Source organism: Bos mutus, chromosome 13 (assembly GCF_027580195.1).
Source record: "Bos mutus isolate GX-2022 chromosome 13, NWIPB_WYAK_1.1, whole genome shotgun sequence".
NCBI lineage: Eukaryota > Metazoa > Chordata > Mammalia > Artiodactyla > Bovidae > Bos > Bos mutus.
Window position 1 is genome coordinate 29,514,610 of NC_091629.1, and position 142,173 is coordinate 29,656,782.

Genomic DNA, 142,173 nt, shown 5'->3' on the forward strand with positions numbered 1-142,173 from the left:
CGGGAAAGCCCCTAGTGAAAGCTTGGAACTGAGCAGAGTGTATCTGTGGGGAAGGAGGGAGCTCAGATTTCAGAGGTGGTGGGAGAAAAAGGGTGAAATTCATTATCCCAGATGCTTCTAAATTGTGGTGTTGGAGAAGACTCTTGAGAGTCCCTTGGACTGCAAGGAGACCAAACCTGTCAACCCTAAAGGAAATCAGTCCTGAATATTCATTGGAGGGACTGATGCTGAAGCTGAAACTCCAATACTTTGGTCACAGGATGCAAAGAACTGACTCATTAGAAAAGACCCTGATGCTGGGAAAGATGGAAGGCAAGAGGAGAAGGGGACAACAGAGGGTGAGATGGTTGGATGGCATCACTGACTTGATGGACATGAGTTTGAGTAGACTCCAGGAGTTGGTGATGGACAGGGAGGTCTGGCCTGCTGCAGTCCATGGGGTCACAAAGAGTCAGGCATGACTTGAGTGACTGGACTAAACTGAACTGAACTGAACAACACAGATGAAAGTGGTGGTCACTTGGTTGTGTCCAACTCTTTGCAACCCCGTAGACTGAAGTCTGCCAGGCTCCTCAGTCCATGGGATTCTCCAGGCAAGAATAGTGGAGTGGGTTCTGTTGCCTTCTCTAGGCTAAACATACAAATAACCCTGAACGTGTAAGACAATGGAAGACTGCTCAGAGGCGGATTGCTGTGCAGAGGCAGAGGGCTTGGGAACAGAAGGAGGAAAGATGCTGGGTTGGACCGTCTGCTTAGCGGTCACCACAAAGATCCTCTGTTCCTTTAGAGCCATGGCAGGAAGCAGACGGGTTCAATGCTGCTGTGTCTCTCGTCACAGGCACACTGCGGGAACTGCCTGATCCACATGACGTACAAGCTTCTAATCCATCCAGTCCTCGCTCACAGCAGTCATGCAGACGTGGGTTCATGATTGATTTGGCATGTATTAAATATTTCTTTTTCCATATGTATTTTTTTCTTCTTCACCAAGTTATTGCAGTGTCCTCATTTATCTTTGGCTTGTTTTCTTTGAAAGGAGTTCTGTATCCCCTCTTCTGGTTTCATAATATTTTCTGTAGAGTAAGCCCAGATTTGAGAGAAGTAAAGAGCTCGTCAGCAGCTATCTTAAGAGTGATGACTGAGGCCCTCCCTGTGCTGGGCTTTCCAGTGAAGGGGTCCGCTTGGAGAAAGATGATCACTTTCTTCAGCCGTGGAAGTGCCATGGGTTTCCCTGGTGGCTTAGACAGTAAAAATCCACCTGCAATGCAGGAGACCCAGGTTCGATCCCTAGGTCTGGACGATCCCCTGGAGAAGGGGATGGCTACCCACTCCAGTATTCTTCCCTGGAGACTCCCATGGACAAGCAGCCTGGTGGGCTACAGTCCATGGGTTGCAAAAGAGGACACAACAGAACAACTGACCCTTAGAAGTTCTCACTTTTAGGAGAAAATGCTCTCCCTCAACTGTGGAAGTGCCCTGGGTCCTAGCACTGCCCTCTCCAGCCAGGCAGCCAGGTTCCCAGGACAGTGGGATCATACCAACAGGACCCCTTCGATGCCCTTCCGGGTGGCAGAGGCTGGCACTAACACGCCTCTCAGCTGCTGCCATCCTGCCCTTGCTGGCATCTGGCTGGGACGCCCTGTAGCCTACTTTGTTGGAAACTTAGTTTTCCTTTTATTGTGTGGAATTCACACTTAAATTTCCTGTCTATTGTCTACACCCTAGTGAGTCCTTAGAGCACTGGGTTTGTTTTTTTTTTTTTTTATGACAGAGAATATGATCAAAGCTGCTTGACCCTCTTCTTAGAAAAAGTCTGGATGTAGACATGTGCAAAAAAATGTACAGTTGATTTTAGGAGGTCAAAGTCCACGAATAATTCTTGAGATTTCCAGCTTGAAACAAGGTGAACAAATACACTTCAAACCCCATGAAAACATTAGAAAAACTTTGGTTAAGAAGATGTTGATGGACTAATAGCGGATTCTCTTAACCTGATAGCTGGCTCTGCCCGCTTATGTACCCTTACTCCCAATTTACCTGGGAAGGATTAGAGCCACCCCACCACCATGAATCACAGCCACAAGCAGTGTAGAGTTTGTGTACAGAAGTAATGAAATGCTGACCGTGGGTGCTGGAGCAGGCGTTATTTATTATATTACGATGGAGCATTCACTGTGTGTCAGATCAGGCTGGCATCCCCGGGCAGTGCCCAGCAGGTGACCAGCCGCTGCCCAGTGCCCCTCTGATCGCACAGGGACACTGAAAGCAGCCTGTGGGTTCTGTACTGGCTGCGCCACACCTTTAACACCACAGAATTTTAGGTCTTCTGTTTGTGTCCTTAAGCCCTATTTATGGGCTTCCCTTGTGGCTCAGCTGGTAAAGAATTTGCCTGCAATGTGAGAGACTTGGGTTCGACCCCTGGGTTGGGAAGATCCCCTGGAGAAGGGAAAGGCTACCCACTCCAGTGTTATAGCCTGGAGAATTCCATGGACTGTATAGTCCGTGGGGACACAGAGTCAGACATGACTGAGTGACTTTCACTTCACTTCACTTATGTCCTTAAGACACTTCAGTTTGGGAGACAGAAAGATCCCAAGGGGAAAATCGGATCACTGACTGCAAGAGTTCTTCTGCGCTAAGAAGGAAGCTGTCAGTTACATCCCAGCACAATTCTTGCCTGGATGCTGACAGAGATCAGGACTTTCTATGTTTCTAAGAAAGGTGTTTCAAGACTGTAGCTTCAGTTGGTGATGTATTTGTTTTTAATAAAACTCAATAAAATGCATGTATCTCAGCTTCTCTCTGGGACAGTATTTGATACTTTGCTAGTTTGGTTCTTCTGTGGACTGGAAGGATGGGGGAAAGCATTCATCAGCAGAGAGAAAATTGGACAGCTAATCGGCCTCACTCCTGGAGGTCAAGTCCTCTGACCCAGCCTGACCTTGCAGGAGGGCACGCTTCGTGTTGAGCTTGTCTTCTTCAGTGACTGCCACCTTAATAATGCCTGATTCCTGCATTAGCCCTGTGGGCGCCTCGTCTTTGCATCTGTACTGTGGTCAAAGGTTTCCGGATATTCCATTGTTATTGCCCCAAAGAAACGTTCTCACTATTGTGCTTAACTCAGAACACAGAACAATGAACATTTTTCAAAGAGGAAGAAATCTGGGAGATTTCTTTTCATTTCACAGACTTCTTAGTGGCCATTTCAGGAAATGGAGTGTACCCAGGCGACAGGAATTAAAACAAGGGAGCGGGTACTTTTCGAGAAATAGGTGAAGAGAGTCTTTGGGGAACAGAGTTGAGCTTGGCTAAAGTGAAACTGAATATGTGTCACCGGGGCCCTCGTGTCCTCCGTGTTCTGTCGGGTGACACAGTTACCTGCAGGATCAGGAGACACTCAGGCTGTTTGCCTGGAGTCCTTTGAAGATCAGAGAACGATGAGTGTGTTTCAGATGTCATGGCAAACATCTCCAAATAATTGTGTGGGGCCCCCTGGGCTTACATAAAAGATGCTTTATTCTCACCTGAGAGCGGGTGTGATGGCTGGGTGAGAAGGGCAGTGATACCTGAGACAGATGAGCCCCAGACATGACTGCTCTGAATGGAAGGACACCTGGGGTCCTTTCTGCGGGACAGCATGGACCAGGGACCAGGCTGTCTGTGATGGAGCAGCCTGTTGATGCCTCACTGAGTTACAGTGACCAGCATAAGGAGGAAGCTCACTCTCATGGGTGCTTTTTTCTTTTTTTGGCTGTGGCGAGTGCCATGTGGTGCCAGGGTCCAGCCCCGGCTGATCCAGGGTATTCGAAGCGGGGACGGCATCGGCGAGGATCAGGATACAATAGCTTCAATTAGATATTAATTAGAGATGTAAAGAGTAATAGAATGAGGATAGCTCAGTAGGAAAATTCAGTGGAGAAAAGAGGCTGGGTAGCTTGGTTTACGCGGGAGACCAATAAAACTTCAAGACAAGAAGTTTGCACCACTTACGTAGGCCACAGGCGTCCTTCCGTTCTCCCGAAGGAGAGGAGACACTGAGGCCTCCCCAGTCGGATCTTAGAAGCCCAGGCATAATTAGTAAGCATGGCGGGTTCTGCGCTCCAGATGGAGACTCAGCCAGAGTGAGAGAGATAGCGACATGGGGAGACCAGTATTTTGAGAAACTGATCCCAATTCTTTATTTTCCGTGGTCTACTTTGATACACAGATGTTATGCAAAAGTCATGCGGGGTCAGCAGTCCTGACTTTTATCAAAGTCAGGTGCCTCATACAAATGTATACAGAGGTCTTAGGGGTGTTACATCATCTTCTGGCCAGGGGGCCTGCTGACAATTTATGACCCTCTCCTTGTGACAGCGGTCAGTCAACCAGGACACTTATTTCTCCAGGGGTGATTATTCTTAAAACAGACGCCACCCAAATAAAGTTACATTCCTATAGGGTGAGGGTGTAGTGGGTTTTAGTTAAGGAAAGAATTTACTTACTAAGGTCTAATGTGATTAATATCAAAGGTTAATACTTATTTCTTCTATATATTCATTAATGTGTGTAAGGGCAGGGGATATGGAAACTTAGCAACAAACATTGGCTCAACAAATGAAAAACCCTTCACCAACACAATTTCTAATCAGCCCATTATACTTATACTAATAGTTTTCTAACTTTTCTAAGGAACCTGTTTTTAGAAGGTTTAAAGCATCTCGTGCCTCTCACGGTTGGGAGGCTGTGAGCAATCACATGTGGCGGACAAGCCTGTCAGGCAGGCTAGAGAACCTTCAGAGGAGTTTGTAGGTTAAAACACTCTTGTCACGCCCAGGAGTTTTTATTAACTGGAGCTCTAGGTTAACTCCTTCTCAGAAAGAGGTGGTGGGGGACAGCCCCCCGTAAAGTCAGAGGTGTAGGTGGGAGCACAAAGTAGTAAAGCAGGCAGGCTCTGGTTACGGGGGTAGATGCTCAAGGATTTCCAGGGGGACTCCTGAGGCTTGATCCCGCCTTTGCGTATGTCGAGCCTCCTTCCTCATGACCTTTGCCACGGGTGGAGTGCCTCACTCTGGCCCCCAACAATGTGGGATCTTAGTTCCCTGACCAGGGATGAAACCTGCACCCCCTGCAGTGGAAATGTGAGGTCTTAACCCCTGGACCCCTGGGAAGTCCTCGTTGGTGTTGTTTGCATGAGTCTGGAGCCGGGCGCTCTCTCAAGGTTAACCCCAAGCTTCCCAGCTCCCAGTGCACTGAGCCCGTGCCCCCACAGAGCAGTGGTCAGGCTCACGGCTCATCACCCCGATGAGCTAGTCCCTCTCGCTGGAGCACCAGCTGCCCCACCTGGGACTAACCTGTTCACGTCTATTTTCAGAGCTTCATGCATGGCCCGACACAAATTTCCATACCACGTACGTGTTCATTGAGTGAATGAGTAACGGATCTATGAAGGAAAGGTAAGTGATTTATTATGTTCAGAAGTGCGTCTACCCCACGTTCATTGTTTAGAGGTGGGGGCAGCCCACAGGCAGTTATTACTCTTCCGCCTTTTGCTGTGCCCTGTGCCCTGGCCAGGCTGAAGTCCGAAAGAACCCTCGCCACCATCCCCATCCCAAGTGTTTGGGGCCCTTCCTCATCCACATATTTGAGCAGTTCGTGGTGCTGCAGGTCCCTGACCCGTGTCCTCCCGTCCCCACCTCTTCACCCCCCAGCCAAGTACCACTGCCCCCGGCACCAGCTCTGCCCTAAGGTCACCAACCACTCAGCCCGCTCTGAGCTGTCACCTGCTGGCCTGATGTTCACAGCAGACGGTCCAGATGTGCTTCACGTGGTCGCGAGGCTCCGCATGTTCACCTGCCTGGAAGACCACTGCGAAGTGGGACCAGATTTGTCTGTAGATCCCACCCCAACCTCTGAGTCAGTCTTTCCTGGCTTGCTCCCCACACCCCTGCCCTTCGGAAGGTTCCCCTCGAGGCCGGGAAGGAGCTGCCTGCCGCTGGGGAAGTGAGGGCTCCCCGTGGCGTGTTGGCAGGTCTGGGTTCTCCATCCTCAGGGACGTCGAGGACTGTCCCCTTGTGGTTTTCCCAGGGCTAGGTCCACGCTAGACTCCAGGCCCCAGCCCCAGGCCAGGTGCTCCCCACTCTGGATCTCAGGACCTAAATTCTTGGACGCGTCTGTTTCATTCTCTATCAAATTTGTGTTGAGGCGTCCTGAGGTGCTGGACACTGCAGGTGGTGAAGATGAGAGAACCTCCACGGGGGTGCGGGGGGCACAGCGGGGAGAAGACGGGAAGCAGCAGGAGCCACAGGCAAGGTCCCTGCTGACACAGGCCCCTCCCCGGGTGGACGGCCTCACCAGGAACAGAGCGCCTGGGACCCTGGGCCTCCAAACAGCCCTTGCTGGGTCAGTCCTGCTCACATGGAAGGCAGGCTTGGGGCCTCAGCAAACTGTAGGCCCTGGCATCTGGGGCCCCACCTCGGTGCCCCCCCAAGAGCAGCTGTGGGGTTCAGGGGCACTCCAGAACTTAGGGCTGCTGTCGAGTTGTCTGTTGACAAGTCGAGTTGTGTTGAGGTTGTCACTCAAGGGAGGAAAGCTCTGCGGGTGTGGGTCAGTGTGCCACCTGCGTTTCCCCTCCTAACCCCAGCACGCCCCCACACAGGGCGGTGCAGGTCTCTAAGGTCTGCAGGCGTCCGTCAGCCCACAGTCACATGGCCCAGGGCCCCAGGCAGCTGCTTGATTCTGAGAGGCCTCAGTGAGGCACAGGGACAGGTGCCGACCAGGGGACCTCTGGGAGCTCTCATTCTACCTTCTTTTAAAAATAATTTTATTTACTCATTTGTGGCCATGCTGGGCCACATTTGTGCACCAGCTTGCTCTAGTTGTGTGGAGTGGGGGTACCTTCTAGTGTCTCTAGCTGCGGGGAGTGGGGGTATGCTCTATTTGGGGTGCTCGGGCTTAGCTTCTTTACAGCTGGTGAGATCCTCCCAGACCCAGGATTGAACCCATGTCTTCTGCGTTGGCAGGATTCTTTACCACTGAGCCACCTGGGAAGCCCTGATTTCACTTTCTTAAGGAGCCTCTGTGCTGTTCTTCGGAGTGGCTGTTAGCAATGTACATTCCCACCAACTGCAGAATTTATTGCTTGTAGCCTTTTTATGAGGGTCATTCTGACCAATGCAAGGTGATACCTCATTGTACTTTTGATTTGCATTTCTCTGCTAATAAGCAATGTCAAGCATCTTTTCATGTGAGCTTTTGTTTAAAACACTGTGAGTAAAACTTACCTCTTGAAACTGGCTTCTTGAAGGTCTGCCCTTTCTCTTTCAGTTATCTACCCCAGGACAGTGCTTGCAGGCAGGGGTCATTTACAGCCCCTTGGGCCTTGTGACTATTAAGAGCCAGTTTTAAAGTTGTTATAGGAAATAGCCACAAGGTGACAGCATTTCTTCCTGCCTGACTCTGGGTTCCTGGGGAACCAGAGCCTGACCCGGTGGGGGACCCACATGCTCCAGGAGGTGTCCTGGGCTGGAGCAGCGGGAGGCCCCGGGCTGGACAGAGCGTCCCTGCGGTTGGAGGGCTGCTTCTGGAGCTCAGCTGAGAGCAGAGGTGGGCCACGGGGGCCTCGTGTCCATGGGGAGGGGGCCGAGGTGGGGAAAGGGTCTCTGTTCTTGCCTGAAGTGCAGGGGAGGACCCCAGGCCAACCTTCCTGTCTCTGCCTCACTTTGCCCTCATGGCACACAGGTGACCACCTATTCTGTCCTGTGTCACCTGCCTGCCTCTGGGAGGGTCACTCTGGTTTCTGTTAAAACTAAACAGAGCGAGCAGGAGTGTATCTGGGCTCCACAGAGGGTCTGGGGCTCTGGCTCTGTCCCCCGCCCTCCACCCCCTGCACAGCCTTTCTGCTGCTTCTTTGTGGGCTGAGCCATCTTGTTCCCTGCTGACTGCGGCTGTTGGGGGAACCGCTGGAGCTGGCCTTGGAGCAGCTGAGGCCCACCCGAGCGCCTTCCCACGTGTCCCGCCGTTCATCTTGGCCTCTGCAGCCACACAGGGTCCCTCGCCGCCAGGTGGAGGGGTGGGCCAGGGCCTGGTCAGAGCTGCCAGGCCCAGGGGTGGGGGGCCCCGCAACCCCAGGATGAAGATGGTTCACGGGAGCCACTGAGCCCTCCATCTCCGGTCCTCCCTCCGCCAGGCTCTTTTCTTTTGTGGTGAAATCAGATGAAATGAACCCAAAAGTCAGCCTTCAAGGTGGGAGGCTCCAAATGGAAGCCCTGGAAGCCCTTTGTTCTCAGCTCTCCTGCTCCTCCGACCTGGGGAGGGGGCGGGGCCTTCCAGGAGAAACACCAGGGGACGCCTGCACCCCGGGCCTCTGGGATCAGGGGACGCCTGCACCCTGGGAGTCAGGGATCAGGGGACGCCTGCACCCTGAGCCTCTGGGACCGGGGGACGCCTGCACCCCGGGAGTCAGGGATCAGGGGACGCCTGCACCCTGGGCCTCTGGGATCAGGGGACGCCTGCACCCCGGGAGTCAGGGATCAGGGGACGCCTGTACCCTGAGCCTCTGGGACCGGGGGACGCCTGCACCCCGGGAGTCAGGGATCAGGGGACGCCTGCACCCCGGGCCTCTGGGACACCTGCACCCCGGGCCTCTGGGATCAGGACCTGCCCTTCACGGATGACAGGCCCACAGGCCCTGCGGCCAGGGCCCCCATCACCACAGACATGGTGCAGCTGTGGTCACTGCACAGAAGTGTCCCCATGCTTGCTGGCCTGGGTCTTGGGAAACCCCAGAAAGTCAGAGAAGGTGACAGAAGCCACGCTGAGGTTGGAATCACTCACACACAGTTCACTGAATGGCGGAAATGTGACAGAGGCCAGAATGGGAATCACACTCAGCAAATGGATGTCTGGTAAACTGGACATTCTAGGAATGGGTCAGCCATGAACAGATTTTTGGTGGGTTGGCCCATTTCTGGATTCATGGCCAGGGGCCAGGTGAGCAGAGCCTATTCTTGGTTCCACTGGAATTATTATTTCACAGAGATGACTGCCAGGAGCAGCAGAGGAGCACCCTTGTGATGGGGATGTCCAGGCGAGGTGCTTGGGGGAGAGTCTCAGGAAATACTGATGATAGACAGGAACACACGGACCACTCTCAGATCCTCAGGGACGTGGCGGTCTCTGAGCCAGCTTCGGAGATGAGGATAGCAGTAGGAGGAGCAGACGTGTCCAGTCACACCTGCTCTGTGCAGGGACTCCACGTGAATCCACTCGCTGACCTTCACAACCCTTAAGGATCGTGATTCTCGCCCTGTTTCTCAGAAGAGAAAACTGTCATGTTCACAGGTTTTAATTTTCCAAAGCAAGAATCAACTAGGCTTCTAAGAGTTTTATTAATTTTTATGTCCACAACTACGTATTTCCTGTATGAAATATAGGAACATGTTTGGCACTTGGTCGTGTGAACTTGACCGTCCTCTTGTGAACTTCCTCTACATGAAGATGCTGTCATACCTTTGTGTTGCTGCTGCTACTGCTGCTAAGTCGCTTCAGTCGTGTCTGACTCTGTGCGACCCCATAGACGGAAGCCCACCAGGCTCCCCCGTCCCTGGGATTCTCTAGGCAAGAACACTGCAGTGGGCCGCCATTTCCTTCTCCAATGCGTGAAAGGGAAAAGTGAAAGTGAAGTCACTCAGTCGTGTCGTGTACAACTCTTTGCGACCCCATGGACTGCAGCCTACCAGGCTCCACCATCCATGGGATTTTCCAGGCAAGAGTACTGGAGTGGGGTGCCATTGCCTTCTCCAATACCTTTGTGTAGGCCCAGGCAAATGGCCCGTGTTCCATAAATATTTATTAATTGCTTTATGTTTGCCTCTCAAAGCAATCGCATTGAAGGGACTCAATGTTAACTCCTTCCTGTATATTTCATGCCTTCTTGAAGGAAATGTAGATTGATTCAGGAAAAGTCAGTGAGTGGAGGGAAAACAGCTTGAGAGAGCAGGTGGAAGAAGTGGGAAGCTTTCATAAAATCACTTCAAGAGAGACTTTATTGTGATTTGGGGAGACATTTGTTAAAACTGTCCGAGACTGAGCTAGGATATTCTGCCTGCTTGTGGAATAAAATTCAGCTTTGAAATGAGGGTACAGGCAAGTGTGGGAATATGCGGATTCAAGTAGAAGGGTCCATCGTGGGTTAACGGGACTGATGTGTGTTTTTAAAAAAGAAGAGACATAACTGAGGAAAAAAAGAGATAGCAGTCATCCTGGGCTAACAAAAACAGAAGTGTTGTCAGACTCCACTTTCTACTGTAATAAGAGTCTTATTACACTTATAAGTGTAATAAGTTCTGGGAGACAGAACTCGCTATGGTATTTTCATTAATTGGGACTCTTAAGTACCAAAAGGTTAATTCATGAATTTTAATCACCTAATATTCAATCCTTGTTATAATCTTTCTCCAAACCAGTCTCCCAGGAATGGTTTCCCAAGTATGATACTGTGAAACTATTCACAATTCACCAAAATAGTCAAGACAAAATCCAATCTCAGATTAATGTAAGTGCTTCACATGAATTACCCATGACAAATGGAGAAGTGAACCGAGAAATGAATTAATGCCCTCTGACCCACGAAGCTGCCTTGTCAGCCTCCTGCTCTGGACGGAGGAGCTGCCTACAGGGGAGGGAGCGTGGGAACTGCTTCTGTCTGCAGGTGTGGTTAACTCATTGCCAAAGTCCTCAGTCCCTTGGTGATTCCCTGTTGAAATAGTTTCTCCTCAAAATGATGGCAATTTGAAGTTTGGGTCTCTGGATGAGGGTATGCTAAGAGACAACTTGATGCAGGCGAGCGGTGGCCGTGGTGGTGGCAGGAAGGCAGGCAGGCTGCGGAGGGTTGAGTCTGGTCATAGGAATGATGCTGCAGAGCCATTCAAGTTTCTGAAGCCGCAGGAGCTGAAAGAGCACGGAAGTAGTGAGTCTGACCGCATCTCTACAAACACGTACATGGAGAAACGCTGAACATACGGGTAGTGGGAGAAGGGTCAGGCTTAGGGGTTGTTTCACACCAGGGGCCGTGGGAGCCCGTAAGGATGTGTGGTGTGGTGTTGGGAGAAGAGCATTCTGGGTGAGGGCACCGCAGGTACAGGCCCTGACGCAGGGAGGACCGGACGGGAACATGGATCGGCTTGTCAGGTCATTCTGCAGACCTGGGCTGGCACGAAGAAGTCCAGGCACAGAGGGTGGCTTTCGGGCAGCACTCAGTTGACAGTCAAGGGCTCGTGAGGTAAAGACACAAGGAGATCCACGCCCACGTGTGGAGGATGAATTTCAGCCTCTGTAACCCCTGATTCTCAGGAGTTGAATGTTGGAATGTTGAGCTGTCAGGGTGGTGGGAAGGGGCGCTGCCACAAGCAACCTGAGTCCTCATGCCCTTGGGTCTGAGAGATGGGCCTGCTCGTTCCTGAGATGCAGGTGGACCTGTGTCCACAACGTCTAACGAGAAGCTGTCATCCGAACAGGAAGGCACCAGGTCCTCTCGCCCAGGACTGGCCAGGAACCCCAGAAACACAGGGTGTGTGAAGGATGGGAGGGGGCGTTTCCACCCCCACAGCCAGAAAATCAGCAATGGTTTTGGATTTTGTGGCCCCAGGACTTTGGGCTGCCTGGAAAAGGAAATGGCTTAAAATGGGAAATGGTCAAAACCCAAGAGCGAAGAGAGCTTGGGCACGAAGGCTGACCGTCTGCTCCGCCGCTCAGCTTCCTGGAGGGACTGTCTGCCAGCTTTCCCAGCTGAAGAGGGGAGATGCCCTGCTATGGGGCCCAAGAACTTCCTCGGAAAGGAGTTGGTTGCTTGAGTCTTTGCTCCGCTCCTGAACCAATTCCTGTCAGTGGAGGCACAAGCGCTCTGGCCCGCAGGGTGAGTGGATGGACCGTTCACATGGAGAGGGCTGGAGGGTGTGTGCAGGACTGGGACCAAGAGGGACGTTCACGGACGCTGTGGAGACAGAAAGCCCTCGTGCACCTCCTACTCCCTTCTCCACCTCGGACTCCCTTCTCCTCCACAAAGCACTGCTATCAATGTGTTTATTGTAAAAGTGCGATAGTGCTTTGTTGAGGATTTTGCGTCTATTTTCCTCAGTGAAACTGGCCCATGATTTTCTTTTTGGTGATGTCTTTGTCTCGTTTCAGAGAAGGCAATGGCACCCCACTCCAGTACTTTTACCTGGAAAATCCCATGGATGGAGGAGCCTGGTAGGCTGCAGTCCATGGGGTCGCGAAGAGTCGGACACGACTGAGCAACTTCACTTTCACTTTTCACTTTCATGCATTGGAGAAGGAACTGGCAACCCACTCCAGTGTTCTTGCCTGCAGAATCCCAGGGACAAGGGAGCCTGGTGGGCTGCCATCTATGGGGTCGCATAGAGTCAGATACGACTGAAGTGACTTAGCAGTTGTCTCGTTTGGGTGTCTGGGGGATGGCGGCCTTGTAGAATGAGATCAGAAGTGTTCCTTCCTCTGCGGTTTTTCAGAAGAATGTGGGAAAGATGGGCATTAGCTCGTCTCTAAATGTTTAATAAAATTCACCTGTGAAGCCATCTGGTCTGAGACTTCTGTTGGAAGATTTTTAATCACTCTTTCAGTTTCATTACTTGTGATTGGTTTCTTCATATTTTCTATTTCTTCCAGGTTCAGTCTTGAAAGGTTGTACCTTTCTAAGAATTTTTCCTTTTCTTCCAGGTTATTCATTTTATTGGCATAGTATTAATAGTCTCTTGTAATAGTTTCTTATGATCCTTTGTATTTCTGCGATGTCAGTTGTAATTTCTCCTTCATTTCTTATCTTATTATTTGAATCCTCTCCCCATTTTTTATTGAGGAGTCTTAATTTTTTTTTTAATTTTGGATTTTTTCTCAGGTAGTTTCCCCAAAAGAATAATGATGGAGACCCACTTTATACTTTCATAGTGACGGAACAGGAAAGGAGGATGGATCTAGGGAATAAGCAGCTTCTGACCCACTTTTGGACACAAGAGGAGGAAATTAATGTTATGAAACAAGAATTGTCATAGAACCGAGATGCAATAAAAACATAAATAAAGTTGGGAAATATGTCTTAAGTTATATGTTACAATACAGTCATTCAAATGATAGACTTTATATTCATTGCCTTCTCCAAAAAGTCCTTTTTAATGTTCACAGGTTATTTTTTTGATAATTGGGCCTTGCTTTTTATTTTTTAATATTGATCTATTTAGGCTGTGCTGGGTCTTATTTGTGACCTTTGAACTTCTAGTTGCAGCATGTGGGATCTAGTTCCCCTGCATTGGGTGCATGGAATCTTAGCCACTGGACAGCCAGGAAGTCCCTGTGTTGACAGGTTTGCTTGGAGAAATGATCAAAGAACAAAACAATAAAAAACAAAAAAAAAAAAAAAGAAATCCTCAGCAGTTCTATACTCCCTGTTACTTTTGATTTATTTACAGCGACCATGGCTTTGTCTCACTTGTCCTTTTTACAGTGCCAGCCAAGCAGGCTGAAGTGGTCGTAGGTGTGAATAACTGTCATGAAAGCAATTTCAGTGAAAATAAATAAACCGTGTAAAGGACATATTTATGCAAAAGCAGAATCCTTGCCGTGGAAATGGTGAAATTTAAGGAAAAGGCGCCATCTAGTGGCTGTTACTGAAAATCAAATTGAGGGCTTTGCGAAGACAGCTCTGTTGGAGAGGAAATCATTTTATCTTTCCTGTAGATGACAGTCATTGCTAGGGGCTGAGGGACCCCAGAAAACGTGTCTCTCGCTGGACCAGAATCACACCTCCAAATCGCTACCTCGCAGACTCCCTGTGAGGCAGGACGTGGAGCTCAGTAGTTGCAGCTCACGGGCTCCAGACCACGGACTCCCTAGCTGTGCCACCTGTGCCTGGTGGCCCCGTGACACGTGGGATCTTCCCAGGCTGGGGACCAAACCCCTGTCCCCTGCATTGCCAGGCACGTTCTTAACCACTGGACCGCCAGGGAAGCCCCAGACATTTCTAACTACAAAGTTTTATTCAGTACAGCAGTTTTTTTCCACATAAAGGGCAATCTGATGGAAATTCTACTTTATTCATTCGTGAATATATGCACATGGTAAGCCATGCGAGGGAAAACGCCCACTGTCAGGAATGTGAATTATTTTATCATCTGATCAATTGCTGAGTGCGGCTCTAAAGTGTTCTAGGTGGTTAATACTCCCACAATTTATGTGGGAGGAGTTCCCAGAGACACCCAACCATTCTCAGACACTACGTCTTTGCCAACTGGATTGGCTAAAAATGGTTTCCCACTTCAATTTTAATTTTCTTAGTTGTCAGTTTGAGGGTCTTTCCTTTTTTTGGTCATTTGTAATTCTATTTTTGAGCCAACTTCCCCAATTTTAAAGAATTTGTAGTTATTTATTTTTGGCTGCACTGGGTCTTCATTGCTGTGCGTTGGCTTTCTCTGGCTGTGGCAAGTGGGGGCTACTCTCTAGATGTGCGCCCGGGCCTCTCATCGTGGTGGCTTCTCCTGCTGTAGAGCACAGGCTCTAGTTGCCCCCATGCCGTGTGGCATCTACTCGGGCCAGAGACTGAACCTGTGTCGCCTGCATTGCCAGGCAGATTCATAACCACTGGATCACCAGGAAGTCCCCCGAAGCTTTTGATTATTGGTATTTTCCTGTAAGATTTATGGGATGTATTTATATACTAAGGGCTCTTTCTGTCATGATGTTTGCAAAAAAATTTTTATGGTTTGTCGGTCTTTTGACTTTATATTGATACTTTTGTTTGCACATATACTTTAAAATTTTATACTGACCAATGTGCCAGGTTTTCCCTTTATGAATTCTGGGTTTTTGTACTACATGCTGTGCTCAGTCGCTTCAGTTGTGTCTAACTCTTTGAGACCTATGGACTGTAGCCTGTCATGCTCCTCTGTCCACGGGATTCTCCAGGCAAGAATACTGGAGTGGGTTGCTGTGCCCTCATCCAGGGGATCCTCCCAGCCCAGGAATCGAATCCATATCTCCAGTATCTCCTACATTGCAGGTAGTTTCTTTACCCACTGAGCCACCTGGGAAGCCCATTAGCACACTAAGACCCCCTAAATATTGTTTCCATTAGCTTGTTCCCATTTTACACCATTAAATCTTGTTCCCGTTTTATACCATACTTATAAATCCTAAGTTATGTTTTGCATATGCCTATCGTTTATGTTTTTATGAGGTCATTTTACATTATACTCATTGATCCATCTGGAATCTCTTCTAGAGTATAAAGAATGGGTCAGTATTAAGCTAATTTAATCTCAACATCATTTCTTAAATAATCTTTTCCTCAATGATTTAAAATGCTTTTTATTGCACATGAAATTCCATATGTTCTGGGTCTGTTTCTGGACAGACTGGGTTTCTGAGGTCAGTCTGTTTCTTCCCTCTTGAGCAGTGGCCTTCTGTGCTGGTTTGTTAGGGCCAAAAGGGGGCACATATCTCACCTGAGGCCTTAAACAACAGACATTTGTTGTCTCCCAGTCCTGGAGGCTGGGAATTCAAGATCAGGCTGTCGGCGGGGCTGGTTTCTCCAAGTCATTCACTCTCACAGAAAAATTTTGAGAAGATGAGTATTTGCATTTTAAGCCTTTTCCTGACTTGGAAGTGTAATTCTATCTCCCACCAGAGTAGTTCAGGCATCAGTGAGTGAACGCTGGGGGTGATGTGTAGGGGAGGTCCTTTCTCTGCCTCAACTTCTTCTGAAAATTGCACCCTATGAGTGACTTATTCTGAGGGCATTTTAATCTTCAGGATTTTTCTATTACAGAAAGCAGAGACAAGCATAAATGAGAAAAGTAAAACTTTTAAGCCCTTAGAAGAAGTATAATATCACTATGGCGTTGGGGTAGGTGCAGAGCTGAAATAGCAATTCAATTCCCCCATATAAATTACGAGATTTTTTGAAATTGTTCTCCAGTGACCTACTTCTAGGTGTCTATTCCTGGCTTTTTTATAGATTCTTTCAGCCTGTTTGCTTTCTCTCCCTATGTGCTTAATGCACATTGTCTTATTTGCTATAGCTTTGTTGACTTAAGTCTAAAAGTCCTTAATAAAAAACTTTTTTAAAAATTCCTGCTAAAGTAAGTTTCCCACACTGTCCTTTAGAATTGCTTTGCCTCCTCTTGAGTCTTTTCTCCTCACCTGTGTCTTAGGATTGCTGTGTGCTCCTCACCTGTCGGGATCTTTACCAGATTCCCACTGCATTTTTGCAGAGAAATGACATTCTTATCCCACTGAGTGCCTATCTATGGAAATAGAACATCTTGCCCTTTATTTAGGTCTTTATCAAATGCCTTTTGTTAAAGTGTTATATTTGATTCACAACTAAAATCTCCTTTTTGACTAATTCCACTCAAATGCAAATATATTTTTCCTACTCAAGTGAGAGCTTCAGTATGCATCTGGATTTCTTCCTTTTTTTGGGGGGAGAAGGGGCCATGCTGCACCAGTTCCCTGACCAGGGATCAAACCTGTGTTCCTTCCTATGGTAGCTCAGGGTCCTAACTGGACCACCAGAGGGTCCCCTGAATTTTTTTTCTTACTAGTCTGTGATAGGTAGGTAGGTAGACAGACAGATGTAGATATTTATATAGATATGTGAAAGATGATGTATATCACTATTTTTAACTATCAAAAGAAGGGGGCAGCAGAGAATGAGATAGAGAGCATCACCGACTCAGTGGACATGAATTTGAGCAAACTGAGGGATACAGTGAAGGACAGAGGAGCCTAGCGAGCTGCAGCCTATGGGGTCACAAAGAGTCAGACCCAACTTAGCAACTGAACAACAGCAACAAATGTCTAATTATATAAATGTGTTATAATTTAAGAAAACTCCTCTTGGTAGACTTGTACATTGTTTAGTATTTGTTATAGTCAAAAAGTGCTGCAAGGAGTATCTGTCTCCCTGTACATCCATACATCACTGTGCCCTTGAGAGAATATAGCTATAGGTTAATTTTCATAAAGGGAAATTTCTGGTGAAAGAGTTGTCTCCCGCCCTCTGTTGCCCTCTTCTCCTGCCCTCAATCTTTCCTAGTATCAGGGTCTTTTTCCAGTGAGTCAGCTCTTCGCATCAGGTGGCCAGAGTATTGGAGCTTCAGCTTTGGTCCTTCCAATGAATATCCAGGGTTGATTTCCTTTAGGATTGACTGGTTTGGTCTCCTTGCTGTCAAAGGGACTCTCAAGAGTCTTCTCCATAATGACAGTTCGAAGCAATTCTTTGGTGCTCAGCCTTCTTTATGGTCCAATTCTCACATCCATAGATGACTACTGGAAAAACCATAGCTTTGACTACATAGATCCTTGTGGGCAAAGTGATGTACATTTAACATTTGTATAAATGATGCCAAAGTGCTTTCCAAAAGGTAAAAAATATATATAGTACCACATAGTTCCCAGAGCATAAAAATACTTGATCCCTTTAAATTCACAGAACTCACTAGCCTTGAGTTTTATCAAACTGTTACATTTGATAATGTCCCATTGTTATTTTAATATACCTTTTCTAAATCATTAATCCTGGCCCTTTTTCATAGTTCTATCTATATTTGTAAAGTTTTTATAAGTATTATTATTCTTAAAGACATTAGCCGAGAGGAATCTCAACAACATCTTAGGTTTTCTAAAACAACTACTTAAGACATCCAGAGTTAAACCAAGCTCAATGATGAGGTGACATGCATCAGGATGAATGTCAGGGAATGTACCTGGAAGCAGAAATGAAATAAAATCTGCCAAATTAACCCAAATTTCTGAATGGGTCATTTTAAACAGACAAAATAAAACACAGCTGAAGTCAGTGTGTGACCAATGTCAAAATTAAGACCCACAATGATAAAACTATGGAACCTTAGGGTTGAAAGTCAACTGGGAGGAAATCAGGGCCTCTTTCTCTTTACAGATGGGCCCATTTTTACAAACCCAACAAAAGATGAAATGGTTTACACAGACTTTTTTGGATGAAATGTCCAGTGATTGGCAAACAAGCGACATGGAATAAACACTGAGTGACAAAGTGAAAGAGCGCTGGCATTGCAGTCCTAGGGTAAACCTCATGTTTAACTCTGAGGCTCTTCCCCTGGTTGCGTATTATTAGCACTGGGTTCTGTTGACATTTTATCCCTTTCAATCATGCCAACTTCGGAGGCACTTTGCATTTCCAGCAGTCTCACTTGACTGCTGTTTATGATGGTTTCAGAAATAAAGGATTTGCAAAAGCATGCATTTTGTCAATGACATGCAATCCTGGAAAACAACATAGTTAAACCACTGTCTGTTTTTCTTCTGGAGGTAAAATAACCTTGACATCTTGGTATTCGTTTGCTAGGACTTCGTCACAAAGTACCACAAACTGGGTGAGTTAGCACAACAAAAACTTATTGTTTCATAGTCCTTGAGGCCAGAACTCAGGGCTCATGGTATCTGCAGATTGGTTTATCCTGAGGTTGTGAGGGCCAGTCTGTTCTATTAGCTCTTCCCCCGCCTTCTGGTGTTGTCAAAATCCTTGGGCACCTTGGTTTGTAGAAGCATCACTGCCTTCATCTTCTTTATCATCACCCCAATCTCAGTCTTCATCTTCATCACCTGCACTTTGCCTTCATCTTCATCCATCACCTCCATCTTTGCCTTCAGTTTCATGTGCTATTCTGTGTCTGTCTCAGTGTGGCCAACTGTCCCCCCATGATAAGGACACCAGTCATACTGGGTTATCATTTTAACTTGATTACCTCTGCACAGACAGTTTTTATGAATGAGGTCACATTCTGAGGTTTTTTAGGACACCAGCATATCTTTACGGGGAGATGCAATTCTACACCTGACACTCCAGTGTTAACTTGATTGTCTTTCTAAGTCCCAGGCACACTTTCCTGAGAATGCCCAGTTGCTAATCTAACACAATGTTTCATTGTAACAAAGGATATTGCATAGACAATTTTTGATCTTTCTTTTCTACATGGCAGTTTAGTTCAGTTCAGTTGAGTTGCTCAGTCGTGTCCGACTCTTTGTGACCCCATGAATCGCAGCATGTCAGGCCTCCCTGTCCATCACCAACTCCCAGAGTTCATTCAAACTCATGTCCATCAAGTCGGGGGTGCCATCCAGCCATGTTGTCCTCTGTCGTCCCCCTTTCCTCCTGCCCCCAGTCCTTTCCAGCATCAGGCTCTTTTCCAACGAGTCAACTCTTCACATGAGGTGGCCAAAGTACTGGAGTTTCAGCTTTAGCATCATTCCTTCCAAAGAACACTCAGGACTCATCTCCTTTAGAATGGACTGTTTGGATCTCCTAGCAGGCCAAGGGACGCTCAAGAGTCTTCTCCAGCACCACAGTTCAAAAGCATCAATTCTTCGGCGCTCAGCTTTCTTTACAGTCCAACTCTCACATCCATACATGACCACGGAAAAACCATAGCCTGAACTAGATGGACCTTTGTTGGCAAACTAATATCTCTGCTTTTCAATATGCTATCTAGGTTGCTCATAACTTTTCTTCCAAGGAGTAAGTGTCTTTTAATTTCATGGCTGCAGTCACCATCTGCAGTGATTTTGGAGCCCAAAAAAATAAAGTCTGACACTGTTTCCACTGTTTCCCCATCTATTTCCCATGAAGTGATGGGACCAGGTGCCATGATCTTTGTTTTATGAATGTTGAGCTTTAAGCCAACTTTTTCACTCTCCTCTTTCACTTTCATCAAGAGGCTTTTTAGTTCCTCTTCACTTTCTGCCATAAGGGTGGTGTCATCTGCATATCTGAGGTTATTGATAATTCTCCTGGCAATCTTGATTCCAGCTTGTGCTTCTTCCAGCCCAGAGTTTCTCATGATGTACTCTGCTTTAAATAAGCAGGGTGACAATATACAGCCTTGACATACTCGTTTTACTATTTGGAACCAGTCTGTTGTTCCATGTCCAGTTCTAACTGTTGCTTGTGACCTGCATATAGGTTTCTCAAGAGGCAGGTAGGTGGTCTGGTATTCCCATCTCTTTCAGAATTTTCCACAGTTTATTGTGATCCACACAGTCAAAGGCTTTGACATAGTCAGTAAAGCAGAAATAGATGTTTTTCTGGAACTCTCTTGCTTTTTCAATGATCCAGTGGATGTTGACAATTTGATCTCTGGTTCCTCTGCCTTTTCTAAAACCAGCTTGAACATCTGGAAGTTCACGGTCCACATACTGCTGAAGCCTGGCTTGGAGAATTTTGAGCATTACTTTACTAGCGTGTGAGATAAGTGCAACTGTGTGGTAGTTTGAACATTAGTGATTTGTGTTAATGTAAACTGAGATTACATATGAATACTAATATTATGTTGGTGTGTCTCAAAGTAATGATTTATAAATTCTTAGTGGAAAATTCTGAAAGAGATGGGAATACCAGACCACCTGACCTGCCTCTTGAGAAACCTATATGCAGGTCAGGAAGCAACAGTTAGAACTGGACATGGAACAACAGACTGGTTCCAAATAGGAAAAGGAGTACGTCAAGGCTGTATATTGTCACCCTGCTTATTTAACTTATATGCAGAGTACATCATGAGAAACTCTGGGCTGGAAGAAGCACAAGCTGGAATCAAGATTGCCAGGAGAATTATCAATAACCTCAGATATGCAGATGACACCACCCTTATGGCAGAAAGTGAAGAGGAACTAAAAAGCCTCTTGATGAAAGTGAAAGAGGAGAGTGAAAAAGTTGGCTTAAAGCTCAACATTCAGAAAACGAAGATCACGGCATCTGGTCCCATCACTTCATGGGAAATAGATGGGGAAACAGTGGAAACAGTGTCAGACTTCATTTTTCTGGGCTCCAAAATCACTGCAGATGGTGACTGCAGCCATGAAATTAAAAGACGCTTACTCCTTGGAAGAAAAGTTATGAGCAACCTAGATAGCATATTGAAAAGCAGAGATATTAGTTTGCCAACAAAGGTCCATCTAGTCAAGGCTATGGTTTTTCCAGTGGTCATGTATGGATGTGAGAGTTGGACTGTAAAGAAAGCTGAGCGCCGAAGAATTGATGCTTTTGAACTGTGGTGCTGGAGAAGACTCTTGAGCGTCCCTTGGCCTGCTAGGAGAACCAAACAGTCCATTCTAAAGGAGATGAGTCCTGAGTGTTCTTTGGAAGGAATGACGCTAAAGCTGAAACTCCAGTACTTTGGCCACCTCATGTGAAGAGTTGACTCATTGGAAAAGAGCCTGATGCTGGGAGGGACTGGGGGCAGGAGGAGAAGGGGATGACAGAGGATGAGATGTTTGGATGGCATTACCAACTTGATGCACATGAGTTTGGGTGAATTCCGGGAGTTGGTGATGGACAGGGAGGCCTGACATGCTGCGATTCATGGGGTCGCAAAGAGTCGGACATGACTGAGCAACTGAACTGAACTGACTGAGTGTGTATGTGCAGGTTTGCTATCAATGAGGTTTATCCTGTGGGAACATTCTACTAAGTGGCAATTACTGGGTTTATGTAGCATTTATTCTTCAGAGATCAAAATACTAGAACCTTCAGTGCCTCAGTTTCCTGCACAATCACTACAGGGTTAACAATGCCCAGCTGTGTCCCTCAAGATCACAGAGAAGTTGTGGTGACTCAGTGACACTCATCAGCCAGATTCTCATCAGAGGAAAGGTATCTGCACAGAGAGTGTTCATGTTGCAGCATCTCACCATCACCCTTGCTTGTCCTGGACCCACGAGTGTCCCCTCTGAACAAAGAGGTGCTGTGGTTAACTGCAGAATCCTCTGTGCTGCAGAGAGGTTTCTGAAGACTTTGCTGACTATCTTCTAGGATGCTGGAAAAGCATCATGTGTTCAGACCAACTGCACCTGTCTACTTAGCGTTCTTTCTTTAGAGCCTGGAAAAAAGGGCCATGGGATTTGAGTCCCTTTGAAGTAGTGGGTAGGCAGGGGATGGGGTTGGGAGGAAAGAGGAAGTTGAGAGAAGGGAGGAAGCCAAAGCTGTGAGAAACCGAGGCCAGACTTGGGTCCTGCCTTCTTCCAAGTGCCCCCAACCCCAGCCCCCAGTGTTCCCACCAGCCTGCGCCACCTACCTGGCCCACCCACTCATGCTCCGCCCTCTTGGGGCCAGTCCCCTAGGTTCCAGAAGGCTACCTGTGTTGTCTCTCCAGGCACAAATACAGGTGGGGAGCTGCCCTGAAGTTTGCTGGGACTTTTTTTTTTTTTTTTTTGTAGTTTTTTTAAAAACCTTTTTATTTTATATTGGATAGCATGACACACTTCGATAGCATGTTAAAAAGCAGAGACGTTACTTTGCTGACAAGGTCTATATAGTTAAAGCTATGGTCTTTCCAGTAGTTATGTATGGATATGAGAGTTGGATCATAAAGAAAGCTGAGCACTGAATAACTGATTCTTTTGAACTGCGGTGTTGGAGAAGACTCTTGAGAGTCCCATGGACTGCAAAGAGATCCAACCAGTCCATCCTAAAGGAAATCAGTTCTGAATATTCATTGGAAGGACTGGTGCTGAAGCTGAAGCTTCAATAGTTCAGCCTCCTGATGCGAAGAGCCAACTCACTGGAAAAGACCCTGATGCTGGGAAAGTTTGAGGGCAAGAGGAGAAGGGAATGACAGAGGATCATATGGTTTGATGGCATCACCAACTCAATGGACGTGAATTTGAGCAAGCTCTGGAAGATGGTGAAAGACAGGGAAGCCTGGCATGCTGCAGTCCATGGCGTTGCAAACAGTTGGACACGACTGAGCGACTGAAAAACAATTTTATATTGGTACTGATTAACAATGCTGTGATAGGTTTCAGGTGGACAGCAGAGGGACTCAGCCATACATATATATGCATCCATTCTGGCTGGGGACATTCTTGTTGGGACCATTCTTAAAAGCGTGACATCACGGAATCCTGGCCCTGGAAAGCAGGCAATGCCTCGGACCCCATCCACGAAGCCACACACCCCAGGGCTAAGGCACCCGACTGGTGAAGCCCTACTCGGTCCACTGCCCTAGAGCTGCTGATGGACGCCTGAGCTGGCAGAGTGCCGGAGCCCAAACGTCTGTCACAGAGACCGGGGTTACCTGTGGCCTGAGAACCAGGCAAGTCACCTGGCTCGGGGTAAGCCCACCCCTCCCGCGCTCAGCCCTTCTCTCCCCTACCAGGCCCCACCCCCTTCCCGCCAGCCTATCGGAGAGACCGTAGCTCCGGGCGCTGGCCAATTGAGAGGCGGCTGGCTGGTCCCGCCCCACGGCGTACGTCGGGTTGCACGGGGTCACGCCGGCGACGAGCTAGTCTGGCGGCATGTGGCGCGGCGGCTGGCGGGCGCGGGGCGTGCTCCGGAGGCTGAGCGGCGGGTGAGGGGGCGGGGCTGGGGGCAAGGGAGCGAGCGGACGGTGATGCGGGGAGGGGGTGGGGCGGCGTGGCTCCCCGACCCTGGACCCCTCGCGCTGGGCTCCGGCTGCGAGAGCCTGGCCCGCAGCCGGGGCGCCCTCGCAGGCCGCGGTGCGAGAACGGCAGAGCGGGCCCCGCGGTGGCCTTCATCCCGGAGAGAGGGAGCCCCTGTCCGGTTACCGAGGCTGGGGAGCTGCTGCCAGCGAAGGCAGGGTGAAGCCGGCCAGGACCCAGCACGGACCGGTGGTCGGGCCTCCGAGGCGGAGAACCCCTGAAGTGGGCTGACATGAGCGACACTAGGGGGCGGCGGGCAGGGCTCTCCATAGGCGTTTGCTCTTTTCCCCGCGGTTGTGGGCGGGGGGCTTGAGCGCCTCTGCGGCCTGGAGAGTGGGGCCTCCGGGGTGGAGGGCTGATCGCTCGGGCGTGTCCGACTCTTCGCGACCCCTGAACCGCAGCCCGCCGGGCTCCTCTGTCCACGGGATTCTCCAGGCGAGAACACTGGGGTGGGTTGCCATGCCCTCCTCCAGGGGATCTTCTTGACCCAGGGATCGAACCCGGGTCTTCTGCATTGGCAGATGAATTCTTCCCTGTCTGAGCCTCCAACTTCGTGTTTAATGAGTGGATTTATGGGAAAAGAAAGCATTTAGTTTCAGACTGAATCAGCATCATTCCTTTTGACTTTGTAAAATGTAACTTTTTACTTTCTAAAGAAACATAAATTGTTTAGCTTCATGCTGATTCAGAGAATTAGTTTATGGTGGAGTTTAGCTGCTGTTAGCTCAGGTGAGGAAACGGGGGTGTCTGTCGTTGGGCTGTCTTTATTGGGTATTTGGGTTAAAATCTTCTATCCCATAATTCTAGAATTGGCTAATCCAGAACGGAAATGTTGGTTGTTTATAGAATACTATTGCATGATGTTGAATGAGTCAAGTGTTTTCAGCCCGTACTTTCTATAAAGAATATTTTTGTGAGATTTAACATTAATGTAGAAAATACTACAAATTGTGTCCCTGTTACCCAGGTTAAGCTTACCCTTTACCCATGATAACTCTCCCTCTCTCTCAAATGAAATTGCTCTTCTAGTTTACAAAAATAATTTTGCTTTCCTCTGTATTTTTACCATCCTTGTATAGTCTTACACTACGGTATTACCTGGTTAGATGGCACCTTTTTTTCTTTGCTTCATGTGCCCACATCTTTGATACATGTAGTTGTCCATTCATTCTTAGGGCTAAGTTTGTCAACTGAATAGTTGAGTTTATCTGTTCTCTGTTACTGGACATTTGGGCTGCTGGGTTTGGGGCCCTTGGGAATGGTGTGCACATTGTTGTGTGTTTGTGCACCAGGGAGTGAGTGCAGGTCACGCACATACGTTGAGGGGAATGAACTGCTTATCTAATAAGGACAGGGCTGTTCTGAAGTCTCCCTTCAGTGTGCACACCCAGTGGCCATGTGAGACCCTGACAACACTAGATTGTTAATTCTCACTAATTTGGCAGGTGTGGGATGAAACTTTATTGTAGTCTGAGCTCATTGGAATACCGTGATCTTGACATGAGAATTGTATTTTTTCCCCAGAATCAAGGGAAATTGGTGACATGATTGTATTACAGTTATTTATGGACATGTAGAAATAAAAGGTTTTCAACATTAAGTGTTTGATATTATGAGGCTTAGGTGAGTTGAAATACAATTAAAGGACTTTAATGGAAACCGATTTTCTGAAATGCGTTTAGAAGATGCAGGTTTTCATTTTTCTTAGAACTCTTTGTCACATGGCAGTGTTTTTGTCATGTTGCTGAATTATGTTAGCCAGTCTTCCAGCAGATCATCTGACTCCTTTTCTTAAATGTAGCAGTGCCCACCTCGGAGCCTGGAGATGGGGGAGCACCAAGGCCTGTGAGCGAGCACTGCAGTACCGCATTGGAGAGAGGATCCACGGCTTCACCGTCAACCAGGTGGGCCTGGGGGCGCCTCTGGTGTCAGCTCAGAGCAGAGATGTGGGGGGTGGGCTTGATCATCTGTGTCCCCAGCCCCGCTTCCTTCAGTTTCACAGCAGGTGCTCAAAGGAGCAGACTTTGCAAGTGAAAGGGTTTCCTGACTCTCAGATGAAAGCAGACCCCCTGACCCCTTCCCTGAGTGCCTGAGGCCTCACTTCTTTGCAGAGCTTAGGGAGCAAATAAACACGGTTTTGTTTCTGCATTGCTGATGACCTGTGTTGAAGACTGAAGGCCCCACATCTACTCAGGTGAAGTTCCTACCATCAACCAAGTTTGCTCCAAAGTTGGGCAAAATCTTCCTGGTTTTGAGCCATTTGGGTTTCAGGATTATAGAAAAGAGATTGTGTGGGCTTATAGGTACTTAGTTTATGTTAAAATATCTTGTTTTGTTTGGCTTAAACTTTTTTTTTTCTTTAATGCTATAATTGACAGCGATGTACATGACATAGTCCACTGGATGTTGGTTTCACACTGTACTTTACACTAATAAAAACAGAGGCAGGCAGCTCACAGTCAGAAGGACTCGGGTTTGCAACAGGAAGACACAGGAGGGTCTGCTGAGCACAGGCAGGGTGGGGATGGATTTGTGGAGAAGTAAAGGAGAGCCACCATCTGTCTCCAGGAACAGGGGCAGGGGGTCTTCAGCGCAGGGTCTCCTAACCACTTAAAAGGGTTCATGGTTGTGGGGCCCCTAAAGAAGTCTCAAGAGACTTGGGATTTCTGTATAGTTCTGGTTAATAATACCTTTTTCAGAGGCATGATTCTTTTCCTGTATGTTTCAAGTTTTGTGGAAACTTAGTGTATAATAAACCATGGTCCTTTTTGAGAAACAATTACTGTGAGAGCTGTTTGTGAGGTAAACTGGTTTTATTTTTACTTTTAATTAACTTATTTTTGGCTGCACTGGATTTTTGTTGCTGTGTATGGGCTTTCTCAGGTGGCGCTAGTGATAAAGAACCTGTCTGCCAATGCAGGTTAGAGTTAAGAGACACCAGTTCAATCCCTGGGTCAGTAAGATCCCCTGGAGGAGGGCACGGCAACCCACTCCAGTATTCTTGCCTGGAGAATCCCATGGACAGGGAGCCTGGCAGGCTGCAGTTCATGGAGTTGCAGAAAGTCAGACGCGACTGAAGCGACTTAGCACACATGCTTGGGCTTTCTCTAGTTGTGGCGAGCATGGGCTACTCTAGTTGAAATGTGCAGGCTTCTTATTTCGGTGGCTTCTCTTGTTGCGGAGGATGGGCTCAGGGCACAAGGGCTTCAGTAGTTGCAGCACTCGGATTCAGTGGTTGTGGCTTCCAGGCTTTAGCGCACAGGCTTCAGTAGTTGTATCACGTGCCCTTAGTTGCCCTGTGGAATCTTCCCGGACCAGGGATTGAACCCATGTCCCCTTTCTTGGCAGGCGGGTTCTAAACCACAGGACCACTAGGGAAGTCCAGAGGCAGACTGGTTTTAAATATTAGGTTGGTGCAAACATAATTGCGGTTTGGGACCATGAAATTTAAATCATTATAACGAGGCTCAAATACATCTTTATGTATTAAAATCGGAACAATTACAATAAACACTTTTTTGCCAACAAGACATAAGTTTGTTTATTCCTGTCACATAAAAATCCGTGCTTCAGGATTCAGTGAACTCTTGGGAAGCATTTTCTGCATCCTGTTGGTTGTGGAAGCATTTTCCTTGCAAAAGATTTGTCTCGATGCTTGAAGAAGTGGTTATCGGTTGGCGAGAGGTCAGGTGAGTATGACAGACGAGGCAGAACTTTGTAGCCCAGTGCGTTCAACTTTTGAAGCATTGATTGTGCAGCTTGCGGTCGGGCATTGTCACGGAGACGACTTGGGCTTTCTGTTGACCACTGCCTGCTGCAGGCTTGCAGTTTTCAGTGCATCTCATTGATTTGCTGAGCTTGCTTCTCAGATGTGATGATTTCTCTGGGATTCAGAAAGCTATAGTGGGTCAGACGCACAGCAGACCACCACACAATGACCATGACCTTTTTTTGGTGCAGGGTTGGCTTTGGAAAGTGCTTTGGAGTTTCTTCTCCATCCAACCACTGAGCTGGTTGTCGTATAAAATCCACTTTTCGTCACGTGTCTCAATATGATTGAGAAATGATTTGTTGTTGTTGTGTGGACCAAGAGAAGATGACACTTCAAAACAAGGATTTTTTTTATTTGCAGTCAGCTCATGAGGCACCCACTTATCAAGGCTTTTCACCTTTCCAATTTGCTTCAAATGCATAATGACTATAGAAAGGTCAACGTTGAGTTCTTTGGCAACTTCTTGTGTAGTTGTAAAAGGATCAACTTTGGTGATTGCTCTCAGTTGGTCATTGTCAACTTCCAGTGACCGGCCACTGTGCTCCTCATCTTCAAGGCTCTCATCTCCTTTGCAAAACTTCTTCAGCCTCCACTGCACTGTGTACATTCACTACCGGTTCCTGGGCCAAATGTGTTGTTGATGTTGTGAGTTGTCTCAGCTGCTTTATGCCTGTTTTGAACTTGAATAAGAAAATCGCTCAGATCTGCTTTTTGTCTAACATCATTTGCATAGTCTAAATATAAAGTATGCAGTAAGTAATAAGTCATTAGCAAAAAACATGAAGCAAGAAATGCACATTAAAATGATGTATGACATAATCGCATTTAAGAATGTGTTCTAATAACAAGTGGCGAAGTTCAACATTGCAAAACCGCGATTATTTTTGCACCAACCTAATACATTGATCACATCTGACAGAAGTTCAGTTGTGAACTCCCAGGTGTAAACAGTTTCATTGCTGTAACTTATGTGGGCATCAGTAGGCCACTTGGAGCACATAGTTTTTGTAGCAGGGCCCCCAGAGCAGGCTGAAGACAGCAGAACTTTCACCTCTGCCCTGCTAGGAAGTTGCATCAGTAAAGACAGGTCCCTGTCACACCCCGTGGTGGTCATGGTGACAAGGTGCTGAGGTTATGGGTGGGGCCTTGACGCAGTTGCTTCAGTACCAAGGACAGTGGAAGTTACTCAGTGCTCACAGACAAGACCTCCCCCAGGGGGTGAGCAAGAGTTTGCTGTTTTTAAATAATAATTCTTTTCATTTATTTGACTGTCCTGAGTCTGCTTTGTGTGGGCTTTCTCTATTTGTATTGAGCGGGGCTCTTCTTCATTGTGGAGCGTTCCAGGCGAGTCCACTCTCTTCCAGGGCAGCCTGGTGCTACACAAGGGGTCTGACTCTAGGCTCTGTGATCTTGGCAAATTGTACCGTCAGCCCCAGGCTGTTTTCATCTGTAAGTGGGGTGGGATGCCTCCCTCCTGGAGTCACCTGTGGCACACTCAGGAGATGCTAGCAGACAGTGGGCGCTCAGGGGGAACGGTGGTGCTGTCATCAGCCCCAGGTCTTGCCTTCTTGGTCCGTGGACTCGACTTGGAGGTTCCTGCCAGGTCCACCGGGTCCCATAGACGCAGCGTCCCTATGCTGCATGCCTTTCCAACCGAGTCGAGCGCCCCCATTTCCTCATTGGTTCAGGTGACGCCTGTCCCCGAGCTGTCGCTGACAGCTGTGAAGCTCAGCCATGACGGCACGGGAGCACAGTACTTGCACCTGGCCCGCGAGGACGGAAACAACTTGTTCAGGTGTGTCTGTGTTCTGGGCTCAGAGTCTGATTCCCTGCAGGGGCGTCTGCCACACCTGCAGTGGTTCAGCAGGAATCGGGGGAGGGGAGTCTCCCCCCCGGCTCCCGTGGGTGTGGCGGGGACGCGGCTGGCCCGTACCCTAAGGGGCTCTGACTGTGCGGCTATGTTCCCAGCGTGCAGTTCCGCACCACCCCCACCGACAGCAGCGGTGCCCCCCACATCCTGGAGCACACGGTCCTGTGTGGCTCTCAGAGGTACCCCTGCCGAGACCCCTTCTTCAAGATGCTGAACCGGTCGCTGTCCACATTCATGAATGCCTTCACGGGTGAGACGTGGGCCCAGCCAGGGCTGCCTGGTCTCCGATGAGGGGGTGGCAGCCTGGAGGCTGGGGTTGAGTTCCCAATCTCTGTCTGGAGGCCGTTTATTGCATAATCCCTTAGGAAAACCACACTGGGGTTGATTATAAAACCTGGAATTTTAGAGAAAATGCACCTGAATTTTCTGGGAAAGGTGACCACTGTTTTCTTTGGGAAATAATGCTGTAAAGGTTGGTTAGCAGGACTGGTGTCTGGGTTGTGGCTGCAGGAAGCAGTGAGTATGGGCTGGTGGCAGGCACCCTGTGGGCAATCCCACCCCCTGCCCCCCAGCGGGTGCTGCTGTCTCTGTGTCCCTGACAGCGTGGACCTGTTGTGAGGCTGAAACAGACATTGTTGGCGTGAACCTGGGGGAACCGCTGTGTTTAAAACCCTGCTCTTCTTTGTGTCTAGCTAGTGATTACACCCTGTACCCGTTTTCCACACAAAACCCCAAGGACTTCCAGAACCTCCTGTCCGTGTATTTGGACGCAGCCTTTTTTCCATGCTTGCGGGAACTGGACTTCTGGTATGTAGCAATTGGTTCATTGATCTTTAGTTCAGCGATAGAGTCACTGTTACCATGTAATCATCTGTCACTCTTCAGGCAGGAAGGATGGCGACTGGAACACGAGGACCCGAATGACCCCCAGACGCCTTTGGTCTTTAAAGGTGTCGTCTTCAATGAAATGAAGGGAGCATTTGTGAGTGTTTCCTTTGCTCATGCTGTGTTAAATTATCCTACTGTATAAAATGTTGGAGTACAAACAGTCTTTGCAGATGGCTGCCATCTTGTTATGTCACTTAATATCCTCACTGTGAGAATCTGCGTTAGCGTGGACAGTGCAGTGAGCTGGCACCGCTGGGCAATGAGCTAGATGGCAATTCTCAGCGGGGGTGTGGGGATCACGGTGACCTCTGGTCTTTGGGGCTCGGCCAGATGAAAACCGTGTTCCTGACAATCCTGAGACCTTGGTTTTCTGCTCTTTCCTGCCCTGGTGTAGGGTGGGGTTCACAGATAAGTGTCTCTCAAGTTATGGTAAAGATGACCACACGCAGTGAATGTTGCAGGAAAGCAGGTCATAGGGAGTTTTTGTTTCCCGACACTACTCTGGAGTTCAAGTGTGCAGTGGCACCATGTCTAAAAAAACAATGTACACGTCTTAATTAGCATTTCATGGCTGAAAGGAGCATCTGGGTGGGTACTTGGGGGTGTCAGCAGGGGGACTCCCAGGATGCGGCTACTTTGTTGAATTGTGTGAACAGTGTGTGTGCTGGTTTTCACATACATGTGTATTTTTACTTGAAGACAGATAATGAGAGGATATTCTCACAGCACCTTCAGAATCGCCTGCTTCCTGACCACACGTACTCGGTGGTCTCCGGAGGGGACCCCCTGTGCATCCCCGACCTCACGTGGGAGCAGCTCAGACGGTTCCACGCCATGCACTACCACCCCAGCAACGCCAGGTGACGCTGCCTGGGAAGCCTGGTGCCGGGTTGCTTTCCCCCAGTGTCCTGCTTCTCTTGAGTTGGGCTTGGGAGGCTTGCTTCACGACCACGGGCAGTGGACGGGAGCCTGCTGTGCGTGGACGTGCCCTCAGACCCACAAGGCGAGGCCCCTGCCTGCTGCCTCTGCAGCTCAGCCTCAGGCTGATGGTATAACAGGAGGTTGTGGTCCTCCTCTCAGGGCTGACGCAGTCCTGGAGAGGTGCCCCCAGAGAGGCAGCTGTGTCATTCAATTTCTGATCAATTGCTTGTTTCAAGTATGATTAATAATAAAATGCTGACAGTTTGCAAGGACTTCTCTGGTGGCTCAGTGGTAAAGAATCCACCTGCAGGGTGGGAGATGTAGGTTTGTTCCCTGGGTCAGGAAGATCCCCTGAACAAGGAAATGGCAACCCACTCCAGTATGCTTTCTTGGGAAATCCCATGGATAGAGGAGCCTGGCAGGCTACAGTCCATGGGGTTGCAAAGAGACATGACTTAGTGACTAAACAACAGTAGTTTACAAATACTTGAAGCAGTCATGTAAAGTCATTTGCAAAACTATTTTAGCTGTAAAATTTTAAAAATTTAATTATGAAAACTCCTAATCATCCAGGAGAGTGTAGGGAGTAGATCAGTGAACCCCATGTGCTCAGCCTGTAGCTCCGTCCTCTGGGTGTGTACATAGACACAGGTAGACACACATAAACAAGTAGATACATGTAGAAACAGGCAACTAGACATGTATAGATACACACAGACATGTATACATGTATAGACATACACGGATACACATAGATGTTTACAAGGATGTTCTCTTATGTGAGATAACACCGTTTTCACATTTAACAGAATAAATGATTGAATAAAACCACCTATGCCTTAACCGAGATTGATTTCCAGTTGTCCCTGAGATGTTTGATAAGTCGAGGCCCACAGGCAGCCTTTCCTTGCTGTGTCCCCTAAGCACCCTTTCTGGTGGGACGGTGCCCCCTCATGGACCATAATGACCTCATGGAAATATTTTCATATGTGTATATATTTAAGACCATGTGATCACCAGATGAAATTTTAAAACTTTTTAGTGCTCACATTGTCCCCATGGTGGCCTAAGGAAGTTCCTTGATAGTTATCCTTGACATCTTTGGTGACTTCTGATTTCTGCCCTGGCCCCAAAGGCAGGCCTCCTCCTGCTCCAGACCCATGGTCATTCCTCCAGGGGTCCTGGGGCTGAACCAGTCGGGCGTGCGGGGACCAGTGGGCACAGCCAGGTGCTCCTCACTGCCGGCTTTGCACTGTCTAAGCTCTGAGTGGGAGGCTGACGGGATCTGTAGGATACTAGCTCCTAGGCCCTTAATCATAGCTCAGACACTGCATTCTGCTAGAAAGATGAGGTCTGCACTATGCTCTTTACCCCCGTAAGTAATGTGTTGTCCTAAAAACATGGGCGAGCTGAGATTTGTGACCCAGATTTGACGTTTGTGACGTTTTAAATTTTGTTGTTAGTCTTAGATGGATTATTGTGGTGCTGTAGCTTAGGTTTTAAATATTTTAATGTGTAGTTTATTTGGTTTTTATAACACATTTATAGTAAATTCAAAATGAAGAGCAGTTTTTGCCAGATTTTATTTAATTAATCCTTTTTGTACAATCTGTGCTTTGTTTGAACCACATCTTGAGAAAAGAGCAGAAGCCTCTCTATTCAGTGTTGTGGTTAAATTAAGTGAAACAGGTGTTCTGTGTGAAGTTGACATCAGCCTGGGGACTGGCGTGTTCTGGCCCTTAGATCCTGGACACCCTCTGGTTCAGACAAAGCCTGATGTAGACTAAGGTGCTCTCTCAAACTTCAGGTTCTTCACTTATGGTAACTTTCCACTGGAGCAGCATCTGAAGCAAATTCACGAAGAGGCCCTGAGTAAATTTCAGAGAATTGAGCCACGGACGTCGGTGCCAGCCCAGAAGCCCTGGGATGAGCCGGTAAGAGCTGGGTCCAAGCCACAGGTCAGCAGGCCTGTGAGCATGTGACATGCAGGTGGGGTGCATGTTCCTAGTGTTTCCAGTGCTGTGGGCGTGCCATGGGTGTGAGGGTTCTCCAGCCGGAAGAGCGGTCTGTGCAAAAGCACAGTTGCCCTGACAAGAAGCACAGGGAATGTCCTTCACGTCAGTGCCCTTGCCCATCTGCACCTGCTGATGCACGCCTGTGCCCTTGCAGAGGGAGTTCCAGATCACGTGTGCCCCGGACTCGCTGGCTGAGGGCCCCTCGGGGCAGACGACCATCAGTGTCAGCTTTCTCCTGCCAGAGTGAGTGTGTGAGACTCACGCGGCCCACCCTGTGGGGAGCACCCCTGGGAGCACGTGCGTGGGGGGATTTGGGCCTCCAGTGGTATTATTAGATGTGGGGTGTCTTTAACAGCATCGGAACGGTTTGGTATTGGGGTCACAGTGCCTCTGCATGTGAAAAGAGCCCTGTGAACTCTGACCTTGAGAACCTTTGCTCTCAAGACTGACCCCAGCGGCCTGGCACGAGGGGTGTGGGCAGGGAGGGTCCTGCCACACTATCACTGTCTGCTCGTGGCGTGAGACCCCCAAGGTCCCACAGTGCAAGAGTTTTGCAAGTCAAGGAATGCTCTTTTGCCCATGTAACTATTAAAATAGAGGTTGAAATGGAAGAATTTCTAGTAGAATTTCAGCTGCTTTGGAAAATAAAAGTGTTTATTTTGGTTTTGATAGTTTTGAAAACATTTCCATGGGCCAACCATTTCCCTCTCTTCCCCCCCCTTTATAAATGAAGAATAACTGACACGTTTGAAGCCTTCACGCTGAGCCTTCTGTCTTCACTCCTGATCAGTGGCCCCAACGCCCCCTTCTACAAAGCCCTCATTGAATCTGGACTTGGCACCGACTTCTCTCCTGACGTTGGGTGCGTGTCACTGTCAGATCAGATCGTTACTCCGCGGTGAGGGGCACTTCTGACACCTGATACTGTCTGGACACATTCTGGGCTGGTCACTGCAGGGCAGGGGTTACTAGCCGCTCTTGGGGTATGGAGGAGGGGTCAGTGGTGTAGGCGGCTCCATACCCTGTGGTTAGGGGAGGGCCCTCTTCCTGCCCCAGCTGTGCTTCCAGCACAAGCTGTGGATGTCCTCTGTAGTGGGCACTTGACAAAAAAAACCCAACAAGGTAACTCTTCCAAGAGTGGCATGTTGCTGCTTGCTTGAAAAGTGAGGCCATTAGAAGTCCTTTGAAATCATAGCATTTGGTAAAACTCTCTAGATTTGTTTTGCTCTGGAATTTTAATTGTGGTGGATTTTGGAAAAACTAAAAGGATGTGAGTGTGAGCCATCGTATCTGAGCAGCGGGTACCTGAGGATCTGCCCTCCTGGCTTCTTCTGGCTGAGTCCTGTAGGCACTCTGATCTCAGTGAAGAGTCTTCTCAACCAGCGATGGAGGGGCGTGCAGATTCTGACGTGTCACCTGCTTTCATACCAGGTACAATGGCTGCACTCGGGAGGCCTACTTCAGCGTGGGCCTGCAGGGCATCGCAGAGAAGGACGTCCAGACGGTCCGGGACATGGTGGACCGGACGCTAGATGATGTCATCGAGTACGTGTGGCGTCCGCAGGGCTGGGCTGGGTCCTCATTCCCGAACACAGGCTCACATCACACGCACTCCTTCATGGCAGCTGTTTGAATATCACCTTTGTGGCCTTGTTGTTCAGACATATGGATTTTTCAGCGTCTGAGTTCTTGATGTTTCTGTAGGAAAGGATTTGAAGAGGATCGCATTGAAGCATTACTTCATAAAATTGAAATACAGATGAAGCACCAGTCCGTCAGCTTTGGACTCACCCTGACATCTGTGCGTGTTTTTAAACTCCTCAGTCTCTTTTTTTGTTAGTTCGTGGTTTTTTAAAATTTATTTTTGGCTGTGCTGGGTCTTCATTGCCGTGTGGGCTTTTCTCTAGTTGTGATGTGCAGGCTTCTCATTGTGGTAGCTTCTCTTATTGCAGAGCATGGGCTCTAGGTGCTTGGGCTTCAGTAGCTGCAGCGTGTGGCTCAGTAATTGTCAGACTCAGGCTTAGTTGCTTCACGGCATGTGGGATCCTCCCGGATCGGGGATCAAACCTGTGTCTCTTGCACTGGCAGGCAGATTCTTATCTGCTGCATCACCAGGGAAGCCCAGTTAGTGGTTCTTGAAAATGCAGATTGTCATTCACAGCACCTTTCATTTGAACTGGGGAAGTTATGGTGTTTGGATCTGATATAAAATTACTGTTAATTTAATTTTGTAATACATCGTTCCTGTTTTTATTTGCTTACTTCATTAGCTTTCTGATATCTTATTTTTAAATAGATTTAGATAGTGCTTTAAATGGATAGGGATTTAGCATGACTTCATAATTATATTTTCCAAAAAGTAATTTTTAAATCTGTGCTTTCTACTTTGTTAGGGGGAAAAAATCACGAGTTTAGTTCTTCTAGCCAAAAAAAAAATGATTTAATTTTCTTCATGAGCAGTTGTCTGTGATATTTTTAAGTCTAGAAGCTGAGTCCTGATACAAAGGCAGGCTTGGACGTTTGCTGGGCAGACACAGGGTTTGTAGGTTACAGTGGCTTGTTGTGACTCTCCTACCTGCCCCCTCAATAGTACATTGCTTCGTGCTGGAACCACGACGGGGACCCCGTAGAGCTCCTGAAGCTTGGAAGTCAGGTGGCTCAGTTCCGAAAGTGCCTGGAGGAAAATCCAAGGTTTTTGCAAGAAAAAGTAAAACAGTATTTTAAGGTAAGAAAGTTGAGAATATATGTCTGTAATTTTGAAGTTGAGTTTTATAATAATGAAGGGAACATTAGGAATATTCTCTGCATTGTGTAAGTCGAGTTTTGACAATATGAGATTTAATTTTTTAATTGTTGATTAAAAATGTAAATGGTCATATTAGCTTTAAAGATTCTGTTTTCCAGATATTCATGCAAGTGGGTTTTTGTGTATGAGTGTGTGTATGGGGGGAGCTGTTTAACGGAGCATCTGCATGTATTGCTTTGGTGAGGAGGGCGCTTCTTGGCTTGCGGAATCTTGGCTCCCAGACCAGGGATTCAACCTGGACCCCAGGGGGTCGCCCTATATTTTTGTTCTGTTTTGCTAATAGATTGTAGAGAACATGAGACGAGTTGCCCAAGTGTGTGAATGTTCTGGTTGTTTTTACCAAGGACTCTTTGGTACTCATTTGTCTCCACAGACTTGTGGGCTTTTGTGCTTTGTGTGTGTTCCCTGCTGGACCGTCACTGATGGAGGGGAATGTCATCTCCCCCGTTGCCCTGGGTGGGTGGGGGTGGGGAGGACTGTCCCATGGTGAGTGGGGTCGTGGTCCTGGGCACCCGCGCTGGGGGTGGGGCACCTGCTGTGGCCGTTCATCCTGCATCTCTAATCACAAGCCATTCTGTACACGGTGCTTGATGTGCTGTGGTCCTCCCGCTCTGTGGTGTCACACGAGCTTTCTGTGGGTGTGTGTCTAGTGGCTGCATTAAGTCAAGGGGCCCAGTGTCACCTAAGTTATGTTAGATCAGCATCTATATTGTCCTCATGGTTTATAAAATACTGAGTGGAGAGTTTAGTTTTGGTTTGAGAAGTTAGTAGTACGATGAAGACTTGGTAAAAAATTATTTTATTCTGTTATCTTCAACTTAGACTAAAGCCAAAGGTTTATTATGGTATTAAAAGGTGCAGGTGGTTTCTTTGTACAACCAAGGTGTAAAGGCACTGTTGAATGTCGACGCGTTTGTGGTTAAGACATAGGAACTCCAGTGACTGTGCTCCAGATGGTAACAGCGTATGGACGACATGGTCCCTGCAGAGCAGGTGGCCTCAAGGATTGTTTGTGGCTCCCAGGCTCTGCATGCACAGCCTCGTGGGGCAAGTTCTGTTGTCATCACCGTGAGAAATGGGAAAACGGAACTGTGGGGCTAAGTGCACCCTGCTGGAGGCCGGCTCAATGCTGGATTCCATAAGACCGTGTTTTTAATTGACTTTTCTCTTGCTCTGGTTGTTGCAGAATAATCGGCACAAGCTGACTTTATCCATGAAACCAGACGACAAGTATTCCGAGAAGCAAGCACAGATGGAAACAGAAAAACTGCAGCAAAAGGTCACTTCTCTTTCCCTGGAAGAGAAGCAGCAGATCTATGAGAAAGGTCAGGTCTGGCAGCTGCCTCCCCATCACCCAGTCCCACCGAGCTTCCAGCGTAAGGAGGCGGCTGGTTTCAGCCAGTAGGTCTCTGCCGGCTGCCTGCAGGGTTCTGTGTTAACCCCAGCAAGACTGACCTTCTCCTCAGAAACTACACCCTGTGATTCAGCAGGAGAGGCAGGAATTCTGGGAGAGAGGTGGCTTCACAGGGTTTATGCATTTACGCACTTTGCAGACGCCGTCTCCTTACCGAGGCTGTATAGGCCACTGGGTGCGTGCTGCGTGGCAGTCTGTAGCTGACTGCAGATGGGTCTTGGGGACGGAGTGCGCTGTGGGCTCAGCGGTGGCAGGTCTCGGGGGGATGCAAGCCTCGCATTCTTCACAGAGCCCCCACGGGTGCCTGTGGTGCAGGCACTGTGAACACAGAAACAGGTCTGTGGTTTCTTACGTGGAAAACCGCACTGCCTATAAAGCCCAGCGGTCCTACTCCTGAGCGTTCACCCAAGAGAAGTGAAAGTGTCTGTCCACACAGGACTTGACATGCCCCACATGTGTCCACACAGAGAGGTAACTGAGGTGTCCACACGGTGGGATTCTGCTCAGCTATAACAAGGGCCAGAACACTGGACATGCAGGATCTGTGAGTCTCACAGGCCGTGAGGCCAGAGCGGGTGGGGCTGCCTTCTGGGGTGGTGGCACCCGCTGTCGATGGTGGTGTGCTGCTCACACTGTGCATTTGTCAGAGCCACTGGGTTCTATACAGCAGTTGCAGGTTGTAGCGTATGACGTTTACATATGTACACAGTACACAGGAACACATACACATCCACCCGCCCCCTACCCCTGAAAAGTTGGCTGGGATTACACGAAGGATTTATCAGGCATGTCAGCAGGTGGAGCTGACTCTAGCGTGACTTGATCATACTGAGTTTGAGGTGATTTGACTTTGTAAAGACAGAGTTAATGTCAATGTGTAACCTGTTTAATCTCTGAATTCTTTATATATGCAGAGAGTTACTTAAAGCTCTTCCATAAATTTGTTCTTAATTAAAGTGTAAATGAAGTATAGTTGATTTACAATGTTGTATTAGTTTCTGGTGTACAGCAGAGTGGTTCCGTTCCTTTTTCAGATTCTTTTCCATTGTAGTTTATCACAGACTATTGAATATAGTTCTCTGTGCTATTACAGTAGGTCCTTGTTGGTTATGCACTTTAGTAGTGTGTATATGTTGATTCCAGTCTCCTAATTTATCCCTCCCCACCTCCCTTTGCCCTTTGGTAACCATAAGTTTATTATTTTTTAAAATAATTTTATTCATTTTTGACCGTGCTGGGTCTTTGTTGCTGCAAGGGCTTTTCTCCAGTTGCAGCGAGCAGGGGCTGCTCTCTAGTTGTGCTCAGATTTCTCACTGTGGTGGCGTCTTCTGTCACAGAGCGTGGGCTCTGGGGCACGTGGACTTAGTCATTGTGGCCCTCAGGTGTTGGAGCACAGGCTCAGTTGCTCTGTGGCATGTGGGATCTTCCCTCATCAGGGATCAAACCTGTGTCTTCTACATTGGCAGGTGGATTCTTTACTGCTGAGCCACCAGGAAAGCCTCTTAATTTTTTTTTTTTTTAATTGAGGAGTAGCTGACATAACATCATATTAGTTCCAGATGTATAACATGATTTGATGTATTTATATATTGTGAGATGATTACCACAGTTTGTCCAGTTAATCTCTATTGTCATTGTTCAGTCGCTCAGTCGTCGCCAGCTCTTTGCAAGCCCATAAACTGCAGCACACCAGGCTTCCCTGTCCCTCACCATCTCCCGGAGTTGCCCAAGTTCATGTTCGTTGAATTGGTGATGCCATCCAACCATCTCATCTTCTGCCGCCCTCTTCTGCCTTCAGTGTTTCCCAGCATCAGGGTGTTTTCCAGTGAGTTGGCTCTCTACATCAGGAGACCAAACTATTGGAGCTTCAGCTTCAGCATCAGTCTTTCCATTGAATATTCAGGACTGATTTCCTTTAGGATTGACTGGTTGGATCTCCTTGCAGTTCAAGGGACTCTCAAGAGTTCTCCAACACCACAGTTCAAAAGCATCAATTCTTCAGTGCTCAGCCTTCTTTATGGTTCAACTCTCACATCCATATGTGACTACTGGAAAGACCGTAGCTTTGACTATATGGACCTTTGTTGGCATAGTGATGTTTTTGCTTTTTAATACACTGTCTAGGTTCATCATAGTTTTCTTTCCAAGAAGCAATCCTATTCTAATTTCTTGGCTGCAGTCACCATCCACAGTGATTTTGGAGCCCAAGAAGAGGAACTCTGTCACTGTTTCCACCTTTCCCCCTTCTATTTGCCGTGAAGTGATGGGACCAGATGCCATGATCTTAGCTTTTTTTTTAATATTGAGTTTTAAGGCAGCTTTTCCACTCTGCTCTTGCACCCTCAATCAAGAGGCTCTTTAGCTCCTCTTCCCTTTCTGCCATTAAAGTGGTATCATCTGCATATCTGAGATTGTTGATATTTCTCCAAGCAATCTTCATTCCAGCTTGTGCCTCATCCAGTCTGGCATTTAAAATGCAGTATCCTGCATAGAAGTTAAATAAACAGGGTGACAATATACAGCTTTATGCTTGTTTCTCAATTTTGAATCAGTAATTTGTTCCATATAAGGTTCTAACTGTTGCTTCTTGACCTGCATACAGGTTTCTTAGGAGACAGGTGAGGTGGTCTAGTATTCATATCTCTTTAAGAGTTTTCCAGTTTGTTATGATACACAGAATCAAAGGCTGTGGATGGGTGGATGGTGGGAGAAATGGATAAAAGGAGTCAAAGCTACCCCTCAATGAAACAGAAGTAGATGTTTTTCTGGAATTCCCTTGGTTTCTCTGATCCAGCGAATGCTAGCAATTTGATCTCTTGTTCCTCTGCCTTTTCTAAAATAGCTTGAGCATCTGAAAGTTCTCGGTTCATGTAGTGCTGAAGCCTAGCTTAAAGGATTTTGAGCATAACTTTACTAGCGTGGGAAATGAGTGCAATTGTCCAGTAGTTGGAACATTCTTCAGTACTACCCTTCTTGGTAACTGGGTTGAAGATTGACCTTTTCCAGTCCTGTGGCCACTGCTGGGTTTTCCAAATTTGCTGGCATACTGAGTGCAGCACTTTCATAAGCATCATCTTTTAGGATTTGAAATGGCTCAGCTGGAATTCCATCACCTCCAGTAGCTTTGTTCGTAGTGATGCTTCCTAAGGCCCACTTGACTTCGCAGTCCAGGATGTCTGGCTCTGGGTGAGTAATCACACCATTATGGTCATCCGGGTCATGAAGATCTTTTTTTGTATAGGTCTTCTGTGTTTTGTTGCCATCTCTTCTTGATCTCTTCTGCTTCTACTAGTTCTTTGCCGTTTTTGTCTTTTATTGTGGGCACAGTAACAGACACACGGTAACCTCTATCATCATGCCTAGAATTTTTTGTCTTGTGATGAGAACTTTTAAATTCCCTTAGCAATTTTCAAATCTAAGTTCAGTATAATTAGCTTCAGTAGCCATGCCATGCATGATGTGCCTAGAACTTAGAGCTGCAGGCTTGTAGCTCTGACCCCTTTCATCCACTTCTCCCACCACCCACCCAACAGCCACAGTCTGTTCTGCTTATATGAGCTTGCTTTTTTGTGTTTTTATTGTTTAGATTCCCCATATCAGTGAGATCATAGATATTTCTCTGACTTATTTCACTGAGTGTAACCCTCAAGCTTTATCCACATTGTTGAAAATGGCAATTTTTCCTCCTGTCTCATGACTGAGTGTGGTATTCTGGGGTGTGTGGAGCGGCGTGGTTGTGTGTGTGTGGGCACTTTTACCCATTCATCATCGGTGGGCGCTTAGGTTGTCATTTGCACATCCTGACTATTGTAAATAGTGTGGTGCTGCCATGGACGTTGCGGCTGTGTCTCCTTTGCAGTTAGTGTTTTATTTTCTTCAGATAGATAACCAGGAGCAGGGTTGCTGGGCCGTATGGTGGTTCTGGTTTCACTACTTTGAGGAGCCACCACACTGCTTCCCGTGGTGGCTGCACCAGGTCCCGTTTCCATGCACCGTGCACAAGGGTACCTTTCCTCCCGACTCGCCAGCAGTTGCTGCATCCCTTGTCTGCCCTTCTGACAGCTGTGAGGTGACGGCTCGTGTGGTTTAATAGGTGTTTCCCTGGTGAGTGGTTTTGGGCACCTTTTCCTATACCTGTTGGCCATCTTTGTCTTTGGAAAAATGCCTGTTCAGTCCTCAGCCCATTTTTTAATTGGATGGTTTTTGCTACTGAGTTCTTTGGCTGTTTTGGATATCTTACGAGTAACGTTAGATTTGCAAACACTTTCTTGCTGTGTAGGCAGCCTCTTCATGTTGTTTGATGTGGTCCATCCATTTTCCAAGCTGTTTGTGGCACAGAAGGTAATTCCACAACCAAGCACAGAGTCGTGTGTTCCCTCAGTTATCAGGTGCCTGGCCTGGCCGTGGAGGTGTCTTGTGTTAATAAAACTCGTATGTTCCAGCCCACGCCTGCCTGTGGAGGGATGGCGGCCCTGGTTACAAGATCACGGCAGAGTGGTCTGGAGACATAGGACACAGCCTAGTGCGTTTACCATTGCGTCAGGGTCAGTAAGTGTGGACTCAGGTCACACGTTACAAGTCACTTGAGTGTGGACTCAGTGCAAAGAATCTGTGAATCGGGGTCCAGTCTGCAGATGAGCACCAGTGAGAAGTGGGAATGGGAGTTAGGTTGTTGGGAAAATCAGTCTTCCGGTTCAGGGCCTGTGTCGTGTGTGCCGTGCGCAGGGGCGTGGCTGGGCCGCCGGGGCCCATGGTGGAGCAGGTGCCTGCGGCCTCTGCTCCGTGCTCGCCAGGACAGAGGGCACGAGGGGGCTTTCTCAGGACGTGAGGACAGGTCTGAGGCGCAGCGGTTGGGGTTCTCCACTTGACTGAGGGGAAACAGCCGGGTGGGGGTCTTGAAGGTTTCGGGGCTCCAAGAAGTATGTGGAGCTGGCTCCCTGGGCCTGCGTGGGGCCAGGTGCTGGAGACTCAGGGTGGGGGTGAGGTGACTCAGGCTCACAGGACTTCACCCTGTGACACCTCGTCCCCACGGGCTGCCTGGTCTGAGCAGGAACTCGAGGAGAGGGTGTCCGTCCATCCCCCGTCACCCCTCCATCACATCAATGTAGGATCAGCCCCTGAAAGTGTGTTCACCCATTTCTTTATTTGTGAACTTTATGTGATCACACAGCATATTGCCAAGATGAGTGAAAATGAAGTATAAGTAAATGAGTACAGAGTTAGTGCACTTCAGCCCACAAGCTCAGTCTGTGGTATAAAGCGAGGGTGGGAACTGCTTGCACAGACTCCTCTCCCCCAGCAAACCTGTCCTCTGAAATCACTGAGGATGAGCTGGGGAGACGACTGCTGCTGGGTGCTTACTGTGCTGCCTTCTCTGGTTCTGGCAACCTCCGACCCCAGCGTTGCGGGGCTCCCTGTGCCCAGGGGAGACTACAGAAACTAAGGGACAGGAGAGGGGCTGAGCAGGGCCTTCTAAGGGCCGGCCTGGATGCTCACTGCCACCCCTGCCCCCCATAGGTTTGGAACTGCAGGCTCAGCAGAGTCGACCTCCAGACGCGTCGTGTCTGCCAGCGCTCAGGGTGTCGGACATCGAGCCCCGCATCCCGGTCACGGAGCTGGAGGTGGTGCAGGCAGGTCAGTGGCGGGTACCGGTGTCCCTGGGAGGAAAGTGACCGGTGGATGTCCTCAGAGGACGTTTGAGCCCCCGTTTCTAGTCCTGGGTCCGGCAGTGCTCAGCGCCCTGCTTCTGGGTTCCACTGTGTGTGTACACATGGCTCTCAAGGGCATGGGGTCCGGAGGCCCACAGCGCTGGGTGTTGCCTTGTGGGATGCAGAGGGGTCGCTGCTGCTCCCTGTTGCTCGCTTCCCCTGGACACAGGACCCTCGCCCGTGGTGCTGATGCTGCTCCCCGTGGCCGTGACGTGACAGCCCCTCCTGCCCAAGCAGGTCTGACCCCAGCGCTGGCCTTCACGGTGCCCATGTCTAGTCAGGGTTCTGGCTGTGCGTGAGCACCCCTGACTCATGATGTGTCTGTTGTTACTCGTGTGTGTGTGTCGGCAAAGCTCCTCCTCTGGCCCAGGCTTCTGGGAAGCCGGGTCAGCGCCCCCTCAGGTCTGGTTTATCAGTGAAGGTCATTGAGTCAGTGCTGTGATTCATCGTCAGTGGTGCTCAGCTCCGCTGCAGGTCAGGCACTGCGCTCGGGATGTGAAAATGAGAACACAGGGTAGTGCCCGAGGGGCTGGGGGTGAGTGGCATGTGGGGTGTGTTGTGGGAGGGGCCGCCAGCGTCCCCCCACGCCCAGGATTGGAGTGCGGGCGGCGGTGCTGGACCGCGGGTGGTCAGACACCCCAAGAGTGTCCCTGCTCTGCTCTTGTTCCTCACAGAGCAACTCAAGACTTGCGGGTTTTGCCGTAACAAAAGTACAGCAAGGAAGGTTGTCTGATGATGTATGGCGAATGAATAGCGTTTTTTTGCTAATATAAAATTTAAAATTCTATCCTTGAAAAGCTTTAGTGTTTTACAGATATTACATGGTGGTTACATGGGTAAAACTTTGCTGGTAAGAATGTGAAGAAGTACCCTTGTTCCCGCAGCCGGGGACACGCCAGTCCAGTACTGCGCGCAGCCCACCAACGGCGTGGTCTACTTCAGAGCCTTCTCCAGCCTCAACGCCCTGCCCGAGGAGCTGCGGCCCTACGTGCCGCTCTTCTGCAGCGTCCTCACCAAGTAAGGCTGCGTGGGGCGGACGCCGCCTCTAGAGCCCGCGCGTTTTCCCTGGTTGCTCGGGGGCGTTCACTGTGTCCTGTTTCAGTGCGTCAGTGTCACTTGTCAGTGAGCGGTTTTACTTTCCAAATCTCACAGTGCTGTTACAGAAAGGTGGGTGGTGTATTTGTTGAGAATTTTCCTCCTGGACGTCGTACTAACGTAGTACATTAAAACACATAAACTGTGAACGTAATACACAGCTATCTTGACTAGGTTCTTTTTAAGATGATGAAGAGGATAATTCCTCTCAGAGGCTTTGAGCTTTAAACATGACATGTAGGCCTGAGGTCACCCACAGAACCTGACCACTGCTCCCCACCCTTCATTAGTATGGCTCCCGCTGCCTGCCTTCCACGGCAGAGGGTTCCAGGAGAGCCCGGTCGTCTCCTTGGCTTCAGTTAGTTATTCTTTTATTTGGGACAGTTAGTTAATATTGCACTCGGGGCAGCGATGAGGGTGTTCCCTCCCAAGGTGTCATCCATGTTGAAGTGACTTCTTGAGAATGCAGAAAAGCTTGTTTTTCAGGTCCCCCACCCCGAGACTGCCTGTACCTGATGGGCTACAAAGCTTGGGGTGGGGGAGCCCAGCTTCTGGTGGGCGGGGGGCCCAGTCAGGGGACTCCCTCCCCAGAGGACCCTCCACCCTGTGACTCCGTGCTCTCTTTGCACAGGCTGGGCTGTGGCAGCCTCGACTACCGGGAGCTGGCCCAGCAGGTGGAGCTGAAGACAGGTGGCCTGGCTGCCGCCCCCCAGGTGCTCCCCGACGACTCACACCTCAACACCTACGAGCAGGTGACCATTTCCTCGGGTGCAGGCTGGTGGGGGTTGGTTTTCCCCGTGTCTTTTTTTCTTTTTCAGAAGGTCAGAATTCTTTCTTCCCTCCTGGTTTAGGGTGTGCTGTTCTCCTCTTTCTGCCTCGATAGAAACCTAGCAGACATGATGCATCTGTGGAGTGAGGTACTGAATAAGTAAGTATTTGCCAAGACGTGACCCCAGACACACCGGAGACCCAGTCCTGTGAGCACCTTGCCCTGTTGTGATTGGTTGCAGGCCTGGTCCTGCGGTGCCTTGGTCGAGTCTCGACATTTCCCTCCCCTGAGAACTTGCCCTCTGCAGGTTTCCCACTGGGGAAGGGGGCATGGCTGTGTCCCGGGGGGCTCATCACGGCTTTCTCCACTGCAGCCCCCGCTTTGAGGAGGAGGAGCACTTCCGTGTGCTGGTGAGGATGGCCGCCCAGGAGCTATCCAATGGGGTCCCCGACTCAGGCCACCTCTATGCGTCCATCAGAGCGGGCAGGACGCTGGCACCTGCGGGGGACCTGCAGGAGACCTTCGGGGGGATGGACCAGGTGAGGTGCTCAGGCTGGCTGGCTCTCCAGGGCTCTTAACAGATTGGCCAACATGAACTGGCCAGGTTTCAGGGGGAGGGTGGGGGGAATGTTCTCTCTCACCTTATTTTCTCAAGTCCACAGCTCCCTTCCCTCAGCTCCCTTGCCCACAGCTGGGCAAGTGCGAATCCCATGCGTGCACAGAACCATACATACCCACACACCCGTGTCCCTGTGTCAGGACGTCTGGTCCAGGCTCTCCCTGTGGGCTCTCTGACTCAGGTGCTGCTAATGAAGAGAATTGCGGAGATGACTGACCTGCAACCCGTCCTGGGGAAGCTCCTGCGCATCTGGAAACACCTGCTGAGCTGTGACAGCCTGAGGTAGGGCCACGCTGGCCTCCCAGCTGCACTTAACCTTCATGTTGCTGAGAGTGGTGTGGAGAGGCTTTTCAGAGGGAGCGCTTGGGAGCAGCCACGGCATGCAGAGAAGAGCCCAGGTCTTCTCAGTGTTTGTCAGATGCTTTTTTATGATAGTGTCTGATTCAGTGGAGGTTGGAGGAACCACAAAGAAAAATTTTCTGAGAGGGTGGAGAACTACCACCACCCTCTGACTACTTAACAGTGCTACTCGAATGAAGGTTTATCTTCCTCTGGACAGTGTGTGTTCTGAGACCATGGCCCCGAAGGCACTGTGGGCGGGTTGCACCTCCTCGTCCTCAGGGACACAGAGCTCTGAGCCGGCCAAGAGGAGGGTCAGGCTTTTTTGTACCCAGAAAGCATGCGGCGAAAGAAGACAGCTGTGATGTTTGGCTTTTGGTTTACTCAGCTTTTGTTTGTACATTTACATGTACATGTTTTTACACTTCAGTAATCTTTTCACAGTAATGGTTCCGTGCACACACTGTTTTAAACAGATGTTCTGTGAATGCGACTGCCCAACAGATGTCGCAGGTGGAGGGCGCAGTGGAGGCCTTCCTGAGGAGCCTCAGCCGGACTGAGAAGGAGCAGAGGCCCATGTGCCCACACGTGGTGGAGGTGAGGCTGGGGGCCCGCCCTGGGGCCCAAGGACGAGGGGACTTCTGCTCCCCAAGCTTCACGATGGAAGAATACTCAGGCCACAGAGCCTATACTGCCTGAACCCTCAGCATCCAGGCTGTTTCCGGAATGTACCTGACCCATCACGTGCGTTTCAGGGTTTACTCATTTCTCTGTGAAACATTTCACTTCCAGAAACCTGCACCCAAGGCATCCAGCGGGAGCTGCCCAGTCATAAGGAGGCTGGTGACGGTGAGTCCCTTCCTCTTGCACCCTGCCCACTTCGCCGCCCCTTCCACGGCCAGCCTGTGTCTGAGGCCACCAGGTGCTGTCTGTGGATGCCTCGTGTTCAGTCCACCTCTGTTCAAACATCACTGCTGTACCGGGATCACTTCACCTCCCACCCCCACCCCACCCCCGATGATCCTAGGAAAGGCAAAGGCGCTTATCCCAGGAAAGTGACCAGACGAGGCCACATGTTCAGGGCCCTGGGAGGGAGTGGGGTGAGGTGAGCCAAGGTCTCTGGGCGGGCTGGGATGTGTCACCTCCACCCTGCGGAGGTCGTGTGGGGCGAGCTTGCCAATGCTGTTGTGTGTGGACGGGGTTGCTGCTGCCGACCAGGGCATCACAGTCAGGGCTCTGGGTCCTCGAGGGTCCTGGCCACGTGGCGCTGACACCACCTGGCCTCTGCCCCAGGACCCCACCTTTGAGCCCTGCCAGATGAAGACGCACTTCCTGCTTCCGTTCCCCGTGAACTACGTTGCCGAGTGCATCAGGACTGCCCCGTATACAGCCCCGGACCACGCCAGGTGCATGGGGCTGGGCCCTCAGGAGCAGGACTGCGTATGGCTCTGCTGAGTAGCAAGATGTGGGTTTAGAAACAGACAGGGACCACCTTCCCTGGGTGTGAGGACTTAACTTCCCGTACGTCACACAAGTAAAAGTTCCTGAAAAAAGACGTGTGGACGGGTCTCCCCCTCTCCACACCCCCATCCCTGCCAGGGAGCAGAGCCCTGTGCGGGCCGCCACCTCTCCCAGCTCAGGCTCACCCTCCACATGCCCCCCCTGCCATAGAGAAGACCCAGGGCGGGGCAGCACGCTGTCATTGCTCATGGTGGACGTCATGGGGACGCAGGGGCCTAGTAGACTTTCCCTGTTGGAGCATGTTTTCTAAGGGAGGGACGTGCTCACAGTGGAGGCCACTCCCCTAAGACGCCCGAGTGCTGCGGCAGGGCAGGAGGGAGTAGGCCCGCCCCTATAGCTCCCGTCACCCAGGCCTCACCTTGCTCGCATTTTTCTTGCCCTCGTGGATCACGCTGTGTTATGTTCAGTCCTGCTCTGCCAGCCGTGCTGTTGTTAATGTGCATCTTTTTATCTTTTCAGCCTCAAGATCCTGGCACGGTTGATGACTGCTAAATTCTTACACACGGAAATTCGAGAAAAAGGTGGTGCTTATGGCGGAGGCGCCCGGCTCAGCTACGGCGGGATGTTCACACTATACTCGTACAGGTGGGTCTGAGCGCACTGCACACTTCAGAAAGACGTTCCCCTGTTCTCACCACACCAACCGTGGGGACAGACAATCCTGGGAACCCTGGGCCTGAAACAGCTCTGGGGTTGGTGACCAGGGTACGTGGGAGACGACCTGGAAACTCTCGGGGCCGGGCTGGGTCCGCGGGGCCACAGACTGTCCTGCCTGCTCACATCTCTGTCCTGCGGCCCCACTGCCCAAGGGCAGGACTGACACCCCAGGGAAGGAGGGGCTTCCCTCTGCTCCTCACGGGCTGGACGTGGTTGTAGTCGTGCGGGGGCCGTGGGTCTCCAGAAGGACAGAAACCAAGCGTTTTTCACAGATGCCCTGGGGACACGTGCCTGTGTGAGTGAGGACCTTGGAGGATTCTGTGCTCAGGGAAGATGCAGGAGATCGGCCTCAGCAGGGGCCATTGTTGCATCTGGGGCATCTCACGTGTGTCTTCTGTTTCCTCTGGCCAGTGCCTGTCCTGGTGGCAGAGGTGTAGTTAGTGGGGTGGACAAGCTGGCTCACCAGGGGCAGTGTTGGTGGCTTGTGCGGCCACTCGTCAGTGTCCAGAGCACTGGGGTGTCTGTACCGTGTAAAAACAGCCGCTGATGACCCCAAAGTGTGGACAAACTGTGTCATACTTGGTTGTTCCTTATTGATAAACGTCAGTGTCTGACCCTTTGGTCTCCAGGGATCCACGTTCCACGGAAACACTGCAGTCCTTCATGAAGGCCATCGACTGGGCCAAGGCTGGGAGGTTCACCCAGCAGGACATCGACGAGGCAAAGCTCTCAGTCTTCTCTGCTGTGGATGCTCCGGTGGCACCTTCAGATAAAGGTGCGTGGTGTAGCAGACACACCTAAAGCCACGGTGCCCGAGCTCGTCCTCCCGAGACAACATCTCAGCCGAGTCAGGAGGAGTGGGCATGAGGGGCAGTGCTGAGACCTGTGGTGGAAGCGGGGCTTGAAGGCCGGGGGTGGCTGCGTGTCCCGACAACCACCCCATCCCATCCCCTGCGCCCACTCTCAGGCCTGGACCACTTCCTGTACGGCCTCTCGGATGAGATGAAGCAGGTACACCGTGAGCAGCTCTTCGCCGTCTGCCACGAAGACCTGGTTGACGTGAGCAACAGGTGAGTGGAAGCCGGGTGCTTAGCGTCCAGTCCCTGTGACCCCATGGCACCTGAGTGACCGCTGCCCCCCTGCCTCCAGGTACTTGGGCGCCAGGAGAAGCACACACGGCGTGGCTCTGCTCGGACCAGACAATGTGAGCATCGCCAAGGACCCATCGTGGGTCATAAGACAGCGGTGACTAGACGATGCGAGCATCACCAAGGACCCGTCGTGGTCATAAGACAGCGGTGACCCTGCCTCCTGACGCCGAGTGCCTTGCTTTCCTCACCTTTTAAGTTATTTTTTTTTAACAAAACTCTTGATCATCTGTATATGTTATCTGTATATCAAATACATATGATCGTATATACACGATATTTGATATCATTCTTAGAATTTTGCATGAGGTCTTGCCTGGCAAGTCAGATGAACACTCTTCTGTCTTGAAGAAGGAAATAGTGATGACAAAGAAATTAACTGAAATCATCGCTCACTAAATGCCAGAGGTGCACAGAGCATATAGTCTTGAGACTTTCTAAAGCTTTAAGTGCTGTCTTACCGTACTGTCCTAGTGCATGCCTTTTAAAACAAAAAGGTGACCCTGACCTACCTGTGCTTTAGACATTATTTTAAATGACTATTTGCTGAAGTAGCTTTTAGGGACTTTATGGGGAAACGCATGAGGTGTCCCAACGCTGGCCTCCACTCACTGGCTGTGGGACAACCGTGTCCAGTCAGGCTCTGCTCCGAAGGACACTGACTCTCCCCCATCCCCCTCCTCTGGGTACACACGGCGGGGGCTGGGGCCCCTTCTCTACAGACTCTGGGGTGCATGCCCTCGTTCCCCCTTGGCAGCACCACCTTCCCTCGTCCAGGGCCATCTGTGCGCTGGGCATCACCCACGTGTTGCAGGTCAGAGCACTGCCTTTTTCCTCCAGTGACTTTGCCCTTGCCTGTGGCCAGCCCTGATTCCCTAGAAAACACCTGTCTGTTTCTGCCAACAGAACCCTGACAGCCACCCGCACACCCCGAGGTCTTCAACTCTCATGTAAAATAAAAACAGCACAGTGGCTGGGGTTGTAGCAGACGTTTAATTCTGCGGGACCCGCAGGTTGTGAAGCAGGAGACAGGACAGCACAGGCGGCCCGTGCACCAGGGCCTGGGGTCAGGCTTCACGTGGACGATGCTCGCGTAAAGTGCTCATAAATAACTGGACCATGACAGCAGGCGGGCGGCCGCTAGATGGCAGCCGGCTCCTCGGGGCCACGGGGCTGCACAGGCTCCAGCTGGCTGGCATCCGACACCTCGAAGCTGACCTTGTACTTGGCCAGGATCTTCATGAGGGGCCGCAGCTTCAACCACCACTGCTCCTTGGGGATCCGGTGCCTGCGGGGGGGACCAGGCTGAGCGGGGTGGGGCTCACCCAGGGGGCCTCCCCCGCCCCTGACCTCAGGCGCTTACTCGAAGTCTGTCTCCTTCTTCAGCTCCGCCACGGGCTGGAACAGCAGTGTTCTCTTGCTGATTCCCAGCACACACACAGAGTCCTCACTTAAAAATTTTTTTCCTATGAAAGGTAGAAAGATGATGTCAGAAAATGAGAGGTGAGGTCTAGATATTGGCACAAATTACCAAGGTCTGGAGAGCAAGAGGCACGGAGAGCTGTAGGCACTGCAGAGGAGAGGGTAAATTGTGTATTTTCATGCCAAACTTGAGATTCAAACAAAAGCAGGTCTGTAAACGTGGAAGACATGCAGCCGTCAGCTCTCCCTACAGCAGAAGCGCAGCCGGGACACAGGCAGAGGTTTATCAAACATCCCAAATCAGGACTCTTAGAAATGCTCTCCCCAGGGAACCCCCAGGCCTCCTGGATGCTAGACCAAGCCTACCCTCTACACAGAGGGGAACAGAGGGGATGCAGCCTAGGGGCGTCGCGGGTATACCCAGGAGAGGCAAGGTGAGTGTAACATGAGCAAGTCAGCTAAAGAAAATTCAAGGGACCATCCATCTCATTCAATGCAAGTGTGTCCTAACCTTCATGACTGAAACAATTCTTAGCGAACATCAGAGCATACAGTATCCACCAAAGACCGTCAACAAATAAGGTGCAGAAAGACTTCGCTTAAATATTAGTGAGAATTCTGAGTCATGAAGCACTGATGTGTTCCCTGTATTATCCAGGAGACAAGACAGGAATTCTGTCACTACGTCTGTTGGGGTTTCTCTGGAGGAAACTCATCCACAAAAAGTCAAGGAAAAAAAAAGATCTGCATGCAGATGCTGTGTGTAAGAAAACCAAGAAAAGACACATCCATGCAGATGCTGTGAGAAAACCAAGAAAAGATGCATTTACACGATTACTACAATTTACATCAGTGTATAAAAATAAGTTGTATTTCTGTACACCAGCAGTAAGAAATTGTAATACCCTTCACAGTAATATATTTTTAAAATCACTAAGTCAGGAATAAACTTATAGTCAGTAGCTTTATGGAAAACAATGCTGTAGTAACAAACAGTCTAAATATATGGAGATTAAATTGTTCATGGATTAGAAGATAAATATTTTAAAAATATCAATTCTTATTCCAATTATTTGTTATTTATGTAATTTGTTATTTACATGTAATCCCCACCTCCAAAAATCCAACAGAACTGATGGACACAAAGAGTCACGAATAGCTGAAATGAAGAAAGCCCAGGTAGGACTACCTGATAACAGTAATTGTTCACTGGCAAGATTGCTAACTGCCAAAAAAAGAACCGAACAATCCAGAAACAGTCCCTTAAGTTTCTGGCTTCCTGTTCTTGGATGGAGATTAACTGTACTGCAGATTGAGGGGAATGGATTTTTCAGTGGCTAGCACCCAAGTAATTATTCACATGGAAAAAAATTAAGACCTTAAATGTTAATACCAGTTCAAATGGGCTAAAAACCAAATGTAAAAGGTGAATTTTTAGTAACAAAAATTTCTAATCTTCAAGGACAAAGTTAAAAAAACTGACTACATTACTAAATTGAGTTCTTCATTAAAAAATAACCCTAACAGAAAACGACTGGGTTTGCCAAATGGGAGATACATGTCTGCAGCCTGTGACTCACAGAATATAAAACCTGGACCTTCTCTAACATACAATATCAAAAATTCTTAAAATGTTTTTAAATTCTAGGAAATAACACAGCCCAAACAATCAGATAACATGAAGCAGTAACAGAATAAATGAGTGCTGGACCAGCAGGAGGGGCCTGGCCGTCTCCCTGCTGACCTGGAGGGTCAGCCTCCGGCAGCCACAGGGGGACCGGATACCCACCATCACAGCAACAGCTCAGAGGTGACATGGATGGGTGAGTCCCAGGGAGGGCGGGGTCCCACCAGTGAGCGTGTGGTGGGCGAGGCTGATATGAGGAACTGGCCTCACTGGGCCTGGGCAGTGGCTGTGACCCCGGAACCACTTGCTCAGGGCCAGGTGGGTTCCGGGCCATAGCAGAGACCAGCTCCCCTCATGTAAACCACAAAACCAGAGCCTTTGAAGGTTTAATCCTGCAAAGTCAGACCCTGAAGGAAGGATCGCAGGGCTGCTGCCCTGGGGAGGGGCTCAGAGTTGGAGGGAAAACCCGCCAGGGAGGAAGCCGTCCAGGTGCCTCCCCATCCCTTGCTGTCTTCCCAAAAAAGAGGCCATAGAGGAATAATGGAAGGTGCCAAGTGTCTTAGGTAAAAGCTAACTCGGCGTCAGCACAGCAGAGAAACAGGGAAGGTCACGGCAGCTCCGGGGCCCTCAGAGCGGGCAGTTTCTTCCTACATGAGTGGAGTGCCTCCTGCAGTAATTAGCGTTCTGTTTCCTTAAGTACATTTATTCCTAGTTATAACCTAAGTCACAGACAGTAGCTGCAGAAGTCACATGCAGCCCAAAGCCAGACGGACATGGGGCAGAAACATGCCTGCACAGAGCACGGCCCTCCCAACCCACGCCGCCTGCCACCGATTGGTACCTTTCCCCACGGACTCCCTCAGCTTCGAGCTGATCCACTGCATGGCTCTGGCGGAAATTTTGGTTCCAAAGTTTCTGTCGAACGGAGAAGGCGCCCCACCCTGTGGTTGGTCAGAGTTAACATGAGAGTTAGACACCAGCACCTTCCTGACTGTTAGCTTTTAAAATGGAACAGAAGTTATAATGACTAACAAAATTCACGTCCTATTTCTAAGAAATATGGGGGTCTGTTTCTATCTCCTTGTACATGACTGGGAACAAACAAACCACAAGAAAGCCTGTCACTCCTGCAGCCAAAACCCCCGGTCAGGTGTCGCTGCTTCCCGAGGAGGCGGCTTTTAATCAACCAGACCCTGAGCATCGTCCTTACGTCAGCATCTTCGTCAGGACTCCTTCAACTTGTTTTGGGGAGGCCGTGGGGAAGGGTCACAGTTCTCTTAAGAGGCTGGTCCACTCTGTGGGCTCGCTTTCAGAAAGACCTACACACGCCTACCACATATGCCATCGTGTAACTTCAGGGCAGTCACTGAGTTTGTGGACCCTGAACTACAAGCTCCTGAGACAAGGACTGAGACGTGGTGATGGGAGGGCCTGCTGTCAGGGGACCAGGTCCCACGACTCCACTCCAACTGCTTGCCCTGTCTGGGGTGCACTGACATGCATACCCCAAGATTCTGTCAAATTGCTCTGATTTCACGCAGATCTCAAAGAACTGTCATCTGTCTGACACTCCAGTTTAAATGGGTATGAAGGCCTGATACTGAATCAAAGATACTGAAGAAAAGTTATGACCAACCGAGACAACATATTAAAAAGCAGAGACATCACTTTGCCAACAAAGGTCCATCTCAGTCAAAGCTATGGTTTTTCCAGTTGTCATGTATGGATGTGAGAGTTAAACTTTAAAGGAAGCTGAGCGCCGAAGATTTGATGCTTTTGAATTGTGGTGTTGGAGAAGACTCTCAAGAGTCCCTTGTACTGCAAGGAGCTCCAACCAGTCCATCCTAAAGGAAATCAGTCCTGAATGTTCATTGGAAGGACTGATGCTGAAGCTGAAGCTCCAATACTTTGGCCACCTGATGCGAAGAACCAACTCATTAGAAAAGACCCTGATACTGGGAAAGATTGAAGGCAGGAGGAGAAGGGGACAACAGAGGATGAGATAGTTGGATGGCATCACCGACTCAATGGACATGAGTTTGAGTAAGCTCCAGAAGGTGGTGATGGACAGGGAGGCCTGGCATGCTGCAGTCCATGGGGTGGCAAAGAGTCAGACATGACTGAGCGACTGAATTCACTGAATCAAGTACTTAACTTGAACGCGTCTTTCCACTTAACTGGTGTCACTATGTATATGGAAGTGGACGGTTTTCTGACAAAGCCTATCCGCTCAACTGTCAGAACAGAAAGTGTTCCTGAGGCTGATGATAGCCGGTGTGACAACATACATAGTTCAGATGCTGATTCTAATCACTGTGGAACTGACTTAGAAATACACTTCCTTTTTGCAAAACAGCTAACACAGGCCATCTACGTGAGATAAGGCATGAGGCCATGCCCCGCCCGTGGCCCACCTGCTGCATGTGGCCCAGCACATTCTTCCTGCAGTCGAACACGCCCTTGCCCTCCTCGGAGTAGAGCTGGTAGATGAAGTCGGTGGTGTAGTTCTCGCTGCAGCTCTCGTTCCTGCAACACACAAGCCCAGGGTCGTCCTGCCCCTGCAACCATGCCACCCTCGCTCCTTATCACTGCGGCGGCATCGTGACAGAAACCACTGAACGAATCTTAAAAATGGAAACTGATGACCAAGCAAAATTGGATTTCTAAAAATGGCCCTTGAGTCATTTAAACGCCCGCTGGTCTGAACACGGAGCAGAGCGAGACCACGCGGAGGAGGAGCAGCCGCGCTTGGGGACCATGGGCTGTTACCTGAGCACCAGCCCCCTCTGGATGCTGGTCTTCATCTTCTCCGTCAGGTGCTCCACGTTGGACTAGGAAAGTCAGGACACTGTGATTAGGCGCCTGCTATGTGCCGGGCACTGCCCCAAGTGTGGCCGGTGTGGCTGCTGTGAGCTGACCTCGTGGCAGAGGGGACAGTGGACAGTGATGTGTTGGCTAGTGACACCCACTGGGGACAGCGGCACATGGAGACCACAGCCGGGGCGGGGGCGGGGGGGTCATGGCGTCAGTGCACCGCTCAGTGTCCACAGGCGATGCCTGAGAGGTGAGCCGCCCGTGGACACGTCACTGTGTGCTCTGTGTGCTCACTAAGGCTGCTCCCCAGGCTGCTCTGCCAACGCCCGCGCCTGCTATCTCAGAGGAACACGGCTGTCACCTGGCTTTACAGAGAGACTCCTGACCCTGCCTAACAGGCACGTTCAGGCAGGAGAATTTCAGCAAGGACACAAGAGCACAGGTTCCAAAGGAAGCCGGCTGCAGAAGAGCAGGTGGACTGTGAGTTTCCAGTCCTGATTTTGGGGCGACGCTCCCCTGGGCTGCGTCCTGGCTGGGGCAAGCCTCCCCGGGGGCACTGGGCAGCCCTCCCCGTGTCGTCCTCCCCATGTCCTGGCCACAGGGGACCAGGGGCTCCTGCAGGCGGGGGTCTGTCCTCCACTGCTGCAGTCCCCCGGCTCAGACCCACAGGGACCCCGAGCTCTGGCCGCCTGCGCACCCGAGGCCTGGACGTGGTGGCCATGACCCAGCAAGGCCCCAGGCGCCTAGCACATCCGTGTCCCTGCAAGTGTAGGGCCTCCAGGGAGGGCATTAACTGCTTCCCAGGTGAGTGTGTAAGAAACACAGTTACAAGCTCGGGGTACGAGCAGCAGGTGCCCCGGAACCTGTTCCAGGGGTCGGCCTGTCCTTGCACATGGAGTTCTAATGCCTCACTAGTGTTTGTGATGTGGCGGGGGATGGGAGTGGTTCCTGAGACCCTGGACCTGTCAGTCAGCGACCCCTGGGTTCCTGCGTCCACGCACCTGCAGGTCCCGGATGTCGAAGGGCTCCTCGAAGATGTAGGCAGCGTCTGCGCCAGCCGCCAGTCCTCCCATGTTGGCCAGGTAGCCACAGAAGCCCCCCATGGTCTCAATGATGAACACGCGCCGCTTGGTCCCGCTGGCTGACTGCTTGATGCGGTCACACGTCTGCACGAGGAGACACGGTCAGGAGACGCGGACACCGCCCTGCGGCCGGCCCTGACCTTGGGCGGTGCGCTGGGCCCTGGGCCCTGGCTTCTTAGGGCTCGTCAGCAGGCATGTCCCTGCTCTGTTCTCTCCTGAAACACTCCGGGGACACGCCGGGGGAAGAAGGCTTTGTGCACCAAAGTGTACCACCACCAGCGGGGAGACCTTCGCTCCAAGACTTTGGTTTAAATGTGAACAAGCACGTGATCACCAGACGGGTCCCATTCCATCACCCCTGATGACCCCTCCAGCATCTGTGACGGATCACCACCCTCCCCCAAAACGGACTGATCTCATCCAAACTCAGGGTGCACTTCAGCGGCCGGGCAGCTCCGCGTTCTCCAGGAGCCCAGACAGGAAAAGAAACCACGTCAACACGCCCGTCTCATCCTCCTGGTGCTCAGGCCTGGGGATGCCCGGCCGGGTGGGGAGACCCACAGGGCCATGGTGTCCACGGGTCCTTCACGTGGCGTTTGAGCACTAAAACCTGCCTGCCTGGCCTCTGTCTCAGGAATTCAGGATGGGGGATGCACAGGCCCCCTCGGCTGCAGGTCTCATGGGCTCCCCTCCTGACCCAGAACAGCAGCTATCATCACCAGCCGGCCCAGACGTGCCTGTTGGCCTCGACGGCAGAGGTCCTGGTTACAGCCTTCCTATCTAACCATCAGCTCAGAACCTGTGCTCAACTGCCATTTACCAGGGCTCTGCCCAGCTGAGATGGGAACCTTCCAGCACAGGGGGCTCTGCACCTCTGGGGGTCCCCACTTGGGGAGGACACGGGTCCCACTGCCCACAGCACAGTCCAGGCAAGCAGGGTGCCGATGGGTGAGGGTCAGTGCCGATGGATGCCAGGTGGTCAGGGCTTGGAAACGCTGGTCCCTCGGAGCCTGGGTGACACCAGCCTGCTGGGGCCCCACTTGGATGGGGCTGGGAGGGACTGTGGGTGAAGCCCCCAAGGAAGGGCATCTCCTCCCCGCCTCCCTGTGACCCTGGCTCCACTGGACTCTCATATGCCCAGCACTGGGTCCCTCTGCCCACCCCCTTGCTCTGCGTCCTGTCTCCTCCAACACCATACTGCCACTGGTCACCTGGGGGCACCTCGGGGCTTTTGTCCTGGTAGGCAGGAGCAGGCTCACCCAGGGCCCCCGAGGGAACAGCCCACTGAGAGTCGGCACAGGTGGGCTCCCCAAGATAGGCTGGGCGGAAACTGTGCTAACCCGAGCTGATGAGAAGCAGGGCTCCTTCGCCCTGAAAGATCCAGCAGGTCCCCGTTCCGATTCTCCTTGAGTGGGAAAGACAGACCCTGCGGGACCCCTGACGGGCCATCTCCTTGAGCAAATGAGAAGATCTTACCTCCACAATCACATTCAGGCCCGTGTCACAGCCTATGCTCAGGTCTGTGCCTGGGACGTTGTTGCTAATGGTGGCGGGCACCATACAAACAGGGATGCAAAACTCGGGGTGGCTGTCGCGTTTCTTCGACAGCTCCAGCAAGCTCCGGAAAGCCTGAGCGAAGCGGGGGCGGGTCAGCAGGGAACCCACATCCATAATGGCCAATGGGGAGGAAGCTGCAGGGGAGAGACCTGGGGGGCTCGGGGTGCAGGGGGAGACCAGCAGGGGGGCTTGGGGTGCAAGGGGGGACCAGTAGTGGGGACTCGGGGTGCAGGGGAGACCAGCAGGGGAACTTGGGGTATAGGGGGAGACCAGCAGTGGGGATTCAGAGTGCAGGGGGAGACCAGCAGGGGTACTCGGGGTGCAAAGGGAAACCAGTAGTGGGGACTCCGGTTGCAGGGGAGACCAGCAGGGGGCTCGGGGTGCAAAGGGAAACCAGTAGTGGGGACTTGGGGTGCAGGAGAGACCAGCAGGGGAACTTGGGGTATAGGGGGAGTACAGCAGTGGGGATTCGGGGTGCAGGGGAGAACAGCAGGGGGGCTCAGGGTGCAAGGGGAGACCAGTAGTGGGGACTCGGGGTGCAGGGGAGACCAGCAGGGGAACTTGGAGTATAGGGGGAGACCAGCAATGGGCACTCAGGTGGCAGAGGAGACCAGCAGGGGGACTCGGGGTGCAGGGGAGAACAGCAGGGGGACTCACGGTGCAGGGGGAGACCAGCACTGGGACTTGGGGTGCAGGAGGAGACCAGCGGGGGGACTCAAGGTGCGGGGGAGACCAGCAGGGGGGACTCAGGGTGCAGGAGGAGACCAGCAGTGGGGGACTCAGGGTGCAGGGGGAGACCAGCAGGGGGGACTCGGGGTGCAGGAGGAGACCAGCAGTGGGGGACTCAGGGTGCAGGAAGAGACCAGCACTGGGACTCAGGGTGCAGGGGGAGACCAGCAGGGGGACTCAGGGTGCAGGCCCAGAGCACACAGGCCTGGGCAGGTGGGCAGCAGAGCAGGGCCAAGGCGGCGCGAGGTTAGTGGTGGACGAGCAGCCAGGCCTTTCTGGCATCATCAGGAGGAGATGCGGGCGGCCATTTGGCGGGACCTTAGGGGCCAGGCTGCTGGGACCCCTCAGAGAGGTAGTGCCGGATGGCTGGGGAGGCAGACGCCCGTGGAGCCCCCTCTGCCCAGGCCGTGTGACCCTCACAGAGAGCCCTGGGGGGTTCGGGATCCCCAGGAAACCACTGGGCTCTGATGTCAGAAAAGCGGGCTGCTCTCAAGCACACGACCGGGGACCAGATCTCCCGCCTCCACGTTAGTGCAAGTAGGTTGTTAGTGTCCCGGTCCACCACCTGCCCTGAGGCCACAGCGCCCCATGGCCAGACGCTCGCAGGACCCGGCCTCTGTCCCGTCTTTAGTCCTCACGCTTGAAGCCACTTCCAACGCCTTGTGCGGGGAAATTCCTGGCAGGACGACCCGGGCTTTCCGGAGAGCATGGCTCTCTGCCGGCCCTGCCTCTTCCGTCCCCAGACTCCCAGACAGGCTGGGTTCTGGGAGCTACGGCCCTAGGATGTGTGGACGGTGAGCCCACGCTGGGTGAGTCCAGGGAGCGGCCGTGAGGAAGATCAGGGGGTTGCTCACCTGCCCCATGCCCCACCACCGTCCTCAATCACCACCCCACCCAGTCCAGCCCAGATCCCCAAGGGGAACCTCCCCAGCCCCAGTGCAACTCAGGGCCACCGTGGGGCTGCCTGAATGCCTGCTGGATGGAGGGGTCATGAGCGCCGTGCTTAGATGGGCTCCCAGACTGTCTGCACCCCCCAGGACGCTCTAGGTGGGGTCACCCGGCATAGGGGGCGGGCGGGGCACCAGCACCTTGAAATCTGATGGCAGTTCTACACCTGTACATTCTTCCCACCCTCCCTCTGACCCTCATCACTCCCTGCTTTTCCTCTGATCTCTGGAAAATGAGACGGACACTCAGAGCCAGGAGAACCCTGCCCAGGACACGAGCCCGGGGCCCTGGGGGCAATGCTGAGCGAGCCAGCCGCCTGGGCAGCACCAAGCTCACATCAGCTGCGGCTCTGAAGGGGACCAGCGTGCCGCCCAGAGGAGAAGACGCAGCCCCCACTTTGGCTTCAGACTCTGAACCCGAGCCCTGAGAACCAGTGCCTCCCCGGAACCCCGGGACCTTGTGATGGAGTAAGTCCCCAGGGATCTGTTTCCAGGAATGCATCCGTAAGCTCAGCACACAGACTGATGAGGAGGGGACGTGAGGACAAGGGGTTAAGTGTCCAGAGGATGTGCTACCTGACGACACTAGGCACCTCGGGGTTCACCCCCTCGGCCCCCTGGGATATTCCAGCTGAAGACCCTGGGCTGCGGGGTCATCCTGACATCACACGGTCAGCAGCATCCAGGCCGATACTCACCAGACACCATGCCCCACCTCCCCACCCCCGGCCACCCAGTTCTGACGGCCAGGGTGTCCCCCAACGTCGCAGATGTCCCCTGGGTACAAAGTCACCGCCAGACCACTCTGGCCTCTGAGTGGAAGAGAGCAGCTGGGACAGGAGGTACCCGGGGCTGTCCCCAAGGCCGGGAGGTGGCACTGCCACCATCGGCATCCAGACCCCAGATCCCAGGCCACGGAGGCCTGTCCTGAGCTGACTGGACAGACGAACAGACGCTGAGCTGGCTCTGGAAGCCCAAGAGCCTCCTGCCTCCCGGGAAGGCTCGAGAATGATGACCCTCAGGCCCTCCCCCAGCACGGTCCTGCCTGCCGCCCCCTTGAATGTGCCCGGCCCAGCCAAGGGCCAACCAAACCCAGGCCTCTTGAGAGACTCAATTGCACTGCGGCTCGACACACACAAGCTGGGGAACCAGTCGGTCTCCCGTCCCCCAGCTCCAGGACCCACTGAGCAGGCCCAGCTCAGAGTCATCCCAACCACCGCCTGACCACTGGGCACGAACTTAGCAGCAGAGCAGCACCCCCAATTTGTGGGGCAGCTCTGGCCCGTTACCAATGGTGACCCCAGCTCCGAGAAGCTCCAGTAAAGAAAAGCCTGCATGTTAAGGGCCATGTAATAAATCTCAAAACCCCTTGAAGGGAAGCAGGATGGACCATGTGGAATTTCCCCAGACCTGTCCTGGTTTTCAGATTTTCAACAATCCACATGTAGGGAATCTCTGTCACTTGGAAAAGTAATTCTTGGTAGCAGAGGAGCCTGGGATTAAGGAGTGGGAGCACCCTGTCCTGCTAAGAGTGGGAAAGGCCACAGGGGACACACACGACCCTGGTCAGGACCCACCGACGACCGCCCCCGGAGTTCCTGCCACCCCCGGGGTCTCGTTAGGCGACAATCAGAACACGAACTCCGGCTGCTTGTACTGCAAGCGTGGCGAGAGCAGACTCAGACCCAGCTACACGGGAGCAGTAATGACACACGACCTTTCAACTCAGACCTTGAGCAGCGAGCGGCCAGAGGCTGAGTTAGTCCCACAGCAGCGGAAGCACAGACGGCATCCCCGGGGGCACGAGGGGCGGGCGCGCGGGTGAGGAGGTCCAGCACGCGGACACCAGCCAAGGCCACGCCGGAGGCTTTTTAATACAGAAACTGCAGAAAGTTGAAGAGGTTCAGGAAAGCAAGGAACCAGCACCAAGCACTGCTTACCGCATACATCCTACTTTAAAAGCTTTTCTTTTATTTACCGGCACTGGAGACAGATTTGATGCCCATTGGTTTAAGGGAAAAAAGCTAGAAATACAGCCACGAGGCCTGTGTCTCCCAAGGAAAATAAAATGTGAGAATTTACCAGAAAATTCTAGACACTGAATTGAAAAAAAATAAAGGAGTTATGCATTCTGATCCTCACTGATCTTCAAAAGCCCAAGTGATTTCCCAAGTGTGATTTAAATTTATGATAATTAAAATGTATTTCTATGCTTTGTACGGACTTTGCTGCTGCTGCTGCTAAGTTGCTTCAGTCGTGTCCGACTCTGCGCGACCCCATAGATGGCAGCCCACCAGGCTCCTCTGTCCCTGGGATTCTCCAGGCAAGAGTACTGGAGTGGGTTGCCATTTCCTTCTCCAATGCAGGAAAGTGAAAAGTGAAAGTGAAGTCGCTCAGTCGTGTCCGACTCTTAGCGACCCCATGGACTGCAGCCCACCAGGCTCCTCCGTCCATGGGATTCTCCAGGCAAGAGTACTGGAGTGGGTGGCCACTGCCTTCTCCATGTATGGACTTTAGGGGGGATAAAAAAACATTCAAGTACCATCAGTATTCTTTCACACGTGGTTTATCGTCCCCAGTCCACAAGCAGGAGGAGGAGGACAATTGTTTAAAAGGTTCCAGGTCAGGGAATGAACTCACAAAATCTTCAGTCCAGCTTCTACCTTCACACACCACAGCACGGGCCCCTGGACCCAGGTTTCATCACAATAACACAATAACGTGCTATGGGCTTGGGGGAAATTTAGCCAGAAAACAGGGGTGGGTTTAATCGAATATCCACATCACTGTGACCCAAAACCAGCTGAACTACAGATGGTGTCACCCCAGCTGCAGTGAAGGGAAACGGAGGTGGAAAGCTTTGGGGTCGAATTGTAGATTGTCAGGCTTTTTTTTTTTTCTCGTTTTTGGCTGTGTCAGCATGCAGGACTGTAGTTCCCCCCAATCAGGGATCACACCTGCACCCACTGCCTTGGGAGCGTGGAGTTTTAGCCACTGGGCTGCCAGGAAAGTCCCTTTATTTTAAAAAAGAAAAACTTTTCAGCAGACCCCCAGCCCAGTCTGTCTCGAGCACACGGTACATAAAAGCGGGCCGGAGCCCCAGGTTAGTTCCGCAGCCCCTGCCCTGCTGCCCACACTCACGTCGGTGATGGTGTTGAGGGCGGTATCCGCCCCGATGCTGAAGTCGGAGCCGGGCACGTTGTTGGAGACGGTGGCGGGGACCATGACCATGGGGACACAGAACTCCTCGTGCTTCTGCCGGGCGGCCAACAGCTCCAGCAGCCCCAGGTAGGCCTGCGGGTGAGTGTGTGAGGTGGGGGGGTGGTTGGGTGGTGGGTGGCCATGCATTGCCATCTGGGCGTCGGCCCAGAGCGAGCGACTGTTTCAGGTTCTCCCGTTTTCTTTAAAGGAAACGTCAAGGTCATCATGAGGCTGATATTAAAAACGAAGGTGGACAATCCAACAGGTAGTTAAAAGATAATAATCTGGCCCCATAACTGCCCTCCTCTCTGAGTAATCAATGGGCTTCCAACTCACGAGAGAGGGTCACCGCCACAGACCCGGCAGATGTGAGGACTCACTGAGCAGACAGCCCAGCCACGGGGTCAGGGGCGCAAGTGGCCCCAAGTCCTGCATCGCCGGTGCTCAGTGGCAGCTGGGCCCGTGGCACCATGGCCCCCGGTCCCTACAAGGAGCAGACGGCAGGGTGCTCACAGGCGCTGACACAGGGTCCCCTCTCAAACGCGCAGCGCCGGCCAGCAGGTGAGCAGACATACCTCGAATCCGCCGATGATCAAGAGCGCACTGATGCCATGGGTTCGCATCTGCGCTGCGATGTCCTCCAGGTACTTCCCAGGGAGGGTGCTGGGGAGGTTCAAGGGGGCGAGCTCAGGCAGGGCCCCCTCTGTGCCCCACCCTCTGAGGCCAAGCGGCATGACACTCAGGGGCAGGAGGCGCCCCGGGCCACATGTCTGGGGGACAGCATGGTTGGGGAGCCACCCATGGTGGGCACAGCCAGGAGTCAGGTCTCAAAAGAGGGTCTTTTCAAAAGGAAACGGAAAGAAACTTTGCAGCTGCCTCACAGCTGGACCTCAGAAAATCCCACCTCCTGGGTTAGGGACATGGTGAACCATGGAAGCTATCACACGTTCACAGCGGTAATCGTCTGGATGGAAATGTCCGGTTTTCGAGTCACGTACAGACTACACACACCTCGTCTGGAGTAATCTCACTCAAAGTCACCTCCACACACACCTGCTCACCTTAACCCATTTCACCCTCTGTCCACACACGGCTGCAAGTGGAGGAGGCAAAGGATACTCAGCCGTTGAGAGAGCCCACCCAGCGCCCACCCCGACCTTTCCGCTGTGTCCCCTGGGCATCAAGGCTTCACAATTGGGATGGGCTCCCTAGGGGAAGCTGTAGAGAGGTTGTAGGGCTGGGTGCTCAGGACACACGAGTGCATGCAGAGTCGACTAGAGGGTTCCCCAGCATCCAAGCATCGTGAGAAGGTGCTGCCAGCCACCCCTCCAGCCCCGCCGCCCCCAGAGCAGCCTCCGGGAGGGTGGGGCTCATGAAACAGAGTTACAGTTGGTCGAAGAGGCCCAGGAGGCAGCCAGGGGGCACTATCCCCTGCATGGAGCTCCGCCATCACACCACCATCCCCAAGGGTGCTGGGGGACAGGACCACAAGAGCTCTGGACACCTAGGTCAGCTCCGCGGAGCGCTGGTGGCAGGGTGCCCAGCTTCAGGGCAGGGCAGAAGCTGGGATGATTCCTTTGGACAACAGGCTACCACTCGTGCGGAATCCAACGCCCCTCTGAGCCCAGGTACCCACACTGTCCTTCCATATAATATGAGACACACAGTGATGGCTGCGCCCAGAGATGAGAGAGCAAACAGCCTCGTGTTAAATCAGCGCCTCGGCGGGAACACATCCGGGCCCCGCTGTAACCGCAACAGGAGCATCCCCGGTTCAGAAACCTGCGGTTTTGTGCGGAGCCCCTCGGGTCCTCCCTTGGGTGGTGGTGACCTGGTGGCTGGGCTCCCTGGACGCTGAGCCACATCTAGCTCCTCTACAGGGCACAGTCACTGCAGCCCACGTGCCTGCGTCTGCACCGCCCCACACGGGATGAGGGCTTTCTGCCACCACCGGCTTGTTCCAACGAAGGAAACAAGGAACCAGCGGGGAGGCCCTCCCAGGCCCTCCGCTTGGTGTCCCTTTGAGGCCGCATCTCACCGCTCCCCACACCTGGCCTGGGTCTCACCGCTCCCCACACCTGGCCTGGGTCTCTCCCAGAGTGTGGCCCAGACGCGAGCTGGTGCCAATCCCTTCCCTCCCGGATCCCGGATGGGACATGAATGCCGCACAGTTCCTCTCCCTGCAACGTGGCACCCTGCTCCCCGAGAGCAGGTCAGGATCAAGACGGGAGAATTACCGTTTTGTCCCAAGGATGGAGCCGCCTTGGCCCGTCCAGCCTCCAACGTCCCCCCAGCCGATTTCCTTTATCTAAGGTGCAAACACATAGAGAAACAGCTGAGGTGAACAAGTAAAGGGAAGGAGAAGGCTTTACAAACAGCTCAGAGTCTGCCCCTCTGACAGGCGGCATGTCTGTAAGGATTTGCCGAACATGAAGAAACAGCTTTCCCTGAGAGGCAGGAGGAGCCAGGGCCTGAGCTGGACCCCAAGGTCCCATAGTCAGGGGCACCAGCATCCCAAGCGCACCTCCCCACTACTTCGCGTGCATCTGCTCCCCTTCCCACCTAATGTCCCAGTTCTGGGATCCCAGAGACGCAGTACCCACCACCTCAGAAATCCAGAACCTGCCTTTCACCGAAGCCCTTCCCCGCGGGCGCCCCCAGGACTCACCTGGCCTTTGGCGAAGCCCTCGAAGCCGTCGTACACGGCAAACATCTTGTGTCCCTCAGAGATGCCCACGCGCACGGCAGCGCGCACGGCCGCGTTCATGCCGGCTGCGGGCGCACCCACGTTCACGACGCCCACATTGCAGTTGCTCTGCAAGTCAGGGGGCGGGGCAGGTCACTGGCTAGGCGCACCCCCCAAGCCCATGCGCAAGTGAGAGGCTGGCGCGGGGACTCGGGCCGCGAGGTCCGGCTGGGCGGGGGTGGGAGGGACGCACTGGAGGGGCGCGGGGTGGCCTCCACGAAGCAAGGACCAAGCCGGGCCGGAAGCAGGGGAGAGGACAGGGGGCAGGGTCTCCTACCTTTGGGATTTCAGAGTCCGGCAGCTTGATGGCCAGCCGCTTGTAGGTATTGAGGTTGTTCTCGAAGCTCCTGGAAGAAAAGGCTGGAGTCGGACCACAGGCTAGAGAGTAGGACAGAGCAGATGGGCTCTCCCGGGGAGAAGGGGCCTCAGACGATGCCTGCGCGGGGCGCGGGTGGCTGCGGTGCGGGCTTTCGATCTGGAAAGGAGCCCCAGGCGGTCCCAGAGTCTGGGATGGACGCTGTGTGAGGGGGCTGAGGGGGCTGCGTCCAGAATGCAGCTAGTTTCTTTCCTGGAATGCTAGCAACCCACATGTCAGGCTCTCTGTCATCTCAGCTTCTGAACACCTCTCCACCTCAACAAAAAAACAAACACATTTCCCTCTAATTAGCCACCCAGACCATCCACCAGCAGAAGCAGTGCCTCCTGTCTCACTTCTGGCTTCTTATGTTGAGACAGAAGCAGCGCAACCTGGGCACACGCTGACAAACAGAGGCTTCAGGGAAACAGTTTTCAGAACAGTCACCTTCCTCGGAGTCGCACGGCATCCTTAAATCTCCTCTCATCCATCGCTTTTTGTACCTCCTGGGTCTGTAAGGAAGAAAGAACGTGTCAGGACTTAGTGTGTCCCCGGATCTGGGCCGGGGACACAGAACCAGCTGGGCCCTTCCATCCCGGGTTGGTTCAAATTGGACATTGCAGCCGGCAGCTGGGGTCAGCGAGCCCACACCACCCGACCGCCACACAGACTGCTTCGTAGAAAAGGACTAGAGGCACCGCAGGGTCAGTGGGTCCTGAGATCTCAGGGATCCTGCCCCCGAGAGCAAGGCCAGGAGGTGAGTCTCCCAGGCCAGGCTCCGAAGGATCCCCTTTGACCCTGGTGAGGAAAGAGCAAACAGAAACCACCTGGCTCCCCGGGGGCAGGGGCAGAGGGGCGGGGCTGGGGGCAGGCTGTCCTGGAGCCAGAGCACTTGGGGTCCAGCACCAACTCCCCCTTTCAGCCCCAGGATCCCAGGCGAGTCACCCCTCTCTCTGAACGTCAGTTTCCTCAGCTGTGCGGTAAGAAAAATGCCCCCTACTTCTGCTGTCGTCTGTAGTAATGACCACATGCCCGGCCCTTGGGAAGAGACCCAGCAAGCAGCAGCTGGTCAGGGAGGGGCCGGCTGTGGCCTTGCGACCGTCAGGCTGAGACACCATGACGCCCGGTCGTTGGAGGACAAGCCAGTGGTACCAGCCGCCTCTGTCTCCAAACAGAGAGAGCCTGGACAGAAGAAATGTGCTCACAGTAAACCACTGCACGTCGTTCCATGTTCTGTTCTTCTGAGCCACAGCCTCACACTCCACACACGACACACGCACACACATGCATAACACGTGCACACGCTCATACACGCACACATGACATGCACACTCATACACACACAGGCGTGATGTGTACACAGACATGCACACAGATGCATGACGTGCACACACACATGTGCACTCATACACACGCATGATGTGCACACTCATACATATGCATGACGTGTACACCGACACATGCACATACATTCCCACATGCACATGTGCACAGACATGACACATGCACACTCATACATAAAGGCATAGCACGTGTACACAGAAATATGCAGGACACATGTACACAGGCATGCACACATATACATGACACATGCACTCACACGTGCACACTCATACACACGACAGGTGCACACTCATACACATGCATGACACACGCACGTTCATACACAGGCATGACATATGCACACAGACACAAACGTGCACATCCTCATGTGCACACACATGGATGACGTGCACACTCATAAGCACACGTGACACGTGCACAAACATGCATGACGCCTGCACACACACACATGCACACACAGACGCACATGAATGATACATGTACACACTCAGACACAGATGCACACACGTGCACACACACAGGATTCATTTACTGCCACAGGCTTTTGGAAAGTATGTTTCTAAGGTTTCTTTCAACAAGTCCCTTGACTTAATCACCGCTCTGTACACATTATAAAATCCACACACCTCAGAGCCACTGAGAAGATGAAATAAATCGATAGTCATGAAGAGACTTTGAAAAATAAATGGTAACAATTTCTAATGCAACTCCACGGCCGCCTCACCTAGTGGACAGTCTACCAGGAAATGGGCCTGAGGAGGTGCTGCACGTCAGGGTGTCACCTGAGACAGGCCCCCCACCTATGTCACATCACAGATGCGAGGGTCTCAGGGACAGGAGGGTGGGAGAGGCTGACCCTGGAGAGGCTAGACTGTCCCTCCTGCCCTGTGAAGATCCTGGTCCCTGCAGGGCTATCTCTGGCCTGGTAGGAAGCACACAGGCGCCCAGAGGATGCCCCCCATAGGATAGGCTAGACTCGCCATGGAGGTGGCTTGCTCGTGTCACAGGACCGAGACGGGAGCCAACACCCCCATTCTGCCGTCCACCCCCTGGGGATGGGGGCTCCTGGGGAAGGTCATTCACTCGTGCAGTGAACCCAGCCCGCGCCCGCACTCACCATCTGTACACACTCCATCAGCGGCAGCCGCACTGCCTGGTTCCCGCTCAGTGACACCACGCAAGCCGGGGTCTCGGGAGTGGCCTGCAGGAGGGCGACCACGGCCTCCACCCCCATGCGGCTGGCCTGGAAACATCATCACGACGCTCAGAGCCGGCCCTCCGCCTGCCTGGAGCCCAGCTTGCTGTCCTAGGCGGAGGCCTGCCTGGTTCAGGCAAGACCAGCTGCATCCTCAGCTTCCCCCTAGCTTCTCCTGCCCCGAGTCTCTGTTAGTCACTCAGTCCTTCCTGCTTACTTCTAACCCCCCGCCAACAAAGAGCTCGAATCCAGTAAGAACCAGCCACTGGGGCTGGGGGCTCAGAGGCGTGCAAAGCAGGAAACAGAGACTGCACTCTGGGTCTCTGTGGTCCCTGGGTCCATTTCTAGAAACCTGCACACGAACACTGCCTGTCCACCTTCTGGGTGTTGTCCCCCATGTTTGGTGGGGTCTCCCAGTGGGTGGCTGGGGGCCAAGGAACCCCCTTGGTGAGCAGGTCTCCCAGGGACTTCAGGGAAAAGCCACCCAGCACTGTAGGCAGAGACGCCCTTCACTGATGGCTCCACCATGTCACCCAGTCTTTGGAGCAACCTGGTCCCTTTGCGATCCCAGAAGCTTTCCTTGCCTTGGGACATGCCTGGCCAGCTCCAGCCTCACTCACCAGAATCCTGTCAAAGGCTGATGGCGTCCCGCCTCTCTGCACGTGTCCAAGGATGGTCACTCGCGTGTCGTAGCCCAGCTGCGTGACCACAAGCTGAGGGGAAACAGGACACGGCCGGGCATGTCATCTTGTCCAGCACAGGGGGCTAGGAATCGGGGAAGGGCTCTACCCGTATGCGTATCTACATGCAAGAATGTCCTAGCTTCTTAATTTTACTTCCTGAAAGAATGTTCAACAGCTTGCCAAAATCACTTTTTTTTTTAAAAAAATGCTTTAACTTAGGTAAAACCATTGTCTCTCCTACTTTGCCAGTGAACATAACTAAAACAGGTTTTTAAAGATACTATTTCTATAGCTTGGATTTAAAAGCATGGATACTTTATAAAAATGTAAATTTTCCCATGAATCACCTTAAATTTGTAAGGCTGTATTTGAAAAGCACAACACAGTAACTCCAGGCATCCCCTATGGCCAGGGCCACGAGAACCAGCCGGGTGGCCAGGCCAGGTCCCGTGTCCTCAGTGGCCCTCATTTACTCTATGAAAACGTCGGGGCTGGGGTGTAGGAATCCCATGGTCCCCCTCCGGCTCTCATCCTCCACAGTCAAATATCAACTTCAGTTAAGTGGGTAGGAAAATCTTTGCTCTGATCGTACTCATTATTTCTGTAAATACCAGCAGACAACTGTCACAGATCTCTTGATATTTTAATCACCAGGTGAACAGCTGGTCGGGGGCGCAGAAGAGGCGGAGATGCCAACTTGCAAAGCCACGCTGAGAACGTGTCTCCCCTGATGGGCAGCTTCCACCAGACCCCGTGGGCGTTTCCCCAGCACTGCGTCCAGAACCTGCCCGGTTACCTGGGTGACCGGGAGCCCAGTCAGTCCCTCCCAGGCCGGACAAGCCAGCACCAGATGAGCAGCCCCGCAGCCGGAGCATGGGGCCGGCCCCCCACAGGGTGGAGGGGCGGTCACTAAGGCCAGCAGAGCACTTCCTCCATGAGCAAGGCTCAGCTGATGCTCCAGCAGGAGAGAGGATGACTGTGCTGACCCCCCCGGCTCCTGGAACCTTCTAACCCTGCCCAATCTCATGTCCTCTGTCTCGGGAGAGCCTGGGGCCTTCGGGAATATTCCTGACAGTATTCCAGAGGCATGGGCTCCCTAGAAGTCAGGAGCTGTGAGATCCTCATGCCAGTGAAGCCACGGTCGTCATGAAACTATTTTCAACCATCAAGAAGAACAGGAATACTTACCTAACAGCACCCCACTCCAAACCTCACCTCGCCCAAGTGTTGGAACAGCCCACTATCAGGCAGGCACGGCGTGGAGCATACTCACCTCCTTGATCTGCTCCGAGGTGATGGGCTTGTTCTGGGTGTCGATGGCCCCTTCGGCCACAATGATGATGTTCAACCTTTTCTTCCGGGCACGGTTCTAGGAGATGGAAGAAGAAACCCTCAGATGCCTAAACCACTCTGAACGGGGGCCTCTGCCCAACTGACTGGGCTGTCTCCAGGGACACGCGGTCACCCGGTTTCATCAGCAGCACTTCCTAAGGACACGAGCAGGTCCAGGCGCCCGGGGTGAGAAGGTGGGACAGGCCGGCAGACGCAGGAGATCAAAAGCCTCCACTGCCTCTGACCCGGACCCCCAGACAGTGGTGAGCCCTGAGGCTGGGCTCCCGGGTCTCTCCTGCAGACAAGGCCTGCTGGCTCCCCCAGAGGACAGCTTTCTGCCATCTCCCTGGGAACCGGGCCCCAGCCTGGCCTTCATGAAGCAGAGAACCGCCCATGTCCCCAAGCCAGAAGCAAGGGACAGTGAGCTCATGGCTTACTTCCGTGCTCACGGTCACCCCGGGACCTGTGCGGCTGACTTCAGCCTCAAAGGGGTGATTCCTCCCAGTTCCATGTGCATGCGTGCCAAATTGCTCAGTCATATCCAACTCTGCGGCCCCATGGACTGTAGCCTGCCAGGCTCCTCTGTCCATGGGATTCTCCAGGCAAGAATCCTGGAGTGTGTACCTTATCCCTCCTCCAGGGCATCTTCCCAACCAATGCTATAATTCAAGAGCCAGTGCAGACTTTAGAGTATTACAAAAAATGTATCTTAGGATTATAGTCTTCCCTTCTCCAGGGGATCTTCCCGACCTAGGGATCAACTTCCCAGCCAAGGGACGGCTTTACCAAGTCTCTTATACAGGTTTTTGAGTCAAAGCGTCTTACATTAGTTGCTGGGAATCTGCTCTTGGAAACCATCACCTTGAAGGTGACGGCCATGCCTCATGGATCGTGGGTCCTGGCTGCATGCATGTGCTTGCTGAATATGATAACTGGCCTCTGCCATAGGTTTCCATTTTTTGCCTACAGAACAGTGATGAGATGGTCGTGAAAATAAGAGAAAGTCCACACACTGGGGTGGGATTTCTGTCCTGAAAGCCACTCTTGTTTTCTGCGAGGCCTCACAGACGAAATCTGCCTGACACCAGTGACCCACAGTGTGAGACGAGCACAGTCCACAGAGAAAAGAAAGGAAAGGCCTGAGCCAAACCCACAGCGAGGCGAGCGCTGGGAGGGGGACGCCCTCTGGGGAACGAGCTGTCAGGGCCTGGCCTGCTGAGAGCTGGGGGCCTCGGGGAGGAGTCGACTCCCAGGCCTCCCGCCTCTTTTCCGAGAGGACAGCGGCGCTGTGTTCCTTAGACCCTGCTCTTACGTGGCCTCCTCCAGGGATGGCTGAGCGCCCGCTTTGCACAAGTGGCTCAAAAGCTCAGCTGCTTCTTGCAGCGGGAGGTGGACGGACGGGACGCCCCCAGGTCACAGCCACAAGCCTGAAGCCACTCTGAGCAGAGAGCCTCCACAGGCTAAAAGCTCCTTGACATGGAACATGCCCACGGCCACCACACGGCAGGCCAGGCAGCGCGACCAGAGGCCGGCAGCCACAGGGGGCAGAAAGGGAGTTACCTCTGAGAGCTTGATGCACATGTTTTCCTGCCAGCCTTCCTCAGGTGGGGACTCGGGAAGGAAGACCCAGTCGGCCCCACAGGCCAGAGCGCTCACCAGGGCCAGGTACCTGCAGGCAGAGAGCGAGGGTTTCACGAGGCGTCGGGGCTGGGTGCCCCCGCCCAGGACAGCCCCACAGACGAGACATGCCCCTCCTGGGATGCTTGAGCTGGGGTATGGGGATCCCTGGGGACCTCCCACCCCGACTGCGTCCGTGTGTCCATACCCGCAGTGTCTCCCCATCACCTCCAGGACGAAGGTCCGCTGGTGGCTGGAGAGAGACAGAGGAGCGTCCACTTAGCATGGCCGGGCAGACGGCAGGGCCCCAGCTATCCCCCTCAGACGACCCACTCTGCACACAAGCAAACACTATGGGGAGTGTGTTTCAGCCTCTTCTGAGCGAAGGGGCTGCAGCAGTGAACGCCTCTGGTTGTGTTCTTGTGCCAGGCACGCTCACACCACCAGGATATGCGTGTATGGTCTTCCCAGGATGAGGGTTCCACTGGGCAGAGTCAAGCTTCTCCAGCCAGAACCACAGGCTGGATGTCCCCGCATCAGCTCAGGAGACGAGAGCGAAGGAGTCAGGTCTGTGCCCGGGACCATGGCCTTTCCACAAACAGGAAACTAACTGCCACCAGTAACCCTGGGAACCCAAATGGGGTCTGAGGTTTGTCTCCAGCCACGGTTCCCCGGGCGTGGCCCTGAGATGGTGGCAAGGGCTCGTCCACGAAGGAGGCACGTGTTCCACTGTCTCACTCACTTGACTTTTGTGAAGGTGCTTTGGAAGCCTGAGGGAGCCAGGGAGGGCGTGATGGGAAAGGTTCAGCCCTGAGCCTACAACCCGGGACGTGGGGTCACTCCTCATCCATCGGCGGGAACCCCAGGTGAGGAGGGCGCAGGGCGGGGCCTTGCCCAGCTCTGACCAGGGCCGTGCAAACCTGGGGCTCTACGGTCTGCCACTCCTGCAGGGGAGCTTTGTGCAGGACTTGACGTAATGATGACTAATTTTTTTCGTTTTTCTAAATTCTCTGCAATAAACATTTTCTTTGACAATCAGAAAGCAGTGACTCTTAAAAATTGAAAATAAAGAGTAAACGAGGACAACCACTGATTGCACCAATACAAAATTGTTTGTAATATCAAGCGACAAGGCTTGTGGAACTTTCCAGAGCTGGCTCTGAGGTCTACACAGCCCCCTCCTGCTGGTCCCTGCGTCCCCACCTCTGGGCGGTCGTCATGATGGCGTCCACCACCTCGATGATGCGGTGCAGGGCCGAGTCCGTGCCGATGGTCATGTCCGTGCCGCAGAAGTCGTTGTCGATGGAGCCCACCATTCCCACCACGTTGAGGTGCCCGTGCTTCTGAACCTGCTCCGTGCTGATCTTGCCTGTGTGGGGACAAGCCGCACGCCCGGGATGACGTGGGGGAGCGCGTGCTCCTACATGCATCTCCTACCCACAGCGTCACGACCACGGGACCTAACCCTGCATGCTGACGGACGTAAGAGCCAGACGGAGGTGGAGGCGAGGACACAGAGGGGAGCAGTCACCCGACGCCCAGACAGGAGCACCAACCCAGGAACAGAAGCTGGAGGAGGGAAGGAGCGCACAGAGACGGCGGGGAAAGATGTGACTTCTGTCTGACAGCGGCCTGGCTCTGACTGTGGCGGGTCACCATGCCAGAAGCCCGTCCTCCAGGATGTGGTACAACTGGTACCCTGACTCCTGACAGGCCTGTGGGGCCCTATTATTTCACAGATGTACTTGGCGCTCTCAGGAAAGACCACCAGGGTTGGAAGAGCTACTTAAATGGACCACAAAGGTCAAGGCAGGGGCAGCGATGCTCCCCCCACCCAAGGCACCACCGTGCCCACCTGCCTCCCACCAGACGTGGTGCAGAAGCATCACGAGGCCCCTGGTGCTGGCGTGAGAGCCACCCTCCGTTCCCCAGACAGACTTCACGGAACGTGTGGGTCGTCTAGCGTGAGAGCCACCCTCCGTTCCCCAGACTTCACAGAATGTGTGAGTCGTCTGGCATGAGAGCCACCCTCCGTTCCCCAGACTTCACGGAACGTGTGGGTCATCTGGCGTGAGAGCCACCCTCCATTCCCCTGACTTCACGGAACGCTGTGGGTCGTCGCTCTAGTTCAAGCTTACGCCTTTCACAAGGTTGCTATTAATATTACTTCAGTTTGCTTCCACTGGTCATATTTTACATTAAATTGGAATTATATAAAACACATTTAAAAGATAAAAATCACAGGATATATAGGATTCTTAAAAATCCTTTCCTACACAGCTTCAGAGGTGATAAAGGACCAAGTCTCGTACCAGTGGCTGGAGGGACCCCAGGGGAGCTGGCAGGGGCAGCCGCAGGTGTCTGAGGGCTGGTGTGAGCGGGGCCACTCTCGTGGCCAGGTGGCTTCACCGTGAGCCCCTGACCCTCCTCTGTAAAGCGGGAATCGGCACAGAAGCTCCAGATGGTTATCCTGAGCGGGCACAAAACCACCAGGGTCAAAGTGGAGCTGTGCCTGGCACGTAGGATGTTGGAATAAATGTTATTCTTATAATCACTTTTGTTATTGTCTGAGCCACAAATCTGAGTCCTGCGGTGGCAGCTTTGAGGTCTGCAGCACCGCCAGCAACAAGCACGTGCGGACAGTTCATGGGGCAGGATGCCAGCAGTGGGAGCGCTGATGGGGAGGGGTGGGCGGCAGAGACGCACCGTCGCGGGCCAGCTCCTCCAGCAGCCCGCTCCACTCCGTCTGGAAGATGTGGGCCCCGGTGAGACTGCCGTCCCCGCCGATCACACACAGGCTGGTGATGCCCAGCTGAACCAAGTTACATGCGGCCTTCAGGCGGCCTTCCCGAGTACGGAAGTCCTGGCAGCGGGCACTGCCAATGATGGTCCCTCCCTGGAAGAGAAAACATTGTTCATCTGTCTCCTCCCAACTGCACAGACCCCTGAACACGTGCGTGCTGGATATAAACACAGGACTTGGTGTAGATTTCCCACCTTTCATCTTTTCAGTTGATCAACCGTGGAAGTTTGGAGTCTTTCCATTTTTAGCTCCGAACTGGAATTAAATGGCTAAAGATGGAGGACCACTCCCACGGGGGACAGAGTGAGGCAGGGAAACAAGGATGCAGCCATGAGCTAAACGCACGGAGCAGAGAGAAGTCCACAAGAAGATGACGGCCATCCCGTGGGGGGCGGGGGGGACCCTGCACGCTCTCTGAGCCTAAGGTGGGCCAGGGCCAGTCACAAGCCATGGCCAGAGAAACCCCGTGTCCAGCAGCCCTAGGTAACAAGGCTCCCCTTCTTAGTCGGGCTCACCACAAGTGCCAGAGAGAAATCTGAGTTCTGGCCATTCCCCACAGGAGCAACCAGAAAATTACTGCTTAGGGACACTTAATATCCACAAAGAAGGACTGCTGGGCTCTAAGTAACACCTGCCCTCAAAAAATCCAGGGGTAACTGATCAAAAATAATTAAAAACAGGGCAAACTGTCAAGAAAAAAATATCAGCTACATACAGTTCCCAATGTTAAAGCACATGAGGAATGGCTCGATATGGGAAATTATCAGAGATGAGAAGATCAAAATGACAATGAGGTATCACCTCAGAGAAATGGAAAAGGACAGTATTAAAAATCCGCAGAAGTACACTGTCGGGTAAGAACAGTGGACCCTTCAATGATGCTGGTGGATGTAGCTGGTAACAGCAATATGGAAGTGCATTTAGAAGGCATTAATATAAACAAACAGAGCTGCCCTGTGATCTGGCTGTCCCACTCTTAAGAGCATATGAGGAAAAAACCAGACTTGGAGAAAACCATGCACCCAGACAGGCACAGCAGCAGCTTTACAACAGCGAAGACAGGGAAGTAAACAAACTTCCATGAACGGATGAGGGGATAAAAACAAGTGATACATGTACACAACGGAACATGACTCAGCCATGAAAAAGAGCGAAAGCATGCCATCTGCAGGAGCACGTGCAATCTCAGGATCATCGTACTAAGTGAAGTGAGAATCAGAAAGACGAAACTCCAAGGTACCACGACCAAGTGGACTCTAAAACGGTGACAAATGAACTCCTTCAGAAAGCAGAACCAGCCTCACAGACTTAGAAACGTATGGTTATCAAGAAGGAAAGGTGGTGGGCAGGGAGAAACTAGCAGGTTAATGTTATTTGATAAATAATGGTGTGTATGTATTAATCAAAAAAACCCAACTGTATAGCGCAGGAACCCTATAAAACACTCAGTAATAACTGATATGGGAAGAGAACCAGAAAAACATATATATGACTAAGTACAAGTGAATCAAGTGGCTGTACACCTGAAAAAACCACACCACATGGTAAATCACCTATATACTCCCATTCAAACAAACAGTAAAAGAAGAAATAAATGCTGGCTCTGTCCCCCTCAGGCCTTGGTGACCCAGGCTGGGGTCACATCCCTGGAGTCCAAACACTTGGGTCCCCAGGCTGGACCGTCCTGGGCTGAGGGAGCGGGACAACATGCTGGCCCACAAGCCCTCCCCAATGGACCCTCTGCATGAGCCGCAGGCCTTCCCCACAGGAAGGGGTGGGCTCAGGGTTGCAGGAGCTCTGGACAGTCCCCTGGGCTCCATGGCTCTGCTGGTGGGGTTCCCACCTCCAGCCTCCTTCTTGAGGGCCCCCCCCAACCCACAGATGACAGCACCCTCCCCAGACTGCTGTTGCAGGAATGGGGAGGTTTTCAGGGGACAAAAGGTAAGGGGTAGAAGTGAGGAGACACAGCCTTGGGTGTTTCCTCTGACACATTCAACTCTAAATTGACCGGGCCAGCTTCCTGAGAAACCAGAGTTGGGCATGGAGAAATGCTGCCGCCTTGTGGCCCTTTTTGTAACAACACCTTGAAAATAGGCCCTGCTGCTGGGGCTGCTGCGAAGTCACTTCAGTCGTGTCCGACCCCGTGAGACCCCATAGATGGCAGCCCAACAGGCTCCCCCGTCCCTGGGATTCTCAAGGCAAGAACACTGGAGTGGGTTGCCATTTCCTTCTCTAATGCATAAAAGTGAAAAGTGAAAGTGAAGTTGCTCAGTCGTGTTCGACTCTTGGTGACCCCATGGACTGCAGCCCACCAGGCTCCTCCGCCCATGGGACTTTCCAGGCAAGAGTACTGGAGTCGGGTGCCATTGCCTTCTCTGGAAAATAGGCCCTGCTGGGCTCTTAATGTTCTAGAGGCCTTGGGGCTGGAAAGGACACCTGCCCTCAACAAATGCCCTGGGTAAATTATCAGAAAAGATTTCACAACAGGGCTGGTTTTCAAGAAGCCAATGTCAAGAGGTAAACTGTGCTCACACAAATAAAAAGAGCATGGTAAGATTCCACCCCCCTCAGTTATCAACACAGAAACGCAACTGAAAACCACAATGAGGATTCACCTCACATCTGTCAGAAGGGCCATCACTAAAAAGATCTGCAGAGAACAAATGCTGCAGAGGGCCTGGGGGAACGGAGAATCCACCTCCACTCTTCGTGGGGTGTAAACACGTGCAGCCTTTATGAGAACAGCATGTAGGTTCCTTAAGAAAACCTACAGGAGCCAGTAATCCCAGCCCTGGGCTTAGATACAAGAAATTGCCATGCAAAATGACACGTGCACCCTGTCTTCAGGGCAGCACTCTTTACAAGAGCCAAGACACTGAATCCACCAACAGGTCCAGCAACGGAAAAATGAAGTCTAAGTGCAACCTCTGCACCATAGAGTACGCTTAGTCATATAAATGAGGAAAATGCCATTAGCAGAAGCAAGAATCAACTGAGGGATGAGAACATGTACATATGTCCATGTGAGCTGATGTAACCCAGAGCAGGACAAGCATCCTGTCTTTTACAGGGGAAATGAATAAATCCACGCAAGAGCACTAACTTACACAGAAAGACAGCATTAGAAAACAGACTTATGGTTATTAATAAAAACCTAGGTGGAGGGATAAACTAGGAGGTTAAGATTCACACATACACATACTATGTATCAAATAGATGATCAAAGACGACCTACTGCAGAGCACAGGGAACTGTACTGAACACAATACAACTTACATGGGAAAAGAACCCCATAGAGAACAGACACAGGTCTGCTGCTGCTGCCGCTGCTGCTAAGGCGCTTCAGTCGTGTCCGACTCCGTGCAACCCCGTAGACGGCAGGCCACCAGGCTCTACCATCCCTGGGATTCTCCAGGCAAGAACACTGGAGTGAGTTGCCACTGACTTCTCCAATGCATGAAAGTGAAAAGTGAAAGCTAAGTCACTCAGTCGCGTCCGACTCTTAGCGACCCCATGGACTGCAGCCCACCAGGCTCCTCCATCCATGGGATTCTCCAGGCAAGAGTACTAGACACAGGTCTATCTATGATTACTAAATGAAGGTCCTGTACCACCTAAAACCAACACTGCATTGGAAATCAACCCTACTCTAACAGAATATAAAAATGAAGATACTGCCACCTGGTAACAACAACTTCAAAACCCGTGCAGATGGGCTCTTAGTGACACAGGCCTGAGGGGCTTGCCCAGTCCCCATCTCTCAGAGAGAGAGATGCTTCATCCAAATTATTTCACCTGATTAATGACTGTCACTTATAACTTTATTGCTACTTCTGTCTCGGGTATTCCTTTGGAAAAGGTGCATGGATTTATTACATATTCTAATGTACTATTGATGATAAGATAAAGTCAAGCATGTATCTGCTGATACTTTTTAAGTTGACCTGTCTTTATACTTAGAAATGTCTGTTAATAGTAGGCTTCCCTGATGGCTCAGATGGTGAAGAATCTGCCTGCAAAGCAGGAGATCCACGTTGGATCCCTGGGTCAGGAAGATCCCCTGGAGAAGCAAATGGCAAGCCACTCAGTATTCTTGCCTTTAGAATTCCATGGACAGAGGAACCTGGCAGGCTACGGTCCATGGGCTTGCAAACAGTCAGACACCACTGAGTTACTTTTACCTCAAGGGGCTGTTAGTTAAAAAAAATACCACCTGCCCTCCACAAATGTCCTGGGGGTAGTCACCGAAATAGAATTCACACAGGGCAAACCTTCAAGACGCCAACCACAAGAGGTAAGGGCCACTCACACTGTTTAAAAAAAAAATCACAAGAAAAGATTTCAACATCGTTTAAAATTTTTGAGAAACGCACATCAAAATTACAACAAGGCATCACCTCACACGGGTCAGAATGGCCATTGGCAAAAAGCCTGCCAAGAAGAGTTGCTGCAGAAGGTGTGGAGGAAACAGAACCCATCTACGAGGAAGCTGGGAACCTACACTGGGAAGCGCCAAAGGGCGGACAGTGTGCAGGTCCTTAAACAGTTACAAACAGGATGAAATGCGAGGATCCCTTAACGCTGCATGCGATAATTAACTTGGAATAGATGAAAGATCTAAATGTAAGGATCCGATAAGAAGTCTTGAGAAAAATACAGGCAGCACACACTTTGAAATTTATGGCAGCAAGTTCTTTATGGATCCACAACTCAGAATCATGAAAATAAAACAAAAATCAACATACAGGACCTAATTACCCTTCAAAGAGTTTGCACAGGAAGGAAACCATAAAAAAGACAACCATCAAACTGGGAAAAAAATATTTGCAAAAGGATATAATATCCTTTTGATATCCAAAGAATTTGTCTCCAGCACATACAAACAGTTGATGCAACTCAGTAACAACAAAAACAATATGCAAAGACAAATGGACCAAAGATCTAAAGGGACATTTCTGCCAAGAAGGCACACAGATGGCCATAAAGGCGGGGAAAAGACGGTCAGCATCACTGATTATTCGAGAAATGCAAGTCAAAAGTCCAATGAGGTATCACTTTACACCTGTCAGAACGGCTATCACAAAAAATCTGCAAAAGAGGGTGTGGATTAGGGAAACCCTTCTACACTGCTGGTGGGAAGGTAAATCAGTGCCTGTACTTCGGGGACCGCAGGGAAGGTCTTTAGAAAGCTGAGCACCGAAGTCCTTTGTGATCCAGCTTTCCCAGGCTGGGGCGAGATCCAGACCAAGGCACCTGGGCCCCAGTGATCATGGCAGCACTATGTACGACAGCCAAGTGAGGGAAGCAACCTAAGTGCCGACGGACAGACGAACAGACACACGAGATGGGGTACGGATACAGAATGCAATGTACTCAGCCCCAAGGAAGAGATGAAATATTGCCACGCCCAGCCACGAGAAAGGAAGTAGAGCTGACCATACTAAGTGAAGTCACAGAGACAGGGAAAGTCATACGCCATGTACACTCCCGGTTACATCAAAACTCAGACACAAGTGACTTCTTCACAAAACAGAAGCAGCCTCACAGACTTACAAAAGCAACCTATGGCTGCTAAAAGGAAAAGGTGCTGGCCAGGAAGAAGTTAGGTTGAGATCATTTTATAAATACTAGTGTGTTTATGTTAGTCAGCAAAAACCAACTGATCAGTACAAGTAACCCTACTCAACAGTCTGTAATAACAGACATGGGAAGAGACCCAGAATAACACGTACATAACTATGTACAAGTGAATCAAGTTACTGTACACCTTAAAAAACAAGCCATACAACATTATAGATCACCTATATACCCCCATTCAGAACAAACATTAACATGAAAAAAGGAAAAAAAAGAGAAACGCAGGCTCTGCCCCCTCAGGCCTTGGTGACCCGGGCTGGGGTCACACCCCTGGAGCCCGAGCACTTGGGTCCCCAGGCTGGACCGTCCTGGGCTGAGGGAGCGGGACGACATGACGACATGCTGGCCCACAAGCCCTCCCCAGTGGACACTCTGCACGAGCTGCAGTCTCAGATGCGGGGGGCGGTCCCTCCTGCAGAGTCCAGGCCTCCTGCCCCCACAGGAAGGGGCGGCCTCAGGGCTGCAGGTGCTCTGGACAGTCCCCTGGGCTCCATGGCTCTGCCGGTGGGGTTCCCACCTCCAGCCTCCTTCCTGAGGGCCCCCCCAACCCACGGATGACAGCACCCTCCCCAGACTGCTGTTGCAGGAATGGGGAGGTGTTCAGGGGACAAAGGGTAAGGGAGAGAAGTCAGGAGACACAGCCTTGGGTGTTTCCTCTGACATATTCACTCTAAGGGACGGCCAGGAACAGGAGTTTTCCTAAGGTCAGCTTCCTGAGAAACCAGCGTTGGGCGTGGAGAAATGCTGCCGCCTTGTGACCGCTGTTTGTAACAACACCTTGAAAATAGGCACTGCTGGGGTCTCCATGTTCAAGAATCATCGAGGCTGGAAATGAGACCTGTGTTCAATATATTTCCTGGAGAAAATCATCAGAAAAGATCACAACAGGGCTGACTTCCAATAAGCCAATGCTGCTGCTGCTGATACGTTGCTTCAGTCATGTCCGACTCTGTGCAACGCCATAGACGGCAGCCCACCAGGCTCCCCCGTCCCTGGGATTCTCCAGGCAAGAACACTGGAGTGGGTTGCCATTTCCTTCTCCTGGAGAAGGAGAAGGAAGCCAATGATACTCACCAAATAAAAAGAGCATGGTAAGATACTCCACATCCGCAAATGGAAACTACAGTGAGGTGCCATTCACACCTTTCAGGACTGCCGGCACCAAAGAGGTCTACAGAGAATAAGTGCTGCAGAGGGCCTGGGGGATGGGGGTCTGTCTACACTCTCGGTGGGGTGTAAGCGGGTGCAGCCACCGTGGAAAGCATTCTGGACGTTTCTGAAGAAATGAAAAACAGAGTTCCCGTGCGATAGGGCAATCCCACAACTAGGCGTTATTTGGGGAAAAGATATTAATTCACAAAGAGACACATGCCTGATTTTCATTGCAGCAACCTAAATGTCCATCTACAGAAGAATGGATAAAGATGTGGTACATATATACAATGGAATATAGTCAGCCATAAGCTGCAATGAAATAATGTGATCTGCAGACAAGTGGATGGACCTAGAGATTGTATTACAGAGTGAGGTCAGAAAGAGAAAAACAAATACAGTATTGCTTATACAAGGAATCTAGAAAAATGATACAGATGAACTTATTTGCAAGGCAGAAATAGGACAAGGTGTGGTGAACAAACTTATGATTACGGTGAGGGAGGGGGAGATGAACTGGGAGACTGGGATTGACACATATACGATACTGATACCATGTTTAAAGTAACTATTGAGAACCTACTGTATAACACAGAGAACTCTACTCAGTGCTCTTGGTGACCTGAATGAGAAGGAAACCCCAAAGAGAGGGGGTCCGTGTATACATACTATAACTGATTCACTTTGCACAGCAGAAGCACAACACTGTAGAACAACTGTGCGCCAATAAAAAGTCTAAAAAACTCAAGACACAGATTAATATTAACACAAACATTTCAAAAGATCAAACCGCAAGTAAAACACTTGCCATGAAGCCCATTCTTTCCACATAATCTCTTTATTTCTTAATCGACTTGGAGCCTTCACTGAGCTGCATTGTTCCTGGAATTTATTGGGCGTGACATATTCGGGCAGGCTTCTTTACAATTCCGTGTAAGAGCTGTTTCGCCTGCAGTCGGAATTACCTCATCGTTGCACATGCCAAAGAGGTCAGCCCTGAGTCAGGGGAGATGCTGTGTCCCCACTAAAGCCACAGCCCTCAGAGGCTGCTGGTCAGGGGCCTTCCCAGGCCACGGTCACTGATGCCAAATGGCACCCCAAACCCAACAGGCAAAGAGATGCACCACTAAACACGCAGCACCAACAAACCAAAACTGTCTCAACACTGATCTGCTCTTAAAAAAAAAAAGATCCCCGACAAGTACCACTCGCCATCAAACACAACTTGTTCTTGCAAGGATAATTCCTCAGTGTGCAAAGCTTTTTTCAAAAAAAAATTAAATGGAAAATTAAGAACATATTCTTTCCATGATGCCAGGCAGCACATTCACCTGTTTTAAGTGCTCCTGGAACACAAGCAGGAGAGGTTTCAGACCAGAGAGAACTCAGAGAACCGAGCGGGACGAGCGCAGCACGTACCACTTGCAGGATGCTGGACACGCTCTCCCAGTCGGCTTCCACAATGTTGCTGCCACCGTCCACCATGCCCTGGTAGCCCTGAGGAGGAAAGGACAGCGTTAAGGCCAGGTTCAACTGAGTTGACACATTAACTGATCCATGAGTGATGTAAAACAGAAACGCCAGCGACAATGGAGCCGAGTCTCTAGGAGCCCGGAGCTCAGGAGACAGCATGACCTGAGTAACAGGGGTGATGCTAACGCCCTTCCCAGGTGCAGAACTGTGAGACGGCCCCTCAAATGCTCTTCCCAGGTGCAGAACTGTGAGAGGGCCCCTCAAATGTAACGAGAATGCTGCCCAGACTAATCCAGGCTGCTGCAGAGACAGGGCATTCTGCCTGCTGTCCGCTGGCTCCCGAGACATTGAAAAGGGACGGAATAACCCCAACACCACTGGTGATTCCACACACACTTGCTGAGAACAGTGGTGTCGACCACACGGAGTACAGGAACACATCCGCTCGGTAACCCGGGAGGGCCTCCAGCCGCCAGATAACCCGCAACTCTCCAGGCACGGGAACAGGGTCTGAAGGCACAGCTGATGCCACCCACCCCCATCCGCCTCACCTTGGGGCTGGTGCCAGCTCACGACCCCGAGGGAGGCCGCAAGCAGGTCTGGACAGCCATGAACGTTTGGCCGGAAGACCAGAGACAGTGACTTTTCAACTCTAAATGCAGCCCATTTTCCCCACAGAATATATAAGATCAACAACGACGGAAATGTTCACGTGCACCTCTGTCTACGTGACTCACTTTCCAGGGCATTTTACCCCTGAAAAGGAAAAGGTATTGGCTGTTTAGAAAAGTTTATAGTAATTATTGTTGTGGATTTCTATCCCCTGGAGAAAGAATGGCAACCCACTCCAGTATCTGTGCTTGGAGAATTCCATGGACAGAGGAGCCTGTGGGCCACAGTCCATGGGGTCGCACAGAGTCGGACACGACTGAGCGACTAACACTTTCATTTCATCATAGACAGTATAATTACACACATTATATATAGCACATTATACATCAATACTGTACATAAATACACATACACCTGCACGTATGTGTCTAGTCTAGGGTTACACACATGACGATGCTCCCCCGGCCTCAGGACAGGCTGGGTCAGGGGTACCCACAGCCCTGCCTTCATGCTGAAGAAGTGGCATTTCCTCCAGACACATCTCGGGCCAACTCCAAGGATCACTTTTATCTTTTTGTCCCCATCTCCCTTCTTTCTTTCTGGAAACCACAGAGGGTGTACATTTTTAGCCTGCTCCATTGAAAGCCCTGAGCCCAGGGCGGCTGTCACCCTGGAAGGCGAGGGTGATAAGCCTGAGTGTGATGCGATCCAGGCCTTCTCAAGGAGAGGGAGTGCTTATCAGAGGTGCTATTTCAGTTGTGTCCTGGTATGTCAGCTACCTGAGGCAGGCGCTGTCCTGCAGGGCACCCTGCTGCTCCAGGAGCGGATGAAAAACCAGGCCCTCTCCCCTTCTAAGGGACTCCAGGGAGCTTGTTTCCACAGAATATGAAAAACAGAGGACAGACAGGCAGCTAGCAGATGGTGGATAGATCACAGACGGCAGGTGACGGGCGAGCTAGGTAGGAGGTAATTGATAGGTGATAGATGGGAAAGGTCGGTAAAAGGCTATGGTTTGGTTTTTCCAGTAGTCATGTATGGATGTGAGAGCTGGACCACAAAGAAGGCTGAGCACTGAAGAACTGATGCTTTCTAACTGTGGTGCTGGAGAAGACTCTTGAGAGTCCCCTGGACTGCAAGGAGATCTAACCAGTCAATCCTAAAGGAAATTAGTCCTGAATATTCATTGGAAGGACTGATGCTAAAGCTGAAGCTCCAACACTTTGGTAATGTGCTGCTGAAAACTACCCTGTTGGGAGTTGATGATTTCTGAGAATTTAAATACAGATTTAATTTTTTTAAAAATCTGCAAATCCTTCTGCTCCTAGAGTAAGAACATGGAAAACCGTTCTACAGACCATAACACTTATTCTGAGACGTAAAATGTTCTCCAGAAAGAGTCTGGTTATTTTGTGCAGCTTAGATACACACAAGAAAGAAAGTGACTAAGGAATAGGGGATGAGCTTGCAAGTGTTGCTCTCCAAACCTCTCACTGCGCCCATGGGCTGGGCCATAGGAAGTGACTCACCCTGTTAACTGCAAACTTGTTAGGCCCGTGGAACATCTGAAGAAGAACTACCTACTGCGGTTTTAAATTGTCTTTTGCTAACATGGAAGATGTTACTGAGACAGGAGGACTAGTTTTACACAGACGTTACTCTAATTTATCAGTTCTGATGAGCTTTTTCAAGTCTCCTTACAACGTTGAATACTTATTCCAACGTAGCCAGAGCCCAAAATATTTTCTACAATTCTCTTTTGGAATCTGCCTTTCCGAGCCAGTTCTATGACTCACACAAGAAAAACAAACTGTAAAACCTTTGAAGCTCGCTTAGTTTTGGACCAAAAGTAACACCATCTCGTTGGTGCTGGTCATAAGATGACCCAGGAGACCCTCAGCTGTCTGATCCAGTCCAACACCAATCACGTCCGAGGCTCTGAAGCCACCTTAACTCACTGTCAGATCAGTTTGAACAAAACAGGCACAGACTCCCAGCTGGTTATGGAGGAGATGGTGCTACACATAGGAGTATTTTTAAGCATCTGTTAAATCTGTTCTAATAGTGTAAGAGCTGGTCACCTGGGTGGTTTTCTCTTAAAAGAAATCTCACGAGTGCTGTTTAAAGACCCGGAGCGAAATTCCAGTCTTGGGCTACGACAAAGTTGGCTTTTATTTATTTATTTATTTTTTTGCATTCTCTGCCTGGAACACTCCTCTCCTAGATAGCTGGATAGTTTTTACTCATCAACTAAACTGTCAACTTTTAGGAAGGCTTTCCATAATGTCCCTATTTAACGTATACCTCCATATGTGCTATATTACACCATCTTAATTATCTTCACACCCCTATCATTTTCTGAAGTGATTTGTTCCTTGCCTTCAATACATAGCAACCTAAGACTTAGAAGGGCAGAGACCTTGTCTACAATCTTATTGATTGTTGTTTCCCAGTACCTACTACAGTACTGGGTAGCAAGTAAGAGTTCAATAATAAGTATTTATTGAATGAATGAAAAGAGACAGAGGTCTGAAAAATTTAGGTAATGAGATGCAAAAGAGGCACAAAACCTGTAACATCGAACAGAGCGCTGGCGCCCTCTCTAAAGTTGGCTTTTAAAAAAGTTATTTTTTTGGTCATGCCTGTATGCTTGCCAGATTTTGGTTCTCTGACCAGGGCTTGAACCTGTGCCCCCTGCAGTGGAAGGGCAGAGTCCTAACCACTGGACTGCTAAGGAAGTCCCTAAAAGTGTATTTTTAATTTATCTTATTTTCTTGGAGGTATAATTTCTTTGGTGTGGGGATGGTATCACTTGTGTTTGCATAAGCCCAGACTCAAATTTTAGATATTTACTATCTAGAGTCTTTTGTGTATTGATTGCACCTTAATAAAACTTAAAAAAAAAAGAAAAGCTATTTGCAATAAGTATACAAATTGAAGACAAAGATGAAGGTGAAGGAAAGTTACTGGTATTTTAACTCTACCTGGTGGCAACTTGGCCTTCATTTTTCTGACTACTCTTAAAGAGAAGATGTCTAATAGTCCCTTCTATTTGTCAGTCACTCAGTTCAGTTGCTCAGTCATGTCCGACTCTTTGCGACCCCATGAATCACAGCACGCCAGGTCTCCCTGTCCATCACCAACTCCCAGAGTTCACCCAAACTCATGTCCATAGAGTCGGTGATGCCTTCCCACCATCCTCTGTCCTCCCCTTCTCCTCCTGCCCCCAATCCCTCCCAGCATCAGAGTCTTTTCCAATGAGTCAACTCTTCGCATGAAGTGGCCAAAGTACTGGAGTTTCAGCTTTAGCATCATTCCTTCCAAAGAAATCCCAGGGCTGATCGCCTTCAGAATGGACTGGTTGGATGTCCTTGCAGTCCAAGGGACTCTCAAGAGTCTTGTTAACACCACAGTTCAAAAGCATCAGTTCTTCAGTGCTCAGCTTTCTTCACAGTCCAACTCTCACATCCATATATGACCACAGGAAAAACCATAGCCTTGACTAGACGGACCCTTTGTTGGCAAACTAATATCTCTGCTTTTCAATATGCTATCTAGGTTGGTCATAACTTTCCTCCCAAGGAGTAAGCGTCTTTTAATTTCATGGCTGCAGTCACCATCTGCAGTGATTTTGGAGCCCAAAAAAATTAAGTCTGACACTGTTTCCACTGTTTCCCCATCTATTTCCCATGAAGTGATGTAGTCCACTGAATTAGCTGATTTCTTTTATACATAAGATTTGAGACCAATTCTGCACTGAAGCCAGGTAAGATGCTCTGTTCCGTTCAGGCTAGGCTGCTTCTTTTCTAAAAGAAAAGTGTTGTGTGGGTCCTCATGTCTTCTCAACTTGGCAGTGCTTTTCCTAAATCCTAGATTCTTTGGGGAGCAACACAGTTTGAATGGCAAGCCTTTCAAGGACCAGAGGAAACAACTGCTAAAAAGCTTACCCGGCTTCAAAGTATTTCCTAGATACTGTAACCACCTACATTCAGAGGCTTCTCCAGGGGTCCCGAGCAAACACCCACGTTTGTTTCCCACAGAATGAAGATCTCCCAAGTCAGTTCGTCGTTAATAAAGCTTTTCGTGTATAGCATTTGAGAGCCAGCACACAGGTCGGCTCTGAACTGCTCAAGAGCCAGCAAGTCCATGGTGCTGGACCAGCTGTGGGTGCCAAAGAGGTGGGCAGGGACAGCTCTCCACGCGGACGGCTTTAGAGGTACAGGAACGACGGTTCTATTCATCCACAGGAGAGTCAGTGCCGAACCTGAGACCACACACTCCCCACACCCAGGCCCAGGGCCTGAGAGGCCCCACCAGGTCCTAAAGGCACGGACACTCCAGTCCAGAGGACCAGCCATCACCCCTGCTCGCTGACTTCATGGCTTCAGGGAAAACGCCCTTGGCTTTGTCCTCGGTGAGATGTGATCAACTCCAAAATTCTCAGCAGCTTGGAACGCGACAGTCACGGCACAGCCCTGCACTTTGTGCTTTTGAAACCCGATAATAAACCAACGTGATTTATTGAGCCCTCTGGCTCAATATTAGATTTCTAAGCCAAAGCTCGTAATACACAGTTCCTGGTAAACCAAAAGTCATGGCAGGATGAAGCCAGCCCTCTTATCTCAGTGACTTCCATGCTTAATTAGTGATATCAGTGGGTGGGGCGGAAGCAGCGGGAGACATGATCATTTTTGCAACTTGAGCACTAAAATGAGAGCTAGCCCTCGGTGGTCCGAGGCCGCGGAAGTGATGCCAACAGCGCTCAAGCCAGGTCACACACGAAGGATTCTGCTCGAGCCTGGCAGGGAGCAGCATGTGGTTACAGAGGTGCCCCTCGTGGCTCAGACGGTGAAGAATCTGCCTGCCGGTGCAGGACACTCGAGTTCGATCCCTAGGTCGGGAAGGTCCCCTGGAGGAGGGCATGGCTACCCACTCCAGTACTCTTGCCTGGAGAACCCCATGGACAGAGGAGCCTGGTGGGCTACGGTCCGTGGGATCACAAAGAGTCGGAGACGACCGAGCGACTAACCCTTTCACGCTCAGGACTGTGATGGGTCACGACTCCAGGTGGGCACCAGTCAGCCTCCTGCCGAAAAGGTGGGTTTCCAGCTGCATTCCCCAGGTCACCGGCCAGCTGGACCAACCTGGCACGGGGCACGTTGGCCGAAGGGCCAGGCGGCACTGCCTCCCTCTCAGCCACCCGAAGAAGCTTCTGCCTCCCTCCCAGCACCACTGTGGCTGTTTTTAGTTAGTGGTTAAGGAGTCCTGTCTTTAAGGAAGTTAAAATGCAGAAACCGGAAGTGTAAAAACCTCAAGGAGACGAGACAATGGGACTCTGGTCACCTCCTTGGCCTTCAGGGAACTGTTGAGGGGGCAGGCAGAGGCAGAGACCACGGATGAGAGAAAAGGACAGGCGTGTCCCCAAAGCTGAGCTTCTAACCTGCTCTCTGTGCGGGCGGCGGCGTCACCATCCGCCGTACCCACATGGCCCGGGACCACAGGACACCATCACAGCCACCTGTGTCCCCCTCCCTCCAGCTTCGAATCCCCTTCGGGGTGAGCCCCCCGCTCAGAGCTCAGCCTGGGCTTCTGGGCAGGTCGGCCCGCTCTGTCCCCCTGGGAAAGTGAGCTTTGTTGCTGTTTGGTCACAACATGACAATTCTCACTTGAAAAACTGTGAAAGTGGACAGTTTCTCATATCCAAGAAGAAAATAAAGTGTCAAAGGGAGGCAAGGAAGGGAGACAAGGCTCCTCTAAAGCTTGTTCATGCTCCTACAACATCTGGCTGGGAAGCTCAGGCCCCAGGTGAGTGCAGTTCAGACTCCAAGCTGGTCTGAGGGGCCTTGAGCTCTGGTGAGAAAGTCATTCACTGGACCTCCTCTGACGGCCGGCAAGATGAGAACATTAATTCCTGGTCTTGCTCCAATGTCACTGTTCTTTTCTAGTTCAAAATCCTGACTCACCTAATGCACTTAGAATGTATTGTCTGTAATCATAAGATTAGCCACTTTAAGTGAAGCTCCACTTTCAGCTTGTCTTCAATATGTGGAGGATGATGGGTGAACCCTGATATTCACAAATGCTGGGCTTGAGCAGGGCAAGCTGCTAAGAGTTCCTTTAAAGAGGAAGACTCTTGCGCTAGTCATAGTTAAAGAGCTATAACCAGAATGGTGACTTTTTTTAATCTTCGGTAAAGTGTTAGTCCCTCAGTCATGTCTGACTCCTTGTGACCTTGTATATAGCCCTCTAGGCTCCTCTGTCCATCTCCTCTGGGACTCTCCAGGCAAGAATACACGAGGGGATAGGCATTCCCTTCTTCAGGGGATCTTCCCGACCCAGGGATCAAACCCAGGTCTCCTGAATTGCAGGCTGATTGTTTACCATCTGAGCCACCAGGAAATCTTTGGGAGAAGTGAAAGTCACTCAGTCGAGTCTGACTCTTTGCAACACCATGGACTATACAGTCCATGGAATTCTCCAGGCCAGAATACTGCAATGGGTTCCCTTCTCCAGGGGATATTCCCAACCCAGGGATCGAACCTAGGTCTCCCACATTGCAGGTGGATTCTTTACCAGCTGAGCCACAAGAGAAGCCCAAGAATACTGGAATGGGTAGCCTATCCCTTCTCCAGCAGGTCTTCCTGACCCAGGAATCGAACCAGGGTCTCCTGCATTGCAGGTGAATTCTTTACCAACTGAGCTATCAGGGAAGCCATCTTCGAGAAAACGAGCATCTCGTTTTGAGCTTGTATATTAAATGAAACATAACTAGACCATTTCCACAGCCAAAACCAGAGCAGCAGGCAACATACGGACTCTCCGTGCTCCACTTCTTATCCACCTAGACCTGGGATGGTCCACCCTGAGCACTTCACTGCCTCCAAGAAGCTGAAGGCACCTGTATGTTTCTAAGGAAAAGTCCTATCTTAAGAAGGAAAACACGCAAACAAATCTACAGCGGGCTAGGTGGAGAGAATGAGTTAATCCACACCCCGCCCCATCCCTCCCAGAAAGCGCTCAAGGGCTGGCATGCACCACACGTAGACACGTCTCAGACTTATAGCAAGCTTGGTGGCAGCCAGACAGAACATGTCCATGCCAGACCCTCAGCAGAAATACCAGTGTTTTCTGGTCAATACACTTCCCACATGCTTTCTGCCCAAGAAAAAGCCAAAGCACCTTCATTTCAATAATTGATGTGGACCTGTTTAACTGTTTTGATGTTGGCAACCACCAAAGTTCCAGCTAAACTTAGAAACTCAACTAGGGATGGAAAAATATGTTGGATAAGTTACCAAATGATGCTTTAAAAAACAAACTCATTCTCTAAATTTGAGCCCCATTGGGTACAGGACAGTGGTCCCCAACCAGGGCACAACTGCTGACTTCTGGAGACATTTCTGGCTATCACTGCTGTGGACTGGGGGTGGTCCTGGCTTCCAGGGGGCTAAGGCAGGGATGCTCTAACCACCATACACAGCCCAGCCATGCTCCCCACACCTGGATCCTGCAGGTGCCCACAGTACTACAGCCAGGAAGGAAGCCATGTCTGTTGGGACATGACCCAGACAGTGGATGTCCACAGTCCTGAGACGGTCCATGAGGTGAGTCACCCGAGCCCCCGATTCTGCACCAGCCACAACCAGCAGAGTCAGTGGCACCTGGAACATGATGACCCCTGCCTGGTTTGTGCAGAAAGTCCTTCCAAGCGCAGAAGGTGATGGATGAGGAAACAGGCCCAGAAGGTGAGCATGTGGATCTCCCGTCACTTGGCTACAGACATAGGCCCTCAACCGCTCCCCCTAGCCTGCAGGTCAGAGATGTGTGGGACTCAGAGGCTGGGGTTTTCAGCAGTAGCACAAATGTCCCAGTCACCTGGTGCTGTTGGCAGCATGAACAGGCCTCACCTGCATCCTGGGACAGTCAAGCTAGGCAGCGGGCACTGTCACAGGCAGCCCCATCAAGGACTGCTGCCCAAATGAACTCAGGCAAACTTGAGAGATTTTTGAATTCAGAATTACAGGTGCACAGTCCTCACACCTGCAGTGAGGGATGACTGGATTCAGGGGAATGGTATTGATACTATTTGTGCCCAGGCCCTGGATCAAGGCCAACTGAGAACTCCGGTCTCAAGTGAGCCCTGAGGGGAGGCTGACCCCAAGGACTCCCTTCCACAGGGCTGGAAAGAACAGGCCTCGTTCACCAGAATTGCTCTCCTTTTGGGGTGGGGGAGGGGTGGCATGAGAAGCATGGCATCACTTCCAAAGAGGAGATTTTGGTTCATCTACACCCACCTATTTCTATTTCTTTCTCTATTTTCTCCCAGAATGTAAGGCCCTCAAGTTCTGGTCACTCATAGTGCCGACCCTGAAAGGCAGCACTCAGCTGGACAACGAGACGCCCATAAAGTGATTATTATGAGAATCAGAGTCACCAGTGCAGCTCTGCCCAGGGTTCTCTCTGACTTCTTCCTGACTGAGGAACTGCAGAATGCCCTGGTCCTGTGAAGGGGGTCTGTTCAGACTCAGGAGGCCTTACAGCCCTCCCAAGGGAGGGCAGGATGCTGAGCTCCCAGGGGCCCACCATGCCCTTGCGCCCCCTCACCCAGACCCCGAGAGGTCATGAAGAGCTCAGCCCAAGGGCGACATCAGGAGGACCCCGTTACCCATGAGGAACACGGCTTCTGGGTGTTGAGACCCCTCCAGAGAGACTCCACACATTCTTTGAAGGAAGCCCAGGTGTGTGGAGCCCCAGGCCACCTGATGTACCTCAATTCCTTCATTAAGCAAAGTGCAAAGTCTGGTGGGTGTACGTCTGGATACATCAAAATATCCCCTGAATACAGACACAGCCTCAGGACATGGTGCCAATTAGAAACAAACACACAACGAAAACCGTCAGCCTGAGAAGGGCGACTTCAAGTTGACCAGTTACGGTGTGGGTTCCAGTATCCACACACCCCCTGCCCACCATCCCACAGTCACACCAGACACAGTGCGGCCCCTAGCTGAAGGCAGGGTGTCACTGGCCCTCAGGATTAAGCCCTGCAGACGCGGGATGTTGAGCAGCGTCCCTGGCTCACGAGATGCCCCTCAACCTAGGCGGACCCAAAACCATCTCCAAGGCAACAAAGCCTGGGGGTGAGACACGCCCCCATCACTGCTTTGCCGTGCACACCAGCTCCTGTCCCAGCCCCGCCAGGGACTGAGAAGTGACACAGAGGAAGTGCACTGCCCACAACCCCTTGGGTTCTTCAATGAAGTAACTCAACTGACTTCCCTCACCTCCCGGCAAGGCAGTCTTAAAGATGCCAGGAGGGACGGAACTGCACCCCTCTACCACCCACCAAGGTAGGAAACAAAGAGGCCAGCTGGCCAGGAATCAAAGGCTTCCTGGGGAACATGCTGGAACCGGAAGCTGGAGGACTGTTCATCTCCAGTGAGTCTGAAACAACATTATTACATGTAACAGAAAAGCCAGATCTGAGGGGGCTCTGCCCCCGGGACACATTTAACCGTCAGCCCAGGCTGCGGGGCCCACACTTAAGTTCTAAGGCACGCAACCCCACCCCAAAGCGAAATAAAACAAAAGGTCAGTGGGTATGAGCAGAAACAAAGGAACACTTTGGCAGGACCCGTAGGAGAACCATCCCTTTTAATTTGGCCAGATGCTGTATCTTGGGATCACAGCAATGATTTAAAGTATAGAGCGGCTTCAAATACTAATCTAGGGCTTGCTGTGTTCAGTTCAGTTCAGTTGCTCAGTTGTGTCCGACTCTTTGCGACCCCATGAATCACAGCACGCCAGGCCTCCCTGTCCATCACCAACTCCCAGAGTTCACTCAAAGTCATGTCCATCGAGTCGGTGATGCCATCCAGCCATCTCATCCTCTGTCGTCCCCTTCTCCTCCGGCCCCTAATCCCTCCCAGCATCAGAGTCTTTTCCAATGAGTCAACACTTCGCATGAGGTGGCCAAAGTACTGGAGTTTCAGTTTTAGCATCATTCCTTCCAAAGAACACCCAGGGCTGATCTCCTTTAGAAAAGACTGGTTGGATCTCCAGTGTGTTAGGAGAGCTGAAAAATGGGTGGTGATCTACATGTATTTCAGTGCCATGAGAACACGAGGCAAATGATGAGACATAAGGTTGATGGAATTTTACAGACATAGAAAACTGTTACAATGTAGTGGCAGATAAAACATACAGTACACAAAATATATTTGCTATGATGTTAATAATGTAAATGTTTCCTTCCAGTCTTTAACATACATAATACTAGGAGGAATCAGAATAAAATGCTAACAGTGATTTGGGAAGAATTAAGCAATTTTAAAAAACCATTCTCTAATTTCCATTTTTAAAATTTAAAAACTAATGATAAGCTATTTTTTCTAATAGTTGTTGAAATAAACCATGTGGTCGAAGCTACAGGTTTGCCTTCCCGACAAATACAACTTACTTCTAAGCTGCCAGGACCTCAAAAGCAGGATAATCAACCATCCCTGCTGTTTGCTTTCAGAAGCTCCGTTTTGAAGTCAAGGCATAAACAGACACTAGGGAGGTAGCCTGGGTTTTACATTTATGATGAAAAGTTCAAAGAGGCAGCTTTCTCCCATTTACCTTAATGTCTATTCACATTCAGGCTGCATTTTCAGTGAATATATCTATAGGGATGGGAACTACGAATAAATACAACCAGCTTGAGATCCTTATTCTACTAAGTTGATGTCAAAATGGCATTTTGAGCCCTATTTCATTTATTTATTAGGAGCCCTGCTCCCTAAGACAAATCTCACAGACGTGCATCTAGACTAGGGGGTGTGACCCCAACATCCCCAGCAGGCTCTCCTGGTACCTGGGCTGCCCTGCTGGTACCCTGTGTGCCCGTCACCCCTTGCTTGTGGTCGGCAGCCCCGGGCAGGCATGAGGCCCGCAGAGAAAGTGGGAAGAGACGTGACACTGACCTCATAGATGAAGTACACCTTGGCGCCCACGTATATCCCCATGCGCACGACGGCCCGGACAGCAGCATTCATGCCTGCAGAGGAAGGCAGACAGTCGTTACTGATGAGGCCCTAGTTAACTAACCATGACGGTGGGAAAACTGGGCACCCCTTCGGAAGGCTCCTCTTGTGAACAGTGGTCCCGACGTGAACCCCCAGGACTAGTGAAGGGAGCGGGGACAGGAGTACAGAGACCACTGTGTCACAGGCTGGACTGCAGGGAGCATCACAACGGAGCCGGGATGGTTGTTTTGAATTTCGCTGCAAACACACTCGGGACATGGGCGACCTCAATCTGATATGAATCTGCAGGTGATTCCATCCAATTGCAGAACGACAGAGAGGAGAGATGCTTTCTTATAGGTAGTCAAATTCAAAGAAAACAGGCCTGAAGAGGCCCATTGGTCTGCAGAGGAGAAACTATCACCCACTGCCAGTGTTAACGAATACAATTTTAATCAGTGGCCTTAAACACAAAACAAATCACACAATCCTATTAAAAGAAAGCTCAAGTTAAACCAGTATACTATAAGTAATACCTAACCAAGATAAAATCTAGGCCATTTTTCATATTTCCCCAGAGCCTGAAAGGAAATTAAAAGTGCAAAGTATCCCTGTATAAAACTGCTACACTCCATTTGGATGGCATCATCGACTCAATGGACATGAGTTTGAGCAAACTACGGGAGATGGTGAAGGACAGGGAAGCCTGGTGTGCTGCAGTCCATGGGGTCACAGAGTCAGACACGACTTAGCAACTGAACAACAGAACCACATTCTGCTTTCCACTGAAGCCCCGTTTCTGGGCAGCCATCTGTGAAATGGACCATAATCTAGACCTACGTGAACAGGTCAGGATTTCGTGTCTCATCACCCCAGGTGATGAGTGAAGCCATCAGGAGGACAGTGAGAAGGGAGGACCATTCCTCTCTGAAAGGAGGGAACCCTGAGTCTCAGAAAACTCATATCCCCTGGGCCCCTGAAGGTTTCAATCTGAATCCTTCGTAAATTTAAATTTCAGAGTCAAACATCAGGACTAAAGGTGTTGGAGAAGGTGGCCCATAGAGTAAGCGGTGCTGTAGGTAAACAAAGCAACAAGTGAAGGCAGCTGGGGTCCCAGGGATACGCTCCACAGACAAGGAGACTAAGTTTGTATGTATTTGGAGGGTAAACTGGCTCAGAAGACGATTACAAATTTTCAGACTTCTTGAACCAGGTCTGGAAATGTGGAATAAGACTGCTGCCTCTGAAAGGTGACCATTTTGAAAGGTTACCAGGTTCATGGAGCTGAAACCGCTGGAAATAAATCCACGTTAAACAAATACATGCATGTTAAACAAATAAATGCATGTTAAATAAATAAATGCACATTAAATAAATAAATGCACGCTAAATGTGGCTGCCCCACTGCTCCCGGCTGGGCGCTCACACCCGCCCATCTCACCAGCATCAGGCCTCGACCCCACAGACAAGCGCGCCTCCTTGTTCCCTCCCCACAGACCCTGTGATTCCAGAACTTCATTCTGTGGCCCTGGAATCGAGCCTGACCGCCAAATGCTGGGGCCCCGCCAGCCCTTCACTGGGACGCCAGCACGAATGACACGGACTCCTGCCCACCCCCCCAGTGCCATCACTTCTGAAGACCTCTTGATGCTGGTGGCGGGGGTTCTAAAGGCAGGAATAAAGAGGACATGGGAGATTTTAAAACATGCAAGGAGACAGGGCAGGAGGAATGGCAAGCGGGAGACCGTCAGAGGTGACCCTAGGGGCCCCCAAGTGAAATAAACACAAGCTGGGGTGACCCCTGCCCGAGAGGCTGGACCACCTTCATGCTAGCCCCGCCCCGAGGGGCTGACCCGGGATCACCTGGGAACCCGACCTGTCCCCTCAGCCTGCAACAGGCCCCGTGGGGCAGGGTCTGGGGAAGGTCCTGAGCACCCATTTCTAGCAAGCTCCTGGGAGAGGAAGCCCTGGCGTCTGAGAGGCTCAGTGCCCAGCCCCCAGGGCTTTTATTCGAGGGCAGTTAATCTGCTGCAAGGCGGGCTTTTCTCAGCAGCCCCCGTGGCCCCTTCTGACTGGGCCCTGAGCGGAGCCATGCTGCCTGGGGCTCAGTGATGACCAGGGCTGAGTGCTCTGCACACCTGGGCGGGTGTGCCCACCATGCCTTAGGGACCTGGTCCTCCTGGGAGCCCAGGGAGGGAGTTAGCCCCTGAGTGAACATATTAATAGCCAAGGGAACAAAGCGAGTAAAAGGCAAAGCTGGGGTGTAAGCCCTACTCTTCCCCTTATTGTAACTTAAAAACCATTGTACTGATAACTGCTTCTAGAAGGAAGGAAACTTAGAGGAAAAAACGCCCATTGGGCCCGGTTTCTTGTGTAAATGTTTGTGGAGAGGCCAACTGTCCGCTTGAACTTGGGGCCCACAGGGCAGAGCTGCTACCTGGCACTGGCCCCAAAGGTGGGTGCCTTCCAGAAAGTGTCCAAAGGACAGAAGCAGAAGGCAACAGGAAAGGCCAGTTTCCACCGGCCGTCTCTGTGACACACGAGTGGGGTCCAGGCTGGGTTTGCTGTCTGAGGTCTCCTGGGTGAGCAGCCCCAGGTTCCAGGGCACTCCAACAGCTGTTTTTAGTAAACCTTCAGACACAGTCAGTTTCCTTCCTTTTCCTTTTGGTTTTGTTTTGGCAGCCAGGCCCCATAATTCAAACAGCCTCCATAACTGTTTCCATGGGAACCATCATCCTGCTACCAAGAAAGTGCCTTAGTCTTTGGAGAGTAACCTCTTCATCCCTCGCAAAAATTAGAACCCTGGTCCTCAGGGAATGACTGGACTTGTTACAGGAACCAAAAATAAACCTTGAAAAACCCAGGGAGCAGCTAAGAGGGAAATGTGAGCAAATTAGGTGTGATAGAAAGAAGGGATTGTTAGACTGTCTTCCTGCCGTGACAGATCCTCAAGTAGCTTACTAAAAGCATGGTGCATGTAAGACAGTCATTAGGATAACTTCTTTCTGATTGGGGAGGCCAGTGACCTCTAAGGGAGGCTTCTAAGATTCTGTTCTGATAAAATTTAAACTTCGAGCAATTTGTAAGAAATGAGGATTGTGTTGCTTCTAATAAAGTAATTGGGGCTGTTTTATTTCCCCATGGTCTGAAAAGCCTAATAAACATCCTTGCTCGGCCCTTTTGGACCATGTTGAGCCGTTTCCCCTGCATATTTCTCAGGGCCTACAACCACTCCCTGACTAACTTCAACATTTAAATTCTCTTTTGAAAAATAAGATGCAGTGCTTAATCTTACTGGCTTCTCCCTGATACCACGGGGTTTTCACCTTTGTACCAAAGGGAGGACGTCAGCACAGGTCAGAAAACAAACTTAAAATGAAGTTTATCTTGCTTTTGCTACTACAGCCCTCCACAAAGCTTCCCTGTTTTAGTAAATCAGGTGTGGGAAGGACAAACAGTCCTCAGAAGGCATCCCTGTGACCAATTACCAACCTCGCCTTCTCAGCACCCTGCCATGTCCAATCACCAAGCCCTGTGTCAGACACCAGTGAGACCAATCCCTGAGGGGTGTCGACTGTCTGTCCATCCAGGACACCTGAATGGGTGTTTCTCTCTGCCGGCACTGCTGGGCAATCCACTGACACCATGGTGGACCTGCTAGCCTAGTGGGCTTCCCCCGTGGCTCAGCAGTAAAGAATCTGCCTACAATGCAGGAGCTGCAGGAGACACCGGTTCGATCCCTGGGTCAGGAAGATCCCCTGAAGGCGGGCATGGCAACCCACTCCAGTACTTGACTGGAGAATCCCATGGACAAAGGAGCCTGGCGGGCTACAGTCTACGGAGTCACAAAGAGTCAGACATGACTGAAGTGACTTAGCACGCACGTGGTAGCCTAGTGGTTAGGATCCCAGGTTTTCACTGTGCAGGACCTGGGTTCAATCCCAGGTTGAACTGAGACCCCACAAGCCATGTGGCAAGGCACCAAAAAAAAAAAAAGTGCATTTGATTAGTGAAGGCTTAATTCATCAAAATGACTTCATGAGAAAAGACAGCCAGAAGACAGACTAGTCACCTCCATCTTGCAGAAGGAAGCAGTCCATTCTAGGTGAGGTTCCAGGAGGGAGATTCAGCAAACATCTGGGTACCTGCCAGGTGCCCCCAGCACTGCACCCTGGTGAATGGACACACGTCCTGGACCACCGCTTCCCACTAAAACCACGTGGCCCAGCCAGCTCATCTCAGAGCCCACTTGCTCGTGTGTGAAACATATGAGTTACTGCATGGAAACATTGGTGGCTACTGCTAAGCAAATGATCACTAAATGTTAGTTACTCTTTTTTTAATTTTATTGGAGTATAGTTGACTTACAGTGTTTCATTTCAGGTGCACAGCAAAGTGATTCAGTTACACATATACATATATCCACTCCTTTTCAGACTTTGTTTCCTTAAAGATTAGTACAGAATATTGAGTAGAGTTCCCTGTGCTATAGAGCAGGTTCTTGTTGGTCATCTATTTTATATATAGTACTGTGTGTATGTTAATCCCAAACTCCTAATTTATTACCCGCCCCCCTCGTTTCCCCTTTGGGCACCATAAATTTGTTTTTGAAATCTGTGGGTCTGTTTCTGTTTTGTAAATAAGTTCATTTATGTATTTTTTTTTAAATCAGATTCCACACAAGTAATATTGTGTATTTGTCTTTCTCTGTCTGACTTGTTCAGTCACAAAGCCGTGCTTAGTATGATAATCTCCAGGTCCATCTGTTGCGCTGCAAATGGCATTATTTTGTTCTTTTTTTTATGGCTAACCCTTCCTATTAGCAGAAAGGCTTATACAGACTCCATCTACATGTTGTTGTTGTTCAGTCACTGAGTCCTTTCCAACTCTTTTCCACTCCATGGACTGCAGCACACAGGCTTCCTGTCCTTCAGTATCTCAGAGATTGCTCACACTCATGTCCACTGAGTCAGTGATGACATCCAACCATCTCATCCTGCCGCTCTCTTCTCCTCCTGCCCTCAATCTTTCCCAGCATCAGGGTCTTTTCCAATGAGTCAGCTCTTCGCATCAGGTGGCCAAAGTACTGGAGTTTCAGCTTCAGCATCAGTCCTTCCAATACATATTCAGGGTTGATTTGCATCAGCTTTCTGTAAACACTGGCTTACTTTGCTATAGGTCAAAAAGGACTCAGTTTTTCTGTTCAGTCTACCCTGTAGGTCCATTTCTCTACACTTTGATCTGTACCGGGCCCTCCAGAAGCCCTCAATTTGAGTCTAAGGCAAGGAGCATTTTCGGCATATGACACAGTCTTGCTTTGGGGGTGGGTACCTTGTTAAGGTAAGTCTGTGCACTGGCCTGAAACTTATTGTAGGTTAAAGTGAAAACCAGCTGAAATTTACAGACATTCCTTGTGATAATGAAAGCAATCCAAAGAATGAAAATAATAATTAGCCTTAGTCTTCCTCTGTGGCCAGGGCTGGGGGAGTCAGGAATATAGCTGGAGTATTTTCGTTTTGTTGAACAATCATATAATATAAATTCCATTGGAAATAAGCGCTTCACACTTTAGTCTCAGGTGTGACGTCAATTTAGCCACCCAGATGCTATGATTGTACACACGTATTTTATGTTCTACTTGCAAAGCTGCTTAAAAATCATCTGCATCATCTATATAATATCTTCTTTCTCTTTTGACTGGTAAGTAGGGCAGTTTGTCTCATGTTTAAGTATCTATCTGAAATTTTAGGTTATTTCCTTTAGATGATTACAGTTTACTTCTTCATTAATTTCATGAGGAAATCATTAAAACATTTTATACCAATTAAGCAGTTTATATATTTTAGTAAGAGAAATTTCACACAGTGATCCTATCTTCCAATGTACTTTGTTAAAGCACAGTCTTAAACTCCATTTGAGTCTTTAAAAATTTTTAACTTCTTTTGCTTCTAATCTGAGGGAAATTTTTTTTCAAATACTTCTTTATAATTTGAGGGAAAATATTTTTACTTGTGGCAAATTAATTACTTCTTCCTAATCTGCAAAATAGAAAGAAAAATGCCACTTGCCTTACTAATGAAAAGTTTGGTGTTATGAAAAAAAAAATCACCTGTGTAATTTTCAGCAAACTTGGCTTCTGAGTATTAATTAGATGTTACAACCTTAAGAGCAGGGCTTACTGGAAAACATTTGGGATTGAGGCTGAACTTGGTTTAAATCCTTCCAAGGGCCACCTAAGAGCCTGTCACCTTAACAAGGTTACTTCTCTCCCCACCTCCAAAACCAAGACGGTAATCAGGCCAGGAGATGAAAACCACAAAGCTCCTAGGACATGAACTGTGCCCAGGAACCAGCAGCTGTAGCCTTCTCCACATGGAATTTTATCTTTGTTTCACATCTGAGTAGAAAACTATCCTGAAACTAAGACTTGTGGTTATTCTCCTTGGTCTTTAGCTGTGAGCAAACCTCTCTTATCTTAGGGAAAATCAAGTATGGATATCACACAGAGTCAAGACAAAATGGCAGAGCATGGAGGAGTAAAATCATCTCTAGGAATCACCTCCTCAAGGAGTTTAGGTCCCCTGCTGCGGAGACCAGCCCCCTGGTGCACGTAGCGAGGCGAGCTTTCTCAGAAGGAAATGCATGCCCCTGTTCAGTCAGGTCCCAGATAGGATCGAACAGGAGGTGGCACTTGGCATGAAGTCCAAGAAGAAACAGATAACAGTCTCAGCAGGAGGTGGCACTTGGCATGAAGTCCAAGAAGAAACAGATAACAGTCTCAGCTCTCCCCAAGGGAAGATGCCCAAACGCCGGGCCACCAGGGGCTCTCCAGCAGGGACCACCCAGAGCAGCTGGTTCAGGGCATCAGGACAACTCCCATCAACCTGACCATACATCTACCAAGCCGTCTGACGTTGTCATATAATTCTGATTCTCAAAGTATGCTTTTCACTGAGAAGAGGTGTGGACTTACTGACCTCTATTATTCATAACTGCTCACAGGTGACAGAGATAAGTAGCAGGTAAGTAGCAGAGAAAATGCTGATTCTGTCTATTGCGTCATCACCTCAACTGCCTTTACACCAGCTACCAGGTAGCTGAGCAAATTTATGGAAAAGGATTCAAGTGAATGACCTACTTTTTTTTTTTTTTAACAGACACAGCACCTTAATTCTAAATGACTTTGCAACTCTGACCTTGAAAGCTGGAGGATTAAGAGACCAGTTTCTTTTTCTGTGCCAGCATTTTATTCTTTTTCCAAGCCCACGTTAAGAGTCACTCAGGATGCTTCCTAACTTGGGTAGCCCACGTCTCGAGACGCAGGTGCTTTTTGAAGCGCGTTGACCGGGAAGCCCCTCTTAGCTCAGCATCGACCAATCCAGCACATCAGGTAAGTAACGTGGGATCTGTCATCAATTTCACTCTGCCATTTCCCCGCCCCCAGTCTTCACTGTATCACGTTTTCTCTCTTCACTGGGGCCACTTTACTAGAATACCAAATTAGACCAGCCTGTTCGGGCTCAGCGGACTTGTGGGGCGGGGGCGGTGACAGATAAGGCGTGCACCACCTTCAACAGGACAGGGAGGGGCTCTCCAGGGACCCAGGGTCCCCTGGCCTCCTGCCGGCCGTGCGCTGGGTGTCCGGGGTCTGGGGCGCGGGGCGCACGGGCGGCGACGGGCCCGGCATCACGTACGCGCGCGGGGCAGGCGGGGCTGCGGCCACAGCTCCCCACCTGCAGCCCCCGCTCCCGGCCCGCCCCTCTCAAGGGCGAAGAGAAGGTCACCAGCAGCGTGGGCGGAGGCTAGGGCGCGAGCCAGCCGCTTAAGCATCCCTGCACCGCGTATGGTGAGATGAGGTGAGAACGAGGCATCGGGGCCTTTCAGCTCATCTGGACAGGAGGAAGGGGGTAAAAGAAACGCCAGAAGCTGGCGTGGGAGGCGTCTCTGGCCTGCAGTCCTCTAGGTTCCGAACGCATGGGCAGCGCCCCGCTCCTTTCTAGCGGTTGGCTCGCCCCACCAGGGAATCTAAGAGGATCAGGAATCCCCGGGCCCCCACGTGCGCCCGGCGCTAGGGGCCCAGCCGTGTCATCTCCGCTTCGGTTGTCCGCGGGCCCCAACCTTGGGGCCCCATTTTCCCCGAGACCAGCTTCCAGGCTCGCGGGTCGAGGGCGGCGCCCGAGTCCGCGCTCCCGGAGCTGGCGACACCCCGGAGTCCCCGCTTCCTGGTCCTTCCCATCCAGGGGAGGCCGGCGGGGAGGGCCTAGCGACCCGCTTCGGTTTTCGGTTTAGTGACGAGCCGGAAGGAGACAGGAGATGAGGGCGGCGGAAAACCGTTTTTAAAATCTCCCAGCGGAAACGCGAGGCGGTGCCGGGCGGCCCGGCTACCCGGGCGGGGATCCCGTGCGTTCGCTGCCGCGCGCCGCGGGACGGCAGCGGGGACCCCGCCCGCGCCGCGCGGGGGTAGCGGGGCTGCAGACGCGTCGCGGGGACGCACCGGTGTGAGGAGTCTGGGACCGAGCCACGGCGGCCGCAGCGGCATCGGAAGTGGCCGCGCTGTAGCCAAGCCCTGGAGGGGCGTCCGGCTTCATCCCGCCTCGCGGAAGCGGAGGGACCTCGGAACTAAGTCCAGGCGACCCTGTCGCCAGTCGTAATTTAGGAAATAAACGTGGAGGTGGAAAACTGACCTTCCGGGTAAGGGACCCCCGCGCCCTCCGAGCGGGTCCCGCAGTGGCTCCTTCCGAGGCTGCACCGGCTCCCGCCCCGGGAATGCACCTCCGAGGTTCCTGGGCGCCGGGCTTCTCCCCACCGTCACTTACCCCTGGTACCCCTCTCCTCCTTGCTCCTCTCGGGCCCCCCATCCCTTCTGCCTGGTACCTTATCCTTTCTCTGGCGTCCCTTCTCCCCGGCACCCCCATCCTTTCTCCCCGGCACCCCCCCTCATTGGTCCCCTCCCTGAGACCCCGCCCGGGACCAGGGACCCGGTGGCGCACCTTGGGCATCCCCGCCGCTGGTCAGCACGCCGATGGCTCTGCCGGCCCCGGAGAGTTGCTCCAGGAATTTTCGGAGGGAGCCCTTGGGGGTCTGGGGGCTGTCGTGGCCGTCCATCGTGAACAGGCCGGAGACCGCGCTCTGGAGGGCGCTCAGTAGGCACTGAGCCCCGCCCGCGCCGCCGCCACGGGAACCGCCGGCCACGCCCGCGCGCCGCGCGCCAATGGGCGGCCTGGGGCGGGCGCGGGGACGCGGGGGAGATGGCGCGGGCGGGGCTGGGGGCGCCGGATTGAGGGGAGCTCCCGGGGCAGGGGAGCCTGGTCGGCAGGAAGGACCACTCCGGGGTGAGCCACATGGTTGGGGGGCGCGGTGTGCATCGCAGATGGGAGGAGCTTTACGAGCCGGAAGCACCTCGGAGGGAGGGGACACCCCGCAGGTGGGAGGGGACAGCCCCATAGGTGGGCGGAGCATCCCTGGTAGGCCGCGGGGAGGGCACCGCCGGAGTGTAGGCCACGGAGGTCGGGGGGACGGGGAGGGGGCGTCCCGGCGACTGGAAGGTGCTGGGGGCAAGGCGGAACTATAGGTGGGCGGGGTCACCGTAGTCGCAGGAACGCGGGAGGTGGGCTAGAGCATCCCGCGCGGGGAGCCCAGGAGGCGGGGTTGGGGTGCGGGGATGCCGCACGTGGGGCGCCGGGTCACTGGCGGTTGGGGGGCCCGAACCGTCGCCGAGGCGCGCGCCCGTTCCCGCAGGGTTCCTGCCCGGGTGGCTCTCGGGGCCCGGGCGCCCCAGCCTTTCCTCTGGCCTGCGGACCGTCGAGTCGGTGGGCGTCGCCTGCGGGCGAGGACGAAGCGCCGGTTCCGTCCCCACAGGGGCTCTGGCCGCACGACAAGGAGGCGGACTGGGGTCGTGGAGGACACGCGGGGACTCTGGGCGACCGCTGGCGCCGGGCTGGGCGCTGGAAGGGAAGGGGCGGGGGAAGGGCAGGAAGGTCCTGGCGAGGCGATAAGACCCTGGAAGCCGCGGTATTCGGGGTCGCCGGCCGGATGTTCGCTGCCCTGCCGGGCGGGCACTCCCGGACCGAGGCGCTAGTGTCTGGTCTGCTGGGTGATGAATGAACAGGGAGCTTGGTCCCCGTCGGTTCCTGCCGCGGGTGCAGACGGATGCGCAGTCTTTCGGAGCGCACAGCGCTGAGCTTGGGGTACGGTCACCCCTAGAAAAGAGTTTCATAAGCGGCCGCATCATCAGTCCCTTGTGGGGACCGCACAGGATCCCCTTACTACTTGCGCAGCAGATGTGCGTCGAGTGGACACAGGGAAAAGAGGTTAAGTCAAGGCCGTCCCGTACACCCTGAGCAGCCTGACAGTGGTTTGCTCCTGGCTGCCCTGGACAGAAGGCAATGGCAACCCACTCCAGTATTCTTGCCTGGAAAATCCCATGGATGGAGGAGCCTGGCAGGCTGCAGTCCATGGGGTCCTGAAGAGTCAGACACAACTGAGCGACTTCACTTTCACTTTCACGTTTCACTTTCATGCATTGAAGAAGGAAATGGCAACCCACTCCAGTGTTCTTGCCTGGAGAATCCTAGGGATGGGGGAGCCTGGTGGGCTGCCGTCTATGGGGTTGCACAGAGTCGGACACGACTGAAGTGACTTAGTGGTAGTAGTAGTAGCCCTGGACAGAGCGGTGTGTGCGCTCACTTCTATCTGGCACTTGCCTTATCCTCCTGTCCTCTCTCTGAGCATCACAATTTTTTTGCAGAAAAGATACAAACACCTGACATGAACAAGGCCAGACTTCTGATCTCTACCCTGGACCAGAAGTGATGGAGCATCTTCTAAACCCCTCGTGGTCATTTGAATCACCTGGCCTGGTTTTTCCCGCTCCACCAGAACCACAGAAGCCCAGTTTCTGGGAATGCTGCCTGGAAAAATGTATTTTCAACAAGTCGAAGCACATTCTGATGACTGCGGAGTCTGAGCGCACCTGCTCCACAGAGTGAAACTGAGCAGCGATGCTGAGAAGATACTGGGCATCGGGAGACTGCCCTTCACTGTCCTGGCCCGGAGAGCAGAGCCAGGTTCCTGTTTGTGCTCCAGAATCATCCATCCCTTTCTGGAGCATTCTGCACTTTGAATTTTAGCCCCAAAGTCTTTATATTCTTATAAGTTTGACATTTTTGTAATTTAGAGGATTGGCCATTTGTCATTGAGTTGTCTGTAATGTACTGAGTTGGCCAGTTTGTAAGATGGTATGGAAAAACCTGAATGAACTTTTTGGCCAACCCAGTAAAAAATAATAGATACAAACTAAGAGTCCAAACAATGGGTTAAGTACATTTTGATGCAAATATACACATAGCCTTCTATTGCTGGTATGATTATGAAGACAAATGTCCATTTACATGGAAGTGTATTTAGGATATGTTAATAAATGAAGGAGAGTCAGAAATACCATTAAGCTGTGTGTATGCATGTGCACACACACATATGTAAATTTAGATATTTTATTTTCCTTTCTTCTGCTTATTATGGGACTTCCCACACTGTGCAGTGGTAAAGAACCCCTCTGCCAACGCAGGAGACATAAGAGACTCTAGTTCCATCCCTGGGTTGGGAAGATCCCCTGGAGAAGGGCATGGCACCCTCTCCAGTATTTTTGCCTGGAGAATCCCACAGACAGGAGTCTGGTGGGCTGCAGTCCATAGGGTTGCAAAGAGTCAGACATGACTGAAGCAATTTAGCATGCACAGAGTCTATGGAAAGACACAGCCATCTCTCCCTTCTTTTTCTTTTGCATTGTGTTTATTTTAGTATTTCTTCAGCTGGTGGTGGGTTTTTTGTTGTTGTTTGGCCTTAGAAGTGGCTTCTCTGATACAAGAGGGAGAGTCACATGCCATGTTGAGGTCACAGCTTACCTCCAATGTGTTGGTTCTCCACTGCTGCCTAAAAAATTCCCCCGAGCTTCTGTGGCTTATATGACCACTTATATCACAGGTTTATCATCCCAGAGAGGGCGTGCAGGCGGGTTTTGCCAGGCCCACTGCTTAAGGTCTCAGAGGCTGCAGAGGTGTCCCCGGGCTCCCGATTCTCCTCTGATCCCTCATCTTAGCAACTCCCTTCTGTCCCAGCCCCTGAGCCAATTTCGAGCTAATCTACAACCACAGCTCCACCACCATCTGCCATTTTCCTGGTGCCTCATCTTCTCGCCCCTTCTCCCCTAGACTTTGCTTAACAAGGATATGCCGCCTTCAACCCCTGTCCCTCCCCCGCCCTACAGTTGTCTTTCAGTGTCCTTGTCCAAACTTAAAAATAATTCTGCTTTATGTCCAACAGATAAACTTTAAATTATATATAAAACAGTTGGATGCTTTCCAAGACCTTGACGCAGAACCTTGTTGTCCTGGACCAATTAGAGTCAATATCCAGACACTGGGGAAAAAAAATGGAAAGAAAGCCAGACTCATTATTTCTGCAGAGTGTGTGGCCATTAAGAGTTTAACCCCTCCAGGAAATGTCACTGGTGATGTGAACTGGACCCTCTCAGAGAACAACTATTTCCTTCTCCATGCGGTGTTGAAAGCTGGTTCACGGAGACTTCCTCATACTTCCAACACTTTTCCTGCAATAGGAAAGCACAGGTTCTGATAAGGCGGAATAAACTGATCTTCGTAATTGTAAATGCTGAGTTACTTCAGGAAACAGAGGAAAGGAGAGATGGATGGTTCTTTTGAAAAATAAGTTACATAGGGATTTCCCAGTTAGGAAAGCAAATTATGATTTTGGCAGTGTTGCCATGTGATGGTTAATTTTATGTGTTAACTTGGCCGGATCATCGGGTGCCCAGGTAGTTGGCAAAACATTGTGTCTGAATGTAAGTGTGAAGATCTTTCCAATGAGATTAACATTTGAATCTTTCCAATGAGATTAACATTTGAATAAGTGAACTGAGTTAATCGATCCCCTCTGCATGTGGGGGTGGAGGAGGGCCTCAGCCTGCCCATCGAGGATCTGAGTAAAGGTGAGCTTGTGGTCTTTCTCTCTCCCTAGATGTTATCAGATGTTATCAGATATACAAGTCCCGCTGGTTCTGCTTCACTGGAGAATCCTGGCAAGTCAGCTTAAATACATTCGTTGTGTGTTTTAGTTGTGAAATGCTGTTGTCCACACACAGGCCTGTGTCCCCAGTGGCATTTTACATGTTCAAGTTTGTAACAACGGATCTTACAGCGCCCTTCCTCCTGCATCGGAACTGAAGCGGTTCATGGCCAGCAGTCAAGGGCAAACATGCCAAAAAACCCAGAAACACAGCTATGAACTATAGTGCTTTTTCAGTTTGCAGACGGGCCCACAAGGACCATGCATGTGTCAATGGCAGTGCCGGCTTGTAGCAGAGGTTTTGACCTTTTTTGGTGAATAAAACGTCTGAGATTCCCATATAAACTACACACCTCTTCCTCCATCCAGGCATACACATGTACACACACAACCCCTGCATGTTGCATACAGTTTATGCAAGCCTGGTGACTCAGGCGGACAGAGGGCAGAGGATGGAGTCTGGCCTCAGGTCCCAGGGACGGAAAGTTGAGTCCTCCTGAGCGGCTCCCTCTGGCAGCTCCCTGTTCAGCCCTGGGCCCCATCTGATCTCAGAGCCTAAGCCAAACCCAGGCCAGATAGGGACTGAGTACCAGTTCCTGGGGTCTCAGTCCTGCATCTGGAGGAGTCTTCCTGCACCCCTCATCCCACGATCCTGTTTGGAAAGCATCATTCAGAGCGCCAGCTCTCCCTCCACTGATGATGTGATCCTGTGATCCTGCCTGGGGCAGACTGTTACTGAGTCTATAAAACATTATTACCAGAATGGGCCATCCATTTAGGGCCATATTTCAGCAAATGAGGCACCTCTGCAGCAGACAGGGCTGATCATTTCTCATCTGGCTTGTTCTGAGTCCCTTCTGCCCTGCGGTCCACTTTTCTGTTCCTCCCTCCGCCCCAGGGCCTGGTGGGGAGCTGGTCACAGGAGCTGTGCTCCACGTCGTGTAGGGAGCTCACCCCTTCCCTCTGTCCAGGTCACCGGAGGGCAGAGGACACAGCCTAGCCCTCAAGACTCCCCAACTCCAGCCTTTAACCCCGGAGCCCTTTGGAAGGACCTTTTCTGGAGTCATTGAGTCATCAGGGGGAGAGAGTTTGCGCTGTGAAGACAAAGGAGCTGAGAGATGCAGGCAGAGAGACATACGGAAAGGCAGAGAGAGAAAGCAAAAATACAACATTCTTTGTGTTTGCTTGTGACAACCACCAAAAATGTTTAAAATAGTCGCCGTTCCCTCAGGTCCGCCTCTGAAACTTTTGAATGTCATCAACTGTCGGTCCAAACAACCAGCAAATAAAACAGCTTGTGAAACCAATTACTCGACTTTTTCTTGATATTTTTTCTGAACTCTATGGTGGTATTTCCTAACACCGCCTCCTAATACCCTCTGTAAATTGGGTTTTCTTGGTTTCGAACAGAGAACACAGATAACAATGGTGAATGTAAATGAAGAGAAGATGAAGCCCTTCAGGAATGTTTTGTTCGTAGAACTGATTTCTGTCCTCCAGGGCTCCTCCTATGGAGAGTGTTGGGGCTCCTTTCCTCACAGTTGCAACGAGGACCTTAGCATTTAGACTTTCTTTGTGGCAGATAAAATGCCAGATGATAAGCATGTATTTCAAGGTTTCTCCTTGGATCCAAATGGCCCATTTTTCAAATTTTTATTATACTGGTTTGGTGCCTTCTATGTCCTCTGTCCCAGAGATTCTGGAAGGAAGAAACTTTGGGAACTCTGGTTAGTCCCATGCAATCTGTTCCATGCCCTTTAGCATATTCTGACTCAGAATTATTGACTCACAGGACTTGAGGCCCCCTCAAGGATGCTCCTTGTCCTGCCAAGTTCTGAGGTGCTGAGAATACCTGCCAGCTCACAGTTTAGACCCAGAAAGAAGGGCAGAAAACAGCCTGAAGGTGGAATCCCTTAGCAAAGAAGGCAAAACTTTTCTAGTCACTAGAAACATGAAGATAGTTCATCTAGCCGTGGGGCATTGCTGAGGACTCGGTTTTAATTTTTTTTTTTAAAGTCACTCAGTTGTGTCCAACTCTTTGCAACCCCATGGACTATACAGTCCATGGAATTCTCCAGGCCAGAATACTGCAGTGGGTACCTTTCTTTTCTCCAGGGGATCTTCCCTCCCCAGGGATTGAACCCAGGTCTCCCGCATTGTGGGCGGATTCTTTTACCAGCTGAGCCACAAGGGAAGCCCAAGAATACTGAAGTGCATAGCCTATCCCTTCTCCAGCAGATCTTCCCGACCCAGGAATTGAACTGGCGTCTCCTGCATTGCAGGTTGCTGAGGACTTGGTTAAGTACCAGTATTCAAAATAGCATCTTCTGGGAGGAAGGGACAGTTAGGTAGGGCATCTGGGGAGAGCATGTACACCCTGCCATATTTAAAATAGATAACCAACAAGGGCCTACTATGTAGCACAGGGAACTCTGCTCAATGTCAGGTGGCAGCCTGGTGGGAGCGGGGAGAATGGATGCGTGTATATGTACGGCTGAGTCCCCTTGCTGTTCACTTGAAACTATCACAACAGTCTTTATTAATTGGGTGTACCCCAGTACAAAATAAAAAGTTAAAATAACCCCAAAACAGCGTCTTCAATAAGCCAGCACTCATGGAACAGAGGTGAAGGGCAGGGTCCCCCCTGCTCCAGTTGTCAGAGCTTCAGATCCGCCCAGGAAGGGGATCCTGGGGATCCCAGCTCTCACTTCCGGGCCTGAGGGCCCCACGCCCAGTCCCCAGCGGGCGGGAGTGAGCCTCACCTGACCTGGACTCTCAGGCTGGAACACGCTTACTTCCCGAGGTTCCTGCACCGGAGCCGCACACAGAAACCTTTGTTCCTACGGCTGTCGCTTCTGGGGCAGGAGGTGCCCTGCTTCAGTGTCCCACTCTGCCTCTAAGAGTCCAACCTCAGTGTAGTGTTCAGAAACTTGCTTTTTAAAACTTATCCTCAGATTTTTTTTTTTTTTCTTAAATCAGGCAACTAGAAAAAAAGAAAAAAAGGACACATCTAAAGTAAGGTGAGTCAGATGCGAGTGGGAATTTCAGGTGATGAAATATGCACGTGGACAAACATGCTTGGGGCTTGCAGGGCAGTGAGCTTCCCCGCCGAGAACCACTCAAAATAAATGTAAACAACAAGGAAATGCTAGGATTCTCTGTCAGCTCCTACTTTATGATAAATGCGTCTTACAGACTTTCTTTTTCTTTTTTATTTATATTTATTTTTAATTGCAGGATAATTGCTTTACAATGTTTTGTTGGTTTCTGCCATACAACAGTGTATAGACTTTCTTCTAGAGACTGGGAGTCGTAGAAGTAAGACAACAGGACCTCTTGTGAGCAGTGTGGGCTTTCCCAGGTGGGCAGGAGAATTCGGAGCCTGTTTGGTATAAATGAAATGAGTACGAAGGATGATGGATTATCTAAGCAGAATTTTCTACCGAAATATGAAATGGAAAAGGGACAAGTGGGGTGGGGAGAGAGAAACAGCAATTTATCACTCCGCCCCAGAGACCCTGGCCGATTGACCAGATGCCCCCAAACCCCACTCCCTCCCCACCACCAGCATTCTGGGGAGAGGCTGGTGTAGCTGGTGCTGAAGCTCTTTTTCTAGAACTTTCCACCTTCGGGCTGTAATTGATCCGCTCTTCGCTCTCCATTTTGAAAGCAAGCCCTGTGACGGGAGATTGTTTTCGTATTTTGTTAGCTATGTCCTGGTGACGTTCCAGGAATGACTCCAGTCTTATTAGCAAGGGGGCCCTCAGATCTCTTTCCCTGAGACAGGCTCCTGGAAGTCTTCCCTGGAGGAGGCTGGTTCTAGGCTGTGTTTATGAGTTCCCTGAGAGCTCCTTCAGGTTCACTGTTTCCTGACTCCTGACTCTTCAGTACTGTGTAAGCGTGTGCAGACACACGTACACGTGCGTGCACACCCCCCCCCAGGAGGGTCGACAAGCTTCCTGCGTCCCCAGCTTTCAGGTGCTGAAACGAGGGGAGCTGTCGCCCCTTGTTCTGCTCCCAGCCATGTTCCATCCTGTTTTCTGGGATCGGGGGACCTTGTTCAAGGTGTTGGCCTCAGGCCTCTACCTGGGCCTTGGCCTCCTTCGCCTCCTGCTCGCCTGCCGTGTCTGTGTTGCCTGGTCTCTGCTGCCACCTCTGGGTCTGCAGCTCCGGAAGAGGACCATGCTGAGCGGTAGTGAGTTTGGGGGTCCAGCTGGGGCTCTGGGGCTTCAAGCTGGCTCCCAGGAGGGTGATGTGACCTGTGACTAGGGGACAGGTAAGGGCTGGGGACGCTGTAGCCAGATGGACGCCATGGGAAGGAAGGATGTGAGTGTGAACAAAGCGAGTGAGGTTTGTGTGGGTGCTGTGCTAGGGGGAGGCCTGGAAGGGTGTCGGGGAGCTGGGGGAAAGGCAGCTAGCAGGTGGGGGGGACAGATGGGGGAGGGCAAATGGAGGGGGCAGGCAGGGAGAGTGGCTGGCAACTGGGCAGGTGCTGGCCCTGGAGGGACCCTGAGCATCTAGACTTCAGGGAACTGCCCCTGGGGTTCCCTTGGAGACAGGAGGGACTGTCCTTGTGCTAGGCTGGGTGCCCTGGAGTCAGGGCTTCTTGGCAAGGCTGGAACTGTTCCCACACACCCCTGCTGGTTGCCCTCGGGGCCAGGAAAGACCTGGGCTGTCAGGTCTGCAAGTACTGGGCGTGAGGTGCTGAAATTAATACACCCTGTCCTCCTTCCAGACCTTGGGGTTCCTGTACTCTTTTCAGGGCAGATAGGGGCTGTCACTCAGCGAGGGCCTGTGACCTCCACCGAAAAACACATCAGAGCGAAATGCAGAGTGCTGCCAAGGAGGCTGTGTCTGCTGCTTCCTCCCAGCTCCCCTCCCCGGGGGGCCCTGCCTGCCTTGTAGGAGGGCCAAACCCGGAGCTGTGAGCCAGCAACTTGGACCCCTTCAGAGGAGTCTATCTGGGGTTGGGTTGGCAGATTCCAGAGCCAGGGTGGGCGGGAGGAGAACTCTTAAACAGGCGGGGCTGCAGTCTCTGCAGTCACAAGGCTGGGTCCCTCAGGCCTCTCTTTAGGCAGTGGGGAGGGGCTGCAGGTGGCAGGGCCTGGGTGTCAGGGGTGAGGAGAGGATGGTGGAATCAGCTTGAGGCGGGCAGCGGGAGGGAGGGTGGTGGTGACCAGAGTATTTCCTTTAATGCAAAGGAGGACAGACATGCAAATGCTCTGCCTTTAGTAAGAGTAGCTGCTGCTTTGTGAAACCCTTCCAGAGGTGTGTTGGTCAGATGAGGCTCCTTTCTTGGCATGACTCATGGTTTGCAAACATGGCTTTGTTGTAGTACAAGCAGAGATGCAGTATTCCTCTCCTGAGAACAAGGAAAGTAAAGGGAACAGTGAACAGGCCAAAGAAGAAACGTGAGCAGGCCTGAAAGAGTTAATCACTCCTTTTGCTTTAACTGTTGCTGATTTGCAGAGTCAGTTAGGAGGAGCCAACCTAGCACTCCCAAATACTATGTAAATTACATCCTGTCCTGGTATTTGCTCTCCTGCACTCTCCCAGCAAATCACCCCTAGTAGCTGTCTGCATTGCAGAAAGAAGATAACCCCCCAGAGACAAATGGGCCCAATTACCGGCTGCCTGATGCCATGAAAAATGCAAGACCTTCTTTACTTTGAGCCTTATCATTTACCCTAAGATCGTGAGACCCCAGTTCCCCTAGGTGGGGAGAGGGCACAGTTCTTGAGGTGCTAGCCTGCCCCCCTTTCTTTAAAGGATTAAAGCCCTCTTTCTATTTCCTCCAAACCCTGTCTCTGTATGTTTTATTGGGCAGTGGTGGGCAGAGAAAGCCAAGATTTTGGCGGTTGTGGTTTGAGCATGTTCTGGGTCAGTGGACTTGTTAATCATTTGAAAGCCGAGCGCTGATCTGGGGCACAGTGCAGATCTTCTTTCTCCCTCCCCTTCTCTCCCACTCCAAGTCTTCCTGATCCTCCCTGAAGGCTGGGGGCAGGCCCCAAAGGGCCACTTAGTAGGACAAGGAACACAATGACAGGACATCCATGTCCACAGGGGAAATGCCCCTTCATCCTCACGGCCTCCACCCAGCCTGGGGACAGGGAGTTTGAGGATGGGAACCTAAGTGCTCAGTGTCCCAGGGCCCTGGTCCCCATGTGTGCTGGACTTGGACTATCCTTCCGGAGTGTGAGCTGAGCTACCTGTGCATTTCCATCTTTACTGTGGAGAAAAATGGGAATCTAGACACGCCCTCTTTGCTCCATCCCCTAGCTCAGGTTGGAATTTAGAGAATATATATGTACCTGAAAAGCAATTTCAAACAAGCTTTGTATAAGTGTTACCATGCTGGAATATTGAGAAGGTAAAATCCTGACCAAGCAGATGGGATTTCATTGGCAAGAGTCTTTCCCCTCCTCCAGCTCAGCCTGTCTGGGAACCCTGAGATCTAAACTTAGCCAAAGCTGTTCACTGAAGTCAGAGAAACTATGTGTGTGTGTGTGTGTGTGTGGGCGCGCGCCTGTGATGTAATGCAATACTACATTCTTCTTCGGATTTGTCTCAAGATATTAAAAACAACCCTTTGGGATTTGTTTCCATCTCTCTTCACTGCCTCTGCACCCCTGCTCAAAGCACGGTCTGTGCCCCAGGAATCCACACCTCAGGGCCTGATAGAGATGTAGGTTCTAAGACCTCATTCTCCAAGTGATTTTATGCATCATCACTAAGCTTTTATTTATTTTTTGTGTGTGTGTGCTCAATCGTGTCCGACTGTTTGCAACCCCATGGACTGTTGCCCACCAAGCTCCTCTGTCCATGGTATTGTCCAGGCAAGCATATTGGAGTGGGTTGTCATGCCATCCTCCGGGGGAGCTTCCCAACCCAGGGATTGAACCCGCATCTCTTTGGTCTGCTGCACCTGCAGGCGGGTTCTTTGCCACTGTGCCACCTGGGAAGCCACCCAGTCTTACCGAAGACCCCCAAGCTTTGGATGCCCGCCATTCCCCACAGCATTCTCTGTCTTCATCGTGCTCTTCCTGGAACAGATACATGAGCCTCTGACATCTCCTCACCCTCCTCGCCACATGACGGCCCCAGAGCCCTGGATGCAGAGACTTAAGCCAACCTTCCTACCTCATACTGATTCCCTGATTAAAACATTAGGAGAACACATTAATTCTACTCAATAAATTTCAAGTGCACAATGCAGTATTACCTGCAGCCACCATACGCTACACTAGGTCCCCAGAATGTATTCTTCTTACTACTGTGCATCAGTTATACCTCGATAAAAGGTTAGAAGAGAATGAATAATTTCCCTAAAGAATAGACTTGAAATCGATACATTTCCCAGGATTTTTTTCCCCATGTAGTCAGGGATTAATAGATTCCAGTTAGATCACATGGCCTTTCTCCATTCAATAAAAAGGCTTGCTTAGACATAGGGTAGATTTGAAATAAATTTATTCTTTTTCTTTAGGACACCAAAATTTATAGAAGTACCTCTGAGCTCAGTATTTCAAATGACTCTACCTTAAATTTGAATGTTGTAATGCTTTATCATAAATATTTAAGGCTTAAATAGGACAAAGTATGTTTGATTTTTTGCCATTCTGTTAGCACTCTTTTTTTTTCTTTCTTAAGCCTTATTAAGGCGTAATTGAAGCACAGCAAACTGCACTTATTGATACTGTGTACTGATGAGTTCTGGTCTGTGTGCAGCAAGAACTCAGCGGGGTGTCCATAACCCCAAGACTTTTCCTGAGCCCTCTCTCCTTCCCCCCTCCCCCCGCCTACCTAACAGAAAGAACAGCCTTTTCTTGTTTACATTTTCTAGAATTTTATACAAATGAAGTAATGAGCTATGTACACTATTTTTGCTGGCTTTTCTTACCGAGCATTCTGATTTTGAGATTCAACCACGTCTTAGCATGTATTGAAAATTCTCCCTTTTATTACTGAGCAATTTTCCGTTGTATGGGCATCACTTGTTGATGGGTGTTGGGTTGTTTCCAGGCTTTGGTTAGTAAATAAAACTGCCATAGGCAATGGTGTTCAAGCCTTTGTGTAAGAGTCTGCTATCATTTCTTTTGGGTCATTACCAGGGAGGATATGACATGTATGTTTAATTTTAAAATAGACCACCAAATTGTTTGCCCAACTGGCCGCATTTTACCATTTTACATCCCTGCCAGCAGCCTGGGAAGTGTCAGTTGCTCACATCCTTGCCAACACTTGGCAGAGTCAGCCTTTTACATTGTAACCCTTCTGGGGGTATGTGGAGGAATCTCATACTGGTATTGAATTGCATCTCCCTAACCACCAATAATCTTCAGGACCTTTTCATTTGTTTATCTGCCATCTGTGTATCACTTCTAGCGAAGGGTCTGTTCAAATCTTTTGCCCACTTTTCAATTGGGTTGGTTTTTTTTTTTCTTATTATTATTGCATTGTGAGTTGTTTGTCAACTGTAGGTATAAGTCCTTTGTCAGATATATGTTTCACACATAATTTTTTCCAACCTTTACTTTGAAGATCAAAGCTGTTGACTTTTTTTTAATTAAAAGACTATATTTTTTTGCCTGCCTTGGGTCTCTGTTGCTGACACAGACTTTCCCTAATTGCCGCTAGCAGAGGCTACTCTCCAGCTGAGAGGCTCAGGCTTCTCTCATTGCAGAGCCAGACTCCAAGGCGTGGGGGCTTCAGTAGTCCTGGTACCCAGGCTTCGTTGCCCCAAAGTATGTTGAATCTTCCTGGACCAAGGATTGAACCTGTGTCCCCTGCATTGGCAGGCAGATCTTTAACCACTGACCCACTGGAGAAGCCCTGGTAGCATGTTGTGAAGCCATCATGATACAAGTTTTCAGGGGACATTTGGCGGAAGTTCCAGCTTCCTAGTTTCATAAACTGGTTTTGTTCATTTATGGGTCACACCAGTCAAATTACATTTCACTGAAAGTTACATTCCACCTGCTCTACGATGAGGCACCGTTTTGTATACTGACAGAAACAAACAGAAAAGCCTTAAGTTGTACTACAGATCCTACTTGGAGATAGTAAAATGTTAAATAACTTCATGGTACTAAGGGAAAAGAGTAATTGTTAGAAAGATAGCAAAAAGGGATGGTTCACGGTGGCAGCACGCTCCCCAGGACGGCAGAAGTTGTCTCAAACTCATGAACAAACAGAATTTCTTCCCCCGAAACTGACCGCTTCTGCTTCTCTATGAAAACTAGGAAATGTGCCTTTATATGCCAGATCCATAGATGGCCCTTGGGACTAGCTTTCACTTTTTTCTTTTCTTCCTTGTTCTTGGAGATACTCAGCTTCTCTCAGCAGGAAGGAACCATTAGAGGAGATCCCATGTGCTCTGCTGGGCCGGTGGGCACGGACTTGCTGGGATCTCCCCTCTTTCTGGTTCAGATCCTGCAGCATTGGGACATTGGGACATTGAGACAGTTCACTAACCTTCACCGTGGCCCCTTCCTCATTAGTTAATCTGCTCATCACAGGACAGAGTCACCAGATGGACCGCTAGAGAGACACAGGCAATCTCCTCAGGGTTTTAGAATTATGTTATTGTCGTATAAAGGGAGCTGAAGCTTATTTAGCATGTGATGTGTGCGAGACACTGCTTTCAGCAATGCATGTGTATGATTTTCCGCATCACCATCTTATAAAGCAGGGCTCTCAGGACCCGTATTTCATTGCTGTGGAAGTTGAAGGTCAGAGCTGCTCCCAACTTTCAGGTTGGAGCGGTTCAGGAGCCAGAACCAGAGTCTACACAGCCTGACAGAAGAGCTGGGCCTCACCTGCCAGGCGTCCTCCACCCTCCATCCCACCCAGGCCCCTCCTCCTGACGCTGGTTACCAGGCCACACAAGTCTAGCTGCAATTCTAAAAGAGTCCTTCCCCACTATTTAGTTTCTGATGAAGAAAGCCTTAAAATCAATTTCAGAGTTATCTGTATTTGAACAGATGGCATTTGATCACCAGTCCTTCCCTCATGGCTCAGTGGTAAAGAATCCTCCTGCCAAGCAGGAGACCTGAGTTCAATCCCTGGGTTAGGAATTTCCCCTGGAGAAGGAAATGGCAGCCCACTCCAGTATTCTTGCCTGGAGAATCCCATGGACAAAGGACCTTGGTGGGCTGCAGTCCATGGGGTTGCAAGAGTTGGACATGTCTTTGCAACTAAACAATGACAACAGCAAGTTGGATTACCGTCTTTTATTCATGACCCATCTTTACTTCTTTTATTGTTATGAGACAGTGATAGAAAATGAAATATTTTATTCCCCAGTATTTGATATTTTTGTGGCTTCTGATGCACTGACCTTTGGTATGAATCTACATGAATATTCTTGAGTCTAAGAGATTCTAGACTGTCCCATTACAGGGACACTTAATGGCAACCCACTCCAATATTCTTGCCTGGGAAATCCCATGGACAGAGGAGCCTGGTGGGCTATAGTCTTTGGGGTTGCAAAGAGTCAGACACGACTGAAGGGACTAAGCATGCATGCATGCATGCATACTGTCCTGAAGTGCCAGTTTGTTCTGTGTTCCCCTCCAGTACCTCCCTGGCTGTGGGCTTGTATTCTGTTTCCATTTGCTTTTCACTAAAATTCCTGGAAGTCTTATTCCCCAAGGCTCTGAAATCATGCAGTCCTTACAGGCATTGATTCAGACACTCATGCTTTCTTAGTGTGTTAAACAATCCTTTTTTTCCTGATCCGTTGACATCTGGGGCCTTAGGGTCCTGTAGGAACTGACCACTACCTCGGGCCTGGCCAGGGGTAGCTGTCGCTGGACACTCTGAAGGACTTGTCTGAGGGTATGCCTTTTTGTATGCAAACCAATCAACTCAGAGCCCACCCTGCAAACCGCCTCTTTCTTGAGCTTTTATATGCCTGGTCTCTCTCCCCCTGCCTTAATTACGGGGCCAGGCATCTGACAACCAGCCTCTTTCCCCCCGGAACCCACAGAAATTATTCAAAGTACCAATCCTAAATCTACGTGCCCTTCCACTGCAGGCTCTTACCTATGTACCCCTACTCCCTCTGCCTCCCCAGTCCCCGCTCCTGGCCCCTCTGTGGCCAAACCCTCAGAGCCTGCATGGTGTGGCAGGGGCCCCCTCCTCTTGGAGCCATGAGGAGCAAACCGTCTTGTCAAGGACAATGTCTCCTGACCTGTTGGCCCCACCATCCCTGAATAATAATAAAACCTGAATTTTAAAACACTTCTACAGAAATTATCTTTCTCCCCAAGGGAAATATGTGCAAACGAGCCTAGAGAGAGAGGGATATGTTCTGTACAATGTGAAAATATGGATCCTGTGTTATATTCAAACAGAAACAGTTTAGACTGAAGCTATGGAATTCTGTGTCTTACGCTCCAACAGATTTGCTTTGAGGATGAAATGGCTCATTATTGTTTCAATGTTTATAAGATAATGTATCTGTACAAAATATTTTCCCTTAGCAGCATATAATGCACACAGACATGCATTTATTATAGTAAATGCAGAACATTAGTCACTTGTAAATGTGGATAAACTATTTTATTTCAGATTCTTAAATTTCAAATTTGCTGAAAAATCTCCCTGACTCAGAAGTCAACTGCTTTTCAGCACAGATGGTGTTGTCCTGTTTAAAAAAGTAGTTATTCATCATGGTTAGGTTGCAGCTCTCTTTTGTAATGCTGAAGCAATAATGTTGCATGGGGTCCTCTAGTGAATGGTTGGTTCTCATTATACATCTGGTCAGCCAAAATGTAAATATAATCATCAAGTCTCAGATGCTTTATAATTGTGTTTAACCCGCATGACATTGAGCTCGAAATAAACAGCAATGTTTTTGAATAGTACTGGTGTGAGTGTGTGTGTGAGAGAGAAAGAGAGTCTAGTGTTAGTCCTACATGTAGGACTCGTCACATATGCGTGTTCTGTCCCTCAGTCACACCCGACTCTTTGCGACCCCATGGACTGTAGCCTGCCAGGCTCCTCTGTCCATGGATTTCCCAGGCAAGAGTACTGGAGTGGTTGCCATTTCCTTCTCCAGGGGATCTTCCCAACCCAGGGATTGAACCCACATCTCTTGACATTCCCTGCATTGACAGGCAGTTATTAATCATATACCACTTGGGAAGCCAGGACATGTCACAGTGCTACTCAAACAAAGGACTCAGTCTCAATCCCTCTTCTAAGTAAAAAGTGGTTTCCTAATAAAATGAGCTTAAAACCCCACCCCCGTTGCCATAGCGGAAAGAGGAAAACAAATCCTCTTACGGGAAGCGAAGACACACTCCGATGAGAGCTGTATCATTCCTAAAGCCATGAGCCAAGTCTTCCAGAGCGTGCCAGAGAGAAGCACAGTTTAGCATAAATCAACTGGATAGACAAACTGTACTTTGGACAAGTTTATAGGCACAGACTACATTTTGGAATAGAAGCCTTGGAAGGAGAAGTAGACATCTCAGTGTGATGGGGTCTGAGAATTAAGTGAGATCCAGGTCCTTGACCAGGAGAGAATGTTCCTGGATAATGGAAGATAAACGTGATCATCAATGATTGAGAAGTTGTGAGTGACTAGAACCAAAATCCCTTTCTTATCTCCATGGTTCATATTCCACTGAGTACTATGAACGATTTGCTGCTTTTTGTTTTCAGGAACTCCCACTTGAATAAACTGCTCTAGATGCCCTGGGTTGACACTGGCTGTTGGCAATGAAGAATCTGGTGCTAAGGAATGTAGAACATTGTGCTAATATCCCCCTGCACAGAACCTGGGCTTTAGGAAGATGGTTTCAGACTGAGACTGTTGTGTTATATAAGTATACTGTGTTCTTTTTTTTTTTTTTAAAGAGAACTTTCTATTTTGTACTGGGGTATAGCCAATTAACAATGTTGTGATAATTCCAGGTGAACAGGGAAGGGACTCAGTCATACATACACATGTATCTGTTCTCTCCCAAACTCCCCTCCCATCCAGGCTGCCACATAACACGGAGCAGGGTTCCCTGTGGTACACGGCAGGTCCGTGTTGGCTACCCATTTAAAATACAGCAGTGTGTACATGCTGCATCATTACTCAGCCGTAAGTGTTTCTCTGGGCCTAATGAAAGCAATATTTGCCTTGGAGAGACATGAATTAATTATGGCTCTGAGTCCTCTGTGGAGTCTCTTTTAAGATGATGCTGAGTCATGATGAATGCATCTTGGAGCTGAGCTCTCCTTCTGGACCTGAAGTTCCCATGTTTATAGAAAAATTGATTCATTAAATATTAAAATGGGAAGAGGGGAAAGATTCCTAAAAGAAAGACTTGACTTTACTACACACAGAGAACACCCCAAGGCTTAGGAACAATTAATCTTTTGGTTACAGGAGTGATTGGGTTCTGATGTGATCATTGAAAACATTGGGAATTTTGTGATTTATTAATTTCAAGTTTTTAAATTTTTTTTAGAAGGGGAAGCTAAGAATGTCCACACTGATAGGTCTTGTTCTCAGCTTCACCTCTCTTAGTCACAGGGACCAAATGGAATTTCGAGTTATACACAAAGGACTGGTTTTCCTAATCCTTGGGGAAAGGGTCATTTTGACTCACTTGATGCCTCTGGGTTCCTCAAATTCTCTTATCAAAACAAATAAAGCTATTTTAAAATTACCCAGCAACAAAGAGGAACTTACAACTACAACTCTTTACTGTGTCTTATTTTTTTCTACTCTGTGGAACAAGAATTAATGCCTCATACATTTGACCTTGAGATCTTTGAGATTTTTTTCCTAAGTATCTGTTCTACTTATCTGACCCAGGAAAGTATTTGTATGCTTAAAAGTGTCTTCACAAGGGCTACATGTTGTGCTGGTGTTGCTGTGCCCTATCTTGGCTTTCTTTGCCCACTGAAGCCAAATAAAAAATTATGGAAACAGAGTTTGGAGGAAAGAAAAAGGTGGTTTTAATACTCAGCCGGCAGAGGGGGGACATACAGCAAGCTCCTGGCTCAACTGCCCCTCCTTCCCCCCTCCCCACTTCCCCCCTACTCCCTTCCCTCCTCCCCACCCCTCCCCTCATACCTTGAGGAATCTCGGGGATTATATAAGATGAGGCCTCACAGTCAGGGGGAGGTGATGAGGAAGAAAGGTATAAGGACCTTATATTCTTCTCTTGTGTTGTTTCAGAAAAAATGGTCATAGGCTGATGTCAGGTAGCCCAATAATTGGGTCCATTGTCTTTTGTGTATGGTACTGCTTCCCTCTTTCTGTAATGCAAAAAGAGAAGAACTCTGAGGGGTGGTCTTTGAAGAGAGCTGTAAAGGTGAGCACGAGATACAGGATGTAATTAACATAGAGCTAAAGGACGATAGCAAACTTTGTTACAGACTACAGATGAGGCTCAGTTAAAGTAAAACGTAGGAGCGATCAGGCCTGCTGATTGTCCTCTTTATTTTCTTTGTTTTCAGGAAAGGAAGACTCATTCCTCTTTTTTCCTTTTCACTGCAACCCTGGGAGACACAGGCTATCCATCATTGAGGGTAGACAACAAACTCATGGGTTTAGTCTTTTGCAAACTTTCTTCCCCCTCCCGTGTTGGTTATGATTATAAATCACAGCCAACAAATATTGTGCAGATACTAATATGATACAAGTCAGATTGGCATTGCCCCCATTGGGGAGCTTTTGTTGAAGAAGCTCAGCACAGCAGGGCTGGGTCTCAGTCACAAGTTGTCAACTTGAGTGTTTCTTTGGCAATGGGCGCATCAAGCTGATCAGTTTCCCAATGATCCTGGGGCTCGAGGCCAAGTGCTAGCCAAGCCCTTTAGGCATGTCTGATTCCTGTGACCATCCTCATAACCTTGTGAGCAAAGTCCTGTTCGTTCCCGTTAACCGGGCAAGGGCACTGAGTGACTGAAATCTGTGACCTTGCTCAAGACCACCTCCGGGACAGGCTGGTGTGGGCAGTGTGGCCCAAGTGCCAGCCACACGCTCTGCCACTGCTCTTGAGGCCCTCCTCACACAACAGTGACCCACCTTTAAATATAACAGTAATTCACAGATAACGAGCTTGGGCTTTGGAGTCAGACTTTGCTTGGCATCTAGCTGAGCCGCTTGCTAGCAAGGTGAGCCTTTGCTCTGTGTCTTCTTATCTATGAAGCAAGAATAAGCCAACCTGTCAGGCTACTGACTTGATTAGAGATAGGGCACTAACCAGCCAGCCTGGCACTTGGGCCCTTTAGAAGGAGCTATTAATAACAATTGATTAAATATTAACAACAAGGCATAAAAGCATAGAAAAAGTACAGCTAACCCCTATGGCAGAAAGTGAAGCCTCTTGATGACAGTGAAAGAGGAGAGTGAAAAAGTTGGCCTAAGCTCAACATTCAGAAAACTAAGATCATGGCATCTGGTCCCATCACTTCATGGGAAACAGACGGGGAAACAGTGGAAACAGTGTCAGACTTTATTTTTTGGGGGGCTACATAATCACTGCAGATGGTGACTGCAGCCATGAAATTAACAGACACTCCTTGGAAGGAAAGTTATGACCAACCTAGATATTATATTGAAAAGCAGAGACATTACTTTGCCAACAAACGTCCATCTAGTCAAGGCTGTGGTTTTTCCAGTGGTCATGTATGGATGTGAGAGTTGGACTGTGAAAAAAGCTGAGCGCCAAAGAATTGATGCTTTTGAACTGTGGAGTTGGAGAAGACTCTTGAGAGTCCCTTGGACTGCAAGGAGATCCAACCAGTCCATTCTCAAGGAGCTCAGTCCTGGGTGTTCTTTGGAAGGAATGATGCTAAAGCTGAAACTCCAGAATTTTGGCCACCTCATGCAAAGAGTTGACTCATTGGAAAAGACTCTCATGCTGGGAGGGATTGGGGGCAGGAGGAAAAGGGAACAACAGAGGATGAGATGGCTGGATGGCATCACCGACTCGATGGACATGAGTTTGGGTGAACTCCAGGAATTGGTGATGGACAGGGAGGCCTGGCGTGCTGTGATTCATGGGGTCGCAAAGAGTTGGACATGACTGAGCGACTGAACTGAACTGAATAACAAAGAATTTTGGAAACTACCTTTGTGAACACAAATAATCAAGCCACAAAATCTCCATTCTTCCAGTCCACCAGCCTTTGTATATTACAGAGGCAGCATCTCTGGGTACCAGGCCTCTAGGGTGTGGGTGAGCAGGAATGGTACCATATTGACGGTCTCCTCTTCCTCCCCAGATACATCTTTATTTTTTTTAAGTTCAGTCCCTATACTTTTTTATTTATGTATATATTTATTTATTTATGGTTGCACTGGGTCTTCATTGCTGCACATGGGTTTTATCTAGTTACAGAGAACAGGGTCTCCTCTCTAGTTGCAGTGTGCGGGCTTCTTCTTGCCGAGGCTTCTCTTGTGGAGCACGTGTCTAGGCATGCAGGCTTCAGTAGCTGCTGCACATGGGCCTAGCAGCTGTGGTGCACAGGCTTAGTTGCTCCACGGCACGTGGGATCTTCCTGGACCAGGGATTGAACCCGTGTCCTCTGCATTGGCAGGTAGATGTTCACCCACTGTACCATCAGGGAAGTCCCATATTCTTGATCAGGTTCAAAGTATATTCCAAGGTATTTGTGGAATAATACACTATTGATGCAGAAATTTTATCTTTTCTCTCTCTGACAGGTTCAAAGGAAAGAACACTGCATCTTGAGTCCTAGAAGTTAACATAAGTCTAATAACTTCCCCCTTAGTTAGTTAGTTAGTTCAGTCGCTCAGTCGTGTCCGACTCTTTGCAATCCCATGAATCACAGCACGCCAGGCCTCCCTGTCCATTACCAACTCCCGGAGTTCACTCAAACTCATGTCCATTGAGTCAGTGATGCCATCCAGCCATCTCATCCTCTGTTGTCCCCTTCTCCTCTTGCCCCCAATCCCTCCCAGCATGAGAGTCTTTTCCAATGAGTCAACTCTTTGCATGAGGTGGCCAAAGTACTGGAGTTTCAGCTTTAGCATCATTCCTTCCAAAGAACACCCAGGACTGAGCTCCTTTAGAATAGACTGGTTGGATCTCCTTGCAGTCCAAGGGACTCTCAAGAGTCTTCTCCAACTCCAGTTCAAAAGCATCAATTCTTTGGCGCTCAGCTTTCTTCACAGTCCAACTCTCACATCCATACATGACCACTGGATAAACCATAGCCTTGACTAGATGGACCTTTGTTGGCAAAGTAATGTCACTGCTTTTCAATATGCTATCTAGGTTGGTCATAACTTTTTTTCCCCTCCTGAACTACATTCACATCTATGCAGCATTTTCGGTGTTATATTTTATATTCTACTTTGTAACATGTATATGTCATATTTGATACTAGTTTGTTAGTTGCTTTCCAAGGTTGGGGCCATTGCAAACTTGATTTTCTACCATCACCCAGCACAGAGTTTTAGGTACTAACGGTTTATTGGTTGTGTCTTTAGCTTTTTGGTACAAACCACAGGATGTGTGCTCAGTAATTTGAATTGTCCTTCTAAACTAATCAGTAAGGTAAATGTCCTTGTTGCTTCTCAAAATTGATGGTTAAGACGCCAAGGGAGTCAAAGCAGTGATTATGTTTTAAGTCAAGAAGCAGTTCTTTCATGTCTATAAAGAATCAATACCATTATCCCTTCTGTAAACAATCCCTTAGGTTTTAAATTATTTAAATGTTGGTGTTCTGAGTCATTATTGTTCACTGGTATTATCTGATGTTCTAATGTGACAGTGAAGCCTGTTAAACCTTACGTGTCTGGCTTAATGGCAAGCATGTGAAGGGGGTTCTTTTTGGATCGACTCTAACAATTACCATTTTTATACTTTAAATGTAATACAGTGGCAGTGTAGAGCCAACTAAGATCTGATAGCAAGAACAAAATCTTTGTTTCCTTTATTACAATTATTTTTGACCCCGGCCCCTCCTGGGTCCTGGTCGGGGGTGGGAAGGTGGGATGGTGTAGTTTGGACTTGGGGAGCTCGTAACTGGGTCGTGGACGTTCCTTCGAGAGAAGCCACCACTCTGAGGAGTGTCACATTCACTCTGCGTTTTGTTTCCGGTGCCTGGGAGGTGGAAGCTTCCAGGATGCCTTTGGCCACATCCCCAGTCCTGGAGGACTGATAGAAAAGGAAACTTGCCTTTGCGTCTTCAGTAAATCTGTTCCTGGGAAGACTGACTTGGAAGCAACCGGGTACCTGGTAAGTTTCTTCTTGAGATTGTTTAACTGAGTCACACACACACACAAAGTAGGTCATGCAGTAAATCATGCTCTTTATCAGAAACGAAACCAGAATGTTAGGCTCTAATCACGAAAAAGAGTGAACTTTGATTTTGAAAATAGAGAAGTTGTCCATTGATTTCATTCAACGCTCACAGCAGATCCTAAATCAATATAGCACTGCTTTTCCTTGAAACATTTCTGTCATCATCTCAGTCATCATAAAACCTAGCTCACGGGCCTTCTGTCTTGTGCAGGCACTTGGCTAAGAGCTGGACCCCACAACAGACCACACTGATTTCCTCATTTTGCAGAAGGTGAAATCATGGCACAGAGAGGTTGTGTAACAAGCCTCTAGGTTGCACAGCTAGAAGAGCTGCACCTGGGCTCAGATCTGCTCCTGGATTGGTCATGTCAACTGCAGCGCAGTATTGCCTCTCAGGCAGAAGTGAGGCAGGTGAGCACAGGTATTACAGGTACTGTGACACCGCAGCTGGTGGAGCTAGGACTGTGTCCAGTCTACTCCCAGCCCGAGGTCACCTGCAGCACTTGCTGTGGTTGGAGGTCCCCACCAGGTTCGCTCCAAAGTGCTCAAGGTCCTCGCTCTGGTCTAGTTTTTTGCCCAGGTGATTGTGGGAAGCTGTTTAACTCCTCCCTGGTCTCAGGCGAGTGAGTGAGTGAGTGAGCATGCTACCTCTGGAGGAGGGCATGGCCACCCACTCCAGGATTCTTGCCTGGAGAACCCCATGAACAGAGGAGCCTCAGTTTCCTAATTGCTAGTGTAACAAATGACCACAAACTCAGTGGCTCAAAACAGCACACAAGGACTTCCTGGTGGGCCAGTGGCTAAAACTCTGCACTTCCAATGCAGGGGACCTGATCCCCAGTCAGGGAACTAGATCCCACATGCCTCAACTAAGACCCGGCACAGACAAATAAATAAAAATAAACAAATATTAAAAAACCCAAACAGCACACATTTCAGTCTTGCAGTTCTGGGATTAGACATCCAGAGTGGGTCTTACGGGGCTAAAACCAAGGGCTTGGCAGGGCTGGTTCCTGCTGAGGGTCCTGGAGAACCTGGTCCTTCCCGTTCCCCTCCGCTCCGGGCCCCTCTCTCTCCACAGCTGGGATGTAGCCCCTTCTCTCTGGTTTCTCTCCCCTGAGGGCCCCTGTAGTCACACTGCTTCTCAGGACAACCTCGCCATCTCACCACCCTTAATATGATCACGCTGATGCAGTCCTTTCTGCCATTAGGTTCACGCTCACAGGCTCCAGGGATCAGGGCCGGGGCATGACTCTGCTCATTGTAAGGTGTGTAGGAGTGAGCCTTCGGAGTCGCTTCAGTCATGTCTGATTCTGCGACCCCATAGACTGTAGCCCGCTCTCCAGGCAAGAATCCTGGAGTGGGCCTGCCACGCCTTCCTCCAGGGGATCTTCTCGACCTAGGAATCGAACCTGCATCTCTTATGTCTCCTGCACTGGCAGGCATGTTCTTTACCACAGCGCCACCTGGGAAGCCCTTGTACGTAACTTAGGTCCACACAAAATCTACAAGGCTCTGCAAGGTTGGTTCATACCCAATTTCCTTGTTTTTTTTTTTTTGGCTTTATGTTTTTGACTTTAAGTTCTTATTTTCCTCTCCTGCTAGAGCAGCTGATGGAGAATGAAAGAAATTAAAAAAGTAAATATTCAAGTGAGATATATTAATAGCTGAGCTTGGGTGTCTTTGCCCCCAAGATATGCACCCAGAGGAATAGCCTGGCCAGCTCTGGGCAGCCCCACCCCATAGAGGGGCAGAATATGACTTTCTCTCATTTCCAAGTTTCACACAGGTGAGATGCAGGTTCGCTGTGTGGATTCTGTGGCTGAAGAGAGTCATGTGAGCAGCTCCCCCTCGCTCCCTGCTCTGCCTGCACCCCACCTGCTCCGTCAGTGATGCCGCACAAAGAATGAGCGCTAAGTCAGATGGACATCCTCGCCCAGTGCTAGGGGAGCATCTCCTTCAGTCCTGGACTCCTCAGTTCCTCTTGTCCCCACACAGCTTCTCACTGCACTCAGGAACAGAACTGAGTTTCTCTCCTGTCTCCTCCCACACTGCTGGAATGAGGGGCCAGCGCTGTCTTCTCTTCCTCATTCCGCCTTCCTGAGTCTATGGAAAATTACATTAGAACTGTGTGTGTGTGTTGGGGGAAGACACATTTCCAAGATGGAAAAACAACTTGGTTCACACTTTGGAGGATGTGGCTTTGGGTGGTTCTCAACCCCGAGTCTTTCTTTCCTTTCAAATGCCTGCCTGCTTGTTTCCTTGTGATCATTCAGTCCAGCTAAGAAAACCAGAGGCCACAGAAATAGGTGAATAAATAAAGACAACTCAGTGTGTCCATGTTTGTATGGCTATTGCTTTTATGTCCCATTTTCCCCTTCATGCAGGTGATTTCTCTGATGGAACTGTTCTCCTAGCTGGCTATGATGGTTTATTCCATGTGTCACACTTTCTGTGACAGATGGAATAAATGTGCCCAGAAACGTGCTCAAACACTGTTTTTGATGTTTCTGTGAAACTGTTTATGGGTGAGGGTAGTGTTGAAATGGTCAGGCCCTGAGTAAAGCAGGTTTCTGCCCCCCAAATGTGGTGGGCCTCATCCAGTCAGTTGAAGGCCTGGATAGAGCAGTGACTGAGCTCCCTGGACCAAGAGGGAATTGTCCAGTAGACATCCTTGAGCTCCAGCTGCCGTGGCCTCCAGCCCACTGGCCTCCCCCAACCTGAGGGGGTTTACCAAGACTCCACAATCACAAATGAGTCAATTTCTTGAAATAAATCTCTCTCTATATATATATATATATATTGGAGATTCTGTTGGTTCTCTTTGGTTCTGTTTCTCTGGAGAACCCTGGCCTTTTTCTCAAACATTTAACCTGCTTTTGAAGACGGGACGGGTGGCCCATTCTGAGCTGGGAGGGGCAGGAATGACGAGCACAGAGTCAGTACTGGGCTCTGCGCTGTGATGAGGTGGGGGTGGGGCAGAGGACCTCCTGCCAGGTGGCCAGGCTGTGTCCACTCTGTCACTTCCCACCTGGGTGGGCGTGTGTGGCTCGTGTGACAGACTCTGTGAAGTGGTGTGAGCTGTTTCCAGCATGGTACCATAGGTACGGCTGGGTAGACGCACCATGATGAGGATAATTAGGAAAAAGTCAGCCAGGTTTTGCTCTAGAAAGTGTGCTGGAATTCCTCTGTGAGTTCCTTTGTGAATTGTGAATTCCTTCCTCACAATTCCTTTGTGAGGAATCGGGAGAGACCACTGTAGAAATGTCCCTGTCTTGACTGTATTGCAAAAAGGAGCATTTCTGGTCACAAAAAATTGTTTAATAGGTTTGACCTTATACACAGGGAACTAAGCATTTAATGGACTGGATGTTACATTACCTCACGTGAACTTGCTTGAGGTTTCATAATTCTTCCTGGATAAAGGTAAGCTTTCATAATTCACAGCTGAGATTTTTTTTGGAGAAATTTTTATTTTATTAAACTTCTTTTTATTTAATTTTGGGCATGCTGTGTGGCATGTGGGATCTTGGCTTTCCAACCAGCAATCCAATCCATGCCCCATGCAGTGGGAGCACGGAGCCCTAACCACTGGACTCCCAGGGAATCCCCTTAGAGACATCTTTAAATAAAAATCTTTCATGAATGAATACTTGGAATGTTACCATAGGGTCTCAATGTATGTTAAGAGATTAACATTACTAACTCAACACAAAAAATAAATCCAAATAAAAAATAGGAAAAGGAGCTGATGGCATTTCTCTAAAAAAGAGACACAAGTGGCCAAAAAGGCCATGAAGAGATGCTGGACATCTCTAATCACTGGGGAAATGTAAATCAAACCCACAGTGAGATACCACTTACACATGTCAGAATGGCTATTACCAAAAACAAACAACAACAACAAAAAACTTAAAACAGAAAATAACAAGTGTTGTGAAGATGTGGAGATTGGAACAGTTATACTCTTGGTGGGTATGAAAACAGTACAGCCACCATAAAGACAGAATGATAGCTTCTCAAGAATTAAATATACAATTACTATATGATCCAGCAAGTCCACTTATGGGTATTTATCCAAAGCAATGTTAAGCGGAGACTCAAGCAGATGTTCATAGCACTACTCACAATAGCTGAAACAAGGATGGTTTAGTGGCTAAGCCGTGTCCAACTCTTCCAGTCCCATGGACTGTAACCCACCAGGCTCCTCTGTCCATGGGATTTCCCAGACAAGAATACTGCAGTGGATTGGCATGCCCTTCTCCAGGGGATCTTTCCAACCCAGGGACTGAACTTGAGTCTCTTGTATCACCTGCATTGCAGGCAGATTCTTTACTGACTGAGCCACCAGGGAAGCCTGCTAAAACATGGAAGCCACCCCGTGTCTTCTGGCAGATGAATAGAGAAGCAAAACTGGGTAGAAACATACAGTGGAATATTATCCGGCTTTGAAAAAGAAGGAGATTCTGACACATGTTACAAGACAGATGAAGACTTTATGTTAAGTGAAAAAAGCCAGTCACAAAAAGACAAATACTGTATGAATCCATGAGGAATCATTACATGAGGTCCCTAGAGAATCAAGTAAATAGAGACAGAAAGTAGGATGGTGGGGGCCAGGGTCTGGGGATAAGGGGGAACAGGGAGTTGTTGAGTAAGACGGACAGACTTTCAGTTTGGGAAGCTGAGAAAGCTCTGGTGATGACAGTGGTGATGGTTTACAATGTGAATTAACGCCACTGAGTGCACACTTAAAATTGATTAAATGGTAAACTTTATGTTATGTATATTTTACCAAGATAATAAAAAGACATCATTTCTTTCAATCTTAACCTCCTTATCCTGATGTTGTATTTTTTTTTAGACTCTGACAACGTCATACTTTCAGTTCCTGAAAGCAGCTTCATAAATTGACTATACAGAACGATTTCCCAATGTGTTAATTATCTCTGCTAAAAATACAGCTGTGCACTGGGAATGTTTTCCAGGAAGTCTAAGAATCCTAGATCGAAGTTGCGTTTTATGGTCCCTGAGAAATACTGGCCTTATTCAGAGTTTCAGGGAGGCAGCATTGAGCATTTAGCCCTGTGTGCATGGCTTTAGGGTTTTGAACCATGAGCCCTGGCCGCTACGCTGCCCACATACCCTAAACATGAGGGCACAAGGCTCTCTTATTTATTCTCATGTACCCTTGGAAGCCTAAAATCAATTTTTGGTGAATAAGTTATTGAATGTCTTTTCCACTTCATTTCTGGGTGGATTAATCTTGGAGACATTAAATTCTTTCTTTCGGATACTGAATCCGTGTTCTGGGTCCTCACTGATATCTGTGTTCAGATACTGAATCTGTGTTCTGTTGCACTTCTGGGCTGTGTGCTGGGACCTGGTGACTCCAGCCTTACCCCAGAGGGCTGGCAGCTTAGCCCTCGAGGCTCCAGGTGGAGCCTTGATCTTGGAATCCGGCCTCCAGAGCTGGAGAAGTCTATGTCTGTAGTTTGTAAGCCTCCCAGTCGGCGTTCTGTCACAGCAGGCTGCTCGGAACCCAGGCACTGCCACATTTTCCATGGCCCAACCTCCCTCAGCCGGTCGGTAAGAGGGACGAACACTAGAGTTTGCTCCTTCATGAGCTTCTCACTCCATCAAATGAGGTGATTTCCAGTAGCACCTGCCCTGTGCAGCCCTGGACCCACCCGAGCTCCTTCTGGGTACCGAGCTCCATGCACTGTGACCCTTTGTACCGATGTAGATGAAACTCTGTAGCATTGGTGGTTATAACTGGTTCATATGATCCACGTTGACTTTTAAAAGTCTCACACTAATGCAAACCAGTAGTCACGTATGGATGTGAGAGTTGAACCATAGAGAAAGCTGAGCCGAAGAATTGATGCTTTTGAACTGCGGTGTTGGAGAAAACTCTTGAGAGTCCCTTGGACTGCAAGGAGTCCATCCTAAAGGAAATCGGTCCTGAATATCCATTGGAAGGACTGATGCTGAAGCGAAAACTCTAATACTCTGGCCACCTGATATGAAGAACTGACTCATTGGAAAAGATCCTGATGCTGGGAAAGATCGAAGGCAGGAGGAGAAGGGGACGACAGAGGATGAGATGGTTGGATGGCATTACTGACTCGGTGGACATGAGTTTGAGTAAGCTCTGGGAGTTGGTGATAGGGAAGCCTGGCGTGCTGCAGTCCATGGGGTCGCAAAGAGTTGGACCTGACTGAGCAACCGAAACTGAATTGAGCTGAATACAGACCTTGCCCTTTCACGCTAGAGGGCAGGCAGCTCTGGAGGCAAACTATGACCCCTTGCATCCTTTTATTCCGTGTCACTCCTGTAGCACAGGGAATCACGTGCTGTGGTGAAGGCCTCCTCATGTCCAGTGTTGTTGGATAAATAATGCACCTCGGGCACTTCTGCTTGTGTCACCCTGACATTTCCTGGATGCGCAGACTTGCACGAGACCACCAGAGGGAGCATGGCGCTGGACCACACACGCACGCACGCACAGCCTGGTCCCATTCATCCCGTCCTCCACAGGAGGATGCCCACGGCTCAGCCTCTGACCCCGCCAGCTGTGTCCAGCATGAAGGGCTAATCAGAAAAATGCAAATGAACGAGGGACAGAAGCGGGCAGGCTCCTGGGCTGACAGCATCCCTCAGGCCAGCACAAATCAGGAGCACCAGCAACAGATTGTTCTTTTCTCCAAGGAAGCAAAAGAGACCAACACCATGAATTGTTATGGAAATGCAAACTTTTCTCGCCTGGAAGCAGTGGTTGATGCTGCCCCGGGTGGAGAACAGCATACCCACTGCCCACTGCTGGGAATCGCAGGGTTCACCCAGGGAATCGCTGGGAATCGCTGGGTCACCAGACCTCCTCTGACCTGTTACCACCCCTTGACCTGGTCCAGTGAGAACATGGCTCCCCTCATCCCAAGTCTGGGTACCCAGGTCTGGCTGGGTCTCAGCTGGTTGGGTCCATCATGGCCCTGAGGGTCCCCCCACCTTGGCCGGGCGACACGCAGGACATGTGTTCTGTGCGGAGTGAGTCCTGCTGAGAGCTGAGTGGGCAGGCCATCCCCTCCCACATGCCAGCCACACAAGAGGGCTCAGACAGAGCCCAGACTGAGCAGGTCAGGGCCTCGCCAGGAGCGGGGCACAGAGCCGGGCTGAGAGTACCAAGGGACGAAGCCCTGGCTGGGTCACCCTCCCAAGTTTCTTACTCAGTCTGGGACTTAGTTTAGTTATTGGTTAGGAAGAAACCCCCTTCCACAGGCAGGATGCGGAGCCGGGCAGCCCTGGACCTGCCCTGTCTTCGTAACCCTAAACGGCATCTTTCCAACTGCCTCTCGCTCACAGTCACTTGCTCTCTGGGTCCAAGTGTAATTCTTTGTCTTCCAAATTTTACTTATTTATTTATTTTTGATAGATAAGAATTGTGCCTATTTAAGGTGTATGATGTGGTGGCTTGATACACGTACACTGTGAAATGATCGCCACAATCAAGCTAATTAACACACATTAACACATCCATAACCTTCCGTAATTATGGTTTTATTTTCTTTTTGTGATGAGAACACTTAAGATCCACTCTTCCACTCTTTTAGAAAATTTCAAGTATACAATGCACTACTGCTAGCATACTATTGACCATGGGATTTTTGCAGAAACCAAAACCTGTGAGCTAATATGTCTCCAATCAGTAGTGTATTAACTAGAGTCTCAGCTGTGGCTCAACCCCGGGGCTTATGCACCCGATGATGGAAGTGAGTGCCCTTTGACTGCCACCCCTCCACTCTCTACTCTTGGAGTTTGATTTTCTTTTCTTTTTTTTTTTTTAATTTTATTTTATTTTTAAACTTTACAAATTGTATTAGTTTTGCCAAATATCAAAATGAATTTTGATTTTCTTTTTTTTTTAGATCCCACAGGCTAAACCACTCTCTCTGAAAGGTGATTATCTGCTTAAAAAAAGAGAAGAATAAAAAATAAGGATATCATGTGTCAGAAAACCTATACAAACAAGGGGCTGGGATCCAGTGGACTCCTGGACTCTGGAGGACACTCTTGGGTCTTCTCCAGGACGGTCTAGCAGGAGGGTGGCTCTTTCCTTGCCCACATGGGTTCTCCTAGCATCTCCTCCGGAAAGCTTAGAGCTTTTCCTGAGCGACACAGGGACTCCAGGGCAGGCTGGGGACTCAAATCCACGTGGTCGGTAGCACTGATTTCCTGGGATTGCCTGTGTCCTTCTGCATCCAGTAGATGGCGGGGAGCTGCCTGACGCTGACCCCCAGAGAAATGATGTAGCACTCAGGTACCTAACTCTGAGAAAACTGGAGGAGCAAGAACCCTGCGGTGCCAGAGAGCAGAAGCTTCACCCATGAGAGGGCGGGGTGGGGGCAGCAAAGCCTGGATGGAATGACTGACACCGAGCCGGGCCCAGCGGAGCTCCTGGCACAAGGCCTCTGTGTCCCCCCTTTCTGTGATTACAGGGAACAGCCTTTATTCAGCCTCCACGACCTTCCCTGAGTCCCAGTGGGGAGATTCAAGCAGTTGTTAACTAGGAAAAGGAGGGGAGGTGAGACCAGGTAAAAGCAGTCAAGAGCAGCCTTGGGGCAGGGTCCTGGTTTCCCATCAATGGATACATACAACCACGTCTTTGAGCTCTTTTGCTCAAGACTGAAAACCCTCTAGGTGGGAGAAATTAATGATTAATGATGGTATGGCTGCCCACAAGCACGGAGACCCCAGAGCAGCTGACCTGAAGGTTGACCATGCTGACCCCCCTCACCACCCACCCATCAGAAGAATGTCCGTGGACTGGTCATGCCGTCTTTAAACAATTACTATAAAACTTCTTGCTATCTCCCCAAGTTGGGATATTTGGTTTTGAAGGCCTGAGCCCACCCTGTCTCCCTGTGCCTGGCAAAGCAGTAAAGCTATCCTTTCCTACTTCACCCAAAACTCTGTTCCTGAGATTTGATTTGGCATCTGTACAGACAAGCCAAGCTTTCGGCATCATGACCAAAAGGGAGTAGGGTCTGTGTGCTGCCCGGTGAGCAGAGGGTGGAGGGTAGGATGAGCTGGGAATGATCGTCACGGTCCCTGCCCTGATTTCAGATGGCCCGGGGATCGCGTCCCCATCTGCCAAGGGGACTATAAACCATCCCACCTCAGAAGCTGTTAAGAGGATTAGGTGAGTTCATATTTGCAGAGGGCTTAAAACAGTGGCTGGCAAGCAGTATACACAATAGAAAGGTTTACTCAATGTAGAAAATAATGAAAATCAATGACCTGTATATTGAAAATCCCAAAGAATCCACTAAAAATTGTGAGAAGTAATAAATGAGTTCAGCCAGGTTGCAGGATAGAAGATCAATATTTAAAAATCAATTGTGTTTCTATGAACTTGTAATGAACATCCTGAAAATGAAATTAAGGAAACAACTCCACTCACAATAGCCTGAAAAAGAATAAAATACTAGGAATAAATTTAACAAAAGATGTACAAGGCAGGTGCTTTGAAAACTACCAATGTTGAAAGAAACTCCAGAAAATCTAAGTACGGACATATCTCATTTTATCCAGCTTTGCTTCATTGTGTTTTTCACAAACTGAAGGTTTGTGTCAGCTCTGCATCCAGCAAGTCTAATGGTAGCGTTTTCCCAACAGCATTTGCTCACTTCATATTTCTGTGTCACGTTTTGGTGGTTCTCACAATGTTTCAACTGTTTTTGTATTTGCTATGGGATCTGTGATCTGTGGTCTTTGATGTTACTCCTGTGACTTGCTGAAGTCTCAGATGATGTTTAGCATTTTTTGAGTAATAACGTATTGTTTAAGGCATGTATGTTATTTTTTTGACATAATGCTATTGTACACTTAATAGACTACAGTATAAACTAGACTTTTATATGCACTAGGAAGCCCCACATTTTTTATGACTTACTTTATTGGGCTTCCCTGATGACTCAGACGGTAAAGAAACTACTTATAATGCAGGAGACCCGGGTTCAATCCCTGGGTCAGGAAGATCCCCTGGAGAAGGACATGGCAACACTCCAGTATTCTTGCCTGGAGGACTCCATGGACAGAGGATTCTGGTGGGCTACTGTCCATGGGGTCGAAAAGAGTCAGATAAGACCAAGCAGCTAACACTTTCACTTTCTTCATGTTTTCAAGAAACAGTCAATGGATGGAAATATAATTTTCATATTTTTATGAAACTGCAGTACACTCGCAAATGATCTACAGATTCAATGCAATCTCTATCAGAACCCCAGCTCTCTGCCCTATAGAAATCGACAGGCTGATTCTAAAATTTATATGAAAATTGCAAAGGACCCAGAATAGCCAAAAAAAATCCTGAAAAAGAACAAATTTAGGGGATTCACATTTCCTGATTTTAAAACATACTTAAAAGCAATGGTGACTGAACACTGTAGTATTGACATGAGGGTTGATCAGTAGACTAGAACTGAGGGTCTCTAAGTGGATTTTCACAAACACAGCGAGCTGATTTTTATAAACGTGACACTGACTCAGTTCTGCAGCTTGGGAAAACAGAGCTATTGGGATCTGCAGTGAATACAGGGAGAGAGATGGGGACAGATTCAAGTCCAGACGATCAGGGTCCGAGTCTGACCACTTCCAGTTTTCATGAGAAATTGGGATTTTTAAAAATGTGGCAAAACAACTATTCTCCAATAATTCTTTTTTAAATGTGAAATCTCTAGGCAGCATTTAACTGATAAGTAGATAAAATGTAAGCTTTCAGAAGTGTTCTGTACCACTCTTTTTATTTTAACAGAACAGAGAAGAGAAGGCAGAATCACTCAAAAGATTTAACAAATAAAATTCACAGCATACAAAGGAGCCTCTCTTTGGCAAATGATAAAACAACACGTCTATCAGAACAGACTCTAAAGAGCTTCTCATGATTTTCGATGCATTTCAGGAATGGAAACCTGTTTTGGGGTAGAAACAGCTCTGTTTTGTGCTGGAATCAACATTTGCAAGCCACACTGGACCCTGGAGAGCCTTACATGCATGCAGAAAATTCAGGAATGGCCCCCTCCACTCTCTGAAATGCACCTGCCGGATGTAGGAAATACTCCCCCACGACCCCACAGGCAGCGTGTTTGACTCGGAGGCCATGCGCGCTTCAGATGGCACTCGAGGACACATTCCGTGTAAACACTCATCCTGGCAGCTGCAAGACTGGTGGTCCCAGGCAAACCCAAGTGTTTTCTTAAATGTAATTTCTAGAATGAGATCACACTCCCCAGACTGCGTCTGATTTCTTCTGGGAAATCAGCAGGCTAGTGGAAAGGAGCATCTCTTAGCCCATAGGAAAGTGATAGAGGGCTATTCTTCCAAACAGAGATGTGTTTTGGTGACCTGTATACAGATGGGCTAATTAAAAATTATATTGAGAGTTTCATTTTTAAGTTTGATATTGTCGTTCAGTACATATTATGTTTTCCTCACAGTCTGTATGTCCCATATATGTTCATTGTAATGAAAACTATTAAAACACTTACCCTCTGTATAGATACGTATTTCTCAGTGACATGTTTTGTCTGTTTGTTTCTGTTCCAATTTCTCTCTTTCTCTCTGCCTCCCTCAGATGTATATCAAGGCATATTAAGGTTTCCTGGCTCAGTGGTAAAGAATCTGCCTACCAATGAAGGAGGTGCAGGAGATGTGGGTTCAGTCTCTGGGTTGGTAAGATCACCTGGAGAAGGGCATGGCAACGGCTCCAGTATTCTTGCCTGGAGAATTCCATGGACAGAGAACCCTGGTTGGGCTACAGTCCATGGGGTCACAAAGAGTCGGACATAACTGAGTGGTTGAGCTCACATGCACATGTTAAGGTTAGACAGTTTGGCAGTGGAATTCTAAAGAAATATGATACTCTGTCTAAAAAACCTCTGGTATTGATGATAAGTTTAGACATTTTCTTTTTTTTTTTTTAGATATATTCTTAATGACTTGAAATCACATAGTTTTTAAATAAAACATTACACATAGTCTATTCCTTAGGTTATGTACATAGCATTTAGAGTCAGCAAGCTAATTCAATATGTAAATATATTTAAGATATTTTAATACAGCATCTGCTGTCCTCTGTAATACAGGTTGAAATCTTCATCAGTATTTTATTTTAAAGTATCATGATGAGAAGTGTTGTTGTGTACTGACTTAGTTTTGCGTGCAATCGATTGATTTCTTGGTTGCGTAAACCACACGTAGCCTGTTCCCATCTGAAATATGGCAGGAAGGAAATTAGGAAGGATGAAGAGGCTGTGTCACTGTATTAGTAAAGGCTCTTTAACAAGCATCACAGAAACGCAGTGAACTAGGTCGATGAACACACGGTGGTGGTTGATTGTTTATTTTTTTTGACTCCTACCCAGAAGTCCAGGGTGGCTCCGATGCAGCTCAGCTGATCCGGGCTGATGCTATCAGAGCTTCCGGCCCTTCCGTCTCTGGGTTCTGCCTCATCTTTAGGTAGGTGGGCTTCACTTGGTGGGAAAGATAGGGGACAGGAAAGGTAGTGATCCCAAAGGGAAACAACTATCCTCAGCTTGTGCACGTCTCAGAAAGATGGGGCCTGGGACGGCGGCCCCCTGCTTTGTGTCCCGATGAGTTGTGGAAGAATCTGAAGTTAGTCAGTGGTGCTGGGAGTCTTCCTGCAGAGAGAAAACCTGAGCTCCATTTAACCTACCGTGTGTGTTTCTCATACAAAAGGATTTACCCTTGAAAGCGAAGGTGAACTTTACAGAAGAGGATAAAGGACACCGGAAAAGGAAGGAGAAAATAAAATCACAGGAGAGTGAGGACCGGCAGGGAAAATAGAGCAAAAGCAACACTGTGACCAGGAAGACACAGGAACACAAGGCTTCTAGGAATGGCTGACACTCCCCATGGGCAGAGAGGAGTTGTCCGCTTCACGTCTGAGGGCTGGAGACAGACGCAAGGGGGTCTGGGGGTAATTCACGTTACAAGGTCCACTCCTCCTCTTCTGTTACCCTTTCCCTATTTTAGTTCCCTTTCAGAGAACACGAGAAGTCTTTAAACACAGGAAACCAGCTCTTTGTCAATATTTAAAGAGCAAGTTTCATCTTGGCAAAGATGTAGAAACCTGTAATAACATGTTTTCTGTTTCCTGACTTCAGTTACCATTAAGGCCTGGCAATAATGAGTGACAATTTAGAGATTTCATGATCATGGTCATTTTATTTTTGATTGCCACTACTGGTTTTATTTTTTACTATTGTGGCATGACTTGTTTTTCCAGGGAGGTGGGAAAAGTGAAAGTGAAAGTCGCTCAGTCGTGTCTGGCTCCTTGTGACCCCATGGATTACAGAGTCCGTGGAATTCTCCAGGCCAGAATACTGAAGTGGGTAGCCCTTTCCTTCTCCAGGGGATCTTCCCAACCCAGGGATTGAACCCAGGTCTCCCGCATTGCAGGCAGATTCTTTACCAGCTGAGCTTTCAGGGAAGCCCCACAGGGAGGTGAGAACAGTGCAAATTAAACACTAGATGTGAAACCAGTCAGAGGAGAGAAAAGAGAAGGTGGACATTAGAGAGGGGCTCAATTTTCCAACATTAGGGGCTCTGAGAGCCTCTTACTCCAAGAAGGGGCTGGGGTGGGAGGTAAGGGTCTGGGAGGAGGGAGGGGCAGGAGAAACAGACTGACAGGAGGCAGAGGCAGGTTTACTGTGAGTGGCCGGGAGGCTGTCATGGAGGCTGGGCAGGCCCTGAGCTGCCCTGCCCTACCCTGCCCTGCCATCTGCGAGCTGGGGGCCCAGGAAGGGCAGTGGGTGGTGTGGCTCAAGGCCTGGAGCTGGAACACAGGACCAGTCACCAGGAGACCCGCCTCCTTGCCCAGCAGGCCACCCCCAAAGGGAAGAGCCTGCACCCTGCTCCCTGGAGGCCAGGACGTCATAGGTGTCCTTGGCCAGGCCAGCCCTCCTGATGAAAAGGCAATCAGCGAAAAGGAATTCCTTCATCCCACACCCAAGTCCTGTGACAAGGATTGCCTCGGGCTGGCGGCCTGACAGCAGATGTGGTGAGATGACACAGCAACAAATAATAAAGGATTAGAATCTCCCATCCTTATTCCCAAGTTGATTTTAAAAATAACAAGAGTTATTATTTATATAATGACGGGGCAAAACCTGAAGCTCATTAAATGTGTCTCAGAGTCCTTTTTCAACTGGATGCTCAAACACTTGAAAACAGTCTTCAGCATAAAAACATGTAGACATAGGGTGATTAAGCTAAGGACCTTGTGAAGATATAACCTCGTGCAGACCAAAAGTCCGTAGAATGATTGGTACTGAGAACTGGCAAACGCTGGTTATTTTGTGGCTTCTGCCTCCTGAAATTCAGGAAATCTGTCATCTTTGCTTTTTCTAAAGCAGAGGTTCAATATTTTGTGGATTCCCCTGATACTCTGACAAGTTCAGTGGACATAAGACACAGTGAGAAACAACCCTGTCTATTTCTAGCTTGAAAAAGAGCATTTATCTGATGCCGCTGCTGCTGCTAAGTCACTTCAGTCGTGTCCGACTCTGTGTGACCCCATAGATGGCGGCCCACCAGGCTCCCCCCGTCCCTGGGATTCTCCAGGCAAGAACACTGGAGTGGGTTGCCATTTCCTTCTCCAATGCATGAAAGGGCAAAGGGAAAGTGAAGTTGCTCAAGTCGTGTCCGACCCTCAGCGACCCCATGGATTGCAGCCCACCAGGCTTCTCCATCCATGGGATTCTCCAGGCAGGAGTACTGGAGTGGGGTGCCATTGCCTTCTCCGATTCATCTGATGGGCTGCCCATTACTCAGGAAGAGGTTCAGGGTTATTAACATTATTATTCATAACATTATTATTCAAATGGCCATCTCCTGAACGTTCACCCGGGTAAGGTCATGGGAAATCATAGGTTAACACGACTATAATAGCCAGGTTCCCATTAGGCTCTTCAGAGGAGGCAATGGCACCCCACTCCAGTACTCTTGCCTGGAAAATCCCATGGACGGAGGAGCCTGGAAGGCTGCAGTCCATGGGGGTAGCTGAGGGTCGGACACTGACTGAGCAACTTCACTTTCACTTTTCACTTTCATGCATTGGAGAAGGGAAATGGCAACCCACTCCAGTGTTCTTGCCTGGAGACTCCCAGGGATGTGGGAGCCTGGTGGGCTGCCGTCTATGGGGTCGCACAGAGTCTGACACGACTGAAGTGACTTAGCAGCAGCAGCAGCAGCAGCATTAGGCCCTTTGAACTGCGGGGTTGGCGGAGGGGTGAGGCAGTACCAACAGACCCTGGGGGACCTTGTCTTCTCAGATTCTGCCTATGTGATAGGCTGCACTTGTCAGGGGCTTCCCTGGTGGCGCAGTGGTAAAGAACCGCCTGCCAATGCAGGAGACATGGGAGACACAGGTTTGATCCCTGGGTTGGGAAGATCCCTGGAGGAGGGCAAGGCAACCCACTGAAGTATTCTTACCTGGAAAATCCCATGGGCAGAGAATCCTGGTGGGCTACGGTCCATGGGGTTGCAAAGAGTCGGAATACAACTGAAGCAACTTAGCACAGATGCACCAACCAGGGCCCAAGCTGCACTGACCGATGCTCATGGCTCGCTGGGCACCCATTGATGCTGCCTCAACCAATGTATTCATTACTACTTGGTTCCAAGTTGGTGTCTTCTGTTTTGATATCATTTCAAAATTTAGCTAAGGATTAGGTAATCCACAATTTCAAAGTTTTACTAAATATTAGATAAGGCCTAGTTTCTAAATAGTAGAAAATGCTGTCATCTCACTAAATAGTAGGTAAACCCATGAAACATGAGATCAGAAAGAATGGGTGAGACGTCTTCTCTCCAGGAAGCTTTGCTTGAATATATTTTAAAAAAGAGTAAAACACACGGTTGAATCTGATGCATGGAGATGCCCATATATGACTGAGAAATTTTAAAAAGTCTGGAAGGATTCTGCATTCAAGGATCTTTGTGATAATTTGTTTTGAGGAATTTCAGAAGCAATGGGGGGTCTTTGGTTCAGGGAAGGAGCAGAACCTGGCCTGGCTGTCCAGGGGCTGGACTCCTAGCACAGGATGGAGGAAGAACCCACTTCTGTGCAGGTCAGGCGGAAGGGTCTGAGTTTATGACTTTCGAATCTTTTTCAGAGCATGACAAGTGCATTCTGCCTTTCAGTCACGAGAGGGAAGCACCGGACTGAACTAAGCCTCCTCAGGTCTTGAGCAAGAGGGAAAACAGCAAACACAAAACCGAAAGCTTCTCTGTGATCCTGTCCTTTTTGATTCCTTCTGTTTTTTTTCTCCCTTTCCCGCCTCTTCCTTCCTCCTTGCCTACGTCTCTCTGGTGCATCATCTTCCCTCATCTTGGCAATCTTCCTAAATGTTCCTAAGAGAATTCCTGCTTTGTGAATCCAGGGAACAA

At 50.0% G+C, this 142,173-nt stretch overlaps 2 protein-coding genes across 5 annotated transcripts; one reads left to right on the top strand and one right to left on the bottom strand.

Moving 5' to 3' along the window:
- The first annotated feature begins 23,274 nt into the window (after nt 1-23,274).
- Nucleotides 23,275-49,282, top strand: PITRM1 (pitrilysin metallopeptidase 1). Of its 3 annotated transcripts, XM_070381213.1 has the most exons (28): nt 23,275-23,372; nt 25,265-25,367; nt 28,924-29,030; nt 29,204-29,355; nt 29,798-29,912; nt 29,991-30,087; nt 30,693-30,853; nt 32,722-32,848; nt 33,084-33,172; nt 33,663-33,791; nt 34,361-34,474; nt 34,634-34,730; nt 35,520-35,654; nt 36,922-37,060; nt 42,667-42,783; nt 43,742-43,874; nt 44,584-44,704; nt 44,804-44,880; nt 45,095-45,260; nt 45,522-45,622; nt 46,156-46,276; nt 46,472-46,528; nt 46,973-47,085; nt 47,660-47,785; nt 48,487-48,632; nt 48,825-48,927; nt 49,007-49,087; nt 49,141-49,282. In XM_070381213.1, exons 1-28 carry the CDS (start codon nt 23,320-23,322, stop codon nt 49,157-49,159), a joined length of 3,099 nt encoding a protein of 1,032 aa, XP_070237314.1. In that variant the 5' UTR covers nt 23,275-23,319; the 3' UTR covers nt 49,160-49,282. The 3 variants fall into 3 exon arrangements, with proteins under 3 accessions (XP_070237314.1, XP_070237313.1, XP_070237315.1); XM_070381212.1 differs by having other exon boundaries at nt 49,007-49,282; XM_070381214.1 differs by having other exon boundaries at nt 25,268-25,367; nt 49,007-49,282.
- Nucleotides 49,283-49,979: 697 nt separating this feature from the next.
- PFKP (phosphofructokinase, platelet) lies at nt 49,980-103,662 on the bottom strand. 2 transcript variants are annotated; one of them, XM_070381216.1, is made up of 23 exons: nt 103,327-103,662; nt 94,295-94,368; nt 82,668-82,745; nt 74,363-74,552; nt 72,860-73,025; nt 71,865-71,909; nt 71,600-71,708; nt 69,981-70,076; nt 68,645-68,737; nt 67,947-68,072; nt 65,933-65,997; nt 65,408-65,477; nt 65,053-65,199; nt 64,622-64,692; nt 62,960-63,047; nt 62,325-62,477; nt 57,427-57,579; nt 55,870-56,034; nt 54,824-54,885; nt 54,469-54,580; nt 52,896-52,995; nt 50,369-50,471; nt 49,980-50,293 (listed from the first exon to the last, which is right to left on the bottom strand). In XM_070381216.1, the coding sequence occupies exons 1-23, from the start codon at nt 103,439-103,441 to the stop codon at nt 50,146-50,148; spliced, it is 2,529 nt and encodes an 842-aa protein (XP_070237317.1). In that variant the 5' UTR covers nt 103,442-103,662; the 3' UTR covers nt 49,980-50,145. The 2 variants fall into 2 exon arrangements, with proteins under 2 accessions (XP_070237317.1, XP_070237316.1); XM_070381215.1 differs by lacking the exon at nt 57,427-57,579 and having other exon boundaries at nt 103,327-103,660.
- Nucleotides 103,663-142,173: the final 38,511 nt, after the last annotated feature.

What these genes read in the sequence shown, in the direction of transcription:
- PITRM1 (XM_070381212.1), top strand. Translation starts at nt 23,320, where the DNA reads ATGTGGCGCGGCGGCTGGCGGGCGCGGGGCGTGCTCCGGAGGCTGAGC. An exon ending in GTCAGCTTTCTCCTGCCAGA is followed by an intron (nt 33,173 to 33,662) that starts GTGAGTGTGTGA and finishes TTATAAATGAAG; the next exon opens with AATAACTGACACGTTTGAAG. An exon ending in ACCTCAACACCTACGAGCAG is followed by an intron (nt 44,705 to 44,803) that starts GTGACCATTTCC and finishes CTCCTGGTTTAG; the next exon opens with GGTGTGCTGTTCTCCTCTTT.
- PFKP (XM_070381216.1), bottom strand. Translation starts at nt 103,441, where the DNA reads ATGGACGGCCACGACAGCCCCCAGACCCCCAAGGGCTCCCTCCGAAAA. An exon ending in TGTGCATCAAGCTCTCAGAG is followed by an intron (nt 70,077 to 71,599) that starts GTAACTCCCTTT and finishes TCCATCTCCTAG; the next exon opens with AACCGTGCCCGGAAGAAAAG. An exon ending in CCTCGGAGCAGATCAAGGAG is followed by an intron (nt 68,738 to 69,980) that starts GTGAGTATGCTC and finishes GTTTCCCCTCAG; the next exon opens with CTTGTGGTCACGCAGCTGGG.